At 41.7% G+C, this 137,883-nt stretch overlaps 18 protein-coding genes across 18 annotated transcripts in view; all 18 read left to right on the forward strand.

Moving 5' to 3' along the window:
- Positions 1-4,833: 4,833 nt before the first annotated feature.
- Positions 4,834-8,619, forward strand: LOC133003530 (extracellular calcium-sensing receptor-like). Its single transcript, XM_061073286.1, has 6 exons — positions 4,834-5,027; positions 5,382-5,679; positions 5,804-6,589; positions 6,692-6,919; positions 7,014-7,137; positions 7,712-8,619. The coding sequence occupies exons 1-6, from the start codon at positions 4,939-4,941 to the stop codon at positions 8,617-8,619; spliced, it is 2,433 nt and encodes an 810-aa protein (XP_060929269.1). The 5' UTR covers positions 4,834-4,938.
- Positions 8,620-12,822: 4,203 nt separating this feature from the next.
- LOC133002911 (extracellular calcium-sensing receptor-like) lies at positions 12,823-16,590 on the forward strand. The gene is made up of 6 exons (XM_061072501.1): positions 12,823-13,016; positions 13,373-13,667; positions 13,791-14,576; positions 14,679-14,906; positions 15,001-15,124; positions 15,683-16,590. Exons 1-6 carry the CDS (start codon positions 12,928-12,930, stop codon positions 16,588-16,590), a joined length of 2,430 nt encoding a protein of 809 aa, XP_060928484.1. The 5' UTR covers positions 12,823-12,927.
- Positions 16,591-20,818: 4,228 nt separating this feature from the next.
- On the forward strand, positions 20,819-24,605 carry LOC133003498 (extracellular calcium-sensing receptor-like). The gene is made up of 6 exons (XM_061073247.1): positions 20,819-21,012; positions 21,370-21,667; positions 21,792-22,577; positions 22,680-22,907; positions 23,002-23,125; positions 23,698-24,605. The coding sequence occupies exons 1-6, from the start codon at positions 20,924-20,926 to the stop codon at positions 24,603-24,605; spliced, it is 2,433 nt and encodes an 810-aa protein (XP_060929230.1). The 5' UTR covers positions 20,819-20,923.
- A 4,245-nt stretch (positions 24,606-28,850) lies between these two features.
- LOC133003499 (extracellular calcium-sensing receptor-like) lies at positions 28,851-32,636 on the forward strand. Its single transcript, XM_061073248.1, has 6 exons — positions 28,851-29,044; positions 29,402-29,699; positions 29,824-30,609; positions 30,712-30,939; positions 31,034-31,157; positions 31,729-32,636. Exons 1-6 carry the CDS (start codon positions 28,956-28,958, stop codon positions 32,634-32,636), a joined length of 2,433 nt encoding a protein of 810 aa, XP_060929231.1. The 5' UTR covers positions 28,851-28,955.
- Positions 32,637-35,961: 3,325 nt separating this feature from the next.
- Positions 35,962-39,731, forward strand: LOC133003454 (extracellular calcium-sensing receptor-like). The gene is made up of 6 exons (XM_061073196.1): positions 35,962-36,155; positions 36,508-36,805; positions 36,939-37,724; positions 37,827-38,054; positions 38,149-38,272; positions 38,824-39,731. The coding sequence occupies exons 1-6, from the start codon at positions 36,067-36,069 to the stop codon at positions 39,729-39,731; spliced, it is 2,433 nt and encodes an 810-aa protein (XP_060929179.1). The 5' UTR covers positions 35,962-36,066.
- Positions 39,732-43,347: 3,616 nt separating this feature from the next.
- LOC133003828 (extracellular calcium-sensing receptor-like) lies at positions 43,348-47,132 on the forward strand. The gene is made up of 6 exons (XM_061073646.1): positions 43,348-43,541; positions 43,894-44,191; positions 44,314-45,099; positions 45,203-45,430; positions 45,525-45,648; positions 46,225-47,132. Exons 1-6 carry the CDS (start codon positions 43,453-43,455, stop codon positions 47,130-47,132), a joined length of 2,433 nt encoding a protein of 810 aa, XP_060929629.1. The 5' UTR covers positions 43,348-43,452.
- Positions 47,133-51,779: 4,647 nt separating this feature from the next.
- On the forward strand, positions 51,780-55,571 carry LOC133003829 (extracellular calcium-sensing receptor-like). The gene is made up of 6 exons (XM_061073647.1): positions 51,780-51,973; positions 52,327-52,624; positions 52,758-53,543; positions 53,646-53,873; positions 53,966-54,089; positions 54,664-55,571. The coding sequence occupies exons 1-6, from the start codon at positions 51,885-51,887 to the stop codon at positions 55,569-55,571; spliced, it is 2,433 nt and encodes an 810-aa protein (XP_060929630.1). The 5' UTR covers positions 51,780-51,884.
- A 6,053-nt stretch (positions 55,572-61,624) lies between these two features.
- On the forward strand, positions 61,625-65,411 carry LOC133003876 (extracellular calcium-sensing receptor-like). The gene is made up of 6 exons (XM_061073700.1): positions 61,625-61,818; positions 62,177-62,474; positions 62,598-63,383; positions 63,486-63,713; positions 63,808-63,931; positions 64,504-65,411. Exons 1-6 carry the CDS (start codon positions 61,730-61,732, stop codon positions 65,409-65,411), a joined length of 2,433 nt encoding a protein of 810 aa, XP_060929683.1. The 5' UTR covers positions 61,625-61,729.
- A 4,144-nt stretch (positions 65,412-69,555) lies between these two features.
- On the forward strand, positions 69,556-74,335 carry LOC133002912 (extracellular calcium-sensing receptor-like). The gene is made up of 8 exons (XM_061072502.1): positions 69,556-69,749; positions 70,108-70,405; positions 70,529-71,314; positions 71,417-71,644; positions 71,739-71,862; positions 72,438-73,330; positions 73,543-73,554; positions 74,285-74,335. The coding sequence occupies exons 1-8, from the start codon at positions 69,661-69,663 to the stop codon at positions 74,333-74,335; spliced, it is 2,481 nt and encodes an 826-aa protein (XP_060928485.1). The 5' UTR covers positions 69,556-69,660.
- Positions 74,336-77,453: 3,118 nt separating this feature from the next.
- On the forward strand, positions 77,454-81,237 carry LOC133003390 (extracellular calcium-sensing receptor-like). Its single transcript, XM_061073108.1, has 6 exons — positions 77,454-77,647; positions 78,000-78,297; positions 78,431-79,216; positions 79,320-79,547; positions 79,642-79,765; positions 80,330-81,237. The coding sequence occupies exons 1-6, from the start codon at positions 77,559-77,561 to the stop codon at positions 81,235-81,237; spliced, it is 2,433 nt and encodes an 810-aa protein (XP_060929091.1). The 5' UTR covers positions 77,454-77,558.
- Positions 81,238-85,917: 4,680 nt separating this feature from the next.
- Positions 85,918-89,706, forward strand: LOC133003405 (extracellular calcium-sensing receptor-like). The gene is made up of 6 exons (XM_061073128.1): positions 85,918-86,111; positions 86,456-86,753; positions 86,888-87,673; positions 87,777-88,004; positions 88,099-88,222; positions 88,799-89,706. The coding sequence occupies exons 1-6, from the start codon at positions 86,023-86,025 to the stop codon at positions 89,704-89,706; spliced, it is 2,433 nt and encodes an 810-aa protein (XP_060929111.1). The 5' UTR covers positions 85,918-86,022.
- A 4,474-nt stretch (positions 89,707-94,180) lies between these two features.
- On the forward strand, positions 94,181-97,964 carry LOC133003403 (extracellular calcium-sensing receptor-like). Its single transcript, XM_061073127.1, has 6 exons — positions 94,181-94,374; positions 94,728-95,025; positions 95,160-95,945; positions 96,047-96,274; positions 96,361-96,484; positions 97,057-97,964. The coding sequence occupies exons 1-6, from the start codon at positions 94,286-94,288 to the stop codon at positions 97,962-97,964; spliced, it is 2,433 nt and encodes an 810-aa protein (XP_060929110.1). The 5' UTR covers positions 94,181-94,285.
- Positions 97,965-98,684: 720 nt separating this feature from the next.
- LOC133003720 (extracellular calcium-sensing receptor-like) lies at positions 98,685-101,828 on the forward strand. The gene is made up of 6 exons (XM_061073516.1): positions 98,685-98,824; positions 98,944-99,232; positions 99,408-100,220; positions 100,303-100,530; positions 100,658-100,784; positions 100,909-101,828. The coding sequence occupies exons 2-6, from the start codon at positions 98,978-98,980 to the stop codon at positions 101,826-101,828; spliced, it is 2,343 nt and encodes a 780-aa protein (XP_060929499.1). The 5' UTR covers positions 98,685-98,824; positions 98,944-98,977.
- Positions 101,829-105,014: 3,186 nt separating this feature from the next.
- LOC133003721 (extracellular calcium-sensing receptor-like) lies at positions 105,015-108,376 on the forward strand. Its single transcript, XM_061073517.1, has 6 exons — positions 105,015-105,154; positions 105,245-105,533; positions 105,692-106,504; positions 106,864-107,091; positions 107,250-107,373; positions 107,463-108,376. Exons 2-6 carry the CDS (start codon positions 105,279-105,281, stop codon positions 108,374-108,376), a joined length of 2,334 nt encoding a protein of 777 aa, XP_060929500.1. The 5' UTR covers positions 105,015-105,154; positions 105,245-105,278.
- Positions 108,377-109,762: 1,386 nt separating this feature from the next.
- Positions 109,763-116,714, forward strand: LOC133002913 (extracellular calcium-sensing receptor-like). Its single transcript, XM_061072503.1, has 6 exons — positions 109,763-109,914; positions 113,909-114,179; positions 114,284-115,084; positions 115,240-115,470; positions 115,580-115,703; positions 115,801-116,714. The coding sequence occupies exons 1-6, from the start codon at positions 109,763-109,765 to the stop codon at positions 116,712-116,714; spliced, it is 2,493 nt and encodes an 830-aa protein (XP_060928486.1).
- Positions 116,715-119,508: 2,794 nt separating this feature from the next.
- Positions 119,509-122,613, forward strand: LOC133002915 (extracellular calcium-sensing receptor-like). The gene is made up of 6 exons (XM_061072504.1): positions 119,509-119,708; positions 119,782-120,067; positions 120,157-120,990; positions 121,106-121,327; positions 121,430-121,553; positions 121,700-122,613. The coding sequence occupies exons 1-6, from the start codon at positions 119,509-119,511 to the stop codon at positions 122,611-122,613; spliced, it is 2,580 nt and encodes an 859-aa protein (XP_060928487.1).
- Positions 122,614-125,408: 2,795 nt separating this feature from the next.
- LOC133002916 (extracellular calcium-sensing receptor-like) lies at positions 125,409-128,519 on the forward strand. The gene is made up of 6 exons (XM_061072505.1): positions 125,409-125,608; positions 125,682-125,967; positions 126,057-126,890; positions 127,001-127,222; positions 127,336-127,459; positions 127,606-128,519. Exons 1-6 carry the CDS (start codon positions 125,409-125,411, stop codon positions 128,517-128,519), a joined length of 2,580 nt encoding a protein of 859 aa, XP_060928488.1.
- A 2,129-nt stretch (positions 128,520-130,648) lies between these two features.
- Positions 130,649-137,883, forward strand: part of LOC133002917 (extracellular calcium-sensing receptor-like) — a 9,001-nt gene continuing 1,766 nt past the window's right edge. The window contains exons 1-4 of the mRNA XM_061072506.1: positions 130,649-130,801; positions 131,001-131,473; positions 136,868-137,138; positions 137,243-137,883. The exon at positions 137,243-137,883 is cut by the window's right edge and continues 145 nt beyond it. Coding sequence (XP_060928489.1) covers positions 130,649-130,801; positions 131,001-131,473; positions 136,868-137,138; positions 137,243-137,883 — 1,538 coding nt within the window. The remainder of the gene's footprint in view (positions 130,802-131,000; positions 131,474-136,867; positions 137,139-137,242) is intronic.

Below are 137,883 nucleotides of genomic sequence, written 5' to 3' on the forward strand. Positions count from 1 at the left end.
TTACGGCCCAAGGGCCATACTTTATTTTTAATCCAGCCCGCTGAACTTGTCCAAATATTATTACTATTATTATTATTATTAATAATACTTTTTTGTTGTTGTTGTGTTTTTATGTTTTTATATTCATTCAACAGCTAGAGCAAATTCTAGGTAGGTGTAAACCTACTTGGCAATAAATACATACTGATTCTGATTCTGAAATCACTAAAATTTTACCTTTCTCCTGTAATGCCCCCATTTCCCGATTAGATGGCGCACTTTGACCGGGAGTGTGGTGTATAGGGCTCGAAAGGGCACATGATCTCCCGTTACTTTTTCGCTTTGCCCTGTGAGCCCTTCTGTCAAATGAGCGGAGGAAATGAAAAGTGGACAATGAGTGCCGAGTGTTTAACACGGAGTGGACAACAAAATACTTTTTCACTGAAGTTCCATTCAAGGCTGTATGCCTGATATGCCGAGAAACTGTTGCAGTATTCAAGGAGTACAACATTAGCTGTCACTTTGCTACGAAGCATGCTAACTATGTTAGCAAGCAGTCACGCAAGAATGGGCGACTAATTTACAGACTCAGCAACATTTCTTTCACCGACAAACTGCAATTCAAGAGTCAACTACCAAGGCAAGTTTTTTGGTGGCATTCGAAATTGCAAAGGCTAGCAAGCCTTTCTCCGAAGGCAAGTTAGTAAAATAATGCATGGTACAGACAGCAGACATCTTGTGTCCGGAGATCAAAAGCAAATTTGAAAAAGTCCGTTCATCACGCAGGACTGTGACTCACCGTGTGGAACTGATTAATGAAAATATAGCCAGCCAATTCAAAAAAAAGTCTGATTCCTTTGAGTTATATTCACTAGCACTGGATGAAAGTACGGACGTAAAAGACACTGCTCAGCTCCTCGTTTTTATCCGAGGTATTGACGACAGTTTTGCGATAGCAGAGGAGTGTTTGACCATGGAGTCCCTGAAAGGAACAACGCGGGGAGAGGACTTGTATAACCAGGAGTCTGCTGTCATCAAAAGAATGAAGCTACCTTGGAGTAAACCTGTCAATGTCACAACGGATGGATCACAAAATGTAACTGGAAAAAATGTTGGGCTGCTGAAAAGAATCCAGGATATAGTGAAAGAGGAAAACCCTGACCAGGATCTTATTTTCTATCATCCATCAGGAATCCCTGTGTAAGTCTGTATCGCAGCTTAATCATGTCGTGAATCCAGTCGAAAAACTTGTAAACTTTATAAGAGCAAACCGTCAGTTTATTACGTTCCTGGAGGAAACTGATGCAGATAATCAGGACTTGCTGTACCACTCTCGTGTCCGCTGGTTAAGTTTAGGGAAAGTGTTGCAACGAGTGTTGGAGCTGAAAGAGGACATCATCATATTTTTGGAGTTGATGGGGAAATCTGAAAAATTCCCTGAGCTAAGCGACAAGAACTGGCTTTGTGACTTTGCGTTTGCTGTGGACATATTTTCACACATGAATGAGCTGAATGTGAAACTGCAGGGGAAAGATCAGTTTGTTCACGACATGTACAAACATGTGAAAGCCTTCAAATCAAAGCTCACTTTGTCCGCCAGAAAAATTTCGAACAAATCTTTCGCTCATTTCCCCACACTTGCCATGCAGGGAGAGGTACCGCGAAATACCAAAAATACAGCAAATCACTTGAAGACCTGCACGCAGAATTCTGCCGTAGGTTCTGATTTCGAAAAACATTGAACAGTCACTTCAGCTGGTGTCCTGTCCCCTGTCACAGGACCCTGAAACAGCACCACAGGAGCTGCAGTTGGAACTGATAGATCTTCAGTCTGACTCCGTCCTAAAGGAGAAGTTCAACTCTGTTAAACTGAATGACTTTTGTGCTTCACTTAACAGAGCCACATTTCCAAACCTCCGGAGGACTGCACAGAAGATGCTGACCTCGTTTGGCTCAAATTATGTGTGTGAGCAGACATTCAGTGTCATGAACGCCAACAAAGCCCGTCACAGATCAAAGTTAAGGAATCAGCAACTCAGATCTATCCTGAGAATTGCCACAACCAAAGTAACTCCAGACCTGGATGCACTGGCAAAAATGGGAGATCAACATTACTGTTCCCACTGAAACTGAGAGTGATGATGTGTTGCTGCAGTGACCTTGGAGCCAAATCTCCGACAAACAGCCTGCATGGCTGCTCTAACCTGTTAATGTAGATAATAAAGATGTTCAAGTGAGTAATTGGTTTGGGCGCAGGCCTCAGATGTTTTCATAATGTTTGATCAGTCACGTTACGACATGTTTTTGTTTTGTTCATGTTCGTGAAATTTGTTAAATTGCCTTGCAGATAAATGCTTTGCTACCTGTTAAAGGCCAAATCCTTTCATGTAATGATTTTTACATGTCTTTTATATAAGTTCTCACAAACACTCCGTCCATCTGTTCCTGGCCCGGAACTCTCTGTCAAATTTTAGAACCCATTGTGGCCCACGAGCAGAGGTGTCAAGTAACTAAGTACAAATACTTTGTTACCTTACTTAAGTAGAAATTTTGGGTATCTATACGTTACTGGAGTATTTATTTTTCAGACGACTTTTTACTTCTACTCCTTACATTTTAAAAATAGCCTCGTTACCCGATTTAATTTTGGCACACAACCGCACCGGAGGGTTCCGAGAAAGGAGAGCAAAGCCAGAGCTGCGTGCGGCGTGCGCCAACCCCCCGCCTCCGCGCCTCGCTGTCGGGTCCGTCGGCCATCGGGGCAGGCCGGCAAAGGCGCACGGAGGTGGGGTTCAGAAGAGAAGGAGGCACCGCACGGTCGTGGACAGGGCTCAGAGGAGTGGAGGAGACAGAAAAAGAGAAGGGGGGGGGAGCACTCGCGTGCCATCCCACACACACCCCGGCCTCGGGAGACAAGCTGGCCCTGGGGCGCAGCGCGAGACCCTGAGCACCTGTGGGTAGGGTTGGGTACCGAGAACCGGTTCCAATATGGAACCGGTTCCAATACAACCGATACCTACCCGGACCGAAATGCAACGGAGATTTCGGTGCCTCATTTCGGTACCTGAGCCAATCAAAGCCTGAGGTCTCCGCTCGTCCCGCCTCCTCACACTTCCGCTCCTTCCTTCACGGATGACGGCCGCGGCCGCCGGTGGACAGACTCTTGTCTCCGCTGCCCGCGCCCCGCGTGCGTCAGGGCTTCCGTGCAGGTGGTGGGGGGGGTCTCCTCGCGGGACCTCTCCCCTCCGCCGGGCGTATTTCCTCCGTGGCGGTGCGCCGCGACCGGATCCGGGTCGGCTTGGGGCGGGAGGAACGAAGACCACGCCGAGAAATGTTTCAGAAAAGCGACCGCATTTTAGGTGGGCGAAGGCGGGCCGAAGCCTGCCTGCGACAGCCCCCACCGCGGAGACACGGGGGTCTCTGAGTGATGGAAAAGCGACCCTCAGTCTTCATTTGGCTCAGGCACCGGAGTCAGAGTCACGAGTCAGAGTGTGTGTGTTTTGTATTTATTTGTATTTATTTAAGTATAGTGTAAACTTTTGTTAACAGTTCGTATGTTATTCATAGTTTTAAGTTAAAAAGGGTTTTGTATTTATTTATATTTATAATCTACTTTAAACAGTTAACATATTTGGCAATAAAAAAAGCCTTTCTTGGTCAAGCATCGTTTTGTGCGCTTTTTTGAAAAAAGTATCGGTTCAGGCACCGTTTAGGCACCGGTATCGTTTTAAAAGTATCGGTTAGGAACCGGTATCGGATAAAAACCAAACGATACCCATCCCTACCTGTGGGGGGGTTTGGGTGCCTTGCTCGACCAGATTCGAATCAGGCTGTACCGGTAATGATCCTTCCGCAGGTTCACCTACGGAAACCTTGTTACGACCTGTACTTCCTCTCGATCAGGGGTTTCCAAACTACGGCCCGCTGGCCAACTGCGGCCCGCCATCCATTTTAAATTGATTTATTATCATTTATTAATTTTAAAAATAAATAAATTATAATAAATATGACCCGCGCTTACTGGGAATTCCTCGTTCAACAATTGCAATCCAAAATCCCTATCACGAGTGGGGTTCAGCGGGTTACCCGCGCCTCTCGGCGAAGGGTAGACACACGCTGATCCAGTCAGTGTGGCGCGCGTGCAGCCCCGGACATCTAAGGGCATCACAGACCTGTTATTGCTCAATCATCAGAGGAAGAGGAGTTCTTTTCCTCCTTGAAGAAGACAGGCCCTCTTGAAACGACCCAGCAGTTGGATGCGTACCTGGGGTTCCCAGGAGACACAGTAGTGCATCCCACATTTTTCAAGATAACATTTTAATATAACAATATAGTCATAATGGCCTTTAGAAAACTGTTTTTTTTTGGAGGAGGTGGGGTAGTGCACTATAGGCCCCTGAGACGCGGCTTAAGAGTTTGTCCTTAGTGGGAAAAAATTTCCCCTTACATTACTTTTACTTTTATACTTAAAGTAGTTTTGAAACCAGTACTTTTACACTTTTACTGAAGTAAAAAGCTTGAGTTGATACTTCAACTTCTACAAAAGTATTTTTAAACCCTAGTATCTATACTTCTACTTGAGTAATGAATGTGAATACTTTTGACACCTCTGCCCGCGAGTCAAAAAGTTTGCCCACCTCTGGGCTAAGCTCTTCTCGTCTTTTGGCACCTCCCTCCTCTTGCCCCACCTTGCAGGTCCAAAGCAATGAGTCATCACTGTTCGGGTATAAAAAATGTATAAATACCAGTGCAAAGCCTCTGATTTAAACTGTGGCACATGTGACGCCACCAAGTGGTTTATTTCTCTAAGGCAGAATGACGTCCATTCAGAGGTGGCCAGAACAAGGGTGGGCACTTTTACAGCTGCTGCTGGTGGCGTCTTTCTCTCAGGCTGAGGAGCCACAGTGCAGGCAGAGGGGGGATCCTGAGAACCCTCTACTGTCTCAGGATGGGGACATAATGTTGGGGGGAATCTTCTCTTTCCACAGCAGCTGGAAAGACAGAGAGGAAACCTACACTCACAAACCACTGCCACTGGAGTGCAACAGGTAAAATATTCAGTAAAAATCTGTGATGTGGAAAATATCTACTGGAAGCAATGAATAGAGATAGAAAACAGACTGAAACAAATATGATCAAACTAAGAAAATTCAAATTATGTTTTCTGTGCATTGATACCATCAGAGGCTTTCATTGAAACTGCTACGAAAAAATACAATTGTTGGACAAACTTGAAATAAATGAGCAGAAACAAAAATGGATTGAGTTAGTTCAACTTATAGTCAGCAAGTTATATTCACACAATTCCTTATTAGAGTTTGAGGAAAAAAACTCCAACTGTGAAGTTGTCCATGCATTTTATTCAGGAAAGTGTTACCATATCTATAACTGTTTGCATTAAGTTTGAATTTCAGAGGGTTCCAGTATGCCCAAGCTATGCTTTTTGCCATCGAGGAGATTAATAACATCACAAATTTACTGCCTGGCATCTCTCTGGGATATAAACTTTACGATACCTGTGGCTCCATCGCCAGAAGTGTGAGGGCTGCTCTGGCCTTGGCTAACGGTAACGATGTTGTATCTGCCCCCTCCGCAACGCCGTGTACCAAACCTGCACAGGTGCAGGCCGTCATGGGAGAACAATCCTCCTCTCTGTCCATTGCTATAGCTACCGTGATCGGGCCATTTCATATCCCACTGGTGGGTACGTTTCTTAAATGTATAATGCTTGTGATCTTTTTTTTATCATTTTTTAGCTGCTTAGAGTAAATTAGGATAGATTTTTTTTAATATATCTTTAGAGGTAATTTCTTTCTTCTTTTAGATCAGCCACTATGCCACCTGCGCTTGTCTAAGTGATAAAACCAAGTACCCGTCCTTCCTCAGAACAATACCCAGTGACTACTACCAGAGCAGAGCCCTGGCCCAGCTGGTCAAGCACTTTGGTTGGAGCTGGGTTGGAGCCATTAGAACCAATGACGATTACGGAAATAGCGGCATGGCTACGTTCACAGAAAGTGCCCGACAGCTGGGCATCTGTCTGGAGTACTCTGTGTCTTTCTTCAGAACAGACCCGCCTGACAAAATACTAAAGATAATCAACGTCATCAAGGCTTCCACCTCTAGGGTGATTATTGCTTTTCTCTCTGCCTTGGATATGGATGTGCTGATACATGAGCTGTCCCACCACAACTTGACTGGTTACCAGTGGGTGGGCAGCGAGGGCTGGATCTTTGATTCTCAAACTGCAGAACTGAATGGGCATCACATCCTGGACGGGGCCATAGGCCTGTCCATCCCCAAAGCACATGTCAGGGGCATGACAGAGTTCATAATGAATGTGAAGCCGCTCAATTCATCCGGTAATGAAATGTTTACAGAGTTCTGGGAGGCTTTATTCAGCTGTAAGTTCAAACAGTTGACAGCGAAACAGAGAGAATGTACTGGGGTCGAAGATCTGACCCAAGTGCACAACAGCTTCACTGACATGTCTCTCATGCCGATATTTAACAATGTCTACAAAGGAGTTTATGCCGTGGCTCATGCACTTCATAGCATTCTTGGCTGTAATGAAACATGTAACGACAAAGTGCAGCTCAATCCATTGACGGTGAGTTCTTACACAAGAGATAATGCTTCCACAGTTTCTTATAAGCAGTCTCTCTTTGATAGACATAGAGGATGTCCATTAACTATGATCTGTCTTCTTCAGATTTTACAGCGCATAAGAAGGATTCAGTTCAAAACAAAGGAAGGAGACAAGGTTTACTTTAATGAAGACGGTGACCCAGCAGCAGAGTATGAAATCATAAACTGGCAGCGAGCAGAAAGTGGTTTTGTGGAGTTTGTCACAGTCGGTCTTTATGATGCGTCTTTACCAGCAGACAAACAGCTGAATCTACACTATACGTCTTTAATCTGGGCACAGAACTCAAAACAAGTCAGTATATTCCTGCAGTATAATTGTGTACTTGCACCAAAATGAATACAACTGAATGCACGTGTATTTCCTCAAAGTCGTTTTCTTCATGCAGGTGCCTGTGTCAGTTTGCAGTGAGAATTGTCCCCCAGGAACCAGGAAGGTTCTCCAGAAAGGAAAACCTGTCTGCTGCTTTGACTGTATACGATGTGCAGAGGGAGAAATAAGCAACGTTGCAGGTTTAGTGATATATATATATATTTTTTTCACTTTGCTGTTCCACAAATCAAAGTTGTCAGAGTCCAGACCAATCCTAACAAAGGGCATTTATCTGTATTCTAATGTCGAAATCAGGTAAGGTTTCCTGGGGGAAAAAATGTGTAGTTTCTATAGTAAAAATAAATGAAAAATAAATTTGTGAATTAAACATATCAAACAAAGCAAAGTGTCATACATCACCTAAACATATTATATGCAGTTATAGCTTCAAGTCAAATTTGAAGACCCCATGTGAAAAGTGAATTAACAAAGTTATACCAATATGAATTGTGCAGTAATAAGCCTTAAACCTACGAATAATCTAGCATGTCTGCGCATCTCCTTTGGTTAGATGCCTGAAAAGAGGTCTGTGGCAATCCCAAGCTGAATGTCTTTTTATTCTAAAACATAAAATACAACAGTAAATATCATGATTTTTTTAAAAGACAGTTGCTATAAGTGGCCAATGTCAGGGACTTAGTGTAGATACAATAAAAGAACAATGAAAATAAACGTATCTACTCGGTAAGTCACACCTGCTTTATTACTTTTCAGATTCTGTGTCCTGTGTGCGGTGCCATCCTGAATTCTGGTCGAATGAGGGAAGAAACGCCTGTGTGAAGAAAGAGGCAGAGTTTCTTTCGTATGAAGAAATTATGGGAGCGCTGCTCACCACGGCGTCCCTGTTTGGAACATGTATGACCGCAGTCGTGGCACTCATCTTTTTCAGAAACAGGAAAACTCCCATCGTCAGGGCCAACAACTCCGAACTGAGCTTCCTGCTGCTCTTCTCCCTGACTCTGTGCTTCCTGTGCTCCCTGAGCTTCATCGGCCGGCCCTCCGAGTGGTCCTGCATGCTGCGGCACACTGCGTTCGGCATCACCTTTGTCCTCTGCATCTCTTGTGTCCTCGGGAAAACTATGGTGGTGTTAATGGCCTTCAGGGCGAGACTTCCAGGCAGAAATGTGATGAAATGGTTTGGTCCTGCACAGCAGAGGCTCAGTGTTCTAGGGTTCACTCTCATACAGGTTATTATATGCATCTTATGGTTGACAATTTCTCCTCCTTTCCCATTCAAGAACTTTGAAGAATTCAAGGACAAAATCCTCCTGGAGTGCGCGCTGGGCTCAGCTGTAGGATTCTGGGCCGTACTCGGGTATATCGGGGTTCTGGCCATTTTATGTTTCATTCTTGCTTTTCTGGCGCGGAAATTACCCGATAACTTTAACGAAGCCAAATTCATCACCTTCAGCATGTTGATATTCTGTACAGTCTGGATCACTTTTATTCCAGCCTATGTCAGCTCTCCTGGGAAGTTCAGTGTAGCAGTGGAAATCTTTGCTATTTTGGCCTCAAGTTTTGGACTCCTTATTTGTATTTTTATTCCAAAATGTTATATTATCTTATATAAACCGGAGAAGAATACAAAGAAGAATATTATGGGTAAGGTGGAACTAAAATAGATAGAATGGCACATAGTAAAGCACCTTACTCCAAGAAGACCCAATTGTCCCATTAAATCCATCAAGAAGAACTCATAGATATTAGTCTTCTTAATATGCATGATTTATTTTTTATCAAGATCCATAAATTGTTCCCTGGTAAAACTGTGAAAATGTTGAAAAATACCCCATCTGGCAATGTTAAGAAAGTAAAAAAGTCCTCCTGCTCTGTATCCACACCAACATTTAATGGGTTCTTTCTTGACCCATACCGCATGATTTCACCAAGTTTCGTATAAATCCATCGGGTAGTTTTAGAGTAATCTTATTCACAAACAAACAAAAGCATCAATCTAAAGTGTGGTCGCAATACGTTCTCATGCCATCATTGTTTCTACAAAATAACTGTCAAATAAACAACTCTATTCTGTATTCTATATTGTACTGTATATAATTTATACATTTACACGATACTTGTTAAAAGTATGTTACACTTCTCCAAATGCTTCTGTTGATGGAGACTGAATATTTGTTATAAAGAAGCTATTATACAGTTATAAGGAGCCTCTCAGCAGTAATTTTTGATTTAAACTTTATAAACAGTAACCTTTATCATTCTGTTTGATGCAAATGTAAATTGTATTACTTATCACAAAATATTGAACCAAAGTTCATTTAAAAATGGGGGGGGGAGTTGCACATATGTGAAAGTTCATATCTGAAACACATGCATAAATATATTTAAAAATAAAGTACGGCCTGCCGAACTTGTCCAAATATTATTATTATTTTTTTATTTTTTGTTTGGAATTTTTAGGTTCATTGTATGCAAATTCCAGGTAGGTGTAAACCTACTTGGCAATAAATACATGAATTTTAATTTGACCTTTCTCCTGTAATGCCCCCATTTTCCCATTAGATGGCGAACTTTGACCGGGAGTGTGGTGCATAGGGCTCGAAAGGGCACATGATCTCCTGTCACTTTTTCGCTTTGCCCTGTGAGCCCTTCTGTAAAATGAGCAGTCAAGGAAACGAAAAGTGGACAATGAGTGCCGAGTGTTTAACACAGAGTGGACAACAAAATACTTTTTCACTGAAGTCCAATCGAAGGCTGTATGCCTGATATGCCAAAAACTGTTGCAGTTTTCAAGGAGTACAACATCAGCCGTCACTTTGCTACGAAGCATGCTAACTACGCTAGCAAGCAGTCAATGCAAGAACCGGCGACTAATTTACAGACTCAGCAAAAAAAAAATTCACCTACAAACTGTGATTCAAGAGTCAACTACCAAGGCAAGTTTTTTGGTGGCATTCAGAATAGCAATGGCTAGCAAGCCTTTCTCCGAAGGCGAGTTTGTAAAATAATGCATGGTACAGACAGCAGACATCTTGTGTCCGGAGATCAAAAGCAAATTTGAAAAATTCCGTTTACCACGCAGGACTGTGACTCACCGTGTGGAACTGATTGATGAAAACATAGCCAGCCAATTAAATAAAAAAGTCTGATTCCTTTGAGTTATATTCACTAGCACTGGATGAAAATACGGACGTAAAAGACACTGCTCAGCTCCTCATTTTTATCCAAGGCATTGACGACAGTTTTGCGATAACAGAGGAGTGTTTGACCAAGGAGTCCCTGAAAGGAACAAAGCGGGGAGAGGACTTGTATGACCAGGTGTCTGCTGTCATTGATAGAATGAAGCTACCTTGGAGTAAACCTGTCAATGTCACAACGGATTGATCGCAAAATGTAACTGAAAAAATGTTGGGCTGCTGAAAAGAATCCAGGATAAAGTTAAAGAGGAAAACCCTGACCAGGATCTTATTTTCCTTCATTGCATCATCCATCAGGAATCACTATGTAAGACTATATTGCAGCTTATTCATGTTGTGAATCCAGTCGTAAAACTTGTGAACTGTATACGAGCAAGGGGACTTCAGCACTGTGAAGCAGGGGCGGCTCCTGGCATAGGCGAAGTAGGCGGTTGCCTAGGGCGCAAAATGCAGAGAGGGCGGCACAAGAGACTGATTTATCATGACGTGACACATGCAATATAAACCAATACATTCACATCACAACATCATCTTCTAAACCCGGGACGCACCGGAGATAGAAGCGCCACGAAAGCTGTCCGCCTCCTTTCCGCGCCCATGTTAAATAATTGGGCTGTTCGCACCGGCAGCGCCGCGGCCGCTCGCAATCTGCAGCGATGGATTCGGGGTCTGTTCTATTGTTTTTTTCGCTCGCGCGAGCAAATCAAGCCGGAAAACACACTGAAAATCGGTATATTTTAAACGATATAAGTGATATATTATATACATGATTAAATATACATCCCATACTTTCGATTTCTCCGCTGTTCTCCTGGAGTTTAATTTCCCTGATTATTGCCGCCACATGATGACATTTCCCCATCTTCAATTATGTACTTAATCCACACATTTGTCAGTTGTGTCTAAACAGACAGACACACACAGGCACATACTCTCTTGTGTGTGTGTGTGGGGGGGGGGGGGGGGCGTGTTAGACTGTGGTAAGAGTTGAAGATAAGTCAAAAAAGGATTAAATTATCAGGTGCACGATTCAGAAAGCGCAGCAAAGTAGGGGAGGAGAAGAAAGAACAATATAGAGGTAGAATCATCCGATTGTGGACATCATTTATGTTTATTTATGTCGACATGACATGATGTGCTGTCAGTACAGCTGATTTCAGACTTTTTATATTTTTTATATTTTACAATTTTGTCTGCCTGTGTGTGCATCTGTATACAGTCCAAAAGTTATTGGGGATGCATGACAATTTGCGTGTGTATGTTGGGGGGGCGTCATTATGAAATTCCGCCTAGGGCGCCAACATTGCCAGGGCCGGCCCTGCTGTGAGGTTATTACGTTCCTGGAGGAAACTGATGCGGATAATCATACTTGCTGTACCACTCTCGTGTCTGCTGGTTTAGTTTGGGGAAAGTGTTGCAATGAGTGAGGGAGCTGAAAGAGAACATCATCGTATTGTTGTAGTTGATGGGGAAATCTGACGAATTCCCTGAGCTAAGCAACAAGAACTGGATTTGTGACTTTGCGTTTGCTGTGGATGTAGATCAGGGGTCTTCAACGTCTTTCAGGCCAAGGACCCCCAAACTGGTGGAGAGATGGAGCAGGGACCCCCTACTATATTCATTGTATAAAATGTTGCTTTATATTAAACTGGTCATAGTGCTTTGTATAAACATAGCTACCCTGTTATTGTGCATTCAATATTAAGCTATTCAATTATTACACGGGTTCATATATTCATGTTTTTAATTTAAACATGTGCAAGGTACAGGGTGGCCATGCCACTGCCATTTATAAACATACATCTTGCATACAACACTGAGCTATTAAAGTAATTAACAGGTTCACGTTTTTATTTTAAACACACATGTAGAAGAGACAGTGAATCCTCAAGCTATCTGTGGATGGCACACATACTCCCACATTAGTGAGATGTCGGACCCTGAAGGGCAGCACACAACTTATCTAACCTTGGACGGATGGAGGTTGTCAGGCAGTGGGTCAAATCAGCCTCACAATATGTTGGATGCATGTTAATGTGTATTAAAAGACATTTAAATTTGTGGGAAAAAAATTTGTTTGAAAATTAAAAAAAAAAAAAAAAAATTACTAATCAACCAAAGATTTTGCGACCCCCTGCAGTACCTCCGCAAACCCCCTAAGGGTCGCGGCCCCCCTGTTGATGACCTCTGATGTAGATAATAAAGATGTTCAAGTGAGTAATTGGTTGGGGCGCAGGCCTCAGATGTTTTCATAATGTTTGATCAGTCACGTTATGACATGTTTTTGTATTGTTCATGTTCGTGCATTTTAAAGGCCAAATCCTTTCATGTAATGATTTTTACATGGCATTTATATATGTTCTCACAACCACTCCATCCATCTGTTCCTGGCCCGGACCCTCTGTCAAATTTTAGAACCAATTGTGGCCCGCGAGTGAAAAAGTTTGCCCTCCTCTGGGCTAAGCTCTTCTCATCTTTTGGCACCTCCCTCCTCTTGCCCCACCTCACAAGTCCAGAGCAATGAATCATCACTGTTCGGGTATAAAAAAATGTATAAATACCAGTGCAAAGCGTCTGATTTAAACTGTGGCACATGTGACGCCACCAAGTGGTTTATTTCTCTAAGGCAGAATAACGTCCATTCAGAGGTGGCCAGAACAAGGGTGGGCACTTTTACAGCTGCTGCTGGTGGCGTCTTTCTCTCAGGCTGAGGAGCCACAGTGCAGGCAGAGGGGGGATCCTGAGAACCCTCCACTGTCTCAGGACGGGGACATAATGTTGGGGGGAATCTTCTCTTTCCACAGCAGCTGGAAAGACAGAGAGGAAACCTACACTCACAAACCATTGCCACTGGAGTGCACCAGGTAAATTATTCAGTAGAAATCTGTAATATGGATATTATATACAGGAGGAAATGAATAGAGATAGAAAACAGGCTTAAAAAAATATGATTGAAGTAAGAAAATTCAAATTATTTTGTGTGCATTGATACCATCAGAGGCTTTCATTTAAACTGCTACAAGAAAATACAATTGCTGGACCAACTTGAAAAAAATGAACAGAAACAAAAATGAATTGCGTTTGTTCAACTTATAGTCAGCAAGTTATATTCACACAATTCCTAATTAAAGTTTGAGGAAAAAAACTGCAACTGTAAAGTTGTCCATGCATTTTATTCAGGAAAGTGTTACCATATCTTAACCTAACTGTTTGCATTAAGTTTGACTTTCAGAGCGTTCCAGTTTGCCCAGGCTATGCTTTTTGCCATCGAGGAGATAAATAACACCACAAATTTACTGCCTGGCATCTCTCTGGGATATAAAATGTACGATGCCTGTGGCTCCATCGCCAGAAGTGTGAGGGCTGCTCTGGCCTTGGCTAACGGTAACGATGTTGTATCTGCCCCCTCCGCAATACCGTGTACTAAACCTGCACAGGTGCAGGCCATCATTGGAGAATCCTCCTCGTCTTCCATGGCTATAGCTACCATCATCGGGCCATTTCATATCCCACTGGTGGGTACGTTTCTTAAATGTATAATGCTTGTGATCTTTTTTTATAATTTTTTAGCTGCTTAGAGTAAATTAGAATAGATTTTTTTTAATATATCTTTAGAGGTAATTTCTTTCTTTTTTTAGATCAGCCACTATGCTACCTGCGCTTGTCTAAGTGACAAAACCAAGTACCCGTCCTTCCTCAGAACAATACCCAGTGACTACTACCAGAGCAGAGCCCTGGCCCAGCTGGTCAAGCACTTTGGTTGGAGCTGGGTTGGAGCCATTAGAACCAATGACGATTACGGAAATAGCGGCATGGCTACGTTCACAGAAAGTGCCCAACAGCTGGGCATCTGTCTGGAGTACTCTGTGTCTTTCTTCAGAACAGACCCGCCCGACAAAATACTAAAGATAATCAACGTCATCAAGGCTTCCACCTCTAGGGTGATTATTGCTTTTCTCTCTGCCTTGGATATGGATGTGCTGATACATGAGCTGTCCCACCACAACCTGACTGGTTACCAGTGGGTGGGCAGCGAGAGCTGGATCTTTGATTCTCAAACTGCAGAAATTAATGGGCATCACATGCTGGACGGGGCCATAGGCCTGTTCATCCCCAAAGCACATGTCAGGGGCATGAGAGAGTTCATAATGAATGTGAAGCCGCTCAATTCATCCGGTAATGAAATATTTACAGAGTTCTGGGAGGCTTTATTCAGCTGTAAGTTCAAACAGTTGACAGCGAAACAGAGAGAATGTACTGGGGTCGAAGATCTGACCCAAGTGCACAACAGCTTCACTGACATGTCTCTCATGCCGATATTTAACAATGTCTACAAAGGAGTTTATGCCGTGGCTCATGCACTTCATAGCATTCTTGGCTGTAATGAAACATGTAACGACAAAGTGCAGCTCAATCCATTGACGGTGAGTTCTTACACAAGAGATAATGCTTCCACAGTTTCTTATAAGCAGTCTCTCTTTGATAGACATAGAGGATGTCCATTAACTATGATCTGTCTTCTTCAGATTTTACAGCGCATAAGAAGGATTCAGTTCAAAACAAAGGAAGGAGACAAGGTTTACTTTAACGAAGATGGCGACCCAGCAGCAGAGTATGAAATCATAAACTGGCAGCGAGCAGAAAGTGGCTTTGTGGAGTTTGTCACAGTCGGTCTTTATGATGCGTCTTTACCTGCAGACAAACAGCTGAATCTGCACAATACGTCTTTAATCTGGGCACAGAACTCAAAACAGGTCAGTATATTCCTGCAGTATAATTGTGTACTTGCACCAAAATGAATACAACTGAATGCACGTGTATTTCCTCAAAGTTGTTTTCTTCATGCAGGTGCCTGTGTCAGTTTGCAGTGAGAATTGTCCCCCAGGAACCCGGAAGGTTCTCCAGAAAGGAAAACCTGTCTGCTGCTTTGACTGTGTAAGATGTGCAGAGGGAGAAATCAGCAACGTTGCAGGTTTAGTGATATATATATATATATTTTTTACTTTGCTGTTCCACAAATCAAAGTTGTCAGAGTCCAGACCAATCCTAACAAAGGGCATTTATCTGTATTCTAATGTCGAAATCAGGTAAGGTTTCCTGGGGGAAAAAATGTGTAGTTTCTCTAATAAAAATAAATGAAAAATAAATTTGTGAATTAAACATATCAAACAAAGCAAAGTGTCATACATCACCTAAACATATTATATGCAGTTATAGCTTCAAGTCAAATTTGAAGACCCCATGTGAAAAGTGAATTAACAAAGTTATACCAATATGAATTGTGCAGTAATAAGCCTGAAACCTACGAATAATCTAGCATGTCTGCGCATCTCCTTTGGTTAGATGCCTGAAAAGACGTCTGTGGCAATCACAAGCTGAATGTCTTTTTACTCTAAAACATAATCATGATTTTTTGAAAAGACAGTTGCTATAAGTGGCCAATGTCAGGGACTTAGTATAGATACAATAAAAGAACAATGAAAATAAACTGATCTACTCGGTAAGTCACACCTGCTTTATTACTTTTCAGATTCTGTGTCCTGTGTGCGGTGCCATCCTGAATTCTGGTCGAATGAGGGAAGAGACGCCTGTGTGAAGAAAGAGGCAGAGTTTCTTTCGTATGAAGAAATTATGGGAGCGCTGCTCACCACGGCGTCCATGTTTGGAACATGTATGACCGCTGTCGTGGCACTCATCTTTTTCAGAAACAGGAAAACTCCCATCGTCAGGGCCAACAACTCCGAACTGAGCTTCCTGCTGCTCTTCTCCCTGACTCTGTGCTTCCTGTGCTCCCTGAGCTTCATCGGCCGGCCCTCCGAGTGGTCCTGCATGCTGCGGCACACTGCGTTCGGCATCACCTTCGTCCTCTGCATCTCTTGTGTCCTCGGAAAAACTATGGTGGTGTTAATGGCCTTCAGGGCGAGACTTCCAGGCAGAAATGTGATGAAATGGTTTGGTCCTGCACAGCAGAGGCTCAGTGTTCTAGGGTTCACTCTCATACAGGTTATTATATGCATCTTATGGTTGACAATTTCTCCTCCTTTCCCATTCAAGAACTTTGAAGAATTCAAGGACAAAATCCTCCTGGAGTGCGCGCTGGGCTCAGCTGTAGGATTCTGGGCCGTACTCGGGTATATCGGGGTTCTGGCCATTTTATGTGTCATTCTTGCTTTTCTGGAGCGGAAATTACCCGATAACTTTAACGAAGCCAAATTCATCACCTTCAGCATGTTGATATTCTGTACAGTCTGGATCACTTTTATTCCAGCCTATGTCAGCTCTCCTGGGAAGTTCAGTGTAGCAGTGGAAATCTTTGCTATTTTGGCCTCAAGTTTTGGACTCCTTATTTGTATTTTTATTCCAAAATGTTATATTATCTTATATAAACCGGAGAAGAATACAAAAAAGAATATTATGGGTAAGGTGGAACTAAAATAGATAGAATGGCACATAGTAAAGCACCTTACTCCAACAAGACCCAATTGTCCCATTAAATCCATCAAGCAGAACTCATAGATATTAGTCTTCTTAATATGCATGATTTATTTTTTATCAAGATCCATAAATTGTTCCCTGGTAAAACTGTGAAAATGTTGAAAAATACCCCATCTGGCAATGTTAAGAAAGTAAAAAAGTCCTCCTGCTCTGTATCCACACCAACATTTAATGGGTTCTTTCTTGACCCATACCGCATGATTTCACCAAGTTTCGTATAAATCCATCGGGTAGTTTTAGAGTAATCTTATTCAAAAACAAACAAAAGCAACAATCTAAAGTGTGGTCTCAATATGTTCTCATGCCATCATTGTTTCTACAAAATAACTTTCAAATAAACAACTCTATTCTGTATTCTATATTGTACTGTATATCATTTATACATTTACAACAAATGCTTCTGTTGATGGAGACTGAATATTTGTTATAAAGAAGCTATTATACAGTTATAAGGAGCCTCTCAGCAGTAATTTTTGTTTTAAACTTTATAAACAGTAACCTTTATCATTCTGTTTGATGCAAATGTAAATTGTATTACTTATCACAAAATATTGAAACAAAGTTTATTTAAAAATGGGGGGGGAGTTGCACATATGTGAAAGTTCATATCTGAAACACATGCATAAATATATTTAAAAATAAAGTACGGCCTGCCGAACTTGTCCAAATATTATTATTATTATTTTCTTTTTATTTTTTGTTTGGAATTTTTAGGTTCATTGTATGCACCAACAACCAGAGCAAATTCCAGGTAGGTGTAAACCTACTTGGCAATAAATACATGAATTTTAATTTGACCTTTCTCCTGTAATGCCCCCATTTTCCCATTAGATGGCGAACTTTGACCGGGAGTGTGGTGCATAGGGCTCGAAAGGGCACATGATCTCCTGTCACTTTTTCGCTTTGCCCTGTGAGCCCTTCTGTAAAATGAGCAGTCAAGGAAACGAAAAGTGGACAATGAGTGCCGAGTGTTTAACACAGAGTGGACAACAAAATACTTTTTCACTGAAGTCCAATCGAAGGCTGTATGCCTGATATGCCAAAAACTGTTGCAGTTTTCAAGGAGTACAACATCAGCCGTCACTTTGCTACGAAGCATGCTAACTACGCTAGCAAGCAGTCAATGCAAGAACCGGCGACTAATTTACAGACTCAGCAAAAAAAAAATTCACCTACAAACTGTGATTCAAGAGTCAACTACCAAGGCAAGTTTTTTGGTGGCATTCAGAATAGCAATGGCTAGCAAGCCTTTCTCCGAAGGCGAGTTTGTAAAATAATGCATGGTACAGACAGCAGACATCTTGTGTCCGGAGATCAAAAGCAAATTTGAAAAATTCTGTTTACCACGCAGGACTGTGACTCACCGTGTGGAACTGATTGATGAAAACATAGCCAGCCAATTAAATAAAAAAGTCTGATTCCTTTGAGTTATATTCACTAGCACTGGATGAAAATACGGACGTAAAAGACACTGCTCAGCTCCTCATTTTTATCCAAGGCATTGACGACAGTTTTGCGATAACAGAGGAGTGTTTGACCAAGGAGTCCCTGAAAGGAACAAAGCGGGGAGAGGACTTGTATGACCAGGTGTCTGCTGTCATTGATAGAATGAAGCTACCTTGGAGTAAACCTGTCAATGTCACAACGGATTGATCGCAAAATGTAACTGAAAAAATGTTGGGCTGCTGAAAAGAATCCAGGATAAAGTTAAAGAGGAAAACCCTGACCAGGATCTTATTTTCCTTCACTGCATCATCCATCAGGAATCACTATGTAAGACTATATTGCAGCTTATTCATGTTGTGAATCCAGTCGTAAAACTTGTGAACTGTATACGAGCAAGGGGACTTCAGCACTGTGAAGCAGGGGCGGCTCCTGGCATAGGCGAAGTAGGCGGTTGCCTAGGGCGCAAAATGCAGAGAGGGCGGCACAAGAGACTGATTTATCATGACGTGACACATGCAATATAAACCAATACATTCACATCACAACATCATCTTCTAAACCCGGGACGCACCGGAGATAGAAGCGCCACGAAAGCTGTCCGCCTCCTTTCCGCGCCCATGTTAAATAATTGGGCTGTTCGCACCGGCAGCGCCGCGGCCGCTCGCAATCTGCAGCGATGGATTCGGGGTCTGTTCTATTGTTTTTTTCGCTCGCGCGAGCAAATCAAGCCGGAAAACACACTGAAAATCGGTATATTTTAAACGATATAAGTGATATATTATATACATGATTAAATATACATCCCATACTTTCGATTTCTCCGCTGTTCTCCTGGAGTTTAATTTCCCTGATTATTGCCGCCACATGATGACATTTCCCCATCTTCAATTATGTACTTAATCCACACATTTGTCAGTTGTGTCTAAACAGACAGACACACACAGGCACATACTCTCTTGTGTGTGTGTGTGGGGGGGGGGGGCGTGTTAGACTGTGGTAAGAGTTGAAGATAAGTCAAAAAAGGATTAAATTATCAGGTGCACGATTCAGAAAGCGCAGCAAAGTAGGGGAGGAGAAGAAAGAACAATATAGAGGTAGAATCATCCGATTGTGGACATCATTTATGTTTATTTATGTCGACATGACATGATGTGCTGTCAGTACAGCTGATTTCAGGCTTTTTATATTTTTTATATTTTACAATTTTGTCTGCCTGTGTGTGCATCTGTATACAGTCCAAAAGTTATTGGGGATGCATGACAATTTGCGTGTGTATGTTGGGGGGGCGTCATTATGAAATTCCGCCTAGGGCGCCAACATTGCCAGGGCCGGCCCTGCTGTGAGGTTATTACGTTCCTGGAGGAAACTGATGCGGATAATCATACTTGCTGTACCACTCTCGTGTCTGCTGGTTTAGTTTGGGGAAAGTGTTGCAATGAGTGAGGGAGCTGAAAGAGAACATCATCGTATTGTTGTAGTTGATGGGGAAATCTGACGAATTCCCTGAGCTAAGCCACAAGTACTGGATTTGTGACTTTGCGTTTGCTGTGGATGTAGATCAGGGGTCTTCAACGTTTTTCAGGCCAAGGACCCCCAAACTGGTGGAGAGATGGAGCAGGGACCCCCTACTATATTTATTGTATAAAATGTTGCTTTATATTAAACTGGGCATAGTGCTTTGTATAAACATAGCTACCCTGTTATTGTGCATTCAATATTAAGCTATTCAATTATTACACGGGTTCATATATTCATGTTTTTAATTTAAACATGTGCAAGGTACAGGGTGGCCATGCCACTGCCATTTATAAACATACATCTTGCATACAACACTGAGCTATTAAAGTAATTCACAGGTTCACGTTTTTATTTTAAACACACATGTAGAAGAGACAGTGAATCCTCAAGCTATCTGTGGATGGCACACATACTCCCACATTAGTGATATGTCGGACCCTGATGGGCAGCACACAACTTATCTAACCTTGGATGGATGGAGGTTGTCAGGCAGTGGGTCAAATCAGCCTCACAATATGTTGGATGCATGTTAATGTGTATTAAAAGACATTTAAATTTGTGGGGAAAAAATTTGTTTGAAAATTAAAAAAAAAAAAAAAAAAATTGCTAATCAACCAAAGATTTTGCGACCCCCTGCAGTACCTCCGCAAACCCCCTAAGGGTCGCGGCCCCCCTGTTGATGACCTCTGATGTAGATAATAAAGATGTTCAAGTGAGTAATTGGTTGGGGCGCAGGCCTCAGATGTTTTCATAATGTTTGATCAGTCACGTTATGACATGTTTTTGTATTGTTCATGTTCGTGAAATTTGTTAAATTGCCTTGCAAATAAATACTTTGCTGCATGTTAAAGGCCAAATCCTTTCATGTAATGATTTTAACATGGCATTTATATAAGTTCTCACAACCACTCCATTCATCTGTTCCTGGCCCGGACCCTCTGTCAAATTTTAGAACCAATTGTGGCCCGCGAGTGAAAAAGTTTGCCCTCCTCTGGGCTAAGCTCTTCTCATCTTTTGGCACCTCCCTCCTCTTGCCCCACCTCACAAGTCCAGAGCAATGAATCATCACTGTTCGGGTATAAAAAAATGTATAAATACCAGTGCAAAGCGTCTGATTTAAACTGTGGCACATGTGACGCCACCAAGTGGTTTATTTCTCTAAGGCAGAATGACGTCTATTCAGAGGTGGCCAGAACAAGGGTGGGCACTTTTACAGCTGCTGCTGGTGGCGTCTTTCTCTCAGGCTGAGGAGCCACAGTGCAGGCAGAGGGGGGATCCTGAGAACCCTCCACTGTCTCAGGATGGGGACATAATGTTGGGGGGAATCTTCTCTTTCCACAGCAGCTGGAAAGACAGAGAGGAAACCTACACTCACAAACCATTGCCACTGGAGTGCACCAGGTAAATTATTCAGTAGAAATCTATAATATGGAAAATATATACAGGAGGAAATGAATAGAGATAGAAAACAGGCTTAAAAAAAATATGATCGAAGTAAGAAAATTCAAATTATTTTGTGTGCATTGATACCATCAGAGGCTTTCATTTAAACTGCTACAAGAAAATACAATTGCTGGACCAACTTGAAAAAAATGAACAGAAACAAAAATGAATTGCGTTTGTTCAACTTATAGTCAGCAAGTTATATTCACACAATTCCTAATTAAAGTTTGAGGAAAAAAACTGCAACTGTAAAGTTGTCCATGCATTTTATTCAGGAAAGTGTAACCATATCTTAACCTAACTGTTTGCATTAAGTTTGACTTTCAGAGCGTTCCAGTTTGCCCAGGCTATGCTTTTTGCCATCGAGGAGATAAATAACACCACAAATTTACTGCCTGGCATCTCTCTGGGATATAAAATGTACGATGCCTGTGGCTCCATCGCCAGAAGTGTGAGGGCTGCTCTGGCCTTGGCTAACGGTAACGATGTTGTATCTGCCCCCTCCGCAATACCGTGTACCAAACCTGCACAGGTGCAGGCCATCATGGGAGAATCCTCCTCCTCTCCTTCCATGGCTATAGCTACCATCATCGGGCCATTTCATATCCCACTGGTGGGTACGTTTCTTAAATGTATAATGCTTGTGATCTTTTTTTATCATTTTTTAGCTGCTTAGAGTAAATTAGGATAGATTTTTTTTTAATATATCTTTAGAGGTAATTTCTTTCTTTTTTTAGATCAGCCACTATGCTACCTGCGCTTGTCTAAGTGACAAAACCAAGTACCCGTCCTTCCTCAGAACAATACCCAGTGACTACTACCAGAGCAGAGCCCTGGCCCAGCTGGTCAAGCACTTTGGTTGGAGCTGGGTTGGAGCCATTAGAACCAATGACGATTACGGAAATAGCGGCATGGCTACGTTCACAGAAAGTGCCCAACAGCTGGGCATCTGTCTGGAGTACTCTGTGTCTTTCTTCAGAACAGACCCGCCCGACAAAATACTAAAGATAATCAACGTCATCAAGGCTTCCACCTCTAGGGTGATTATTGCTTTTCTCTCTGCCTTGGATATGGATGTGCTGATACATGAGCTGTCCCACCACAACCTGACTGGTTACCAGTGGGTGGGCAGCGAGGGCTGGATCTTTGATTCTCAAACTGCAGAAATGAATGGGCATCACATCCTGGACGGGGCCATAGGCCTGTCCATCCCCAAAGCACATGTCAGGGGCATGACAGAGTTCATAATGAATGTGAAGCCGCTCAATTCATCCGGTAATGAAATGTTTACAGAGTTCTGGGAGGCTTTATTCAGCTGTAAGTTCAAACAGTTGACAGCGAAACAGAGAGAATGTACTGGGGTCGAAGATCTGACCCAAGTGCACAACAGCTTCACTGACATGTCTCTCATGCCGATATTTAACAATGTCTACAAAGGAGTTTATGCCGTGGCTCATGCACTTCATAGCATTCTTGGCTGTAATGAAACATGTAACGACAAAGTGCAGCTCAATCCATTGACGGTGAGTTCTTACACAAGAGATAATGCTTCCACAGTTTCTTATAAGCAGTCTCTCTTTGATAGACATAGAGGATGTCCATTAACTATGATCTGTCTTCTTCAGATTTTACAGCGCATAAGAAGGATTCAGTTCAAAACAAAGGAAGGAGACAAGGTTTACTTTAATGAAGATGGCGACCCAGCAGCAGAGTATGAAATCATAAACTGGCAGCGAGCAGAAAGTGGCTTTGTGGAGTTTGTCACAGTCGGTCTTTATGATGCGTCTTTACCTGCAGACAAACAGCTGAATCTGCACTATACGTCTTTAATCTGGGCACAGAACTCAAAACAGGTCAGTATTTTCCTGCAGTATAATTGTGTACTTGCACCAAAATGAATACAACTGAATGAACGTGTATTTCCTCAAAGTCGTTTTCTTCATGCAGGTGCCTGTGTCAGTTTGCAGTGAGAATTGTCCCCCAGGAACCCGGAAGGTTCTCCAGAAAGGAAAACCTGTCTGCTGCTTTGACTGTATAAGATGTGCAGAGGGAGAAATAAGCAACGTTGCAGGTTTAGTGATATATATTTTTTTTTTTTTCACTTTGCTGTTCCACAAATCAAAGTTGTCAGAGTCCAGACCAATCCTAACAAATGGCATTTATCTGTATTCTAATGTCGAAATCAGGTAAGGTTTCCTGGGGGGAAAAATGTGTAGTTTCTCTAATAAAAATAAATGAAAAATAAATTTGTGAATTAAACATATCAAACAAAGCAAAGTGTCATACATCACCTAAATATATTATATGCAGTTATAGCTTCAAGTCAAATTTGAAGACCCCATGTGAAAAGTGAATTAACAAAGTTATACCAATATGAATTGTGCAGTAATAAGCCTGAAACCTTCGAATAATCTAGCATGTCTGCGCATCTCCTTTGGTTAGATGCCTGAAATGAGGTCTGTGGCAATCACAAGCTAAATGTCTTTTTATTCTAAAACATAAAATACAACAGTAAACATCATGATTTTTTTTTTAAGACATAGATACAATTAGTATTAGTATTTATTAGTATAGATACAATAAAAGAACAATGAAAATAAACTTATCTACTCGGTAAGTCACACCTGTTTTATTACTTTTCAGATTCTGTGTCCTGTGTGCGGTGCCATCCTGAATTCTGGTCGAATGAGGGAAGAGACGCCTGTGTGAAGAAAGAGGCAGAGTTTCTTTCGTATGAAGAAATTATGGGAGCGCTGCTCACCACGGCGTCCCTGTTTGGAACATGTATGACCGCAGTCGTGGCACTCATCTTTTTCAGAAACAGGAAAACTCCCATCGTCAGGGCCAACAACTCCGAACTGAGCTTCCTGCTGCTCTTCTCCCTGACTCTGTGCTTCCTGTGCTCCCTGAGCTTCATCGGCCGGCCCTCCGAGTGGTCCTGCAAGCTGCGGCACACTGCGTTCGGCATCACCTTCGTCCTCTGCATCTCTTGTGTCCTCGGGAAAACTATGGTGGTGTTAATGGCCTTCAGGGCGAGACTTCCAGGCAGAAATGTGATGAAATGGTTTGGTCCAGCACAGCAGAGGCTCAGTGTTCTAGGGTTCACTCTCATACAGGTTATTATATGCATCTTATGGTTGACAATTTCTCCCCCTTTCCCATTCAAGAACTTTGAAGAATTCAAGGACAAAATCATCCTGGAGTGCGCGCTGGGCTCAGCTGTAGGATTCTGGGCCGTACTCGGGTATATCGGGATTCTGGCCATTTTATGTTTCATTCTTGCTTTTCTGGCGCGGAAATTACCCGATAACTTTAACGAAGCCAAATTCATCACCTTCAGCATGTTGATATTCTGCGCAGTCTGGATCACTTTTATTCCAGCCTATGTTAGCTCCCCTGGGAAGTTCAGTGTAGCAGTGGAAATCTTTGCTATTTTGGCCTCAAGTTTTGGACTCCTTATTTGTATTTTTATTCCAAAATGTTATATTATCTTATATAAACCGGAGAAGAATACAAAGAAGAATATTATGGGTAAGGTGGAACTAAAATAGATAGAATGGCACATAGTAAAGCACCTTACTCCAACAAGACCCAATTGTCCCATTAAATCCATCAAGCAGAACTCATAGATATTAGTCTTCTTAATATGCATGATTTATTTTTTATCAAGATCCATAAATTGTTCCCTGGTAAAACTGTGAAAATGTTGAAAAATACCCCATCTGGCAATGTTAAGAAAGTAAAAAAGTACTCCTGCTCTGTATCCACACCAACATTTAATGGGTTCTTTCTTGACCCATACCGCATGATTTCACCAAGTTTCGAATAAATCCATCGGGTAGTTTTTGAGTAATCTTATTCACAAACAAACAAAAGCAACAATCTAAAGTGTGGTCGCAATATGTTCTCATGCCATCATTGTTTCTACAAAATAACTGTCAAATAAACAACTCTATTCTGTATTCTATATTGTACTGTATATAATTTATACATTTACACGATACTTGTTAAAAGTATGTTACACTTCTCCAAATGCTTCTGTTGATGGAGACTGAATATTTGTTATAAAGAAGCTATTATACAGTTATAAGGAGCCTCTCAGCAGTAATTTTTGTTTTAAACTTTATAAACAGTAACCTTTATCATTCTGTTTGATGCAAATGTAAATTGTATTACTTATCACAAAATATTGAACCAAAGTTCATTTAAAAATGGGGGGGGGGAGTTGCACATATGTGAAAGTTCATATCTGAAACACATGCATAAATATATTTAAAAATAAAGTACGGCCTGCCGAACTTGTCCAAATATTATTATTATTATTATTTTTTTATTTTTTGTTTGGAATTTTTAGGTTCATTGTATGCAAATTCCAGGTAGGTGTAAACCTACTTGGCAATAAATACATGAATTTTAATTTGACCTTTCTCCTGTAATGCCCCCATTTTCCCATTAGATGGCGCACTTTGACCGGGAGTGTGGTGCATAGGGCTCGAAAGGGCACATGATCTCCTGTCACTTTTTCGCTTTGCCCTGTGAGCCCTTCTGTAAAATGAGCAGTCAAGGAAACGAAAAGTGGACAATGAGTGCCGAGTGTTTAACACAGAGTGGACAACAAAATACTTTTTCACTGAAGTCCAATCGAAGGCTGTATGCCTGATATGCCAAAAACTGTTGCAGTTTTCAAGGAGTACAACATCAGCCGTCACTTTGCTACGAAGCATGCTAACTACGCTAGCAAGCAGTCAATGCAAGAACCGGCGACTAATTTACAGACTCAGCAAAAAAAAAATTCACCTACAAACTGTGATTCAAGAGTCAACTACCAAGGCAAGTTTTTTGGTGGCATTCAGAATAGCAATGGCTAGCAAGCCTTTCTCCGAAGGCGAGTTTGTAAAATAATGCATGGTACAGACAGCAGACATCTTGTGTCCGGAGATCAAAAGCAAATTTGAAAAATTCCGTTTACCACGCAGGACTGTGACTCACCGTGTGGAACTGATTGATGAAAACATAGCCAGCCAATTAAATAAAAAAGTCTGATTCCTTTGAGTTATATTCACTAGCACTGGATGAAAATACGGACGTAAAAGACACTGCTCAGCTCCTCATTTTTATCCAAGGCATTGACGACAGTTTTGCGATAACAGAGGAGTGTTTGACCAAGGAGTCCCTGAAAGGAACAAAGCGGGGAGAGGACTTGTATGACCAGGTGTCTGCTGTCATTGATAGAATGAAGCTACCTTGGAGTAAACCTGTCAATGTCACAACGGATTGATCGCAAAATGTAACTGAAAAAATGTTGGGCTGCTGAAAAGAATCCAGGATAAAGTTAAAGAGGAAAACCCTGACCAGGATCTTATTTTCCTTCATTGCATCATCCATCAGGAATCACTATGTAAGACTATATTGCAGCTTATTCATGTTGTGAATCCAATCGTAAAACTTGTGAACTGTATACGAGCAAGGGGACTTCAGCACTGTGAAGCAGGGGCGGCTCCTGGCATAGGCGAAGTAGGCGGTTGCCTAGGGCGCAAAATACAGAGAGGGCGGCACAAGAGACTGATTTATCATGACGTGACACATGCAATATAAACCAATACATTCACATCACAACATCATCTTCTAAACCCGGGACGCACCGGAGATAGAAGCGCCACGAAAGCTGTCCGCCTCCTTTCCGCGCCCATGTTAAATAATTGGGCTGTTCGCACCGGCAGCGCCGCGGCCGCTCGCAATCTGCAGCGATGGATTCGGGGTCTGTTCTATTGTTTTTTTCGCTCGCGCGAGCAAATCAAGCCGGAAAACACACTGAAAATCGGTATATTTTAAACGATATAAGTGATATATTATATACATGATTAAATATACATCCCATACTTTCGATTTCTCCGCTGTTCTCCTGGAGTTTAATTTCCCTGATTATTGCCGCCACATGATGACATTTCCCCATCTTCAATTATGTACTTAATCCACACATTTGTCAGTTGTGTCTAAACAGACAGACACACACAGGCACATACTCTCTTGTGTGTGTGTGTGGGGGGGGGGGGGCGTGTTAGACTGTGGTAAGAGTTGAAGATAAGTCAAAAAAGGATTAAATTATCAGGTGCACGATTCAGAAAGCGCAGCAAAGTAGGGGAGGAGAAGAAAGAACAATATAGAGGTAGAATCATCCGATTGTGGACATCATTTATGTTTATTTATGTCGACATGACATGATGTGCTGTCAGTACAGCTGATTTCAGACTTTTTATATTTTTTATATTTTACAATTTTGTCTGCCTGTGTGTGCATCTGTATACAGTCCAAAAGTTATTGGGGATGCATGACAATTTGCGTGTGTATGTTGGGGGGGCGTCATTATGAAATTCCGCCTAGGGCGCCAACATTGCCAGGGCCGGCCCTGCTGTGAGGTTATTACGTTCCTGGAGGAAACTGATGCGGATAATCATACTTGCTGTACCACTCTCGTGTCTGCTGGTTTAGTTTGGGGAAAGTGTTGCAATGAGTGAGGGAGCTGAAAGAGAACATCATCGTATTGTTGTAGTTGATGGGGAAATCTGACGAATTCCCTGAGCTAAGCAACAAGAACTGGATTTGTGACTTTGCGTTTGCTGTGGATGTAGATCAGGGGTCTTCAACGTTTTTCAGGCCAAGGACCCCCAAACTGGTGGAGAGATGGAGCAGGGACCCCCTACTATATTTATTGTATAAAATGTTGCTTTATATTAAACTGGGCATAGTGCTTTGTATAAACATAGCTACCCTGTTATTGTGCATTCAATATTAAGCTATTCAATTATTACACGGGTTCATATATTCATGTTTTTAATTTTAACATGTGCAAGGTACAGGGTGGCCATGCCACTGCCATTTATAAACATACATCTTGCATACAACACTGAGCTATTAAAGTAATTCACAGGTTCACGTTTTTATTTTAAACACACATGTAGAAGAGACAGTGAATCCTCAAGCTATCTGTGGATGGCACACATACTCCCACATTAGTGATATGTCGGACCCTGATGGGCAGCACACAACTTATCTAACCTTGGATGGATGGAGGTTGTCAGGCAGTGGGTCAAATCAGCCTCACAATATGTTGGATGCATGTTAATGTGTATTAAAAGACATTTAAATTTGTGGGGAAAAAATTTGTTTGAAAATTAAAAAAAAAAAAAAAAAATTGCTAATCAACCAAAGATTTTGCGACCCCCTGCAGTACCTCCGCAAACCCCCTAAGGGTCGCGGCCCCCCTGTTGATGACCTCTGATGTAGATAATAAAGATGTTCAAGTGAGTAATTGGTTGGGGCGCAGGCCTCAGATGTTTTCATAATGTTTGATCAGTCACGTTATGACATGTTTTTGTATTGTTCATGTTCGTGAAATTTGTTAAATTGCCTTGCAAATAAATACTTTGCTGCATGTTAAAGGCCAAATCCTTTCATGTAATGATTTTAACATGGCATTTATATAAGTTCTCACAACCACTCCATCCATCTGTTCCTGGCCCGGACCCTCTGTCAAATTTTAGAACCAATTGTGGCCAGCGAGTGAAAAAGTTTGCCCTCCTCTGGGCTAAGCTCTTCTCATCTTTTGGCACCTCCCTCCTCTTGCCCCACCTCACAAGTCCAGAGCAATGAATCATCACTGTTCGGGTATAAAAAAATGTATAAATACCAGTGCAAAGCGTCTGATTTAAACTGTGGCACATGTGACGCCACCAAGTGGTTTATTTCTCTAAGGCAGAATGACGTCTATTCAGAGGTGGCCAGAACAAGGGTGGGCACTTTTACAGCTGCTGCTGGTGGCGTCTTTCTCTCAGGCTGAGGAGCCACAGTGCAGGCAGAGGGGGGATCCTGAGAACCCTCCACTGTCTCAGGATGGGGACATAATGTTGGGGGGAATCTTCTCTTTCCACAGCAGCTGGAAAGACAGAGAGGAAACCTACACTCACAAACCATTGCCACTGGAGTGCACCAGGTAAATTATTCAGTAGAAATCTATAATATGGAAAATATAAACAGGAGGAAATGAATAGAGATAGAAAACAGGCTTAAAAAAAATATGATCGAAGTAAGAAAATTCAAATTATTTTGTGTGCATTGATACCATCAGAGGCTTTCATTTAAACTGCTACAAGAAAATACAATTGCTGGACCAACTTGAAAAAAATGAACAGAAACAAAAATGAATTGCGTTTGTTCAACTTATAGTCAGCAAGTTATATTCACACAATTCCTAATTAAAGTTTGAGGAAAAAAACTGCAACTGTAAAGTTGTCCATGCATTTTATTCAGGAAAGTGTAACCATATCTTAACCTAACTGTTTGCATTAAGTTTGACTTTCAGAGCGTTCCAGTTTGCCCAGGCTATGCTTTTTGCCATTGAGGAGATAAATAACACCACAAATTTACTGCCTGGCATCTCTCTGGGATATAAAATGTACGATGCCTGTGGCTCCATCGCCAGAAGTGTGAGGGCTGCTCTGGCCTTGGCTAACGGTAACGATGTTGTATCTGCCCCCTCCGCAATACCGTGTACCAAACCTGCACAGGTGCAGGCCATCATGGGAGAATCCTCCTCCTCTCCTTCCATGGCTATAGCTACCATCATCGGGCCATTTCATATCCCACTGGTGGGTACGTTTCTTAAATGTATAATGCTTGTGATCTTTTTTTATCATTTTTTAGCTGCTTAGAGTAAATTAGGATAGATTTTTTTTTAATATATCTTTAGAGGTAATTTCTTTCTTTTTTTAGATCAGCCACTATGCTACCTGCGCTTGTCTAAGTGACAAAACCAAGTACCCGTCCTTCCTCAGAACAATACCCAGTGACTACTACCAGAGCAGAGCCCTGGCCCAGCTGGTCAAGCACTTTGGTTGGAGCTGGGTTGGAGCCATTAGAACCAATGACGATTACGGAAATAGCGGCATGGCTACGTTCACAGAAAGTGCCCAACAGCTGGGCATCTGTCTGGAGTACTCTGTGTCTTTCTTCAGAACAGACCCGCCCGACAAAATACTAAAGATAATCAACGTCATCAAGGCTTCCACCTCTAGGGTGATTATTGCTTTTCTCTCTGCCTTGGATATGGATGTGCTGATACATGAGCTGTCCCACCACAACCTGACTGGTTACCAGTGGGTGGGCAGCGAGGGCTGGATCTTTGATTCTCAAACTGCAGAAATGAATGGGCATCACATCCTGGACGGGGCCATAGGCCTGTCCATCCCCAAAGCACATGTCAGGGGCATGACAGAGTTCATAATGAATGTGAAGCCGCTCAATTCATCCGGTAATGAAATGTTTACAGAGTTCTGGGAGGCTTTATTCAGCTGTAAGTTCAAACAGTTGACAGCGAAACAGAGAGAATGTACTGGGGTCGAAGATCTGACCCAAGTGCACAACAGCTTCACTGACATGTCTCTCATGCCGATATTTAACAATGTCTACAAAGGAGTTTATGCTGTGGCTCATGCACTTCATAGCATTCTTGGCTGTAATGAAACATGTAACGACAAAGTGCAGCTCAATCCATTGACGGTGAGTTCTTACACAAGAGATAATGCTTCCACAGTTTCTTATAAGCAGTCTCTCTTTGATAGACATAGAGGATGTCCATTAACTATGATCTGTCTTCTTCAGATTTTACAGCGCATAAGAAGGATTCAGTTCAAAACAAAGGAAGGAGACAAGGTTTACTTTAATGAAGATGGCGACCCAGCAGCAGAGTATGAAATCATAAACTGGCAGCGAGCAGAAAGTGGCTTTGTGGAGTTTGTCACAGTCGGTCTTTATGATGCGTCTTTACCTGCAGACAAACAGCTGAATCTGCACTATACGTCTTTAATCTGGGCACAGAACTCAAAACAGGTCAGTATTTTCCTGCAGTATAATTGTGTACTTGCACCAAAATGAATACAACTGAATGAACGTGTATTTCCTCAAAGTCGTTTTCTTCATGCAGGTGCCTGTTTCAGTTTGCAGTGAGAATTGTCCCCCAGGAACCCGGAAGGTTCTCCAGAAAGGAAAACCTGTCTGCTGCTTTGACTGTATAAGATGTGCAGAGGGAGAAATAAGCAACGTTGCAGGTTTAGTGATATATATTTTTTTTTTTTTCACTTTGCTGTTCCACAAATCAAAGTTGTCAGAGTCCAGACCAATCCTAACAAATGGCATTTATCTGTATTCTAATGTCGAAATCAGGTAAGGTTTCCTGGGGGAAAAAATGTGTAGTTTCTCTAATAAAAATAAATGAAAAATAAATTTGTGAATTAAACATATCAAACAAAGCAAAGTGTCATACATCACCTAAATATATTATATGCAGTTATAGCTTCAAGTCAAATTTGAAGACCCCATGTGAAAAGTGAATTAACAAAGTTATACCAATATGAATTGTGCAGTAATAAGCCTGAAACCTTCGAATAATCTAGCATGTCTGCGCATCTCCTTTGGTTAGATGCCTGAAATGAGGTCTGTGGCAATCACAAGCTAAATGTCTTTTTATTCTAAAACATAAAATACAACAGTAAACATCATGATTTTTTTTAAAGATATAGATACAATTAGTATTAGTATTTATTAGTATAGATACAATAAAAGAACAATGAAAATAAACTTATCTACTCGGTAAGTCACACCTGTTTTATTACTTTTCAGATTCTGTGTCCTGTGTGCAGTGCCATCCTGAATTCTGGTCGAATGAGGGAAGAGACGCCTGTGTGAAGAAAGAGGCAGAGTTTCTTTCGTATGAAGAAATTATGGGAGCGCTGCTCACCACGGCGTCCCTGTTTGGAACATGTATGACCGCAGTCGTGGCACTCATCTTTTTCAGAAACAGGAAAACTCCCATCGTCAGGGCCAACAACTCCGAACTGAGCTTCCTGCTGCTCTTCTCCCTGACTCTGTGCTTCCTGTGCTCCCTGAGCTTCATCGGCCGGCCCTCCGAGTGGTCCTGCAAGCTGCGGCACACTGCGTTCGGCATCACCTTCGTCCTCTGCATCTCTTGTGTCCTCGGGAAAACTATGGTGGTGTTAATGGCCTTCAGGGCGAGACTTCCAGGCAGAAATGTGATGAAATGGTTTGGTCCAGCACAGCAGAGGCTCAGTGTTCTAGGGTTCACTCTCATACAGGTTATTATATGCATCTTATGGTTGACAATTTCTCCCCCTTTCCCATTCAAGAACTTTGAAGAATTCAAGGACAAAATCATCCTGGAGTGCGCGCTGGGCTCAGCTGTAGGATTCTGGGCCGTACTCGGGTATATCGGGATTCTGGCCATTTTATGTTTCATTCTTGCTTTTCTGGCGCGGAAATTACCCGATAACTTTAACGAAGCCAAATTCATCACCTTCAGCATGTTGATATTCTGCGCAGTCTGGATCACTTTTATTCCAGCCTATGTCAGCTCCCCTGGGAAGTTCAGTGTAGCAGTGGAAATCTTTGCTATTTTGGCCTCAAGTTTTGGACTCCTTATTTGTATTTTTATTCCAAAATGTTATATTATCTTATATAAACCGGAGAAGAATACAAAGAAGAATATTATGGGTAAGGTGGAACTAAAATAGATAGAATGGCACATAGTAAAGCACCTTACTCCAACAAGACCCAATTGTCCCATTAAATCCATCAAGCAGAACTCATAGATATTAGTCTTCTTAATATGCATGATTTATTTTTTATCAAGATCCATAAATTGTTCCCTGGTAAAACTGTGAAAATGTTGAAAAATACCCCATCTGGCAATGTTAAGAAAGTAAAAAAGTCCTCCTGCTCTGTATCCACACCAACATTTAATGGGTTCTTTCTTGACCCATACCGCATGATTTCACCAAGTTTCGAATAAATCCATCGGGTAGTTTTTGAGTAATCTTATTCACAAACAAACAAAAGCAACAATCTAAAGTGTGGTCGCAATATGTTCTCATGCCATCATTGTTTCTACAAAATAACTGTCAAATAAACAACTCTATTCTGTATTCTATATTGTACTGTATATCATTTATACATTTACACGATTTTGTTAAAAGTATGTTACACTTCTCCAAATGCTTCTGTTGATGGAGACTGAATATTTGTTATAAAGAAGCTATTATACAGTTATAAGAAGGAGCCTCTCAGCAGTAATTTTTGTTTTAAACTTTATATACAGTAACCTTTATCATTCTGTTTGATGCAAATGTAAATTGTATTACATATCACAAAATATTGAACCAAAGTTTATTTAAAAATGGGGGGGGGAGTTGCACATATGTGAAAGTTCATATCTGAAACACATGCATAAATATATTTAAAAAATAAAGTACGGCCTGCCGAACTTGTCCAAATATTATTATTATTATTTTTTTTTGTTTGGAATTTTTATGTTCATTGTATGCACCAACAACCAGAACAAATTCCAGGTAGGTGTAAACCTACCTGGCAATAAATACATGAATTTTAATTTGACCTTTCTCCTGTAATGCCCCCATTTTCCCATTAGATGGCGAACTTTGACCGGGAGTGTGGTGCATAGGGCTCGAAAGGGCACATGATCTCCTGTCACTTTTTTGCTTTGCCCTGTGAGCCCTTCTGTAAAATGAGCGGTCAAGGAAACGAAAAGTGGACAATGAGTGCCGAGTGTTTAACACGGAGTGGACAACAAAATACTTTTTCACTGAAGTCCAATCGAAGGCTGTATGCCTGATATGCCAAAAACTGTTGCAGTTTTCAAGGAGTACAACAACAGCCGTCACTTTGCTACGAAGCATGCTAACTACGCTAGCAAGCAGTCAATGCAAGAACCGGCGACTAATTTACAGACTCAGCAAAAAAAAAAATTCACCTACAAACTGTGATTCAAGAGTCAACTACCAAGGCAAGTTTTTTGGTGGCATTCAGAATAGCAATGGCTAGCAAGCCTTTCTCCGAAGGCGAGTTTGTAAAATAATGCATGGTACAGACAGCAGACATCTTGTGTCCGGAGATCAAAAGCAAATTTGAAAAATTCCGTTTACCACGCAGGACTGTGACTCACCGTGTGGAACTGATTGATGAAAACATAGCCAGCCAATTAAATAAAAAAGTCTGATTCCTTTGAGTTATATTCACTAGCACTGGATGAAAATACGGACGTAAAAGACACTGCTCAGCTCCTCATTTTTATCCAAGGCATTGACGACAGTTTTGCGATAACAGAGGAGTGTTTGACCAAGGATTCCCTGAAAGGAACAAAGCGGGGAGAGGACTTGTATGACCAGGTGTCTGCTGTCATTGATAGAATGAAGCTACCATGGAGTAAACCTGTCAATGTCACAACGGATTGATCGCAAAATGTAACTGAAAAAATGTTGGGCTGCTGAAAAGAATCCAGGATAAAGTTAAAGAGAAAAACCCTGACCAGGATCTTATTTTCCTTCACTGCATCATCCATCAGGAATCCCTGTGTAAGACTATATTGCAGCTTAATCATGTTGTGAATCCAGTCGTAAAACTTGTGAACTTTATACGAGCAAGGGGACTTCAGCACTGTGAGGTGATTACGTTCCTGGAGGAAACTGATGCAGATAATCATACTTGCTGTACCACTCTCGTGTCTGCTGGTTTAGTTTGGGGAAAGTGTTGCAATGAGTGAGGGAGCTGAAAGAGAACATCATCGTATTGTTGTAGTTGATGGGGAAATCTGACGAATTCCCTGAGCTAAGCAACAAGAACTGGATTTGTGACTTTGCGTTTGCTGTGGATGTAGATCAGGGGTCTTCAACGTTTTTCAGGCCAAGGACCCCCATCTGGTGGAGTGATGGAGCAGGGACCCCCTACTATATTTATTGTATAAAATGTTGCTTTATATTAAACTGGGCATAGTGCTTTGTATAAACATAGCTACCCTGTTATTGTGCATTCAATATTAAGCTATTCAATTATTACACGGGTTCATATATTCATGTTTTTAATTTAAACATGTGCAAGGTACAGGGTGGCCATGCCACTGCCATTTATAAACATACATCTTGCATACAACACTGAGCTATTAAAGTAATTCACAGATTCACGTTTTTATTTTAAACACACATGTAGAAGAGACAGTGAATCCTCAAGCTATCTGTGGATGGCACACATACTCCCATATTAGTGAGATGTCGGACCCTGATGGGCAGCACACAACTTATCTAACCTTGGACGGATGGAGGTTGTCAGGCAGTGGGTCAAATCAGCCTCACAATATGTTGGATGCATGTTAATGTGTATTAAAAGACATTTAAATTTGTGGGAAAAAAATTGGTTTGAAAATTAAAAAAAAAAAAAAAGAATAGTCTAATCAACCAAAGATTTTGCGACCCCCTGCAGTACCTCCGCAAACCCCCTAAGGGTCGCGGCCCCCCTGTTGATGACCTCTGATGTAGATAATAAAGATGTTCAAGTGAGTAATTGGTTGGGGCGCTGGCCTCAGATGTTTTCATAATGTTTGAGCAGTCACGTTATGACATGTTTTTGTATTGTTCATGTTCGTGAAATTTGTTAAATTGCCTTGCAAATGAATGCTTTGCTACCTAATAAAGGCCAAATCCTTTCATGTAATTATTTTTACATGGCAGTTATATAAGTTCTCACAACCACTCCATCCATCTGTTCCTGGCCTGGACCCTCTGTCAAATTTTAGAACCAATTGTGGCCCGCGAGTGAAAAAGTTTGCCCTCCTCTGGGCTAAGCTCTTCTCGTCTTTTGGCACCTCCCTCCTCTTGCCCCACCTCACAAGTCCAGAGCAATGAATCATCACTGTTCAGGTATAAAAAATGTATAAATACCAGTGCAAAGCGTCTGATTTAAACTGTGGCACATGTGACGCCACCAAGTGGTTTATTTCTCTAAGGCAGAATGACGTCCATTCAGAGGTGGCCAGAACAAGGGTGGGCACTTTTACAGCTGCTGCTGGTGGCGTCTTTCTCTCAGGCTGAGGAGCCACAGTGCAGGCAGAGGGGGGATCCTGAGAACCCTCCACTGTCTCAGGACGGGGACATCATGTTGGGGGGAATCTTCTATTTCCACAGCAGCTGGAAAGAAAGAGAGGAAACCTACACTCACAAACCACTGCCACTGGAGTGCATCAGGTAAAATATTCAGAAGAAATCTGTAATATGGAAAATATCTACTGGAAGCAATGAATAGAGATAGAAAACAGGCTAAAACAAATATGATCAAACTAAGAAAATTCTAATTATGTTGTGTGCATTGATACCATCAGAGGCTTTCATTTAAACTGCTACGAAAAAATACGATTGTTGGACCAACTTGAAATAAATGAGCAGAAACAGAAATTAATTGAGTTAGTTCAACTTATAGTCAGCAAGTTATATTCACACAATTCCTAATTAGAGTTTGAGGAAAAAAACTCCAACTGTGAAGTTGTCCATGCATTTAATTCAGGAAAGTGTTACCATATCTATAACTGTTTGCATTAAGTTTGAATTTCAGAGGGTTCCAGTTTGCCCAGGCTATGCTTTTTGCCATCGAGGAGATTAATAACACCACAAATTTACTGCCTGGCATCTCTCTGGGATATAAACTTTACGATACCTGTGGCTCCATCGCCGGAAGTGTGAGGGCTGCTCTGGCCTTGGCTAACGGTAACGATGTTGTATCTGCCCCCTCCGCAACGCCGTGTACCAAACCTGCACAGGTGCAGGCCGTCATGGGAGAAACCTCCTCCTCTCCGTCCATGGCTATAGCTACCGTGATCGGGCCATTTCATATCCCACTGGTGGGTATGTTTCATAAATGTATGATACTTGTGACATTTATTAACATTTTTCAGCTGCTTAGAATAAAATATGAGATAATTTGTTTTGTATTTTACGTCTTTATCTTTAGAGGTTATTTCTTTCTTCTTTTAGATCAGCCACTTCGCCACCTGCGCTTGTCTCAGTGACAAAACCAAGTACCCGTCCTTCCTCAGAACAATACCCAGTGACTACTACCAGAGCAGAGCCCTGGCCCAGCTGGTCAAGCACTTTGGTTGGAGCTGGGTTGGAGCCATTAGCACCAATGATGATTACGGAAATAACGGCATGGCTACGTTCACAGAAAGTGCCCAACAGCTGGGCATCTGTCTGGAGTACTCTGTGTCTTTCTTCAGAACAGACCCGCCCGACAAAATACTAAAGATAATCAACACCATCAAGGCTTCCACCTCTAGGGTGATTATTGCTTTTGTCTCTCACTTGGATTTGGATGTGCTGATACATGAGCTGTCCCACCACAACCTGACTGGTTACCAGTGGGTGGGCAGCGAGAGCTGGATCTCTGATTCTCAAACTGCAGAAATGAATGGGCATCACATCCTGGACGGGGCCATAGGCCTGTCCATCCCCAAAGCACATGTCAGGGGCATGAGAGAGTTCATACTAAATGTGAAGCCGCTCAATTCATCCGGTAATGAAATGTTTACAGAGTTTTGGGAGGCTTTATTCAGCTGTAAGTTCAAACAGTCCACAGCGAAGCAGAGAGAATGTACTGGGGGTGAAGATCTGACCCAAGTGCACAACAGCTTCACTGACATGTCTCTCATGCCGATATTTAACAATGTCTACAAAGGAGTTTATGCTGTGGCTCATGCACTTCATAGCATTCTTGGCTGTAATGAAACATGTAATGACAAAGTGCAGCTCAATCCATTGACGGTGAGTTCTTACACAAGAGATAACGCTTCGACAGTTTCTTATAAGCAGTCTCTCTGTGATAGACATAGAGGATGTCCATTAACTATGATCTGTCTTCTTCAGATTTTACATCACATAGGAAGGATTCAGTTCAAAACAAAGGAAGGAGACAAGGTTTACTTTAATGAAGATGGCGACCCAGCAGCAGAGTATGAAATCATAAACTGGCAGCGAGCAGAAAGCGGCTTTGTGGAGTTTGTCACAGTTGGTCTTTATGATGCGTCTTTACCTGCAGACAAACAGCTGAATCTGCACAATACGTCTTTAATCTGGGCACAGAACTCAAAACAAGTCAGTATATACCTGCAGTATAGTTGTGGAGTTGCACCAAAATGAATACAACTGAATGCACGTGTATTTCCTCAAAGTCGTTTTCTTCATGCAGGTGCCTGTGTCAGTTTGCAGTGAGAATTGTCCCCCAGGAACCAGGAAGGTTCTCCAGAAAGGAAAACCTGTCTGCTGCTTTGACTGTATAAGATGTGCAGAGGGAGAAATAAGCAACGTTGCAGGTTTAGTGATATATATATTTTTATTTTTTCACTTTGTTGTTCCACAAACCAAAGTTTTCAGAGTCCAGACCAATCCTCACAAATGGCATGTATCTGTTTTCTAATGCTCAAATCAGGTAAGGTTTCCTGGGGGAAAAAATGTGTAGTTTCTCTATTACAAATAAATGAAAAAATGATTTGTGAATTAAACATATCAAACAAAGCAAAGTCTCATAAATCACCTAAATATAGTATATGCATTAATAACTCTAATTTTAAAGTCAAATTTGAAGACCCCAGGTGAAAAGTGAATTAACAAAGTTATAACAATATGAATTATGCAGTAATAAGCCTGAAGCCAGCGAATTGTGATGCCTGAAATGAGGTCTGTGGCAATCACAGGATGAATGTCTTTTTATTCTAAAACAAAAATTACAACAGTAAATATCATGATTTTGTGAAAAGACAGTTGCTATAAGACCTATGTCAGGGACTTAGTGTAGATGCAATAAAACAACAATGAAATAAAACTAATCTACTCAGCAAGTCACACCTGCTTTAATACCTTTCAGATTCTGTCTCCTGTGTGCGATGCCATCCTGAATTCTGGTCAAATGAGGGAAGAGACGCCTGTGTGAAGAAAGAGGCAGAGTTTCTTTCGTATGAAGAAATTATGGGAGCTCTGCTCACCGCAGCGTCCCTGTTTGGAACATGTATGACAGCAGTCGTGGCACTCATCTTTTTCAGAAACAGGAAAACTCCCATCGTCAGGGCCAACAACTCCGAACTGAGCTTCCTGCTGCTCTTCTCCCTGACTCTGTGCTTCCTGTGCTCCCTGAGCTTCATCGGCCGGCCCTCCGAGTGGTCCTGCAAGCTGCGGCACACTGCGTTCGGCATCACCTTTGTCCTCTGCATCTCTTGTGTCCTCGGGAAAACTATGGTGGTGTTAATGGCCTTCAGGGCGAGACTTCCAGGCAGAAATGTGATGAAATGGTTTGGTCCAGCACAGCAGAGGCTCAGTGTTCTAGGGTTCACTCTCATACAGGTTATTATATGCATCTTATGGTTGACAATTTCTCCCCCTTTCCCATTCAAGAACTTTGAAGAATTCAAGGACAAAATCATCCTGGAGTGCGCGCTGGGCTCAGCTGTAGGATTCTGGGCCGTACTCGGGTATATCGGGATTCTGGCCATTTTATGTTTCATTCTTGCTTTTCTGGCGCGGAAATTACCCGATAACTTTAACGAAGCCAAATTCATCACCTTCAGCATGTTGATATTCTGCGCAGTCTGGATCACTTTTATTCCAGCCTATGTCAGCTCCCCTGGGAAGTTCAGTGTAGCAGTGGAAATCTTTGCTATTTTGGCCTCAAGTTTTGGACTCCTCATTTGTATTTTTATTCCAAAATGTTATATTATCTTATATAAACCGGAGAAGAATACAAAAAAGAATATTATGGGGAAGATGGCACTAAAATAGATGGAATGGCACATAGTAAAGCACCTTACTCCAACAAGACCCAATTGTCCCATTAAATCCATCAAGCAGAACTCATAGATATCAGTCTTCTTAATATGCATTATTTATTTTTTATCAAGATCCATAAATCGTTCCCTGGTAAAACTGTGAAAATGTTGAAAAATACCCCATCTGGCAATGTTAAGAAAGTAAAAAAGTCCTCCTGCTCTGTATCCTCACCAACATTGAATGGGTTCTTTCTTGACCCATACCAAATAATTTCACCAAGTTTCGTAAAAATCAATCGGGTAGTTTTAGGGTAATCTTGTTCACAAACAAACAAAAGCAACAATCTAAAGTGTGGTCGCAATATGTTCTCATGTTATCATTGTTTCTACAAAATAACTGTCAAATAAACAACTCTATTCTGTATTCTATATTGTACTGTATATCATTTATACATTAACACGATGTTTAAAGTATGTTACACTTCTCCAAATTCTTCTGTTGATGGAGACTGAATATTTGTTATAAAGAAGCTATTATACAGTTATAAGAAGGAGCCTCTCATTAGTAATTTTTGTTACAAACTTTATAAAAAGTAACCTTTATCATTCTGTTTAATGCAAATGTAAATTATATTACTCATCAGAAAATATTGAAACAAAGTTTATTTAAAAATGGGGGGGGGGGGAGTGGCACATATGTGAATGTTCATATGTGAAACACACGCATAAATACATTTAAAAAATACATTACAGCCCACGGGCCATATACGGCCTGCCGAACTTGTCCAAATATTATTAATATTAATATAATTTTTTTGTTTTGGATTTTGTATGTTCATTGTATGCACCAAAAACCAGAGCAAATTTAAGGTAGGTGTAAACCTACTTGGCAATAAATACATGAAATTTAATTTTACCTTTTTCCTGTAATTCCCCCATTTCCCCATTAAATGGCGCACTTTGACCGCGAGTGTGGTGTATAGGGCTCGAAAGGGCACATGATCTCCTGTCACTTTTTCGCTTTGCCCTGTGAGCCCTTCTGTAAAATGAGCGGTCAAGGAAACGAAAAGTGGACAATGAGTGCCGAGTGTTTAACACGGAGTGGACAACAAAATAGTTTTTTTCACTGAAGTCCAATCGAAGGCTGTTTGCCTGATATGCCGTGAAACTGTTGCAGTTTTTAAGGAGTAAAACATCAGCCGTCACTTTGCTACGAAGCATGCTAACTACGCTAGCAAGCAGTAAACACAAGAACGGGCGACTAATTTACAGATTCAGCAAAAAAAAATTCACCGACAAACTGAGTCAACTACCAAGGCAAGATTTTTGGTGGCATTCAGATTAGCAAAGGCTAGCAAGCCTTTCTCCGAAGGCCAGTTTGTAAAAGAATGCATGGTACAGACAGCAAACATGTTGTGTCCGGAGATCAAAAGCAAATTTGAAAAAGTCCGTTCATCACGCAGGACTGTGACTCACCGTGTGGAACTGATTGATGAAAACATAGCCAGCCAATTAAACAAAAGGTCTGATTTCTTTGAGTTATGTTCACTAGCACTGGATGAAAGTAAGGACGTAAAGGACTGGAGGAAACTGATGCGGATAATCAGGACTTGCTGTACCACTCTCGTGTCTGCTGGTTTAGTTTGGGGAAAGTCTTGCAACGAATGTGGAAGCTGAAAGAGGACATCATCGCATTTTTGGAGTTGATGGGGAAATCTGACGAATTCCCTGAGCTAAGCGACAGGAACTGGCTTTGTGACTTTGCGTTTACTGTGGATGTAGATCAGGGGTCTTCAACGTTTTTCAGGCCAAGGATCCTCAAACTGGTGGAGAGATGGAGCAGGGACCCCCTACTATATTCATTGTATAAAATTTTGTTTCATATTAAACTGGGCATAGTGCCATGACTAAACATAGCTACTGTTGAGATATCTATGTTTTGTTCTCTATCTTATGAATATATTTTACTATATTTTACCTACATTTATACCCTGTGAATCAATATTAGCTGTGTAGTCTATAGAATTAACAATATTACAACTGTTTCTTTCATCTGGAGTAATGTATAACTTCTGGACTCAGGCACAGGGTCAAACACAGAGCGCAACCATTTGAGTGTTAATCTGACTGCAAAGTGCAATTTGGGGAAAGCGTGAGAAGGAAAATTCATCTTGAGATTTGAGATAATGAAAGCACGGATTCTCAGGAAGGAGAGAGGATGTGCTCGGACTAACACAAAGAACCATTTCATAAATTATTATTGGAAAAAGATATTAAATCCTCCTCTAAAGTTTAATCTGCTGTGTCTCTCCACTGTGAAAGACTCCCTGCTTTGATATGGGCACAATGGTGGGACACCTGGTGTAGTGGACCTTCTCTCACAGAGATATGCTTGCAAAAAACTGCACTTTGAGAGACAGTATACATCTGGCCAATGGCTGAGTGCCCTCAAGAAAAGAACCGCCTCTGTGTTGCATTCTGTGTCTTTTACAAATACTGTGGACTTGGGAAAGTGGGGGTTTCTTCTCGACATGATCCAGTGACCTGGGGACGTGTCCAGGAGAACTCCAGAAGGGACCGGGCTCGATACTACCCTGTTATTGTGCATTCAATATTAAGCTATTCAAATATTACACGGGTTCATATATTCATGTTTTTAATATAAACATGTGCAAGGTACAGGGTGGCCATGCCACTTGCATTTATAAACATACATCTTGCATACAACACTGAGCTATTAAAGTAATTCGCAGATTCACGTTTTTATTTTAAACAAACATGTAGACGAGACAGTAAACCCTCAAGCCATCTGTGGATTGCACACATACTCCCACATTAGTGAGATGTCGGCCCCTGATGGGCAGCACACATCTTATCTAACCTTGGACGGATGGAGGTTGTCAAGCAGAGGGTCATATCAGCCTCACAATATGTTGGATGCATGTTATTGTGTATTAAAAGACATTTAAATTCGAGGGGAAAAAACTTGTTCGAAAATTTAAAAAAATAAAAAAAAAATAAAAAAATTGTCTAATCAACCAAAGATTTTGCGACCCCCCCTGCAGTACCTCCGCAAACCCCCTAGGGTTCGCGGACTCCCTGTTGATGACCTCTGATGTAGATAATAAAGATGTTCAAGTCAGTAATTGGTTTGGGCGCAGGCCTCAGATGTTTTCATAATGTTTGATCAGTCACGTTATGACATGTTTTTGTATTGTTCATGTTTGTGAAATTTGTTAAATTGCCTTGCAAATAAATGCTTTGCTACCTGTTAAAGGCCAAATCCTTTCATGTAATGATTTTTACATGTCATTTATATAAGTTCTCACAACCACTCCGTTCATCTGTTCCTGGCCCGGACCCTCTGTCAAATTTTAGAACCAATTGTGGCCCGCGAGTCAAAAAGTTTGCCCACCTCTGGGCTAAGCTCTTCTCTTTTGGCACCTCCCTCCTCTTGCCCCACCTCACAAGTCCAGAGCAATGAATCATCACTGTTCGGGTATAAAAAATGTATAAATACCAGTGCAAAGCGTCTGATTTAAACTGTGGCACATGTGTCGCCACCAAGTGGTTTATTTCTCTAAGGCAGAATGACGTCCATTCAGAGGTGGCCAGAACAAGGGTGGGCACTTTTACAGCTGCTGCTGGTGGCGTCTTTCTCTCAGGCTGAGGAGCCACAGTGCAGGCAGAGGGGGGATCCTGAGAACCCTCCACTGTCTCAGGATGGGGACATAATGTTGGGGGGAATCTTATCTTTCCACAGCAGCTGGAAAGACAGAGAGGAAACCTACACTCACAAACCATTGCCACTGGAGTGCACCAGGTAAATTATTCAGTAGAAATCTATAATATGGAAAATATATACTAGTGGAAATGAATAGAGATAGAAAACAGGCTAAAAAAAATATGATCAAAGTAAGAAAATTCAAATATGTTGTGTGCATTGATACCCTCACAGGCTTTCATTTGAACTGCTACAAGAAAATACAATTGTTGGACCAACTTAAAAAATCTAACAGAAACAAAAATGAATTGAGTTTGTTCAACTTTTAGTCAGCAAGATATATATTCACACATTTCCTAATTAAAGTTTGAGGAAAAAAACTGCAACTATAAAGTTGTCCATGCATTTTATTCAGGGAAGTGTTACCATATCTATAACTGTTTGCATTAAGTTTGAATTTCAGAGGGTTCCAGTATGCCCAGGCTATGCTTTTTGCCATCGAGGAGATAAATAACACCACAAATTTACTGCCTGGCATCTCTCTGGGATATAAAATGTACGATGCCTGTGGCTCCATCGCCAGAAGTGTGAGGGCTGCTCTGGCCTTGGCTAACGGTAATGATGTTGTATCTGCCCCCTCCGCAACACCGTGTACCAAACCTGCACAGGTGCAGGCGATCATGGGAGAAACCTCTTCCTCTCCGTCCATGGCTATAGCTACCGTCATCGGGCCATTTCATATCCCACTGGTGGGTACGTTTCAAAAATGTATAATGCTTGTGCCTTTTTTATCATTTTTAGCTGCTTAGAGTAAATTAGGAGAGATGTTTTTTTAATATATATTTAGGAGGTAATTTCTTTCTTCTTTTAGATCAGCCACTATGCCACCTGTGCTTGTCTCAGTGACAAAACCAAGTACCCGTCCTTCCTCAGAACAATACCCAGTGACTACTACCAGAGCAGAGCCCTGGCCCAGCTGGTCAAGCACTTTGGTTGGAGCTGGGTTGGAGCCATTAGAACCAATGATGATTACGGAAATAACGGCATGGCTACGTTCACAGAAAGTGCCCGACAGCTGGGCATCTGTCTGGAGTACTCTGTGTCTTTTTTCAGAACAAACCCGCCTGACAAAATACTAAAGATAATCAACGTCATCAAGGCTTCCACCTCTAGGGTGATTATTGCTTTTCTCTCTCCCTTGGATATGGATGTGCTGATACATGAGCTGTCCCACCACAACCTGACTGGTTACCAGTGGGTGGGCAGCGAGGGCTGGATCTTTGATTCTCAAACTGCAGAAATGAATGGGCATCACATCCTGGACGGGGCCATAGGCCTGTCCATCCCCAAAGCACATGTCAGGGGCATGAGAGAGTTTATACTGAATGTGAAGCCACTCAATTCATCCGGCAATGAAATGTTTACAGAGTTCTGGGAGGCTTTATTCAGCTGTAAGTTCAAACAGTCCACAGCGAAGCAGAGAGAATGTACTGGGGGTGAAGATCTGACCCAAGTGCACAACAGCTTCACTGACATGTCTCTCATGCCGATATTTAACAATGTCTACAAAGGAGTTTATGCTGTGGCTCATGCACTTCATAGCATTCTTGGCTGTAATGAAACATGTAACGACAAAGTGCAGCTCAATCCATGGACGGTGAGTTCTTACACAAGAGATAAAGCTTCCACAGTTTCTCTATAAGCAGTCTCTCTGTGATAGACATAGAGGATGTCCATTAACTATGATCTGTTTTCTTTAGATTTTACAGCGCATAAAAAGGATTGAGTTCAAAACAAAGGAAGGAGACAAGGTTTACTTTAATGAAGATGGCGACCCAGCAGCAGAGTATGAAATCATAAACTGGCAGCGAGCAGAAAGCGGCTTGGTGGAGTTTGTCACAGTCGGTCTTTATGATGCGTCTTTACCTGCAGACAAACAGCTGAATCTGCACAATACGTCTTTAATCTGGGCAAAGAACTCAAAACAAGTCAGTATATACCTGCAGTATAGTTGTGTAGTTGCACCAAAATGAAGACAACTGAATGCACGTGTATTTCCTCAAAGTCGTTTTCTTCATGCAGGTGCCTGTGTCAGTTTGCAGTGAGAATTGTCCCCCAGGAACCAGGAAGGTTCTTCAGAAAGGAAAACCTGTCTGCTGCTTTGACTGTATAAGATGTACAGAGGGAGAAATAAGCAACGTTGCAGGTTTAGTGATATATATATATTTTTTATTCACTTTGCTGTTCCACAAATCAAATCTTGTCAGAGTCCAGACCAATCCTAACAAATGGCATTTATCTGTTTTCTAATGTCCAAATCAGGTAAGGTTTCCTGGGGGGAAAAATGTGTAGTTTCTCTATTACAAATAAATGAAAATTTGATTTGTGAATTAAACATATCAAACAAAGCAAAGTGTCATAAATCACCTAAATATATTATATGCAGTTATAGCTTCAAGTCAAATTTGAAGACCCCATGTGAAAAGTGAATTAACAAAGTTATACCAATATGAATTATGCAGTAATAAACCTGAAGCCTGCAAATAATCTAGCACATCTGCGCATCTCCTTTTGGTTAGATGCCTGAAATGAGGTCTATAGCAATCACAGGATGAATGTCTTTTTATTCTAAAACAAAAAATACAACAGTAAATATCATGATTTATTGAAAAGACAGTTGCTATAAGTGGCCAATGTCAGGGACTTAGTGTAGATGCAATAAAACAACAATGAAATTAAACTAATCTACTCGGCAAGTCACACCTGCTTTAATACTTTTCAGATTCTGTCTCCTGTGTGCGGTGCCATCCTGAATTCTGGTCAAATGAGGGAAGAGACGCCTGTTTGAAGAAAGAGGCAGAGTTTCTTTCGTATGAAGAAATTATGGGAGCGCTGCTCACCGCGGCGTCCCTGTTTGGAATATGTATGACCGCAGTCGTGGCACTCATCTTTTTCAGAAACAGGAAAACTCCCATCGTCAGGGCCAACAACTCCGAACTGAGCTTCCTGCTGCTCTTCTCCCTGACTCTGTGCTTCCTTTGCTCCCTGAGCTTCATCGGCCGGCCCTCCGAGTGGTCCTGCATGCTGCGGCACACTGCGTTCGGCATCACCTTCGTCCTCTGCATCTCTTGTGTCCTCGGGAAAACTATGGTGGTGTTAATGGCCTTCAGGGCGAGACTTCCAGGCAGAAATGTGATGAAATGGTTTGGTCCTGCACAGCAGAGGCTCAGTGTTCTAGGGTTCACTCTCATACAGGTTATTATATGCATCTTATGGTTGACAATTTCTCCTCCTTTCCCATTCAAGAACTTTAAAGAATTCAAGGACAAAATCCTCCTGGAGTGCGCGCTGGGCTCAGCTGTAGGATTCTGGGCCGTACTCGGGTATATCGGGATTCTGGCCATTTTATGTTTCATTCTTGCTTTTCTGGCGCGGAAATTACCCGATAACTTTAACGAAGCCAAATTCATAACCTTCAGCATGTTGATATTCTGCGCAGTCTGGATCACTTTTATTCCAGCCTATGTCAGCTCTCCTGGGAAGTTCAGTGTAGCAGTGGAAATCTTTGCTATTTTGGCCTCAAGTTTTGGACTCCTTATTTGTATTTTTATTCCAAAATGTTATATTATCTTATATAAACCGGAGAAGAATACAAAAAAGAATATTATGGGGAAGGTGGAACTAAAATAAATAGAATGGCAAACAGTAAAGCACCTTACTCCAACAAGGCCCAATTGTCCAATCAAATCCATCAAGCAGAACTCATAGATATAAGTCTCCTTAATATGCATGATTTATTTTTTATCAAGATCCATAAATCGTTCCCTGGTAAAACTGTGAAAATGTTGAAAAATACCCCATCTGGCAATGTTAAGAAAGTAAAAAAGTCCTCCTGCTCTGTATCCACACCAACATTTAATGGGTTCTTTCTTGACCCATACCGTATGATTTCACTAAGTTTCGTATAAATCCATCAGGTAGTTTTAGGGTAATCTTGCTCACAAACAAACAAAAGCAACAATCTAAAGTGTGGTCTCAATATGTTCTCATGCCATCATTGTTTCTACATAATAACTGTCAAATAAACAGCTCTTTTCTATATTCAATATCGTACTGTATATCATTTATATAATTTTGTTTAAAGTATGTTACACGTCGCCAAATGCTTCTGTTGATGGAGACTGAATATTTGTTATAAAGAAGCTATTATACAGTTATAAGAAGGAGCCTCTCAGAAGTAATTTTTAATCAACTTTATATACAGTAACCTTTATCATTCTGTTTGATGCAAATGTAAATTGTATTATCACAAAATATTAAAACAAAGTTTATTTAAAAATGGGGGGGAAGTTGCACATGTGAATGTTCTTCTCTGAAACACACAAATAAACTTTAAAAATAAAGTACGGCCCACGGGCCATACTTTATTTTTAATCCGGCCCGCCGAACTTGTCCAAATATTATTATAATAATTATTATTATTATTATTAATAATACTTTGTTGTTGTTGTTGTATATTTATGTTTTTATATTCATTCAACAGCCAGAGCAAATTCTAGGTAGGTGTAAACCTACTTGGCAATAAATACATACTGATTCTGAAATCACTAAAATTTTACCTTTCTCCTGTAATGCCCCCATTTCCCCATTAGATGGCGCACTTTGACCGGGAGTGTGGCGTATAGGGCTCGAAAGGGCATATGATCTCCCGTCACTTTTTCGCTTTGCCCTGTGAGCCCTTCTATCAAATGAGCAGAGCAAGGAAATGAAAAGTGGAAAATGAGTGCCGAGTGTTTAACACGGAGTGGACAACAAAATACTTTTTCACTGAAGTTCCGTCCAAGGCTGTATGCCTGATATGCTGAGAAACTGTCGCAGTGTTCAAGGAGTACAACATTAGCTGTCACTTTGCTACGAAGCATGCTAACTATGTTAGCAAGCAGTCAACGCAAGAATGGGCGACTAATTTACAGACTCATCAACATTTCTTTCACCGACAAACTGCGATTCAAGAGTCAACTACCAAGGCAAGTTTTTTGGTGGCATTCGAAATTGCAAAGGCTAGCAAGCCTTTCTCAGAAGGCAAGTTAGTAAAATAATGCATGGTACAGACAGCAGACATCTTGTGTCCGGAGATCAAAAGCAAATTTAAAAAAGTCCGTTCATCACGCAGGACTGTGACTCACCGTGTGGAACTGATTGATGAAAATATAGCCAGCCAATTAAAAAAAAAGTCTGATTCCTTTGAGTTATATTCACTAGCACTGGATAAAAGTACGGACGTAAAAGACACTGCTCAGCTCCTCATTTTTATCCGAGGCATTGACGACAGTTTTGCGATAGCAGAGGAGTGTTTGTCCATGGAGTCCCTGAAAGGAACAACGTGGGGAGAGGACTTGTATAACCAGGTGTCTGCTGTCATCAAAAGAATGAAGCTACCTTGGAATAAAACTGTCAATGTCACAACGGACGGATCACAAAATGTAACTGGAAAAAATGTTGGTCTGCTGAAAAGAATTCAGGATATAGTGAAAGAGGAAAACCCTGACCAGGATTTTATTTTCTATCATCCATCAGGAATCCCTGTGTAAGTCTGTATCGCAGCTTAATCATGTTGTGAATCCAGTCGAAAAACTTGTAAACTTTATAAGAGCAAGGGGACTTCAGAACCGTCAGTTTATTACGTTCCTGGAGGAAACTGATGCAGATAATCAGGACTTGCTGTACCACTCTTGTGTCCGCTGGTTAAGTTCAGGGAAAGTGTTGCAACGAGTGTTGGAGCTGAAAGAGGACATCATCATATTTTTGGAGTTGATGGGGAAATCTGAAAAATTCCCTGAGCTAAGCGACAAGAACTGGCTTTGTGACTTTGCGTTTGCTGTGGACATATTTTCACACATGAATGAGCTGAATGTGAAACTGCAGGGGAAAGATCAGTTTGTTCACGACATGTAAAAACATGTGAAAGCCTTCAAATCAAAGCTCACTTTGTTCTCCAGACAAATTGCAAACAAATCTTTCGCTCATTCCCCACACTTGCCATGCAGGGACAGGTACCGCGAAACACCAAAAAATACAGCAAATCACTTGAAGACCTGCATGCAGAATTCTGCCATAGGTTCTGATTTCGAAAAACATTGAACAGTCACTTCAGCTGGTGTCCTGTCCCCTGTCACAGGACCCTGAAACAGCACCACAGGAGCTGCAGTTGGAACTGATAGATCTTCAGTCTTACTCCGTCCTAAAGGAGAAGTTCAACTCTGTTAAACTGAATGACTTTTATGCTTCACTTAACAGAGCCACGTTTCCAAACCTCCGGAGGACTGCACAGAAGATGCTGACTTCGTTTGGCTCAAATTATGTGTGTGAGCAGACATTCAGCGTCATGAACGCCAACAAAGCCCGTCACAGATCAAAGTTAAGGAATCAGCAACTCAGATCTATCCTGAGAATTGCCACAACCAAAATAACTCCAGACCTGGATGCACTGGCAAAAATGGGAGATCAACATTACTGTTCCCACTGAAACTGAGAGTGATGATGTGTTGCTGCAGTGACCTTGGAGCGACATGTTTTTGTATTGTTCATGTTCGTGAAATTTGTTAAATTGTCTTGCAGATAAATGCTTTGCTACCTGTTAAAGGCCAAATCCTTTCATGTAATGATTTTTACATGTCTTTTATATAAGTTCTCACAAACACTCCATCCATCTGTTCCTGGCCCGGAACTCTGTCAAATTTTAGAACCCATTGTGGCCCGCAAGCAGAGGTGTCAAGTAACGAAGTACAAATACTTTGTTACCTCACTTAAGTAGAAATTTTGGGTATCTATACGTTACTGGAGTATTTATTTTTCAGATGACTTTTTACTTCTACTCCTTACATTTTCACGCAAGTATCTGTACTTTCTACTCCTTACATTTTAAAAATAGCCTTGTTACCCGATTTAATTTTGGCACACAACCGCACCAGAGGGTTCCGAAAAAGGAGAGCAAAGCCAGAGCTGCGTGCGACGTGCGCCACCCCCCACGCCTCCGCTGACGCGCCTCGCTGTCGGGTCCGTCGGCCATCGGGGCAGGCCGGCAAAGGCGCACGGAGGTGTGGTTCAGAAGAGAAGGAGGCACCGCACGGTCGTGGACAGAGCTCAGAGGAGTGGAGGAGACAGAAAAAGAGAAGGGGGGGGGAGCACTCGCGTGCCATCCCACACACACCCCGGCCTCGGGAGACACGCTGGCCCTGGGGCGCAGCGCAAGACCCTGAGCACCTGTGGGGGGGTTTGGGTGCCTTGCTCGACCAGATTCGAATCAGGCTGTACCGGTAATGATCCTTCCGCAGGTTCACCTACGGAAACCTTGTTACGACCTGTACTTCCTCTCGATCAGGGGTGTCCAAACTACGGCCCGCTGGCCAACTGCGGCCCGCCATCCATTTTTAATTAATTTATTATCATTTATCAATTTTAAAAATAAATAAATGATAATAAATATGACCCGCGCTTACTGGGAATTCCTCGTTCATGGGAAACAATTGCAATCCCACATCCCTATCACGAGTGGGGTTCAGCGGGTTACCCGCGCCTCTTGGCGAAGGGTAGACACACGCTGATCCAGTCAGTGTGGCGCGCGTGCAGCCCCGGACATCTAAGGGCATCACAGACCTGTTATTGCTCAATCATCAGAGGAAGAGGAGTTCTTTTCCTCCTTGAAGAAGACAGGCCCTCTTGAAACGACCCAGCAGTTGGATGCGTACCTGGGGTTCCCAGGAGACACAGTAGTGCATCCCACATTTTTCAAGATAACATTTTACTATAACAATATAGTCATAATGGCCTTTAGAAAACTGTTTTTTTTGGAGGAGGTGGGGTAGTGCACTATAGGCCCCTGAGATGCGGCTTAAGAGTTTGTCCTTAGTGGAAAAAAATGTCCCCTTACATTACTTTTACTTTTATACTTTAAGTAGTTTTGAAACCAGTACTTTTACACTTTTACTTAAGTAAAAAGCTTGAGTTGATACTTCAACTTCTACAAAAGTATTTTTAAACCCTAGTATCTATACTTCTACTTGAGTAATGAATGTGAATACTTTTGACACCTGTGCCCGCGAGTCAAAAAGTTTGCCCACCTCTGGGCTAAGCTCTTCTTGTCTTTTGGCACCTCCCTCCTCTTGCCCCACCTTGCAGGTCCAAAGCAATGAGTCATCACTATTCGGGTATAAAAAATGTATAAATACCAGTGCAAAGCCTCTGATTTAAACTGTGGCACATGTGACGCCACCAAGTGGTTTTTTTCTCTAAGACAGAATGACGTCCATTCAGAGGTGGCCAGAACAAGGGTGGGCACTTTTACAGCTGCTGCTGGTGGCGTCTTTCTCTCAGGCTGAGGAGGCACAGTGCAGGCCGAGGGGGGATCCTGAGAACCCTCTACTGTCTCAGGATGGGGACATCATGTTGGGGGGAATCTTCTCTTTCCACAGCAGCTGGAAAGACAGAGAGGAAACCTACACTCACAAACCACTGCCACTGGAGTGCACCAGGTAAAATATTCAGTAGAAATCTGTGATATGGAAAATATCTACTGGAAGCAATGAATAGAGATAGAAAACAGACTGAAACAAATATGATCAAACTAAGAAAATTCAAATTATGTTTTCTGTGCATTGATACCATCAGAGGCTTTCATTGAAACTGCTACGAAAAAATACAATTGTTGGACCAACTTGAAATAAATGAGCAGAAACCAAAATGAATTGAGTTAGTTCAACCTATAGTCAGCAAGTGATATTCACACAATTCCTAATTAGAGTTTGAGGAAAAAACTCCAACTGTGAAGTTGTCCATGCATTTTATTCTGGAAAGTGTTACCATATCTATAACTGTTTGCATTAAGTTTGAATTTCAGAGGGTTCCAGTTTGCCCAGGCTATGCTTTTTGCCATCGAGGAGATTAATAACATCACAAATTTACTGCCTGGCATCTCTCTGGGATATAAACTTTACGATACCTGTGGCTCCATCGCCAGAAGTGTGAGGGCTGCTCTGGCCTTGGCTAACGGTAACGATGTTGTATCTGCCCCCTCCGCAACGCCGTGTACCAAACCTGCACAGGTACAGGCCATCATGGGAGAAACCTCCTCCTCTCTGTCCATTGCTATAGCTACCGTGATCGGGCCATTTCATATCCCACTGGTGGGTACGTTTCATAAATGTATAATACTTGTGACATTTGTAAACATGTTTCAACTGCTTAGAATAAAATAAGAGATGATTTGTTTTGTATTTTACATCTTTATCTTTAGATTTCATTTATTTCTTCTTTTAGATCAGCCATTTCGCAACCTGCGCTTGTCTCAGTGACAAAACCAAGTACCCGTCCTTCCTCAGAACAATACCCAGTGACTACTATCAGAGCAGAGCCCTGGCCCAGCTGGTCAAGAACTTTGGTTGGAGCTGGGTTGGAGCCATTAGAACCAATGATGATTACGGAAATAGCGGCATGGCTACGTTCACAGAAAGTGCCCAACAGCTGGGCATCTGTCTGGAGTACTCTGTGTCTTTTTTCAGAACAGACCCCCCCGACAAAATACTAAAGATAATCAACATCATCAAGGCTTCCACCTCTAAGGTGATTATTGCTTTTCTCCCTCACTTGGATATGGATGTGCTGATACATGAGCTGTCCCACCACAACCTGACTGGTTACCAGTGGGTGGGCAGCGAGGGCTGGATCTCTGATTCTCAAATTGCAGAAATGGCTGGGCATCACATCCTGGACGGGGCCATAGGCCTGTCCATCCCCAAAGCACATGTCAGGGGCATGAGAGAGTTCATACTGAATGTGAAGCCGCTCAATTCATCCGGTAATGAAATGTTTACAGAGTTTTGGGAGGCTTTATTCAGCTGTAAGTTCAAACAGTCCACAGTGAACCAGAGAGAATGTACTGGGGGTGAAGATCTGACCCAAGTCCACAACAGCTTCACTGACATGTCTCTCATGCCGATATTTAACAATGTCTACAAAGGAGTTTATGCTGTGGCTCATGCACTTCATAGCATTCTTGGCTGTAATGAAACATGTAATGACAAAGTTGAGCTCAATCTATTGACGGTGAGTTCTTACACAAGAGATAACGCTTCCACAGTTTCTTATAAGCAGTCTCTCTGTGATAGACATAGAGGATGTCCATTAACTATGATCTGTCTTCTTCAGATTTTACATCGCATAGGAAGGATTCAGTTCAAAACAAAGGAAGGAGACAAGGTTTACTTTAATGAAGATGGTGACCCAGCAGCAGAGTATGAAATCATAAACTGGCAGCGAGCAGAAAGCGGCTTTGTGGAGTTTGTCACAGTCGGTCTTTATGATGCGTCTTTACCTGCAGACAAACAGCTGAATCTGCACAATACGTCTTTAATCTGGGCACAGAACTCAAAACAAGTCAGTATATACCTGCAGTATAATTGTGTAGTTGCACCAAAATGAATAGACAGAAGACACGTGTATTTCCTCAAAGTTTTTTCTTCATGCAGGTGCCTGTGTCAGTTTGCAGTGAGAATTGTCTCCCAGGAACCAGGAAGGTTCTCCAGAAAGGAAAACCTGTCTGCTGCTTTGACTGTATAAGATGTGCAGAGGGAGAAATAAGCAACGTTGCAGGTCTAGTGATATATATATTTTTTTTTTCACTTTGCTGTTCCACAAATCAAAGTTTTGAGAGTCCAGTCCAATCCTAACAAATGGCATATATCTGTTTTCTAATGTCCAAATCAGGTAAGGTTTCCTGGGGGGAAAAATTTGTAGTTTCTCTATTACAAATAAATGACAAAATGATTTGTGAATTAAACATATCAAACAAAGCAAAGTGTCATAAATCACCTAAATATATTATATGCAGTTATAGCTTCAAGTCAAATTTGAAGACCCCATGTGAAAAGTGAATTAACAAAGTTATACCAATATGAATTATGCAGTGATGAGCCTTAAGCCTGCGAATAATCTATTATATCTGCGCATCTCCTTTTGGTTAGATGCCTGAAATGAGGTCTATGGCAATCACAGGATGAATGTCTTTTTATTCTAAAACATAAAATAGAACAGTAAATATCATGATTTATTGAAAAGATAGTTGCTATAAGTGGCCAATGTCAGGGACTTAGTGTAGATGCAATAAAACAACAATGAAATTAAACTAATCTACTCGGCAAGTCACACCTGCTTTAATATTTTTCAGATTCTGTCTCCTGTGTGCGGTGCCATCCCGAATTCTGGTCAAATGAGGGAAGAGACGCCTGTGTGAAGAAAGAGGCAGAGTTTCTTTCGTATAAAGAAATTATGGGAGCGCTGCTCACCGCGGCGTCCCTGTTTGGAATATGTATGACCGCAGTCGTGGCACTCATCTTTTTCAGAAACAGGAAAACTCCCATCGTCAGGGCCAACAACTCCGAACTGAGCTTCCTGCTGCTCTTCTCCCTGACTCTGTGCTTCCTGTGCTCCCTGAGCTTCATCGGCCGGCCCTCCGAGTGGTCCTGCATGCTGCGGCACACTGCGTTCGGCATCACCTTCGTCCTCTGCATCTCTTGTGTCCTCGGGAAAACTATGGTGGTGTTAATGGCCTTCAGGGCGAGACTTCCAGGCAGAAATGTGATGAAATGGTTTGGTCCTGCACAGCAGAGGCTCAGTGTTCTAGGGTTCACTCTCATACAGGTTATTATATGCATCTTATGGTTGACAATTTCTCCTCCTTTCCCATTCAAGAACTTTAAAGAATTCAAGGACAAAATTCTCTTGGAGTGCGCGCTGGGCTCAGCTGTAGGATTCTGGGCCGTACTCGGGTATATCGGGATTCTGGCCATTTTATGTTTCATTCTTGCTTTTCTAGCGCGGAAATTACCCGATAACTTTAACGAAGCCAAATTCATCACCTTCAGCATGTTGATATTCTGCGCAGTATGGATCACTTTTATTCCAGCCTATGTCAGCTCTCCTGGGAAGTTCAGTGTAGCAGTGGAAATCTTTGCTATTTTGGCCTCAAGTTTTGGACTCCTTATTTGTATTTTTATTCCAAAATGTTATATTATCTTATATAAACCGGAGAAGAATACAAAGAAGAATATTATGGGGAAGGTGGAACTAAAATAAATAGAATGGCACACAGTAAAGCACCTTACTCCAACAAGACCCAATTGTCCTATTAAATCCATTATGCAGAACTCATAGATATCAGTCTTCTTAATATGCATGATTTATTTTTTATCAAGATCCATAAATCGTTCCCTGGTGAAACTGTGAAAATGTTGAAAAATACCCCATCCGGCAATGTTAAGAAAGTAAAAAAGTCCTCCTGCTCTGTATCCACACTAACATGTAATGGGTTCTTTCTTGACCCATACCGCATGATTTCACCAAGTTTCGTATAAATCCATCGGGTAGTTTTAGGGTAATCTTGCTCACAAACAAACAAAAGCAACAATCTAAAGTGTGTCGCAATATGTTCTCATGCCATCATTGTTTCTACATAATAACTGCCAAATAAACAACTCTATTCTGTATTCAATATCGTACTGTATATCATTCATACGGTTTTGTTTAAAGTATGTTACACTTCGCCAAATGCTTCTGTTGATGGAGACTGAATATTTGTTATAAAGAAGCTAGTATACAGTTATAAGAAGGAGCATCTCAGAAGTAATTTTTAATTAACTCTATATACAGTAACCTTTATCATTCTGTTTGATGCAAATGTAAATTGTATTACTTATCACAAAATATTAAAACAAACTTTTTTAAAAATGGGGGGGAAGTTGCACATATGTGAATTTTCTTATCTGAAACACACATGAATAAACTTTAAAAATAAAGTACGGCCAACAATTTATTTTTAATCCGGCACGCCGAACTTGTCAAAATATTATTATTATTATTATTAATAATAATTATTTTTTTATTGTTGTTTTGTTTTTATGTTTTTATATTAATTCAACAATCAGAGCAAATTCTAGGGAGGTGTAAACCTACTTGGCAATAAAAACATACTGATTCTGAAATTAAATTTTACCTTTCTCCTGTAATGCCCCAATTTCCCCATTAGATGACGCACTTTGACCGGGAGTATGGTGTATCGGCTCGAAGGGCATATGATCTCCCGTCACTTTTTCGCTTTGCCCTGCGAGCCCTTCTATCAAATGAGCGGATCAAGGAAATGAAAATTGGACAATGAGTGCCGAGTGTTTAACACGGAGTGGACAACAAAATATTTTTTCACTGAAGTCCAATCGAAGGCTGTATGCCTGATATGCAGAGAAACTGTCGCAGTTTTCAAGGAGTACAACATCAGCCGTCACTTTGCTACGAAGCATGCTAACTACGCTAGCAAGCAGTCAACGCAAGAACGGGCGACTAATTTACAGACTCAGCAACATTTCTTTCACCGACAAACTGCAATTCAAGAGTCAACTACCAAGGCAAGTTTTTTGGTGGCATTCAAAATAGCAAAGGCTAGCAAGCCTTCCTCCGAAGGCAAGTTAGTAAAATAATGCATGGTACAGACAGCAGACATCTTGTGTCCGGAGATCAAAAGCAAATTTGAAAAAGTCCGTTCATCACGCAGGACTGTGACTCACGGTGTGGAACTGATTGATGAAAATATAGCCAGCCAATTAAAAGTCTGATTCCTTTGAGTTATATTCACTAGCACTCGATGAAAGTACGGACGTAAAAGACACTGCTCAGCTCCTGATTTTTATCCGAGGCATTGATGAAAGTTTTGCGATTGCAGAGGAGTGTTTGACTATGGAGTCCCTGAAAGGAACAACGCGGGGAGAGGACTTTTATAACCAGGTGTCTGCTGTCATCGAAAGAATGAAGCTACCTTGGAGTAAACCTGTCAATGTCACAACGGATGGATCACAAAATGTAATTGGAAAAAATGTTGGGCTGCTGAAAATAATCCAGGATAAAGTGAAAGAGGAAAACCCTGACCAGGATCTTATTTTCCATCATCCATCAGGAATCCCTGTCTAAGTCTGTAATGCAGCTTAATCATGTCGTGAATCCAGTCGAAAAACTTGTAAACTTTATACGAGCAAGGGGACTTCAGAACCGTCAGTTTATTACGTTCCTGGAGGAAACTGATGCAGATCATCAGGACTTGCTTTACCACTCTAGTGTCCGCTGGTTAAGGTTGGGGAAAGTGTTGCAACAAGTCTGGGAGCTGAAAGAGGACATCATCATGTTTTTGGAGTTGATGGGGAAATCTGAAAAATTCCCTGAGCTAAGCGACAAGAACTGGCTTTGTGACTTGCTGTGGACATATTTTCACACATGAATGAGCTGAATGTGAAACTGCAGGGGAAAGATCAGTTTGTTCACGACATGTACAAACATGTGAAAGCCTTCAACTCCAAGATCACTTTGTTCTCCAGACAAATTGCGAACAAATCTTTCGCTCATTTCCCCACACTTGCCATGCAGGAAGAGGCACCGGGAAACGCAGAAAAATACAGAAAATCACTTGAAGACCTGCATGCAGAGTTCTGCCGTAGGTTCTGATTTCGAAAACATTGAACAGTCACTTCAGCTGGTGTCCTGTCCCCTGTCACAGGACCCTGAAACAGCACCACAGGAGCTGCAGTTGGAACTGATAGATCTTCAGTCTGACTCCGTCCTAAAGGAGAAGTTCAACTCTGTTATACTGAATGACTTTTATGCTTCACTTAACAGAGCCACGTTTCCAAACCTCCGGAGGACTGCACAGAAGATACTGACTTTGTTTGGCTCAAATTATGTGTGTGAGCAGACATTCAGCGTGTTGGGCAAGGCCCAGTGATCTGACATAGAACAAAGAGTCGTAAAACCTTAGGCCAGGCTCGGGTAACCCCTTACATTTAAAAATCCAGCATGGGGCCCCTTATCACCATGTGGCAGCAGGTCACTTCCTGGGTCCCCACTGTAAGCCCGCCCCTGGGGGCTAAATCCTGACAACTCAATTGGCTGGAGGGCCACACTGACCCCTGACCCCTCCTCCCAGGGGGGAGTCACCTAGAACATGACTTAAATAGGCTGAGCTCACAGAAACCTTTCTCTCTTTTCCTCCGATGCTGACGTTCCCATCAGGCCCTTTCGGGTCTGTCCAGAGGTTCCAGCAAACGTAAGGAGGGAACTGCTTTTCTCTTAACTGCTCTTTCTCTTTCCTCCGATGCTGACGTCGCCACTAGACCCCCCCCCGGGGGTCTTCATAGTCGACCCAGTAAGCTAATGGAGGCGATAAGACGTTTGCTTTATTCATTTCAATTAATTTCATTCATTTCTTCTTTTACCTTAGTTGACGTTTTATTTTGGAAAGGACTTTTCCTGTTTTACCTTGGAAAGATCAAACAGGAAATTGCTCGCTGGACGATCTCAGACTGTTTCCTTTTCCACACGGACTTTACTTTATTCTTTCTCCACACGATCTACAACGGCTACAAACAACCGCACGTTCCTGTGAGTGACCACGATCTCCGCTGCTGCAGAAGAAGACGAAACCTCATCTCGCCACGGAGCACGACGGATCGGCTCCGGCCCAGCTGCGGTGCTCACGAAAGCCCGCCTGAGAGACTTCAAGCGATTCACTGAACCTCCGGGGATTCGCGCCAATGCGCATGCAACCCACGAAATCACGGTCACAGTAAGAGGCTTATGTTGTCTGGGCAGATGTTAGTTTTAATATGTAGCGTGTTGATTTAATACTTGAGTGTATTTTGTTGATGGAACTTCCGTGTTCCATTGTTTTAGCCGGCCACTACTCCGAGCCGCTACTTCCGGTTTCCGGTTTGATCGCAATGTTTTGTGTTGCAGTAAATAGGGCCGCGAGAAGTGCCTCCGCCCGCACTGTTAACGTCTGTGTGAGTCTGCAGTGATTTCACCGATCAGAACCTCGGCCCACAACGTCCGCTTGGGGCTGAGGGGTGAATCACTGTTAATCTATCTCTGGCGTGTTTTTAAGAGCTTCTTTGAACTCTCCTTACATGTTTTCTCTCTCTCTCTCTCTCTCTCCTTCTAAACCGACCTATACACACTTCTGACCTGTATTTATAATACAGGTCATGTCACATAGTTAAATCTATGCTTAGAGAGGCTGAACACATCTGGAAACCATTCGGCCCCCAAAGCCAAGCAGAGATAAGAATTCTCTTTGTCTAAAATTTCCTTTGTGTAATTCATGTGACGACCACCAGTGTGCGCTCCGGCCACATGGTGTCATTAACATAGACTCCATCTTGAATAACGCAAGTTAACCCACCATTTTGAGTCTATTATTGCCACGCCTCCGCTCTCTCTCTCCTCCCATCCTGGCTCTAAATTCATAACGGCTCCGCCATCTTGTTTTGTAGTCAATCCGCCATTTTGAGAGTTTTTAGGCCTTGATTCCACGAATCATGATCGGCCTCCATCTTAGATGTGATGTCACTACACGTCATCGCCACGCCCCTTCTTTTTCTCTCTCTCTCGCACACACACACACACACTCACACACACACACACACACACACACACACACACACACACACACACACACACACACACACACACACACACACACAGACACAGACAGATACACACACACAGAGACACATAGATGGACCAGAGGTTACATGCGTGTTCTAAATTGTGATAAGCTGCTGTTGTTATCTTTGAAATATGGGAGTTTGTTAAAATGATAAATCATTAAATAACACTAATTTTATTTCACATACACACACATAGACACACATACACAGAGAGACACTTTGACACAGACACACAGAGACAGACATACATAGGTAGACTGCAGGTTTTACATGTATTTTCTGAATTGTGATAAGTGCTGCTGCTGTGTTTATCTTTGAAATATTGGAGCTTGTTAAAATGATAAATCATTGAATAACATTATAACTTTATTTCCCCTTTTTAATAAATACTTTTGTAATTAAAGTATCTGTAGTCTGTGATTATTTGTGCATAAGTGTGTGATTGCAGCTGGATTATGATTGCCTGTGCTCGAACTTAGAAGCCTTCACTGTTTATTAAGTAATCGTTAATATTAAAATATTGACATTATTAATTTGACATTTATCATTATGAGACTGATAATTATAGCTTGACATCGTTGGTCCCTGGGAAACCAGGGTGGTGCCCCCCTTTCTCAATTATTAATATAGATAGTATTATTCTTAAATTGATAATTTTATTGTTTTTGACTAATTATTTTCATTATTCTTGGTTGATAACCTTATCATTGTTAATTGATAGCTTGTATTTTCTAATTGATAATTCCTATTTTCTCATTAGTGGTTTTATTGTTATTTGATTACTGATCATCTTCAATTAATAATTTAATTATTTTTGATAGATAATTTTTATTTTAATAATCATATTTCATGATTATTAATAATTAGCCAACGTCAAGTCTACTCCTATTGCACAACAAGCGTCATGAACGCCAACAAAGCCCGTCACAGATAAAAGTTAAGGGATCAGCACCTCAGATCTATCCTGAGAATTGCCACAACCAAAATAACTCCAGACCTGGATGCACTGGCAAAAATGGGAGATCAACAACACTGTTCCCACTGAAACTGAAAGTGATGATGTGTAGATGCAGCGACCTTGGAGCCAAATCTCCTACAAACAGCCTGCGTGGCTGCTCTAACCTGTTAATGTAGATAATAAAGAAGTTCAAGGGAGGTAATTGGTTGGGGCGCAGACCTCAGATGTTTTCATAATATCGAACAGTCACGTTACCACATGTTTTTGTATTGTTCATGTTCGTGAAATTTGTTGAATTGCTTGCAAATAAATGCTTTGCTACCTGTTAAAGGCCAAATCCTTACATGTAGTGATTTTTACATGTCATTTATATTAGTTCTCACAACCACTCCATCCATCTGTTCCTGGCCCGGCCTTTCTTTCAAATTTTAGAACCCATTGTGGCCCGCGAGTCAAAAAGTTTGCCAATCCCTGGGCTAAGCTCTTCTCGTCTTTTGGCACCTCCCTCCTCTTGCCCCACCTCACAAGTCCAGAGCAATGAATCATCACTGTTCGGGTATAAAAAATGTATAAATACCAGTGCAAAGAGTCTGATTTAAACTGTGGCACATGTGATGTCACCAAGTGGTTTATTTCTCTAAGGCAGAATGACATCCATTCAGAGGTGGCCAGAACAAGGGTGGGCACTTTTACAGCTGCTGCTGGTGGCGTCTTTCTCTCAGGCTGAGGAGCCGCAGTGCAGGCCGAGGGGGGATCCTGAGAACCCTCTACTGTCAAAGGATGGGAACATAATGTTGGGGGGAATCTTCTCTTTCCACAGCAGCTGGAAAGACAGAGAGGAAACCTACACTCACAAACCATTGCCACTGGAGTGCACCAGGTAAATTATTCAGTAGAAATCTATAATATGGAAAATATATACTGGAGGAAATGAATAGAGATAGAAAACAGGCTAAAAAAAGAATATGATCTTAGTAAGAAAATTCAAATTATGGTGTGTGCATTGATACCATCAGAGGCTTTCATTTAAACTGCTACAAGAAAATACAATTGTTGGACCAACTTGAAAAAAATGAACAGAAACAAAAATGGATTGCGTTTGTTCAACTTATAGTCAGCAAGTTATATTCACACAATTCTTAATCAAAGTTTGAGGAAAAAAACTGCAACTGTAAAGTTGTCCATGCAATTTATTCAGGAAAGTGTAACCATATCTTAACATAACTGTTTGCATTAAGTTTGACTTTCAGAGCGTTCCAGTATGCCCAGGCTATGCTTTTTGCCATCGAGGAGATAAATAACACCACAAATTTACTGCCTGGCATCTCTCTGGGATATAAAATGTACGATGCCTGTGGCTCCATCGCCAGAAGTGTGAGGGCTGCTCTGGCCTTGGCTAACGGTAACGATGTTGTATCTGCCCCCTCCGCAACTCCGTGTACCAAACCTGCACAGGTGCAGGCCATCATGGGAGAAACCTCCTCCTCTCCTTCCATGGCTATATCTACCGTGATCGGGCCATTTCATATCCCACTGGTGGGTACGTTTCTTAAATGTATAATGCTTGTGATCTTTTTTTATCATTTTTTAGCTGCTTAGAGTAAATTAGGATAGATTTTTTTTAATATATCTTTAGAGGTAATTTCTTTCTTCTTTTAGATCAGCCACTATGCTACCTGCGCTTGTCTAAGTGACAAAACCAAGTACCCGTCCTTCCTCAGAACAATACCCAGTGACTACTACCAGAGCAGAGCCCTGGCCCAGCTGGTCAAGCACTTTGGTTGGAGCTGGGTTGGAGCAATTAGAACCAATGACGATTACGGAAATAGCGGCATGGCTACGTTCATAGAAAGTGCCCGACAGCTGGGCATCTGTCTGGAGTACTCTGTGTCTTTCTTCAGAACAGACCCGCCCGACAAAATACTAAAGATAATCAACGTCATCAAGGCTTCCACCTCTAGGGTGATTATTGCTTTTCTCTCTGCCTTGGATATGGATGTGCTGATACATGAGCTGTCCCACCACAACCTGACTGGTTACCAGTGGGTGGGCAGCGAGGGCTGGATCCTTGATTCTCAAACTGCAGAAATGAATGGGCAACACATCCTGGACGGGGCCATAGGCCTGTCCATCCCCAAAGCACATGTCAGGGGCATGAGAGAGTTTATACTGAATGTGAAGCCACTCAATTCATCCGGTAATGAAATGTTTACAGAGTTCTGGGAGGCTTTATTCAGCTGTAAGTTCAAACATTCCACAGCGAAACAGAGAGAATGTACTGGGGGTGAAGATCTGACCCAAGTGCACAACAGCTTCACTGACATGTCTCTCATGCCGATATTTAACAATGTCTACAAAGGAGTTTATGCCGTGGCTCATGCACTTCATAGCATTCTTGGCTGTAATGAAACATGTAACGACAAAGTGCAGCTCAATCCATTGACGGTGAGTTCTTACACAAGAGATAATGCTTCAACAGTTTCTTAGAAGCAGTCTCTCTTTGATAGACATAGAGGATGTCCATTAACTATGATCTGTCTTCTTCAGATTTTACAGCGCATAAGAAGGATTCAGTTCAAAACAAAGGAAGGCGACAAGGTTTACTTTAATGAAGATGGTGACCCAGCAGCAGAGTATGAAATCATAAACTGGCAGCGAGCAGAAAGCGGCTTTGTGGAGTTTGTCACAGTCGGTCTTTATGATGCGTCTTTACCTGCAGACAAACAGCTGAATCTGCACTATACGTCTTTAATCTGGGCACAGAACTCAAAACAGGTCAGTATATTCCTGCAGTATAATTGTGTAGTTGCACCAAAATGAATACAACTGAATGCACGTGTATTTCCTCAAAGTTGTTTTCTTCACGCAGGTGCCTGTGTCAGTTTGCAGTGACAATTGTCCCCCAGGAACCAGGAAGGTTCTCCAGAAGGGAAAACCTGTCTGCTGCTTTGACTGTATAAGATGTGCAGAGGGAGAAATAAGCAACGTTGCAGGTCTAGTGATATATATATATTTTTTTTCACTTTGCTGTTCCACAAATCAAAATTGTCAGAGTCCAGTCCAATCCTAACAAATGGCATTTATCTGTATTCTAATGTCGAAATCAGGTAAGGTTTCCTGGGGGAAAAAATGTGTAGTTTCTCTAGTAAAAATAAATGAAAAATAAATTTGTGAATTAAACATATCAAACAAAGCAAAGTGTCATACATCACCTAAATATATTATATGCAGTTATAGCTTCAAGTCAAATTTGAAGACCCCATGTGAAAAGTGAATTAACAAAGTTATACCAATATGATTTGTGCAGTAATAAGCCTGAAACCTACGAATAATCTAGCATATCTGCGCATCTCCTTTTGGTTAGATGCTTGAAAAGAGGTCTGTGGCAATCACAAGCTGAATGTCTTTTTATTCTAAAACATTATACAACAGTAAATATCATGATTTTGTGAAAAGACAGTTGCTATAAGTGTCCAATGTCAGGGACTTAGTGTAGATACAATAAAAGAACAATGAAAATAAACGTATCTACTCGGTAAGTCACACCTGCTTTATTACTTTTCAGATTCTGTCTCCTGTGTGCAATGCCATCCTGAATTCTGGTCGAATGAGGGAAGAGACGCCTGTGTGAAGAAAGAGGCAGAGTTTCTTTCGTATGAAGAAATTATGGGAGCGCTGCTCACCACGGCGTCCCTGTTTGGAACATGTATGACCGCAGTCGTGGCACTCATCTTTTTCAGAAACAGGAAAACTCCCATCGTCAGGGCCAACAACTCCGAACTGAGCTTCCTGCTGCTCTTCTCCCTGACTCTGTGCTTCCTGTGCTCCCTGAGCTTCATCGGCCGGCCCTCCGAGTGGTCCTGCATGCTGCGGCACACTACGTTCGGCGTCACCTTCGTCCTCTGCATCTCTTGTGTCCTCGGGAAAACTATGGTGGTGTTAATGGCCTTCAGGGCGAGACTTCCAGGCAGAAATGTGATGAAATGGTTTGGTCCTGCACAGCAGAGGCTCAGTGTCCTAGGGTTCACTCTCATACAGGTTATTATATGCATCTTATGGTTGACAATTTCTCCTCCTTTCCCATTCAAGAACTTTGAAGAATTCAAGGACAAAATCATCCTGGAGTGCGCGCTGGGCTCAGCTGTAGGATTCTGGGCCGTACTCGGGTATATCGGGGTTCTGGCCATTTTATGTTTCATTCTTGCTTTCCTGGCGCGGAAATTACCCGATAACTTTAACGAAGCCAAATTCATAACCTTCAGCATGTTGATATTCTGCACAGTCTGGATCACTTTTATTCCAGCCTATGTCAGCTCTCCTGGGAAGTTCAGTGTAGCAGTGGAAATCTTTGCTATTTTGGCCTCAAGTTTTGGACTCCTTATTTGTATTTTTATTCCAAAATGTTATATTATCTTATATAAACCGGAGAAGAATACAAAGAAGAATATTATGGGGAAGGTGGAACTAAAATAAATAGAATGGCACACAGTAAAGCACCTTACTCCAACAAGACCCAATTGTCCTATTAAATCCATTATGCAGAACTCATAGATATCAGTCTTCTTAATATGCATGATTTATTTTTTATCAAGATCCATAAATCGTTCCCTGGTGAAACTGTGAAAATGTTGAAAAATACCCCATCCGGCAATGTTAAGAAAGTAAAAAAGTCCTCCTGCTCTGTATCCACACTAACATGTAATGGGTTCTTTCTTGACCCATACCGCATGATTTCACCAAGTTTCGTATAAATCCATCGGGTAGTTTTAGGGTAATCTTGCTCACAAACAAACAAAAGCAACAATCTAAAGTGTGGTCGCAATATGTTCTCATGCCATCATTGTTTCTACATAATAACTGTCAAATAAACAACTCTATTCTGTATTCAATATCGTACTGTATATCATTTATACAATTTTGTTTAAAGTATGTTACACTTCGCCAAATGCTTCTGTTGATGGAGACTGAATATTTGTTATAAAGAAGCTATTATACAGTTATAAGAAGGAGCCTCTCAGAAGTAATTTTTAAACAACTTTATATACAGTAACCTTTATCATTCTGTTCGATGCAAATGTAAATTGTATTACTTATCACAAAATATTAAAACGAAGTTTATTTAAAAATGGGGGGGGGGGGAGTTGCACATATGTGAATGCTCATATCTGGAACACACATAAATATACTTCAAAAATAAAGAATGGCCCACGGGCCGTTCTTTATTTTGACTCCTGCCTGCCGAACTTGTCCAAATAGTATTATCATTATTATTATTAATACTTTTTTGTTGTTGTTGTGTTTTTTTGTTTTTATATTAATTCAACAACCAAAGCAAATTCCAGTTAGGTGTAAACCTACTTGGCAATAAATACATACTGATTCTGAAATAAAATGTTACCTTTCTCCTGTAATGCCCCCTTTTCCCCATTAGATGGCGCATTTTGACCGGGAGTGTGGTGTATAGGGCTCGAAAGGGCATATGATCTCCCGTCACTTTTTCGCTTTGCCCTGCGAGCCCTTCTATCAAATGAGCAGATCAAGGAAATGAAAAGTGGACAATGAGTGCCAAGTGTTTAACACGGAGTGGACAACAAAATACGTTTTCACTGAAGTCCAATCGAAGGCTGTATGCCTGATGTGCCGAGAAACTGTCGCAGTTTTCAAGGAGTACAACATCAGCCGTCACTTTGCTACGAAGCATGCTAACTACGCCACCAAGCAGTCAACGCAAGAAGGGGCGGCTAATTTACAGATTCAGCAACATTTCTTTCACCGACAAACTGCGATTCAAGAGTCAACTACCAAGGCAAGTTTTTTGGTGGCATTCGAAATAGCAAAGGCTAGCAAGCCTTCCTGCGAAGGCGAGTTTGTAAAAGAATGCCTGGTACAGACAGCAGAGATCTTGTGTCCAGAGATCAAAGGCAAATTTGAAAAAGTCAGTTTATCACGCAGGACTGTGACTCACCGTGTGGAGCTGATTGATGAAAATATAGCCAGCCAATTAAAAAAAAAAGTCTGATTCCTTTCAGTTATATTCAAAAGCACTGGATGAAAGTAAGGACGTAAAAGACATTGCTCAGCTCCTCATTTTTTCCGAGGCATTGACGACAGTTTTGCGATAAAAGAGTAGTTTTTGACCATGGAGTCAATGAAAGGAGCAACGTGGGGAGAGGACTGGTATAACCAGGTGTCTGCTGTCATCGAAAGAATGAAGCTACCTTGGAGTAAACCTGTCAATGTCACAACAGATGGATCGCCAAATGTAACTGGAAAAAATGTTGGGCTGCTGAAAATAATCCAGGATAAAGTGAAAGAGGAAAACCCTGACAAGGATCTTATTTTCCATCATCCATCAGGAATCCCTGTGTAAGTCTGTATTGCAGCTTAATCATGTCGCGAATCCAGTCGAAAAACTTGTAAACTTTATACGAGCAAGGGGACTTCAGCACCATCAGTTTATTATGTTCCTGGAGGAAACTGATGCAGATCATCAGGACTTGCTGTACCGCTCTCGTGTCCACTGGTTAAGTTTGGGGAAAGTGTTGCAACGAGTGTGGTAGCTGAAAGAGGACATCATCATATTTTTGGAGTTGATGGGGAAATCTGACGAGTTCCCTGAGCTAAGTGACAAGAACTGGACTTGTGACTTTGCGTTTGCTGTGGACATATTTTCACACATGAATGAGCTGAATGTGAAACTGCAGGGGAAAGATCAGTTTGTTCACGACATGTACAAACATGTGAAAGCCTTCAAATCAAAGCTCACTTTGTTTTTCCAGACAAATTGTGAACAAATCTTTCTCTCATTTCCCCACACTTGCCATGCAGGAAGAGGCACCGCGAAACACCAAAAAATACAGCAAATCACTTGAAGACCTGCACGCAGAATTCTGCCGTAGGTTCTGATTTTGAAAAAGCATTGAACAGTCACTTCAGCTGGTGTCCTGTCCCCTGTCACAGGACCCTGAAACAGCACCACAGGAGCTGCAGTTGGAACTGATAGATCTTCAGTCTGACTCCGTCCTAAAGGAGAAGTTCAACTCTGTTAAACTGAATGACTTTTCTGCTTCACTTAACAGAGCCACGTTTCCAAACCTCCGGAGGACTACACAGAAGATGCTGACTTCGTTTGGCTCAAATTATGTGTGTGAGCAGACATTCAGCGTCATGAACGCCAACAAAGCCCGTCACAGATCAAAGTTAAGGGATCAGCACCTCAGATCTTTCCTGAGAATTGCCACAACCAAAATAACTCCAGACCTGGATGCACTGGCAAAAATGGGAGATCAACATTACTGTTCCCACTGAAACTGAGAGTGATGATGTGTTGCTGCAGTGACCTTGGAGCCAAATCTCCGACAAACAGCCTGCATGGCTGCTGTAACCTGTTAATGTAGATAATAAAGATGTTCAAGTGAGTAATTGGTTTGGGCGCAGGCCTCACATGTTTTCATAATGTTTGATCAGTCACGTCACGACATGTTTTTGTATTGTTCATGTTCGTGAAATTTGTAAAATTGCCTTGCAGATAAATGCTTTGCTACCTGTTAAAGGCCAAATCCTTTCATGTAATGATTTTTACATGTCTTTTATATAAGTTCTCACAAACACTCCATCCATCTGTTCCTGGCCCGGAACTCTCTGTCAAATTTTAGAACCCATTGTGGCCCGCGAGCAGAGGTGTCCTTACTTAAGTAGAAATTTTGGGTATCTATACTTTACTGGAGTATTTATTTTTCAGACGACTTTTTACTTCTACTCCTTACATTTTCATGCAAGTATCTGTACTTTCTACTGCTTACATTTTAAAAATAGCCTCGTTACCCGATTTAATTTTGGCACACAACCGCACCGGAAGGTTCCGAAAAAGGAGAGCAAAACCAGAGCTGCGTGCGGCATGCGCCACGCCCCGCCTCCGCTGACCCGCCTCGCTGTCGGGTCCGTCGGCCATCAGGGCAGGCCGGCAAAGGCGCACGGAGGTGGGGTTCAGAAGAGAAGGAGGCACCGCACGGTCGTGGACAGGGCTCAGAGGAGTGGAGGAGACAGAAAAAGAGAAGGGGGGCGAGCACTCGCGTGCCAACCCACACACACCCCGGCCTCATAATGGCCTTTAGAAAACTGTTTTTTTTGGAGGAGGTGGGGTAGTGCACTATAGGCCCCTGAGACGTGGCTTAAGAGTTTGTCCTTAGTGGAAAAAAATGTCCCCTTACATTACTATTACTTTTATACTTTAAGTAGTTTTGAAACCAGTACTTTTACACTTTTACTTAAGTAAAAAGCTTGAGTTGATACTTCAACTTCTACAAAAGTATTTTTAAACCCTAGTATCTATACTTCTACTTGAGTAATGAATGTGAATACTTTTGACACCTCTGCCCGCGAGTCAAAAAGTTTGCCCACCTCTGGGCTAAGCTCTTCTCGTCTTTTGGCACCTCCCTCCTCTTGCCCCACCTTGCAGGTCCAAAGCAATGAGTCATCACTGTTCGGGTATAAAAAATGTATAAATACCAGTGCAAAGCCTCTGATTTAAACTGTGGCACATGTGACGCCACCAAGTGGTTTATTTCTCTAAGGCAGAATGACGTCCATTCAGAGGTGGTCAGAACAAGGGTGGGCACTTTTACAGCTGCTGCTGGTGGCGTCTTTCTCTCAGGCTGAGGAGCCACAGTGCAGGCAGAGGGGGGATCCTGAGAACCCTCTACTGTCAAAGGATGGGGACATAATGTTGGGGGGAATCTTCTCTTTCCACAGCAGCTGGAAAGACAGAGAGGAAACCTACACTCACAAACCATTGCCACTGGAGTGCACCAGGTAAATTATTCAGTAGAAATCTATAATATGGAAAATATATACAGGAGGAAATGAATAGAGATAGAAAACAGGCTTAAAAAAAATATGATCGAAGTAAGAAAATTCAAATTATGTTGTGTGCATTGATACCATCAGAGGCTTTCATTTAAACTGCTACAAGAAAATACAATTGCTGGACCAACTTGAAAAAAATGAACAGAAACAAAAATTAATTGCGTTTGTTCAACTTATAGTCAGCAAGTTATATTCACACAATTCCTTATTAAAGTTTGAGAAAAAAAAACTGCAACTGTAAAGTTGTCCATGCATTCCATTCAGGAAAGTGTTACCATATCTTAACCTAACTGTTTGCATTAAGTTTGACTTTCAGAGCATTCCAGTTTGCCCAGGCTATGCTTTTTGCCATCGAGGAGATTAATAACACTACAAATTTACTGCCTGGCATCTCTCTGGGATATAAAATGTACGATGCCTGTGGCTCCATCGCCAGAAGTGTGAGGGCTGCTCTGGCCATGGCTAACGGTAACGATGTTGTATCTGCCCCCTCCGCAACACCGTGTACCAAACCTGCACAGGTGCAGGCCATCATGGGAGAAACCTCCTCCTCTCCTTCCATTGCTATAGCTACCGTCATCGGGCCATTTCATATCCCACTGGTGGGTACGTTTCTTAAATGTATAATGCTTGTGATCTTTTTTTATCATTTTTTAGCTGCTTAGAGTAAATTAAGATAGATTTTTTTTAATATATCTTTAGAGGTTATTTCTTTCTTCTTTTAGATCAGCCACTATGCTACCTGCGCTTGTCTAAGTGACAAAACCAAGTACCCGTCCTTCCTCAGAACAATACCCAGTGACTACTACCAGAGCAGAGCCCTGGCCCAGCTGGTCAAGCACTTTGGTTGGAGCTGGGTTGGAGCCATTAGAACCAATGACGATTACGGAAATAGCGGCATGGCTACGTTCACAGAAAGTGCCCGACAGCTGGGCATCTGTCTTGAGTACTCTGTGTCTTTCTTCAGAACAGACCCGCCCGACAAAATACTAAAGATAATCAACGTCATCAAGGCTTCCACCTCTAGGGTGATTATAGCTTTTCTCTCTGCCTTGGATATGGATGTGCTGATACATGAGCTGTCCCACCACAACCTGACTGGTTACCAGTGGGTGGGCAGCGAGGGCTGGATCCTTGATTCTCAAACTGCAGAAATGAATGGGCATCACATCCTGTACGGGGCCATAGGCCTGTCCATCCCCAAAGCACATGTCAGGGGCATGACAGAGTTCATAATGAATGTGAAGCCGCTCAATTCATCCGGTAATGAAATGTTTACAGAGTTCTGGGAGGCTTTATTCAGCTGTAAGTTCAAACATTCCACAGCGAAGCAGAGAGAATGTACTGGGGGTGAAGATCTGACCCAAGTGCACAACAGCTTCACTGACATGTCTCTTATGCCGATATTTAACAATGTCTACAAAGGAGTTTATGCCGTGGCTCATGCACTTCATAGCATTCTTGGCTGTAATGAAACATGTAACGACAAAGTGCAGCTCAATCCATTGACGGTGAGTTCTTACACAAGAGATAATGCTTCCACAGTTTCTTATAAGCAGTCTCTCTTTGATAGACATAGAGGATGTCCATTAACTATGATCTGTCTTCTTCAGATTTTACAGCGCATAAGAAGGATTCAGTTCAAAACAAAGGAAGGAGACAAGGTTTACTTTAATGAAGATGGTGACCGAGCAGCAGAGTATGAAATCATAAACTGGCAGCGAGCAGAAAGCGGCTTTGTGGAGTTTGTCACAGTCGGTCTTTATGATGCGTCTTTACCTGCAGACAAACAGCTGAATCTGCACTATACGTCTTTAATCTGGGCACAGAACTCAAAACAGGTCAGTATATTCCTGCAGTATAATTGTGTAGTTGCACCAAAATGAATACAACTGAATGCACGTGTATTTCCTCAAAGTTGTTTTCTTCATGCAGGTGCCTGTGTCAGTTTGCAGTGAGAATTGTCCCCCAGGAACCAGGAAGGTTCTCCAGAAGGGAAAACCTGTCTGCTGCTTTGACTGTATAAGATGTGCAGAGGGAGAAATAAGCAACGTTGCAGGTTTAGTGATATATATATATTTTTTTTTCACTTTGCTGTTCCACAAATCAAAGTTGTCAGAGTCCAGACCAATCCTCACAAATGGCATTTATCTGTATTCTAATGTCCAAATCAGATAAGGTTTCCTGGGGCAGAAAATGTGTAGTTTCTCTAATAAAAATAAATGAAAAATAAATTTGTGAATTAAACATATCAAACAAAGCAAAGTGTCATACATCACCTAAATATATTATATGCAGTTATAGCGTCAAGTCAAATTTGAAGACCCCATGTGAAAAGTGAATTAACAAAGTTATACCAATATGAATTGTGCAGTGCTAAGCTTGAAACCTACGAATAATCTAGCATATCTGCGCATCTCCTTTTGGTTAGATGCCTGAAAAGAGGTCTGTGGCAATCACAAGCTGAATGTCTTTTTATTCTAAAACATAAAATACAACAGTAAATATCATGATTTTTTGAAAAGACAGTTGCTATAAGTGGCCAATGTCAGGGACTTAGTGTAGATGCAATAAAAGAACAATGAAAATAAACGTATCTACTTGGTAAGTCACACCTGCTTTATTACTTTTCAGATTCTGTCTCCTGTGTGCGATGCGATCCTGAATTCTGGTCGAATGAGGGAAGAGACGCCTGTGTGAAGAAAGAGGCAGAGTTTCTTTCGTATAAAGAAATTATGGGAGCGCTGCTCACCACGGCGTCCCTGTTTGGAACATGTATGACTGCAGTCGTGGCACTCATCTTTTTCAGAAACAGGAAAACTCCCATCGTCAGGGCCAACAACTCCGAACTGAGCTTCCTGCTGCTCTTCTCCCTGACTCTGTGCTTCCTGTGCTCCCTGAGCTTCATCGGCCGGCCCTCCGAGTGGTCCTGCATGCTGCGGCACACTGCATTCGGCATCACCTTCGTCCTCTGCATCTCTTGTGTCCTCGGGAAAACTATGGTGGTGTTAATGGCCTTCAGGGCGAGACTTCCAGGCAGAAATGTGATGAAATGGTTTGGTCCTGCACAGCAGAGGCTCAGTGTTCTAGGGTTCACTCTCATACAGGTTATTATATGCATCTTATGGTTGACAATTTCTCCCCCTTTCCCATTCAAGAACTTTGAAGAATTCAAGGACAAAATCATCCTGGAGTGCGCGCTGGGCTCAGCTGTAGGATTCTGGGCCGTACTCGGGTATATCGGGATTCTGGCCATTTTATGTTTCATTCTTGCTTTCCTGGCGCGGAAATTACCCGATAACTTTAACGAAGCCAAATTCATAACCTTCAGCATGTTGATATTCTGCACAGTCTGGATCACTTTTATTCCAGCCTATGTCAGCTCTCCTGGGAAGTTCAGTGTAGCAGTGGAAATCTTTGCTATTTTGGCCTCAAGTTTTGGACTCCTTATTTGTATTTTTATTCCAAAATGTTATATTATCTTATATAAACCGGAGAGGAATACAAAGAAGAATATTATGGGGAAGGTGGAACTAAAATAAAAAGAAAGGCACACAGTAAAGAACCTTACTCCAACAAGACCCAATTGTCCTATTAAATCCATTATGCAGAACTCATAGATATCAGTCTTCTTAATATGCATGATTTATTTTTTATCAAGAACCATAAATCGTTCCCTGGTGAAACTGTGAAAATGTTGAAAAATACCCCATCCGGCAATGTTAAGAAAGTAAAAAAGTCCTCCTGCTCTGTATCCACACTAACATGTAATGGGTTCTTTCTTGACCCATACCGCATGATTTCACCAAGTTTCGTATAAATCCATCGGGTAGTTTTAGGGTAATCTTGCTCACAAACAAACAAAAGCAACAATCTAAAGTGTGGTCTCAATATGTTCTCATGCCATCATTGTTTCTACATAATAACTGTCAAATAAACAACTCTATTCTGTATTCAATATTGTACTGTATATCATTGATACAATTTTGTTTAAAGTATGTTACACTTCGCCAAATGCTTCTGTTGATGGAGCTGAATATTTGTTATAAAGAAGCTATTATACAGTTATAAGAAGGAGCCTCTCAGAAGTAATTTTTAATTAACTTTATATACAGTAACCTTTATCATTCTGTTTGATGCAAATGTAAATTGTATTACTTATCACAAAATATTAAAACAAATTTTTTTTTAAATGGGGGGAAGTTGCACATATGTGAATTTTCTTATCTGAAACACACATGAATAAACTTTAAAAATAAAGTACGGCCCAAACTTTATTTTTAATCCGGCATGCCGAACTTGTCCAAATATTATTATTATTATTAATTATTATTTTGTTGTTGTTGTGTTTTTATGTTTTTATATTCATTCAACAACCAGAGCAAATTCTAGGGAGATGTAAACCTACTTGGCAATAAAAACATACTGATTCTGAAATTAAATTTTCCTTTTCTCCTGTAATGCCCCCATTTCCCCATTAGATGGCGCACTTTGACTGGGAGTATGGTGTATCGGGTTCGAAGGGCATATGATCTCTCGTCACTTTTTCGCTTTGCCCTGCGAGCCCTTCTATCAAATGAGCGGATCAAGGAAATGAAAAGTGGACAATGAGTGCCGAGTGTTTAACACGGAGTGGACAACAAAATACTTTTTCACTGAAGTCCAATCGAAGGCTGTATGCCTGATATGCCGAGAAACTGTCGCAGTTTTCAAGGAGTACAACATCAGCCGTCACTTTGCTACGAAGCATGCTAACTACGCTAGCAAGCAGTCAACGCAAGAACAGGCGTCTAATTTACAGACTCAGCAACATTTCATTCACCGACAAACTGCAATTCAAGAGTCAACTACCAAGGCAAGTTTTTTGGTGGCATTCAAAATAGCAAAGGCTAGCAAGCCTTCCTCCGAAGGCAAGTTAGTAAAATAATGCCTGGTACAGACAGCAGACATCTTGTGTCCGGAGATCAAAAGCAAATTTGAAAAAGTCTGTTCATCACGCAGGACTGTGACTCACCGTGTGGAACTGATTGATGAAAATATAGCCAGCCAATTAAAAGTCTGATTCCTTTGAGTTATATTCACTAGCACTGGATGAAAGTACGGACGTAAAAGACACTGCTCAGCTCCTGATTTTTATCCGAGGCATTGACGAAAGTTTTGCGATTGCAGAGGAGTGTTTGACTATGGAGTCCCTGAAAGGAACAACCCGGGGAGAGGAGTTGTATAACCAGGTGTCTGCTGTCATCGAAAGAATGAAGCTACCTTGGAGTAAACCTGTCAATGTCACAACGGATGGATCACAAAATGTAACTGGAAAAAATGTTGGGCTGCTGAAAATAATCCAGGATCGGGTGAAAGAGGAAAACCCTGACCAGGATCTTATTTTCCATTATCCATCAGGAATCCCTGTGTAAGTCTGTAATGCAGCTTAATCATGTCGTGAATCCAGTCGAAAAACTTGTCAACTTTATACAAGCAAGGGGACTTCAGCACCATCAGTTTATTACGTTCCTGGAGGAAACTGATGCAGATCATCAGGACTTGCTGTACCGCTCTCGTGTCCACTGGTTAAGTTTGGGGAAAGTGTTGCAACGAGTCTGGGAGCTGAAAGAGAACATCATCATATTTTTGGAGTTGATGGGGAAATCTGAGGAGTTCCCTGAGCTAAGCGACAAGAACTGGAATTGTGACTTTGCGTTTGCTGTGGACATATTTTCACACATGAATGAGCTGAATGTGAAACTGCAGGGGAAAGATCAGTTTGTTCACGACATGTACAAACATGTGAAAGCCTTCAAATCAAAGCTCACTTTGTTTTCCAGACAAATTGCGAACAAATCTTTCACTCATTTCCCCACACTTGCCATGCAGGAAGAGGCACCGCGAAACACCAAAAAATACAGCAAATAACTTGAAGACCTGCACGCAGAATTCTGCCATAGGTTCTGATTTTGAAAAAGCATTGAACAGTCACTTCAGCTGGTGTCCTGTCCCCTGTCACAGGACCCTGAAACAGCACCACAGGAGCTGCAGTTGGAACTGATAGATCTTCAGTCTGACTCCGTCCTAAAGGAGAAGTTCAACTCTGTTAAACTGAATGACTTTTCTGCTTCACTTAACAGAGCCACGTTTCCAAACCTCCGGAGGACTGCACAGAAGATGCTGACTTCGTTTGGATCAAATTATGTGTGTGAGCAGACATTCAGCGTCATGAACGCCAACAAAGCCCGTCACAGATCAAAGTTAAGGGATCAGCACCTCAGATCTATCCTGAGAATTGCCACAACCAAAATAACTCCAGACCTGGATGCACTGGCAAAAATGGGAGATCAACATTACTGTTCCCACTGAAACTGAGAGTGATGATGTGTTGCTGCAGTGACCTTGGAGCCAAATCTCCGACAAACAGCCTGCATGGCTGCTCTAACCTGTTAATGTAGATAATAAAGATGTTCAAGTGAGTAATTGGTTTGGGCGCAGGCCTCACATGTTTTCATAATGTTTGATCAGTCACGTTACGACATGTTTTTGTATTGTTCATGTTCGTGAAATTTATAAAATTGCCTTGCAGATAAATGCTTTGCTACCTGTTAAAGGCCAAATCCTAACATGTAATGATTTTTACGTGTCTTTTATATAAGTTCTCACAAACACTCCATCCATCTGTTCCTGGCCCGGAACTCTCTGTCAAATTTTAGAACCCATTGTGGCCCGCGAGCAGAGGTGTCCTTACTTAAGTAGAAATTTTGGGTATCTATACTTTACTGGAGTATTTATTTTTCAGACGACTTTTTACTTCTACTCCTTACATTTTCATGCAAGTATCTGTACTTTCTACTCCTTACATTTTAAAAATAGCCTAGTTACCCGATTTAATTTTGGCACACAACCGCACCGGAGGGTTCCGAAAAAGGAGAGCAAAGCCAGAGCTGCGTGCGGCATGCGCCACGCCCCCGCCTCGCTGTCGGGTCCGTCGGCCATCAGGGCAGGCCGGCAAAGGCGCACGGAGGTGGGGTTCAGAAGAAAAGGAGGCACCGCACGGTCATGGACAGGGCTCAGAGGAGTGGAGGAGACAGAAAAAGAGAAAGGGGGGGGAGCACTCGCGTGCCAACCCACACACACCCCGGCCTCATAATGGCCTTTAGAAAACTGTTTTTTTTTTGGAGGAGGTGGGGTAGTGCACTATAGGCCCCTGAGACGTGGCTTAAGAGTTTGTCCTTAGTGGAAAAAAATTTCCCCTTACATTACTATTACTTTTATAATTTAAGTAGTTTTGAAACCAGTACTTTTACACTTTTACTTAAGTAAAAAGCTTGAGTTGATACTTCAACTTCTACAAAAGTATTTTTAAACCCTAGTATCTATACTTCTACTTGAGTAATGAATGTGAATACTTTTGACACCTCTGCCCGCGAGTCAAAAAGTTTGCCCACCTCTGGGCTAAGCTCTTCTCGTCTTTTGGCACCTCCCTCCTCTTGCCCCACCTTGCAGGTCCAAAGCAATGAGTCATCACTGTGGGGGTATAAAAAATGTATAAATACCAGTGCAAAGCCTCTGATTTAAACTGTGGCACATGTGACGCCACCAAGTGGTTTATTTCTCTAAGGCAGAATGACGTCCATTCAGAGGTGGTCAGAACAAGGGTGGGCACTTTTACAGCTGCTGCTGGTGGCGTCTTTCTCTCAGGCTGAGGAGCCACAGTGCAGGCAGAGGGGGGATCCTGAGAACCCTCCACTGTCTCAGGATGGGGACATAATGTTGGGGGGAATCTTCTCTTTCCACAGCAGCTGGAAAGACAGAGAGGAAACCTACACTCACAAACCACTGCCACTGGAGTGCACCAGGTAAAATATTCAGTAGAAATCTGTAATATTGAAAATATCTACTGGAAGCAATGAATAGGGATAGAGATCAGGCTAAAACAAATATGATCAAATTAAGAAAATTCAAATTATGTTGTGTGCATTTATAGCATCAGAATCTTTCATTGAAACTGCTACAAAAAAATACAATTTTTGGACCAACTTGAAATAAATGAGCAGAAACAAAAATGAATTGAGTTTGTTCGACTTATAGTCAGCAAGTTATATTCACACAATTCCTGATTAGAGTTTGAGGGAAAAAAACCCAACTGTGAAGTTGTCCATGCATTTTATTCAGGAAAGTGTTACCATATCTATAACTGTTTGCATTAAGTTTGAATTTCAGAGGGTTCCAGTTTGCCCAGGCTATGCTTTTTGCCATCGAGGAGATTAATAACACCACAAATTTACTGCCTGGCATCTCTCTGGGATATAAACTTTACGATACCTGTGGCTCCATCGCCAGAAGTGTGAGGGCTGCTCTGGCCTTGGCTAACGGTAACGATGTTGTATCTGCCCCCTCCGCAACGCCGTGTACCAAACCTGCACAGGTGCAGGCCATCATGGGAGAAACCTCCTCCTCTCCGTCCATGGCTATAGCTACCGTGATCGGGCCATTTCATATCCCACTGGTGGGTACGTTTCATAAATGTATAATACTTGCGACATTTGTTAACATTTTTCAGCTGCTTAGAATAAAATAAGAGATCATTTGTTTTGTATTTAACATCTTTATCTTTAGAGGTAATTTATTTCTTCTTTTAGATCAGCCACTTCGCCACCTGCGCTTGTCTCAGTGACAAAACCAAGTACCCGTCCTTCCTCAGAACAATACCCAGTGACTACTATCAGAGCAGAGCCCTGGCCCAGCTGGTCAAGAACTTTGGTTGGAGCTGGGTTGGAGCCATTAGAACCAATGATGATTACGGAAATAACGGCATGGCTACATTCACAGAAAGTGCCCGACAGCTGGGCATCTGTCTGGAGTACTCTGTGTCTTTCTTCAGAACAGACCCGCCCGACAAAATACTAAAGATAATCAATGTCATCAAGGCTTCCACCTCTAAGGTGATTATTGCTTTTCTCTCTCACTTGGATATGGATGTGCTGATACATGAGCTATCCCACCACAACCTGACTGGTTACCAGTGGGTGGGCAGCGAGAGCTGGATCTCTGATTCTCAAACTGCAGAAATGAATGGGCATCACATCCTGGACGGGGCCATAGGCCTGTCGATCCCCAAAGCACATGTCAGGGGCATGAGAGAGTTCATACTAAATGTGAAGCCGCTCAATTCATCCGGTAATGAAATGTTTACAGAGTTCTGGGAGGCTTTATTCAGCTGTAAGTTCAAACAGTCCACAGCGAACAAGAGAGAATGTACTGGGGGTGAAGATCTGACCCAAGTGCACAACAGCTTCACTGACATGTCTCTCATGCCAATATTTAACAATGTCTACAAAGGAGTTTATGCTGTGGCTCATGCACTTCATAGCATTCTTGGCTGTAATGAAACATGTAACGACAAAGTGCAGCTCAATCCATTGACGGTGAGTTTTTACACAAGAGATAACGCTTCCACAGTTTCTCTATAAGCAGTCTCTCTGTGACAGACATAGAGGATGTCCATTAACTATGATCTGTCTTTTTCAGATTTTACATCGCATAGGAAGGATTCAGTTCAAAACAAAGGAAGGAGACAAGGTTTACTTTAATGAAGATGGTGACCCAGCAGCAGAGTATGAAATCATAAACTGGCAGCGAGCAGAAAGCGGCTTTGTGGAGTTTGTCACAGTTGGTCTTTATGATGCGTCTTTACCTGCAGACAAACAGCTGAATCTGCACAATACATCTTTAATCTGGGCCCAGAACTCAAAAGAAGTCAGTATATACCTGCAGTATAATTGTGTAGTTGCACCAAAATGAATACAACTGAATGCATGTGTATTTCCTCAAAGTATTTTTCTTCATGCAGGTGCCTGTGTCAGTTTGCAGTGAGAATTGTCCCCCAGGAACCAGGAAGGTTCTCCAGAAAGGAAAACCTGTCTGCTGCTTTGACTGTATAAGATGTGCAGAGGGAGAAATAAGCAACGTTGCAGGTCTATTGATATATATATATATATATTTTTCACTTTGCTGTTCCACAAATCAAAGTTTTCAGAGTCCAGACCAATCCAAACAAATGGCATTTATCTGTTTTCTAATGTCGAAATCAGGTAAGGTATCCTGGGGGGAAAAATGTGTAGTTTCTCTATTACAAATAAAATGAAAAAATGATTTGTGAATTATACATATCAATCGAAGCAAAGTCTCATAAATCACCTAAATATAGTATATGCATTAATAACTTTAATTTTAAAGTCAAATTTGACGACCCCAGGTGAAAAGTTAATTAACAAAGTTATACCAATATGATTTATGCAGTAATAAGCCTGAAGCCAGCGAATTGTGATGCCTGAAATGAGGTCTGTGGCAATCACAAGATGAATGTCTTTTATTCTAAAACATAAAATACGACAGTAAATATTATGATTTTTTGAAAAGACAGTTGCTGTAATTGGCCAATGTCAGGGACTTAGTGTCGACTTCGTGTAGATGCTATAAAAAACAATGAAATTAAACTAATCTACTCTGCAAGTCACACCTGCTTTAATACTTTTCAGATTCTGTCTCCTGTGTGCGATGCCATCCTGAATTCTGGTCGAATGAGGGAAGAGACGCCTGTGTGAAGAAAGAGGCAGAGTTTCTTTCGTATGAAGAAATTATGGGAGCTCTGCTCACCGCAGCGTCCCTGTTTGGAACATGTATGACAGCAGTCGTGGCACTCATCTTTTTCAGAAACAGGAAAACTCCCATCGTCAAGGCCAACAACTCTGAACTGAGCTTCCTGCTGCTCTTCTCCCTGACTCTGTGCTTCCTGTGCTCCCTGAGCTTCATCGGCCGGCCCTCCGAGTGGTCCTGCATGCTGCGGCACACTGCGTTCGGCATCACCTTCGTCCTCTGCATCTCTTGTGTCCTCGGGAAAACTATGGTGGTGTTAATGGCCTTCAGGGCGAGACTTCCAGGCAGAAATGTGATGAAATGGTTTGGTCCTGCACAGCAGAGGCTCAGTGTTCTAGGGTTCACTCTCATACAGGTTATTATATGCATCTTATGGTTGACAATTTCTCCTCCTTTCCCATTCAAGAACTTTGAAGAATTCAAAGACAAAATCATCCTGGAGTGCGCACTGGGCTCAGCTGTAGGATTCTGGGCCGTACTCGGGTATATCGGGATTCTGGCCATTTTATGTTTCATTCTTGCTTTTCTGGCGCGGAAATTACCCGATAACTTTAACGAAGCCAAATTCATCACCTTCAGCATGTTGATATTCTGCGCAGTCTGGATCACTTTTATTCCAGCCTATGTCAGCTCTCCTGGGAAGTTCAGTGTAGCAGTGGAAATCTTTGCTATTTTGGCCTCAAGTTTTGGACTCCTTATTTGTATTTTTATTCCAAAATGTTATATTATCTTATATAAACCGGAGAAGAATACAAAGAAGAATATTATGGGGAAGGTGGAACTAAAATAGATAGAATGGCACATAGTAAAGCACCTTACTCCAACAAGACCCAATTGTCCCATAAATCCATCAAGCAGAACTCATAGATATTAGTCTTCTTAATATGCATGATTTATTTTTTATCAAGATCCATAAATCATTCCCTGGTAAAACTGTGAAAATGTTGAAAAATACCCCATCTGGCAATGTTAAGAAAGTGAAAAAGTCCTCCTGCTCTGTATCCTCACCAACATTTAATGGGTTCTTTCTTGACCCATACCAAATGATTTCACCAAGTTCCGTAAAAATCCATCGGGTAGTTTTAGGGTAATCTTGCTCACAAACAAACAAAAGCAACTATCTAAAGTGTGGTCGCAATATGTTCCCATGCCATCATTGTTTCTACATAATAACTGTCAAATAAACAACTCTATTCTGTATTCAATATCGTACTGTATATCATTTATATGATTTTGTTTAAAGCATGTTACATTTCGCCAAATGCTTCTGTTGATGGAGACTGAATATTTGTTATAAAGAAGCTATTATACAGTTATAAGAAGGAGCCTCTCAGAAGTAATTTTTAATCAACTTTATATACGGTAACCTTTATCATTCTGTTTGATGCAAATGTAAATTGTATTACTTATCACAAAATATTAAAACAAAGTTTATTTAAAAATGGGGGGGGGGGGGAGTTGCACATATGTGAATGTTCTTATCTGAAACACACATAAATAAACTTCAGAAATAAAGTATGGCCCATGGGCCGTACTTTTTTTTTAATCTGGCCCGCCGAACTTGTCCAAATATTATTAGGGCCCGAGCATCTCCGGTGGGAGGCCCTATTGAAATTGTAAGGATTATTCTGAGCCTAGTGAATGGGCTTTTTGAGGGTTTTCCCATGCTCAAAAAGTTTCTAAAGTTTGAGGGCTTTCCCATGCTCATAAAGTTTCTAAAGTTTGCAGTAAATTAGAAAGTGGTTAAAATTGACATATTCTGGAGTAATTTGAAATGGGCGTGGCAAAATACCTCAACAGAGCCACCTACGGAAAAGCCCCTCATTTAGCATTCACTGATCCACACGAAAATGAGGACGGTTGTGTATCATGACCAGATGCACAAAAAAGTCTGTCACTGCATTATGAAAAACGCAACAGGAAGCCCGTCATTTTGGATTTAGTGGCCATTTTGGCCATATTCCATATTTTTACTTTGATGTTCTAGTCAGAGAGATTTCATCAAATCAACTTAAAATTTAGACGAGTGTCATCACAACAAGATGGAGTACTAACGTTATCAAAAGATCAACTTTTCGTCAGAGCGTGTGACCGTGGCCTGGCGTCAAAGTTTGATTAAAAGCCATCAAAACACGAGCTTCTGTATGTCGGACATATTTTGTTCAATCGAGTTCAAACAAACACATAAGACAAAAGTCCCGGCTTGATGACATCTACACAGGAATCGTGACTTAAAATCACAGCGCCCCCTGGTGGCAGCAGGAAATGTCTTGTTTTTGGTACGTCTTACACTTGGAAGTATTCCTCCTCATCCACTTTGCGCAACCATGTCAAACTGTGTCCAATGGGTCTCAAGACATTGATAATATTGGCATAAGATTACTGTGACTTCGTCAAACGCCATATTAATGTCGTGGCATCAAAGTTGATCAACTCGCCATGACACACAAAATCGCTGTAACTTCGGTGTTCGAGGTTTATTTTAACTTTTTGTCATACCATGTGACCTTGGCCCGGCGTCAAAGTTTGATAACACGCCATCAAAACACAAGCTTCTGTATCTAAGGCATATTTGGTTTAATCTAGTCCAAACTAGACATGTAAGACAAGGGTCGTGACCTGATGACATCTACAAAGACACCATGACTTAAAATCACAGCGCCACCTACTGGCTACAGGAAGTGAAGCATTTATCCTTGCCCCAGTGCGCAAACGCATGCAACACGGAGACGAGAGCTTGGTCATCGAACACTCTCTCTTCCCCGAACGCAACAGACTTGAAACTGCCGGTGTGCCTGGGCCCGTTAGTGCTACAACGTAGCCCTAGTTATTATTATTATTAATAATACTTTTTTGTTGTTGTTGTTGTTTTTGTGTTTTTGTGTTTTTATGTTTTTATATTCATTCAACAACCAGAGCAAATTCTAGGTAGGTGTAAACCTACTTGGCAATAAGTATATACTGATTCTGAAATTAAATTTTACCTTTCTCCTGTAATGCCCCCTTTTCCCCATTAGATGGCGCACTTTGACCGGGAGTGTGGTGTATAGGGCTCGAAAGGGCACATGATCTCCCATCACTTTTTCGCTTTGCCCTGTGAGCCCTTCTGTAAAATGAGCGGATCTAGGAAATGAAAAGTGGACAATGAGTGCCGAGTGTTTAACACGGAGTGGACAACAAAATACTTTTTCACTGAAGTCCAATCGAAGGCTCTATGCCGAGAAACTGTCGCAGTTTACAGTGCAACATCAGCCGTCACTTTGCTATGAAGCATGCTAATTACGCTAGCAAGCAGTCAACGCAATAACGGGCGACTAATTTACAGACTCAGCAACATTTCTTTCACCGACAAACTGCAATTCAAGAGTCAACTACCAAGGCAAGTTTTTTGGTGGCATTCGAAATAGCAAAGGCTAGCAAGCCTTTCTCCGAAGGCAAGTTAGTAAAGTTATGCATGGTACAGACAGCAGACATCTTGTGTCCGGAGATCGAAAGCAAATTTGAAAAAGTCAGTTTATCACGCAGGACTGTGACTCACCGTGTGGAACTCATTGATGAAAATATAGCCAGCCAATTAACAAAAAAGTCTGATTCCTTTGAGTTATATTCACTAGCACTGGATGAAAGTACGGACGTAAAAGACACTGCTCAGCTCCCCATTTTTATCCGAGGCATTGACGACAGTTTTGTGATAGCAGAGGAGTGTTTGACCATGGAGTCCCTGAAAGGAACAACGCGGGGAGAGGACTTGTATAACCAGGTGTCTGCTGTCATCGAAAGAATGAAGCTACCTTGGAGTAAACCTGTCAATGTCACAACAGATGGATCGCCAAATGTAACTGGAAAAAATGTTGGGCTGCTGAAAAGAATCCAGGATAAAGTGAAAGAGGAAAACCCTGACCAGGATCTTATTTTCCATCATCCATCAGGAATCCCTGTGTAAGTCTGTATTGCAGCTTAATCATGTCGTGAATCCAGTCGAAAAACTTGTAAACTTTATACGAGCAAGGGGACTTCAGCACCGTCAGTTTATTACGTTCCTGGAGGAAACTGATGCAGATCATCAGGACTTGCTGTATCACTCTAGTGTCCGCTGGTTAAGTTTGGGGAAAGTGTTGCAACGAGTCTGGGAGCTGAAAGAGGACATCATCATATTTTTGGAGTTGATGGGAAAATCTGAAAAATTCCCTGAGCTAAGCGACAAGAACTGGCTTTGTGACTTGCTGTGGACATATTTTCACACATGAATAAGCTGAATGTGAAACTGCAGGGAAAGGATCAGTTTGTTCACGACATGTACAAACATGTGAAAGCCTTCAAATCAAAGCTCACTTTGTTCTCCAGACAAATTGCGAACAAATCTTTCGCTCATTTCCCCACACTTGCCATGCAGGAAGAGGCACTGCGGAACGCAAAAAAATACAGCAAATCACTTGAAGACCTGCATGCAGAGTTCTGCCGTAGGTTCTGATTTCGAAAACATTAAACAGTCACTTCAGCTGGTGTCCTGTCCCCTGTCACAGGACCCTGAAACAGCACCACAGGAGCTGCCGTTGGAACTGATAGATCTTCAGTCTGACTCAGTCCTAAAGGAGAAGTTCAACTCTGTTAAACTGAATGACTTTATGCTTCACTTAACAGTGCCACATTTCCAAACCTCCGGAGGACTGCACAGAAGATGCTGACTTTGTTTTGCTCGACTTATGTGTGTGAGCAGACATTCAGCGTCATGAACGCCAACAAAGCCCGTTACAGATCAAAGTTAACGGATCAGCACCTCAGATCTATCCTGAGAATTGCCACAACCAAAATAACTCCAGACCTGGATGCACTGGCAAAAATGGGAGATCAACAACACTGTTCCCACTGAAACTGAGAGTGATGATGTGTTGCTGCAGTGACCTTGGAGCCCAATCTCCGACAAACAGCCTGCGTGGCTGCTCTAACCTGTTAATGTAGATAATAAAGATGTTCAAGTGAGTAATTGGTTGGGGCGCAGGCCTCAGATGTTTTCATAATGTTTGATCAGTCACGTCACGACATGTTTTTGTATTGTTCATGTTCGTGAAATTTGTTAGATTGCCTTGCAAAGAAATGCTTTGCTGCATGTTAAAGGCCAAATCCTTTCATGTAATGATTTTTACATGTCTTTTATATAAGTTCTCACAAACACTCCATCCATCTGTTCCTGGCCCGGACCATCTGTCAAATTTTAGAACCCATTGTGGCCTGCGAGTCAAAACGTTTGCCCACCTCTGGGCTAAGCTCTTCTCGTCTTTTGGCACCTCCCTCCCCTTGCCCCACCTCGCAGGTCCAGAGCAATGAATCATCACTGTTCGGGTATAAAAAATGTATAAATACCAGTGCAAAGCCTCTGATTTAAACTGTGGCACATGTGACGCCACCAAGTGGTTTATTTCTCTAAGGCAGAATGACGTCCATTCAGAGGTGGCCAGAACAAGGGTGGGCACTTTTACAGCTGCTGCTGGTGGCGTCTTTCTCTCAGGCTGAGGAGCCACAGTGCAGGCAGAGGGGGGATCCTGAGAACCCTCCACTATCTCAGGATGGGGACATCATGTTGGGGGGAATCTTCTCTTTCCACAGCAGCTGGAAAGACAGAGAGGAAACCTACACTCACAAACCACTGCCACTGGAGTGCACCAGGTAAAATATTCAGTAGAAATCTGTAATACGCAAAATATCTACTGGAAGCAATGAATAGAGATAGAAAACAGGCTAAAACAAATATGATGAAACTAAGAAAATTCTAATTATGTTGTGTGAATTGATAGCATCAGAATCTTTCATTTAAACTGCTACGAAAATGTTGGACCAACTTGAAATAAATGAGCAGAAACAAAAATGAATTGAGTTTGTTCAACTTATATTCAGCAAGTTATATTCACACAATTGCTAATTAGAGTTTGAGGAAAAAATCTCCAACTGTGATGTTGTCCATGCATTTTATTCAGGGAAGTGTTACCATATCTATAACTGTTTGCATTAAGTTTGAATTTCAGAGGGTTCCAGTTTGCCCAGGCTATGCTTTTTGCCATCGAGGAGATTAATAACACCACAAATTTACTGCCTGGCATCTCTCTGGGATATAAACTTTACGATGCCTGTGGCTCCATCGCCCGAAGTGTGCGGGCTGCTCTGGCCTTGGCTAACGGTAACGATGTTGTATCTGCCCCCTCCGCAATGCCGTGTACCAAACCTGCACAGGTGCAGGCTATCATGGGAGAAACCTCCTCCTCTCCGTGCATGGCTATAGCTACCGTGATCGGGCCATTTCATATCCCACTGGTGGGTACGTTTCATAAATGTATAATACTTGTAACCTTTTTTATCATTTTTTAGCTGCTTAGAGTAAAGTAGGAGAGACATTTTTTTAATATTTGACATCTTAATCTTTAGACGAAATTTCTTTCTTCTTTTAGATCAGCCACTATGCCACCTGTGCTTGTCTCAGTGACAAAACCAAGTACCCGTCCTTCCTCAGAACAATACCCAGTGACTACTACCAAAGCAGAGCCCTGGCCCAGCTGGTCAAGCACTTTGGTTGGAGCTGGGTTGGAGCCATTAGAACCAATGATGATTACGGAAATAACGGCATGGCTACGTTCACAGAAAGTGCCCGACAGCTGGGCATCTGTCTGGAGTACTCTATGTCTTTCTTCAGAACAGACCCGCCCGACAAAATACTAAAGATAATCAACGTCATCAAGGCTTCCACCTCTAAGGTGATTATTGCTTTTCTCTCTCACTTGGATATGGATGTGCTGATACATGAGCTGTCCCACCACAACCTGACTGGTTACCAGTGGGTGGGCAGTGAGGGCTGGATCTTTGATTCTCAAACTGCAGAAATGAATGGGCATCACATCCTGGACGGGGCCATAGGCCTGTCCATCCCAAAAGCACATGTCAGGGGCATGAGAGAGTTCATAATGAATGTGAAGCCGCTCAATTCATCCGGTAATGAAATGTTTACAGAGTTCTGGGAGGCTTTATTCAGCTGTAAGTTCAAACAGTCCACAGCGAAGCAGAGAGAATGTACTGGGGGTGAAGATCTGACCCAAGTGCACAACAGCTTCACTGACATGTCTCTCATGCCAATATTTAACAATGTCTACAAAGGAGTTTATGCTGTGGCTCATGCACTTCATAGCATTTTTGGCTGTAATGAAACATGTAATGACAAAGTGCAGCTCAATCCATTGACGGTGAGTTCTTACACAAGAGATAACGCTTCCACAGTTTCTCTATAAGCAGTCTCTCTGTGATAGACATAGAGGATGTCCATTAACTATGATCTGTTTTCTTTAGATTTTACAGCGTATAGGAAGGATTCAGTTCAGAACAAAGGAAGGAGACAAGGTTTACTTTAATGAAGATGGCGACCCAGCAGCAGAGTATGAAATCATAAACTGGCAGCGAGCAGAAAGCGGCTTGGTGGAGTTTGTCACAGTCGGTCTTTATGATGCGTCTTTACCTGCAGACAAACAGCTGAATCTGCACAATACGTCTTTAATCTGGGCACAGAACTCAAAACAAGTCAGTATATACCTGCAATATAATTGTGTAGTTGCACCAAAATGAATACAACTGAATGCACGTGTATTTCCTCAAAGATGTTTTCTTCATGCAGGTGCCTGTGTCAGTTTGCAGTGAGAATTGTCCCCCAGGAACCAGGAAGGTTCTCCAGAAGGGAAAACCTGTCTGCTGCTTTGACTGTATAAGATGTGCAGAGGGAGAAATAAGCAACGTTGCAGGTTTAGTGATATGTATATATTTTTTTTTTCACTTTGCTGTTCCACAAATCAAAGTTTTCAGAGTCCAGACCAATCCTAACAAATGGCATATATCTGTTTTCTAATGTCCAAATCAGGTAAGGTTTCCTGGGGAAAAAAATGTGTAGTTTCTCTATTACAAATAAATGAAAAAATGAGTTGTGAATTAAACATATCAAAAAAAGCAAAGTGTCATAAATCACCTAAATATATTATATGCAGTTATAGCTTCAAGTCAAATTTGAAGACCCCATGTGAAAAGTGAATTAACAAAGTTATACCAATATGAATTATGCAGTAATAATCCTGAAGCCTGCGAATAATCTAGCATATCTGCACATCTCCTTTTGGTTAGATGCCTGAAATGAGGTCTGTGGCAATCACAGGATGAATGTCTTTTTATTCTAAAACATAAAATACAACAGCAAATATCATGATTTATTGAAAAGACAGTTGCTATAAGTGGCCAATGTCAGGGACTTTGTGTAGATGCAATAAAAGAACAACTAAATTAAACTAATCTACTCGGCAAGTCACACCTGCTTTAATACTTTTCAGATTCTGTCTCCTGTGTGCGATGCCATCCTGAATTCTGGTCAAATGAGGGAAGAGACGCCTGTGTGAAGAAAGAGGCAGAGTTTCTTTCGTATGAAGAAATAATGGGAGCGCTGCTCACCGCAGCGTCCCTGTTTGGAACATGTATGACCGCAGTCGTGGCACTCATCTTTTTCAAAAACAGGAAAACTCCCATCGTCAAGGCCAACAACTCCGAACTGAGCTTCCTGCTGCTCTTCTCCCTGACTCTGTGCTTCCTTTGCTCCCTGAGCTTCATCGGCCGGCCCTCCGAGTGGTCCTGCATGCTGCGGCACACTGCGTTCGGCATCACCTTCGTCCTCTGCATCTCTTGTGTCCTCGGGAAAACTATGGTGGTGTTAATGGCCTTCAGGGCGAGACTTCCAGGCAGAAATGTGATGAAATGGTTTGGTCCTGCACAGCAGAGGCTCAGTGTTCTAGGGTTCACTCTCATACAGGTTATTATATGCATCTTATGGTTGACAATTTCTCCTCCTTTCCCATTCAAGAACTTTAAAGAATTCAAAGACAAAATCATCCTGGAGTGCGCGCTGGGCTCAGCTGTAGGATTCTGGGCCGTACTCGGGTATATCGGGATTCTGGCCATTTTATGTTTCATTCTTGCTTTTCTGGCGCGGAAATTACCCGATAACTTTAACGAAGCCAAATTCATCACCTTCAGCATGTTGATATTCTGCGCAGTCTGGATCACTTTTATTCCAGCCTATGTCAGCTCTCCTGGGAAGTTCAGTGTAGCAGTGGAAATCTTTGCTATTTTGGCCTCAAGTTTTGGACTCCTTATTTGTATTTTTATTCCCAAATGTTATATTATCTTATATAAACCGGAGAAGAATACAAAAAAGAATATTATGGGGAAGGTGGGACTAAAATAGATAGAATGGCACATAGTAAAGCACCTTACTCAAACAAACCCAAGTGTCCCATTAAATCCATCAAGCAGAACTCATAGATATCAGTCTTCTTAATATGCATGATTTATTTTTTATCAAGATCCATAAATCGTTCCTTGGTGAAACTGTGAAAATTTTGTACCCCATCTTGCAATGTTAAGAAAGTAAAAAAGTCCTCCTGCTCTGTATCCACACCAACATTGATTGGGTTCTTTCTTGACCCATACCAAATAATTTCACCAAGTTTCGTAAAAATCCATTAGGTAGTTTTAGGGTAATCTTGCTCACAAACAAACAAAAGCAACAATCTAAAGTGTGGTCGCAATATGTTCTCATGCCATCATTGTTGCTACAAAATAAATCAAATAAACAACTCTATTCTGTATTCTATATTGTACTGTATATCATTTATACATTTACGATCTTGTTTAAAGTATGTTACACTTCTCCGAATGCTTCTGTTGATGGAGACTGAATATTTGTTATAAAGAAGCTATTATACAGTTATAGGAAGGAGCCTCTCAGCAGTAATTTTTGATATAAACTTTATATACAGTAACCTTTATCATTCTGTTTGATGCAAATGTAATTGTATTACTGATCACAAAATATTGAAACAAAGTTCATTTAAAAATGGGGGGGGAGTTGCCCATATGTGAATGTTCATTTCTGAAAGACACACATAAATATATTTTAAAAATAAAGTACAGCCAACATTTACGTCCCGCCGAACACCAAATATTGTTATTATTATTAATATTCTTTTTTTTGTTTTGTGTTCTTATGTTCATTGTATGCACCAACAACCAGAGCAAATTCCAGTTCGGTGTAAACCTACTTGGCAATAAATACATTCTGATTAATAAATTAAATTTGACCTTTCTCCTGTAATGCCCCCATTTCCCCATTAGATGGCTCATTTTGACCGGGAGTGTGGTGCATAGGGCTCGAAAGGGCACATGATCTCCTGTCACTTTTTCGCTTTGCCCTGTGAGCCCTTCTGTAAAATGAGCGGTCAAGGAAACGAAAAGTGGACAATGAGTGCCGAGTGTTTAACACGGAGTGGACAACAAAATACTTTTTCACTGAAGTCCAATTGAAGGCTGTATGCCTGATATGCCGAGAAACTGTCGCAGTTTTCAAGGAGTGCAACATCAGCCGTCACTTTACTATGAAGCATGCTAACTACGCTAGCAAGCATTCAACGCAAGAACGGGCAGCTAATTTACAGACTCAGCAAAAAAAAATTCACCGACAAACTGCGATTCAAGAGTCAACTACCAAGGCAAGTTTTTTGGTGGCATTCAAAAAAGCAAAAGCGAGCAAGCCTTTCTCCGAAGGAGAGTTTGTAAAAAAAATGCATGGTACAGACGGGAGCGTGTCTATGATCCCACAGCCCTATGTTGCCACAGCCCTATATTCCCCCAGCCCTATGTTCCCACATTTCTAATATTCATTACAAAATTAGGCCCTATGTTCCTACAGTTCCCACATTTCTACCCCTGCCTGGTAGTTAAGGGTTCACCAGTCCCTAGCTGGCGATTTGAAGGAGATAGCTAGCTTCCAAACTCTCTTGAGCTCAACACCGCTAACCCTAACCCTTCCAAACTCTCTTGAGCTCAACACCGCTAACCCTAACCCTAGCCCTTCCAAACTCTCTTGAGCTCAATACCGCTAACCAGTGGCGGTTCGTCATACAGGGCGCTGGGGCGCCGCCCACCCTACAATTTTGAGATGAAAAAAAAAAAAAAAAAAAAAATGACATGTCAAAAAACATTATATATCAAATAATTTAATAAGAAATGTACTGTTTTAAAGCGTTAAATGTGTGCCGGAGACCGTAAGCCCCTGTCAAAAACCACTTAATATATTATATTTGGTAATATATTTGCCATTCATTATCACTGAGAGAGAAGCCACTCCTCCCTGTGGGCGCCGGGCAAGTGGAAGTCTATGGAAGCCAACAAAAGGGGCAGGAACATTTGAGCAAGGACAGCTTCTCAATGGCGGATGACAGTTCGAGCCATGGGCGCACTTCACTTGCGCCTACAGCCAATGAAAGGGTTTCTTATACATCATGCTGACAGGACTGTCCAATCAGAGACCTTATCACTGATCTACAGGAGCTGCATAGTTAGCAGATACTTTTAATCTGCACGGAGGTGCAGCTCCGATCCCGGAGCACTGAGTGAGACAGGTAGAGGACAGACAGTGGACAGATAGAATCATTGTTGTTTACTGTGTCGTGTGTGTAGTTTTATCGATCAGCAATAATCAGCTGAAATTTTTAACCTCATGTTAACGTGCATGGGGACGTGCTCCTCCGGGACCGGAGCACCTCCCGGAGCACCGGAGCACCTCCCCGGGGACCGTGACCGTCCCCGGGGACGTCCCGGCGACCGGAGCACCTCCCGGAGCACCGGAGCACCTCCCCAGGTGCACCTCCCTCCGGTGCTCCGGAGACCGGGACGTCCCCGGGGACGACCCGGTCTCCGACCCGGTCTCGGTCCGGGGACCGGGAACCGGGACCGGAGCACCTCCCGGAGCACCGGAGCACCTCCCCGGGGACCGGGACGTCCCCGGGGACGGTCCCGGAGGAGCACGTCCCCGGGGACGTCCGGACCGGAGCACAGGACCGGAGCACCCCGGAGTTTTTTTTCTCTCATTGCGGTGGGCTATTTAAACCGCGCCGCCCAAGTGCGCCCCCCCCCAAAAAAAATTCACCAGCCGCCACTGCCGCTAACCCTAACCCTAATTTTCAGAAAAATCTAGAAATGTGGGAACATAGGGCTGTGGGAACATCGGGACTAATTTTCAAAATTGTCAGTGAAAAAAAAATCCTTAGAAATGTTGGAACATAGGGCTGTGGGGCTGACCCCGTACAGACAGAAGACATCTTGTGTCCGGAGATCAAAAACAAATTTGAAAAAGCCAAGTTTATCAAGCAGGACTGTGACTCACCGTGTGGAACTGATTAATGAAAATATAGCCAGCCAATTAGACAAAAAGTCTGATTCCTTTGAGTTATAATCAATAGCATTGGATGAAGGTACGGACTTAAAAGACACTGCTCAGCTCTTCATTTTTATCTGAGGCATTAACGACAGTTTTGCTATAACAGAGGAGTGTTTGACCATGGAGTCCCTGAAAGGAACAATGCAGGGAGAGGACATGTATAACCAAGTGTCTGCTGTCATCGAAAGAATGAAGCTACCTTGGAGTAAACCTGTCAATGTCCCAACGGATGGATCGCAAAATGTAACCGGAAAAAATAATGGGCTGCTGAAAAAAATCCAGGAAGGAAAACCCTGACCAGGATCTTATTTTCTTTCACTGCATCATCCATCAGTTTGCTGTGGACATATTTTCAAACATGAATGAGCTGAATGTGAAACTGCAGGGGAAAGATCAGTTTGTTCACGACATGTACAAACATGTGAAAGCCTTCAACTCCAAGCTCACTTTGTTCTGCAGACAAATTGCGAACAAATCTTTCGTTCATTTCCCCACACTTGCCATGCAGGAAGAGGCACCGAGAAATGCAAAAAAATACAACAAATCACTTGAGGACCTGCATGAAAAATTTTGCAGTAGGTTCTCTGAATTTGAAAACATTGAAGAGTCACTTCAGCTGGTGTCCTGTCCCCTGTCACAGGACCCTGAAACACAGGAGCTGCAGTTGGAACTGATAGATCTTCAGTCTGACTCCGTCCTAAAGGAGAAGTTCAACTAAGTTAAACTGAATGATTTTTATGCTTCACTTAACAGAGCCACGTTTCCAAACCTCCGGAGGACTGCACAGAAGATGCTGACTTTATTTGGCTCGACTTATGTGTGTGAGCAGACATTCAGCGTCATGAACGCCAACAAAGCTTGTCACAGATCAAAGTTAACAGATCAGCACCTCAGATTTATCCTGAGAATTGCCACAACCAAAATAACTCCAGACCTTGATGCACTGGCAAAAATGGGAGATCAACAACACTGTTCCCACTGAAACTGAAAGTGATGATGTGTTGCTGCAGTGACCTTGGAGCCAAATCTCTGAAAAACAGCCTGCGTGGCTGCTCTAACCTGTTAATGTAGATAATAAAGATGTTCAAGTGAGGTAATTGGTTGGGGTGCAGGCCTCAGATGTTTTTATAATATTCGATCAGTCATGTTACAACTGTTCCTGGCTCAGCCTCTCTGTCAAATTTTAGAACCCATTGTGGCCTGCGAGTCAAAAAGTTTGCCCACCTCTGGGCTAAGCTCTTCTCGTCTTTTGGCACCTCCCTCCTGTTGCCCCACCTCGCAGGTCCAGAGCAATGAATCATCACTGTTCGGGTATAAAAAATGTATAAATACCAGTGCAAAGCCTCTGATTTAAACTGTGGCACATGTTATGTCACCAAGTGGTTTATTTCTCTAAGGCAGAATGACATCCATTCAGAGGTGGCCAGAACAAGGGTGGGCACTTTTACAGCTGCTGCTGGTGGCGTCTTTCTCTCAGGCTGAGAAGCCGCAGTGCAGGCCGAGGGGGGATCCTGAGAACCCTCTACTGTCTCAGGATGGGGACATAATGTTGGGGGGAATCTTATCATTCCACAGCAGCTGGAAAAACAGAGAGGAAACCTACACTCACAGACCACTGCCACTGGAGTGCACCAGGTAAATTACTCAGTAGAAATCTTTTATATGGAAAATATCTACTGGAGGAAATGAATAGAGATAGAAAAAGTTTGAAACAAATATGATAAAACTAAGAAAATTCAAATTATGTTCTGTGCATTAATACCATCAGAGGCTTTCATTTAAACTGCTATGAGAAAATACAATTGCTGGACCAACTTGAAATAAATGAACAGAAACAAAAAATTGAATTGAGTTTGTTCAACCTATAGTCAGCAAGTTATATTCACACAATTCCTAATTAAAGTTTGTGGAAAAAAACTGCAACTGTGAAGTTCTCCATGCATTTTATTCAGGGAAGTGTTACCATATCTATAACTGTTTACATTAAGTTTGAATTTCAGAGGGTTCCAGTTTGCCCAGGCTATGCTTTTTGCCATCGAGGAGATTAATAACAACACAAATTTACTGCCTGGCATCTCTCTGGGATATAAAATTTACGATGCCTGTGGCTCCATCGCCAGAAGTGTGAGGGCTGCTCTGGCCTTGGCTAACGGTAACGATGTTGTATCTGCCCCCTCCGCAACGCCGTGTACCAAACCTGCACAGGTGCAGGCCATCATGGGAGAAACCTCCTCCTCTCCGTGCATGGCTATAGCTACTGTCATCGGGCCATTTCATATCCCACTGGTGGGTACGTTTCTTAAATATATAATGCTTGTGACCTTTTTTACCATTTGTTAGCTGCTTAGAGTAAATTAGGAGAGACATTTTTTAAATATTTGACATCTTAATCTTTAGAGGTAATTTCTTTCTTCTTTTAGATCAGCCACTATGCCACCTGCGCTTGTCTCAGTGACAAAACCAAGTACCCGTCCTTCCTCAGAACAATACCCAGTGACTACTACCAGAGCAGAGCCCTTGCCCAGCTGGTCAAGCACTTTGGTTGGAGCTGGGTTGGAGCCATTAGAACCAATGATGATTACGGAAATAGCGGCATGGCTACGTTCACAGAAAGTGCCCGACAGCTGGGCATCTGTCTGGAGTACTCTGTGTCTTTCTTCAGAACAGATCCGCCCGACAAAATACTAAAGATAATCAACGTCATCAAGGCTTCCACCTCTAAGGTGATTATTGCTTTTCTCTCTCCCTCGGATATGGGTGTGCTGATACATGAGATGTCCAACCACAACCTGACTGGTTACCAGTGGGTGGGCAGCGAGGGCTGGATCTCTGATTCTCAAACTGCAGAAATGAATGGGCATCACATCCTGGACGGGGCCATAGGCCTGTCCATCCCCAAAGCACATGTCAGGGGCATGAGAGAGTTTATACTGAATGTGAAGCCGCTCAATTCATCCGGTAATGAAATGTTTACAGAGTTCTGGGAGGCTTTATTCAGCTGTAAGTTCAAACGGTCCACAGCGAACCAGAGAGAATGTACTGGGGGTGAAGATCTGACCCAAGTGCACAACAGCTTCACTGACATGTCTCTCATGCCGATATTTAACAATGTCTATAAAGGAGTTTATGCTGTGGCTCATGCACTTCATAGCATTCTTGGCTGTAATGAAACATGTAATGACAAAGTGCAGCTCAATCCATTGACGGTGAGTTCTTACACTTGATAACGCTTCCACAGTTTCTCTATGAGCAGTCTCTCTGTGATAGACAGAGAGGATGTCCATTAACTATGATCTGTCTTCTTTAGATTTTACAGCGCATAGGAAGCATTCAGTTCAAAACAAAGGAAGGAGACAAGGTTTACTTTAATGAAGATGGCGACCCAGCAGCAGAGTATGAAATCATAAACTGGCAGCGAGCAGAAAGCGGCTTGGTGGAGTTTGTCACAGTCGGTCTTTATGATGCGTCTTTACCTACAGACAAACAGCTGAATCTGCACAATACGTCTTTAATCTGGGCACAGAACTCAAAACAGGTCAGTATATTCCTGCAGTATAGTTGTGTAGTTGCACCAAAATGAATACAACTGAATGCACGTGTATCGTTGTTTTCTTCATGCAGGTGCCTGTGTCAGTTTGCAGTGAGAATTGTCCCCCAGGAGCCAGGAAGGTTCTCCAGAAAGGAAAACCTGTCTGCTGCTTTGACTGTATAAGATGTGCAGAGGGAGAAATAAGCAACGTTGCAGGTCTAGTGATTTATTTATATATTGTTTTTACTTTGCTGTTCCACAAATCTTGTCAGAGTCCAGACCAATCCTAACAAATGGCATATATCTGTTTTCTAATGTCCAAATCAGGTAAGGTTTCCTGGGGGAAAAAATGTGTAGTTTCTCTATTACAAATAAATGAAAAAATGATTTGTGAATTAAACATATAAAACAAAGCAAAGTGTCATAAATCACGTAAATATATTATATGCAGTTATAGCTTCCAAGTCAAATTTGAAGACCCCATCTGAAAAGTTAATTAACAAAGTTATACCAATATGAATTATGCAGTGATAAGCCTGAAGTCTGCGAATAATCTAGCATATCTGTGCATCTCCTTTTGGTTAGATGCTTGAAATGAGGTCTATGGCAATCACAGGATGAATGTCTTTTTATTCTAAAACATAAAATACAACAGTAAATATCATGATTTATTGAAAAGACAGTTGCTATAAGTGGCCAATGTCAGGGACTTACTGTAGATGTAATAAAAGAACAATGAAATTAAACTAATCTACTTGGCAAGTCACACCTGCTTTAATACTTTTCAGATTCTGTCTCCTGTGTGCGATGCCATCCTGAATTCTGGTCGAATGAGGGAAGAGACGCCTGTGTGAAGAAAGAGGCAGAGTTTCTTTCGTATGAAGAAATTATGGGAGCGCTGCTCACCACGGCGTGCCTGTTTGGAACATGTATGACCGCAGTCGTGGCACTCATCTTTTTCAGAAACAGGAAAACTCCCATCGTCAGGGCCAACAACTCCGAACTCAGCTTCCTGCTGCTCTTCTCCCTGACTCTGTGCTTCCTGTGCTCCCTGAGCTTCATCGGCCGGCCCTCCGAGTGGTCCTGCATGCTGCGGCACACTGCGTTCGGCATCACCTTCGTCCTCTGCATCTCTTGTGTCCTCGGCAAAACTATGGTGGTGTTAATGGCCTTTAGGGCGAGACTTCCAGGCAGAAATGGGATGAAATGGTTTGGTCCAGCACAGCAGAGGCTCAGTGTTCTAGGGTTCACTCTCATACAGGTTATTATATGCATCTTATGGTTGACAATTTCTCCTCCTTTCCCATTCAAGAACTTTAAAGAATTCAAGAACAAAATTATCCTGGAGTGCGCGCTGGGCTCAGTTGTAGGATTCTGGGCCGCACTCGGGTATATCGGGATTCTGGCCATTTTATGTTTCATTCTTGCTTTTCTGGCGCGGAAATTACCCGATAACTTTAACGAAGCCAAATTCATCACCTTCAGCATGTTGATATTCTGCGCAGTCTGGATCACTTTTATTCCAGCCTATGTCAGCTCTCCTGGGAAGTTCAGTGTAGCAGTGGAAATCTTTGCTATTCTGGCCTCAAGTTTTGGACTTCTCATTTGTATTTTTATTCCAAAATGTTATATTATCTTATATAAACCGGAGAAGAATACAAAGAAGAATATTATGGGGAAGGTGGCACTAAAATAGATAGAATGGCCATAGTAAAGCACCTTACTCCAACAAGACCCAATTGCCCCATTAAATCCATCAAGCAGAACTCATAGATATCAGTCTTCTTAATATGCATGATTTATTTTTTATCTAGATCCATAAATCCTTCCCTGGTAAAACAGTGAAAATGTTGAAAAACACCCCATCTGGCAATGTTAAGAAAGTAGTTGTTTTTTGACCCATACCGCATGATTTCACCAAGTTTCGTTTAAATCAATCGGGTTGTTTTAGGGTAATCCTGCTCACTAACAAACAAAAGCAACAAACTAAAGTGTGCTCGCAGTATGTTCTCATGCCATCATTGTTTCTACATAATAACTGTCAAATAAACAAGTCTATTCTGTATTATATATTGTACTGTATTTCATTTAATTTTTAGCATTTGATTCAGTGTAACAGTAAGTATAACTAAATGCAGAAGCCTGATACATAATTCCTTGCTGATTTCCCAAAGTTGAATTAAGTGCAAAGTGAAATCAAAACAATAAAATCCACAGTTCCACTGACAAAAGCATCCTTGGCTTTACTTGTTTGGTTTTGTCTCCTGAGGCTTGAGTCCAACCCCCCCCCCCCCTTGTTGTTGAAGGTGTATAAAGCCACGCTACAAGACGCAGGGCCCGGTGACCAATAATAACTATGCCTTTATTGAGGCTGCTCCTCTCGGTTCTGCTGATTGGGAATGGAACCGCCGTGTGCCGCCTGCAAGGCTCCGCACAACCTCCTGAACTGGCCCAGGATGGCGACCTTGTTCTGGGAGGCATCTTTTCTTTTCGCACAGGGCAGGATTATGTGGCTAACACATTTCAGACAGTTCCAGATATACGAAAGTGCAAAAAGTATGTATTGTGTGTCCTGTATAGTATATTTCCAATCTGTCTGTGTATGTTTGCCTCTGTATTTGAGACTGTAACACACTGATCAATTATTTCACACCATTTCTTTCTCACTACCTCAGCTTCAATGTCAGAGAATTCAAATTTGCTCAAGCGATGATCTTTGCTATAAATGAGATCAACAGAAATCCTGATATGTTGCCGAACGTCACGCTCGGCTACAGGATCTATGGTGACTGTGGGACCATGGACATACTGAGAGCTGCACTGGCACTGGTGAGCGGAGTGAAGGAGGAAGTCAGGGATGACAACTGCACTAAAGTGGAGACGGTTCAAGCTATACTGGGACATTCAGGATCCAGACCAACTATTGCATTTCAAAAAGTGGTTGGAAGGTTTCATATTCCTGTGGTAAGTAAAATAATACAGATGCATTATGTCATATGTTAGATTCTGTTAATTGGGCTGCTGTAAACTGTCGGGTCTGCAAATTTATATCTATAAGACTAATTTAAACAGTGATTCTGCCAAATCATTAAATGTTAATGGTTATCTTCCAGTGACATATTTCTGTTTTTCACTACAGATCAGCCATTTTGCCACCTGTGCCTGTCTGAGCAACAGAAAACAGTATCCCACCTTCTTCCGAACGATTCCCAGTGACTACTACCAGAGCAGAGCCCTGGCAAAGCTGGTCAGGCTCTTCAGCTGGAACTGGATCGGGGCTATAGCTGTGAATAACAATTATGGCCACAATGGCATTAATGCATTTATCCAAAGTGCACAAGAATACGGCGTCTGCATTGAGTATTCTGAATCGTTTTCATCGTCAGGTCCTCCTGAAAACCTGCAGAGAATAATAACGACCATTAAGCACGCCACCTCCAGAGTTATTCTAGCGTTCATGTCTCACAGAGAAATTAAGCTGTTGGCAGCAGAGTTGTACAAGCAGAACATCACGGGGCTGCAGTTTGTCGGCAGCGACGCCTGGATCACAGATCACTCTCTGACAGACAGCGAGGGGCACAGCATCCTGGAGGGTTCACTGGGCTTTGTCGCCAGCCGAGCTGAGATCCCGGGGCTGGAAGAGCACCTGAGGCGGCTCCACCCCTCACAGTTCCCCCACAGTCAGTTTGTCAGGGATTTCTGGGAAGAGACGTTTGACTGCTGTCTGAATGAAAGTGCAGACACACAGAGAAAGCCATGCAGCGGCTCTGAGAGCCTGCAAAACGTAGAATCACAATTCACTGATGTGTCCGAGCTGAGATTCACTAACAATGTGTACATGTCAGTTTATGCAGCTGCTCACGCTCTCGACAACCTGATTAAATGTGAGGATGGTAAAGGACCGTTTGCCTCTGGGAGCTGTGCTGATCCCAAACACATTCAGCCTTGGCAGGTGAGAAACCTCCAGCTCTGTGTGTCGGTGTGATAACAGCAGGAATCTGTCTTTTAATCTCTGTTTAATTTCTTAATTATAGGTTGTGCAGTATCTCAGCACTGTGAATTTCACCACCGGTGAGGGGGAGAGAGTTTATTTTGACAAAAATGGAGACTCACCGGCAAGATATGAACTCATTAATTTACAAAAGGCAAACAAAGGAACTATGAAAGGAGTCACAGTTGGCCTGTATGACGCTTCTCTTCCAGAGAGTCATCAGTTCATAATGAATAACATCCCAGTTGTCTGGGGAAACGGGCTCACAGAGGTAAAGTGGAAACCGATGGTTGGACTCTCTAACTGTGTCTTGATTTACTGAAAACTGCTCCATAAACGTAAAATTGGATTTATAAGTTGATTTTCTGATATTTCTGATGTGAACTCTGGCTGTGTAGGAGGCGCCTGTGTCAGTGTGCAGTGAGAGCTGTCTCCAGGGAACTCGTAAGGTCCTCCAAAAAGGACGACCAGTGTGCTGCTATGATTGCATACCCTGTCCTGCAGGAGAGATCAGTAATTCAACAGGTAAATGCAGTGGGCCACTGCAGACAAAACATCTGTATTTGCCGAGAAAGAGACACAGAAAAATACAATTTCATGACAGTTGACTGTTAAAACACATTTCTCTGCATTGTTCTTCGTTTTGCAGATTCAATACACTGTATGAAATGCCAACCAGAATATTGGTCCAACAGCCAAAGAGATGCCTGCATCCCCAAAACAATAGAATTCTTGGCATATGATGAAATCCTTGGAAAACTGTTGGCTGCATTTTCATTACTGGGACTTTTTTTAACAATGATCACGACACTTGTCTTCTACTGCCACATAGAAACCCCACTAGTACGAGCTAACAACTCTGAGCTGAGCTTCTTGCTGCTCTTCTCCCTGACTCTGTGCTTCCTGTGCTCCCTCACCTTTATCGGCCGGCCCTCCGAGTGGTCCTGCATGCTGCGGCACACTGCGTTCGGCATCACCTTCGTCCTCTGCATCTCTTGTGTCCTCGGGAAAACCATAGTGGTGTTAATGGCCTTCAGGGCGACACTTCCAGGCAGAAATATGATGAAATGGTTTGGTCCTGCACAGCAGAGGCTCAGTGTTCTAGGGTTCACTCTCATACAGGTTATTATATGCATCTTATGGCTGACCATCAATCCTCCTTTTCCGTTCAAAAACTTGAACCACTATCAGGAGAAGATTATACTTGAGTGTGCGCTGGGATCAGCTGTCGGCTTCTGGGCTGTGTTAGGATACATCGGACTCTTAGCCATGTTGTGTTTTGTTCTCGCTTTTTTGGCTCGAAAGCTTCCCAATAATTTCAATGAGGCTAAATTGATCACCTTCAGCATGTTGATATTCTGCGCAGTCTGGATCACATTCATCCCAGCATACGTCAGCTCTCCTGGGAAGTTCACTGTGGCTGTGGAGATATTTGCCATCCTTGCCTCCAGCTTCGGACTACTCTTCTGCATTTTCCTGCCAAAATGCTTTATAATCATGTTTAGACCTGAGAGGAACACCAAGAAACACATCATGGGAAAGACATCAAATAGTGATATACATTATTGATCTATAATTTATTCAAGTATTTATGTATAGATTTTTAAAGTGTTTTATTTTCCTGCAGTTTTCTTCTTAATACCAAAGTGTAATAAATATTTAACCTTAAAAATGATTTTGGAGTTTTTCCACATATCCTTACTCCAACGAAAGTAAAAAAGGGGAGACACCTCCAACAATAAGACAGTGTACATTAATAATAATAACAATACAGTTCTACTCTCAGTGTGAGAAATATACGGCAAGTATATATATATATATATATTTATTTATTACAGTCTGCAATTTTAGAGAGACATTTTATCAACCTGATAAAATCCTTATTGTAGACAAAAAAAATGCTCTAGAGCTCCACTATGAAAACAAGTCAAACTGTAATAAAATATAAACCTTCAAATGTCAATTTGACTTTCATTCCCACACATGCACCAAACTAAATGAACAAACTCAGAAAGGCACTCAAGATTTCCCCTGAATAAATGGAGGAAATTCATACAACAGCTAAACTGAATGAGACTAAAATAAACATCAATTTTACAATCTGACATCCAAAGAGGTTTGAGAACCTAAAGTTCAACAATAGTTAATTTACAGGGGAGGTGAAGGGGAAATAAACGATTACAACTTTTTATTATGGATTCCAGGATGTATGTAGTTCCCAGTATAGAAGAAAACGAGTGACTGCAGTTCACCATTGTGGCTAGAATTAGGGTTAATATGAGGGCAAGTGATAGGATGCTGAGAATATGATCAGTCTGGGTTTGATAATGACTTTAATGTTTGGGAATGTAATTCACCATGATGCAATGACACTCTAACATGAAGCCACAACTGCTACAAACATATCATAACACGAAATGACCCCAATGATCCCTAGTTTGATACAAATATTCACAAGGAAATGTGGAACTGATAAACTTTACTATGGCACTAATAAATTTAGTTTCTGGTTATTTGCAATCGACATGAGGCCTCCAGAGGCAGAATTCCCCTGACATGGGAAAAACAATTTTTGACAGACACTGTTACAAGTTCACACAAACAATGATGCAATACGACAAAAACAAGTCTTACACATGTACACAAAAAACAAAGTTAAAAAAACACATCAGATTGAGACGAATCCTCATCTGTTGTGCACCTGTCTTTAATACCCGGGAGCTGGACTCCTGTGAGAAAACATAGGAGCCGCTGGGCTCTGTAATGCAAACACAACAGATTGCTTCATCAGGAACAACAGGTGTCTTGTTTCCTCAAGCAGAAAAAACAGGCGCTTCATTAACAAACGCCTTTGTCACAACACGTACATGTTCAATTTAAATTGATTAAGGGTTTGTTGTGATCTCTCTGATGGCCTCTTTGTTTGTTTTCTCAGCTCTGACCTCAGGATGATCTCTGCAATTATTTTCTTCGTTAGTTTTCTTAATCAGAGTTTCTAATTTAAAACAAGTTAACATATTAATGCAAGGACTTTTATACGGTAGCTATTGTTTCTGATTATTCTTCAGTAAGACAACCTGAGGAGAGTTTGGAGGCCAGAAATCTCCATTGTGTTTCACAGTGTGTTCATATTGAAAGTTGCAAATCTTATATTTTGGAAGGACATTTCCTAGCCCCAGAAAATGAATTATATACTAGTAAAATGTGTATGAGCTTGTCCAAGAGCAGTAGCCAGGCCTGCATCAAACCATATGTTTTACACTAGACCACTAAATTGCTATTGTTGTTTTACAAAAGTCAATCTTTCTTTCATCACAAGTAGCTTGAAACAATCACAGAATGGGCCAATTCGGCTTCACCAACCATTTCCTGATTACATGACTGAGTTAGTGTTCTGCTTATATTTCCAGCTGCAAACATTCAGAGTGAAAGTTACCCAGTACCACCCCATACTGAGCTGCTGGGTGCTGAGCAGCTCCAATAGTTGTTTTGCTTAAGGTCACCTCTGTGATATTGATGACGGAGGAGTAAATCTGTCACTTTCCTCCACCTCAATAAAATCCTGCCAGTCGTTTGAATGAGTCCAGACCGGTTCTCTCACTTTTATTCCACCCGTGACATCATGATCACAGTTTTTAATATATGTATTTAAATATGACAAATAAACTAAATAAATCACTAGTTGATTTTAGATAGTTTCTGCTTCAGAGAGATGAACATGTGGAGTCAGATTGTTTTAGTTTATTATGGCAGTAAATACGGGATACTATCAAATCTATATATTATATACAGTTAACAAAGCATCTATATTGTTTAATGTTTAAATTATTTTAAAATAGTCTCTTTGACCATGAGAAACCTGATTTTTGTTGTTGTTTTTAAACATTGTACTGTGAAAAGAGAAGGCTACACTAATTCGGATCAAACTATAATGGTTCTGAGCAGAGAAAACCTCCTGCAAGGCCCAACAGTTCCCTACAATTCAATCAAGCTGTGCCAAATGACACAAACTCAAACTGTCAGCTTCCTGCATTTGTCTGATATTTTTTATTAAGATCTGGAATTATCCCCTAAATAGTGATAATGTAAAAAAAAAAAAAGCTCTCGGAAATATTAAAGAAATTGTAAAAAAAAAAACATTCATGGATCTGCCCCTTGATTTACAACCACAGAATATTTGTTATCATACCTTCCCTGTGTCATAACACATTTCTCCACCAAGCTTGGAGGAATTCTGTTGGGTAGTTTTTTGCTAAACTTATTCACAATCACACAAATCAACCAATGAAAAAATGGACAGGTGGGAAAACACAACCTAATTGGCAGAGGTAATAAGTCTATTGTATTAAAACAATTATATACAACTAAATGTGGATTATTTATACAACATAACCAACATTGATGTTAATTGATTGATTACTGTTGTTTATGAGGTTCATTGAATAATTGTGTTAAGACCTGAAGATTTGCTCAGATTTGAGATGTTGGCTGCGCCTGCTTCTATATTAAAGGCAAAATATAAGTGAACAATATATATTTGTGCATATAACTATAACATAAGAGTCTATTATTGTACATACCACATCTGTCTTGTCCCTGGGGTTCTTTACACTCAGGTCTTTGATCATGCATATGCAGGGTATAAAGGGTGTAGTGGGGGACAGTGCTGAAGAAGCCAGCCTGCAGAGGGAAACCATGCCTCTGCTGAAGCTCATCCTTATGGTTCTTCTGATCGAGGGGGTGACTCCTGTGTGCCGGCTGCAGGGGACGGTGCAACCACCTGAGCTGACCAAGGCTGGAGAGTTCACCTTAGGTGGCATCTTCACCTTTCGCACTGGCTACAGAGGCAGTGTGCCCACATTTCAAACCTTACCCCATCCTCCAAAGTGCCTGAAGTAAGTATGTGTTTTTGTGTTTGGTGTTTGATTTCATTCTCTGATCTGCTTACTTGTTTAAATTAATCTAAATACGGTTTATTTTTCTAGCATCAATGTAAGAGAATTCAAATTTGCCCAGACCATGATCTTTGCAATCGAGGAAATAAATAAAAATCCTGCAATTCTCCCAAACCACACACTGGGCTACAAGATATATAATTCCTGTGGAATGACAAACATCATCAAGGCTGCTATAGATTTAGCCAGCGGGAACAGAGAGGTCATAGACGAGAGGAACTGCACAAAGGCTGACACTGCCCTGGTTGTACTGGGCCACTCGGGCTCTGCACCCACCATGGGATTTGCCCGGGTTATAGGACGATTTCAGATACCAGTGGTAAGTATTGACCTTTGCTCCTTCAGTCTTTGTAAAATCGTTCATCTTTTAATCAGTCAAATGGTTGGGGATACGTCTAATTCTCGATTTTTTATGTTAGAGATGCTCTCTTTATATGTGGTAAATGACATGTATTGTTTTTTTTTACTTTGGCACAGATAAGCCACTTTGCAACCTGTGAATGTCTGAGCAACAGACAGGAGTTTCCATCCTTCTTCCGAACCATTCCCAGTGACGTCCACCAGAGCCGAGCCTTAGCGAAGCTGGTCAGGCTCTTCGGCTGGACCTGGGTGGGGGCGATAAGTAATAAAAATGACTACGGCATCAACGGAATCTCTTCTTTCATTCAAGCTGCGCAAGAAGAGGGTGTGTGCGTAGAGTATTACCAGGCCTTTGAGCAGACGGGTCCTCTCCGCGAGTTGAGGAAAGTGGTTGAAACTGTGAAGGACTCCACCTCCAAAGTCATCGTGGCCTTCATGTCGCACAGAGAGGTTAAAGTGTTGGCAGCAGAGTTGTACAGACAGAACATCACAGGGCTGCAGTTTGTAGGCAGCGACGCCTGGATCACAGATCACTCTCTGACCGACAGCAAGGGGCACAGCATCCTGGTGGGCTCACTGGGCTTTGTCGTCAGCCGAGCCCGGATCCCAGGGCTGGAGGAGCACCTGCGGCGGCTCCGCCCCTCACAGTTCCCCGACAGTGGGTTTGTCAGGGACTTCTGGGAAGAGACGTTTGACTGCTCTCTGGGCGACGACACAAACACACAAAGAAAGACGTGCAGCGGATCGGAGAGCCTGCATAGTGTTGAAACATATTTTACAGATGTCTCAGAGCTGAGATTCACAAACAATGTGTACAAGTCGGTTTATGCAGCTGCTCATGCTCTGCATAACTTGGTCACATGTGAAGGGAAGATGGGCCCTTTCTATGATGGGAGCTGTGCTGATAACAGACACATTGAACCATGGCAGGTGAGGAGGAAAACAAAAGAGTTGTGGATCTCTAATATCACTTTTTCTAATGTCCCATAAGTACAGAGGCAGAGAGAGCTCAACGCACAGCAAACTAAGAAAACACACAAAACAACTTCATCAACTCATACACTGCAAAAACTCGCTTGCACATACAGAAATTACCCAAAATAGTGATGAACCTGGCTATAGTTCAGTGCTTTGTGAAGTAACTGAAGTCTACGTCTCATCATGATGGAACTTCGGCGTTCATTGAAGCATGTTTCTGTAACTGCATGTGTTATTACTTTTTGCATGTGTTTATTCTATTTGCATGTGTTTTCTTAATCTGCATTTGATTCATCCTCTCGTCTTTACAGGTGCTGCATCATTTACAGAATATCAACTTCACAACAAGACAAGGGGAGAGAGTGACCTTCGACCAGAATGGAGATTCACCAGCGAGATATGAACTCATAAATTTGCAGCGTGTCACTTCAGGCACCGCGCACGTTTCCACTGTCGGTGTTTTCGACGCCACTCTGCCCGACGAGCGTCAGTTTGTCATGAACGGCGTGAAGATAGTTTGGGGTGGAGGAAGTTACACGGTACAAATTTATGTTGCTTTGTTCTCACATTTCTGGGTTGTCAGTCACAATGTGCTGCTCCACAACATTTTATAATCCATAGAATTAAATGAGATAAAAAAAAACAAAAGAATTTGCAGTGTATGGGTCACATACAAACTCCTCAACATGTGCAGCAGGTGCCTGTGTCCGTGTGCAGTGAGAGCTGTCCCCCTGGAAAACGCAAAGCCCTGCAGAAAGGAAAACCTGTTTGCTGTTATGACTGTGTACTGTGCGCTGAAGGAGAAATCAGCCAAGTCAAAGGTTTAGGAAAAAAACACAGAAATTTCACAAATTAAATAAATACTCTTAGTTAGCTTTTGATCTAACCAACTTTGTCTCTTTCAAAACAGACTCTGTGGACTGCTTCAAATGTCCCATTGATTACTGGCCGAACACCAGAGGAGACACTTGCATCTTGAAGGAAATTGAATTTCTGTCCTATGCAGAGTTCATGGGGATTATTTTAACATTCCTTTGCCTGCTGGGAGCAGTTCTGACCGCTGTGATAGCACTGGTTTTCTATCACTTCCGGGAAACTCCCCTTGTTAAAGCCAACAACTCCGAGCTGAGCTTCCTGCTGCTCTTCTCCCTGACTCTGTGCTTCCTGTGCTCCCTCACCTTCATCGGCCGGCCCTCTGAGTGGTCCTGCATGCTGCGACACACTGCGTTCGGCATCACCTTCGTCCTCTGCATCTCTTGTGTCCTCGGGAAAACTATAGTCGTGTTAATGGCCTTCAGGGCGACACTACCAGGCAGAAATATGATGAAATGGTTTGGGCCTGCACAGCAGAGAATCAGCGTTCTGGCGTTCACTCTCATTCAGGTTGTGATTTGCATTCTTTGGCTGACCATCAATCCTCCTTTTCCGTTCAAAAACTTGAACCACTATCAGGAGAAGATTATACTTGAGTGTGCGCTGGGATCAGCTGTCGGCTTCTGGGCTGTGTTAGGATACATTGGACTCTTAGCCATGTTGTGTTTTGTTCTTGCTTTTTTTGCTCGAAAGCTTCCTGATAATTTCAACGAGGCTAAATTGATCACGTTCAGCATGTTGATATTCTGTGCAGTCTGGATCACATTTATCCCGGCTTATGTCAGCTCTCCTGGGAAGTTCACTGTGGCTGTGGAGATATTTGCTATTCTGGCTTCCAGTTATGGACTTCTTTTCTGTATATTTATACCAAAATGTTATGTTATTTTACTGAGACCAGAACAAAATACCAAAAAGCACATGATGGGAAAAATAGAAGATATCCAATATTGATTTTATAACTTATTTTCTGACAGTTTCTTTTATTTACAATACAACTTAGTATATTTGTGTCAAATAAAGTTATAAAATTACAACAACCTTTCAATAAAATTAGCACTGGTGTATAACTACTGGTATCCTAATTTTCTGAATGTAACACTGTATGCAGTGAATAATCTACGATGGTAGAGTACAAATAATCATTTTGAAATGTATATTATTTTGTGTTTTATATTAAAGAAATTGTTAGCAATCTGCCTCTTTATCATTGTTTTTTTTTTTCAGAAGTGCGAATATTATTTTACTGTTTTTTCTCAGAATGGTGGGGGAAACAAAAAACATTCAGATCTGCGGGTGCAAACACCGTGTTAATAAGAGAGGCCAGAGGTCGATATGGGAAATGTGGTTATTGCTGATGGCATCAAAGCTTCCATGGGTCAGAAAACCATTCTTTCAAACTGCCGTGAGTCGAAAAGCTCAACAGCGGAAGACTACATCTGGTTCCACTCCTGAAGGTCATGGAAAGAAGTCTGAGGCTGCAGTGGACACACATGTTCCGAACCAGTCAGATACAACTGGGAAACCCTTCACTTGTCTATGGACCAATTTGTCATCAACTGGATGAATCTATAGACTCTAAACCTGCACACATCTTTGGGCCCTATGACCAATAAATAATGATTTGAATGCCACAGTGGATCTGAGTATCACTGACTACCGTACTACTATTACTACTGCCTTCATGGCCATAACTTACTATCTACGAGTACTTCCACGATAATTAGAAACCAGTGGCCTCCATCATCCAGATCACAATCCAATATGACACCTTTGGGATGTGGTACAACAGGAGATAAGCAGCATGAATGTGCCGATGACAAATCTGCAGAAATGATGTGATGTAATCGTGTCAACATGGAGCAGAATCATGTGGAATCCCCGTAGAGCAAAGGAAGGCCTTACCCAGTCTAAAGTATATAATATATTAGAAATACATAGTGGATTAATATAATGTGCTAGATGACTAACACAACAGTTGATACACATGATTTCTTTAAGATGTAATACTTATACTGTATCCACATGTTTGTAAACATATGCACGTGAATGAGTGCTAACTGTACGGCCTTCATTAAATTCCTGTTGGTAAACAGCAAAACGGACCATTATTTGGAAACCGGCCTCATGTGTATTCTCAACAGATTCATTCGTCACTCAGATCCTACCCAAAAACATAATTTGCATATATCTCTGAGAGTGGCCCAATAAGTTGCCTCCTACAACTGGTTAGAAGAGAGGAAGCTATAAAACCCGTCCTTCCAGCAAACGTGACGGTGCCAAAGGCGAGGCTCTGAGATGACAACAGTCACGTTTGTCTTCTTTACACTGTTCACTGGGATGGTGTCGTCTGGCTCATTGCTCAGCCTGGACCAGTGTACTGAGCTCACTGGGTACGGGCATGATGACGAGACAAAGGGCTGCAATTCCAACGCGTCGTCTCAAAATGCTGTCACTCATTACACAACACAACTGACAGTGAAATGTGAGGGGTGAGTATATTGTTGGTAAATGACTGCCGATGTTTTTTCCATTTCCTCCATCTCGTGTCTTGCTCATTGACTTGCTTTGTGTTCTTTTCTCTCCTTTCAAGGACATTACAATCCCCGGTGTGGTTTCCCACAGATTAATCAGCAATTAGCCTGTAATTTAATGATTCCTCTGTGAAGAACCAGCCTGAATTATTGGGTCCTAAACACGCCTCAAAAGACAGTTAGACCATTGCTAGAGGAGCTTTTATGAGTCAATTGCAATTTAAAGTAATTTTATCTAACTAGAGACAATCGGGTTATTATGCTTTTTATGTTGCATTGTTGGATTTAGTGTTGATTTAGCTCATGTGTGGCTAATGATGGTGAGCACTTGAGAAAATAACGCAATGTATTACGGTAATAACGCATTACGACTGTGTGACGTTTTTGCTGCTCGATGTAATCATGAACTGGTATTTGTCTTTTTTTCAATCCCTCCGTTTAGTTCTCCTGATGTGAGATCAGCCTCTGAGAGGATTCTCACACAATCCAGGGTCACAGAGGAGTGCTGTTTATTTCCTGTTCTAACTGTGAACCTGATGTTCTCTAATGGTTATGTGAAACCTTTGAGAAGAGTGAAGGAAACTGTGAATGGAGAGACAAGTAACAGCCATGTCTGCAAACAGTACCAGCTGTTGGTGTGTTTCCAGTCAGAAACCAGCTGTGTTTTAAATGCAGTCGAGGTGAGCGCCAGAGTTTTACAGTCATCATACTCATCATGTGAAATGAGATAAAAATGTCTCCTCCTTCCAATTTCATTATAAATGTATAAATGATCATATGTGTTGTGTCTGTAAATTCCTTCATAGGTAAAGATTGATAGTCAGTGCACAGATCGGAGTTGTAGATGTATCTTCCCTTCATCTGTCCTGAAATGTGCAGCACCCCACTTCCACATCACTGCCCTCATTCTGGAGAGCCGCTGGAAAACGATGGGTTGCATCTGTGTCTGTACATCATGTAGCCTCAAGTTCAGAAATCTGCAAGTCTTTTTGTGCAGAGAACTTGAACCTGGATTTATCTTCAATCTGGACCAGGTGAGCCTGAAGAGCCAAACAGGCCTGATGTGAGGGTCAGCTGTCTACTGGTTTTTAACATTTTTTTTGTCATTATTATTTTTCATTTTACCTAATTTTTATAAACTCAATATGTTTTGGGGAATTTAAAGTGTTCACTATATGGTAGTATGAATACAAAAAAAATATAGTCATCTGTAGAACAAGATATATTCAAACCATAAAGTCATAAAAGCTGGTTATTTCATATTTTCAGGGATGGGTGTTGTCAAGATATGTTGCTGATATTATAGCTATGTTAAAATGTGCAGGAGTTGCACAGAAGCATTTTATTAAGTTAAACACCTTCAACGCTAAAATACATATATGGAAATGTCTATTTTGACATCTGCAAATATTCTATAAATTAAATGTGGTTATGACACAGTTACCACATGAACGGTGCATCCTGCAGTATCATCATGTTGCCTATATGTGTCTGAAATAATCCGTGATTGGAGTGTGCTGTAACAATTTCTGTATCAACAGATGCTAAGTTAGAGAAAAGCATCCATACACTAAAACCTTTAGTTCTGACTAATCCAGTGCTGTTTGTAGGCCTCATCTGCCACTGCAGGCATTTCAAACCTATTCAGGCCTTCAAAAAGAAAGCGAGAAGAAAGCAAATGAATCCAAACAAGATATTTGCACAGATTTTAGTGTGCAGATGCTTTTTCTCTCGTTCAGTTTCGATTTTTGTAAAGCTCCAGGCATCTCAGCCAAGCCTAATACTCTTTGACTGGAGTTTTTTTCCCTTATATCAACAGATGCTGCCAAAGTTCTGTGCAAAACAATGTGAGAATGGCAGAGTGGAGAGTGTGCAGCCTTTCCCCAGCAGATGGGTTGGACGTTTTTTCCTGGCGGCCGTGTTACTTCTCGGGACGTACATAAGAAGAATGAAACTATTACCCAGTGCTGTGAATGAGAGTAACTCCACAATGGCAATGCTCTTAAGCCTTACACTGCACTCCTTCCCCATCCAGCAGCCCTCTGAGTGGCCCAGCGTCACTGTGGGGGTCTCTGTCGCCGTTTACCTCTCTTGTGCTTTGGGTAGAACTGTGCATGTGTTACTCGCCTACAGGGCTGTGATGAAACTGCTATGTCCGACACAGCGGCAGTTTGGAGCTCTGCCTCTCACTGTGCTGTTCCTCTGGTTGACCTGTGGCCTTCGTTTGCTGAATAAGAATGTGAGACACTGGATGGAAGACGCACTTGTTGAGGGAAACGGAGGATCAACTCTGAGTTCCTGGGCTTTGTTAGTGCTGCTGGCTGCTTTGTACTGCATCTCTGTCTCACTTCTCAGCCTGCTGCAATTCATCCTGATGAAAGTGAATTTGTTGAGTTTACTCTTACATGTGCAACTGGTTACCTGTCTTCAAAATTCAAGGATTCCAACAAAGTATGTACTGGTTGTTAAGATCCGCAGGTTCATTTAAAGTTCATTCAATGTACAAATGTTCAAGCATGTCTCTTTAACATTAAAAACCTTGCAATTTGATTGAAAAATGTGGATTGAAAAAAATTCTAATAAGTAATTTATGAGTGTAATTTCCCCTAATTTATGTTTTCTTGTAATATCAAACATTAACACAATCTTAGCTCCCAGCTGTAATAAACCAGTTTTTTTTGGATCAAAGTATAGTATACATATGTAATATATATTTAAAACACATGGCTGTTTGTGATATAATTAAATCTTTTTAACGTAAATGTGTCTTCATGTGTGCCCCTCACTTTCCACTTTAAAAAATAACAACATTTGACCTGGTTTAATCTCTGATCATGAGTTGCACGACTGGTACGTCAACATCAAAAAATATTAAAATGTAATATAATTAAAACCCTATACTATATAAGCAGTATGTGTGTGTTTGTGTGTTTGACATAGTATGTTCAAGATGCCAACAGGCACCTTGACCTTTGACACCACCCAAATCTGATCAATTAATCCTTGAGTCCAGGTGAACGTTTGTGCCAAATTTGCAGAAATTCTCTCAATGTCTTCGTTGAGATATCAATTTTACAAGAATGGGAAGCTGCATTTAAGATCCCCTGAAAAACTTTACACATTAACAATGAACCATCACTAATCTTAAAGTTATTAAGAATCTGAGCAGTTCAGGAGTTTACTTTGTGTTTGAACGTGTTTGAACACATTGAAGAAAAGTCCAACGCGCACACTCTTAGTTCAACTGCCTCACACAATACGAGACAATTATTCTTATTCTTATTTTTATTAGCCTTATATGTTTTTAGAGATCCACAGCTGGCAGACTTCTGTAATTTACCGGAACCATTTAAACAGATAGAGCACAAAGAAAAAACTTCTCTCCACAATGTATTTATTATTTTTCAATCCTGTGCAGATCCTCAGAGGTAACAGTTAATGAGTTCTGTCTCCTACACGTCAGTCATTGGGCTGGATTTCTTAGAAGTGCTGTAGTGCGTTGAGAATAATCTCATGGGATTTGGGAGTACGTTCACATTGGCTGTTGATTCTTCTCTCATGGTAGAAAGAAACACTATAAAGGTCAGTTCCCAGGTCAGAGTTGCCTCGGTGAAGTATAGGGAGACTCGTGATGGGTTGGATCACTTGTATCCTCTTCACTCTGCTGGCAGGGATAAAGTCAGAAAAACAAACATGCAAAGTGATCGGGCAGACAGGGTTCAAGGAGTTTTCTAAAGATGGTGATCTCATTATCGGAGGAGTTTTCTCTATGTCTAGTAGACGCAAATTGATTGACAATGGCTACCACGCATTGCCGTATACATACTGCACAAAGTAAGTGAATTTGCGGTAAAACCTTTGTATGTTATGTTATCGGGTCGTAACATGTTTTATGTGTGAAGGTGATCAGCTCTAATGTAATTTATTAATAACTAGTGAACACTGTGTGTAGGCTGAATGACAGGGAACTGAAATTTGCCAGGATAGTGATGTTTACAGTGGAGGAGATCAACAGAGATACTAAGCTCCTTCCTGGATTGAGTCTGGGTTACAGGCTGTACAATGGCTGTGGGAGTGAGAACCTGATCCGTGCTGCAGCGGAAGCCGTAACCAGAGAGGACTCAAAGGGCTGCGCTGATCAGATACAGGCTCTCCTGGGCCATTCCTCCTCCGGAGTGAGTGGAGACATAAACATTATACTCAGCCCGCTATCCATTCCACAGGTGAGGAGACGTGATTGGGAAATAACTGGGATTTATTCATTTTTCCATCTTTGAAGAACGTTTATTCTGCCTTTTTGTGGTTAACATGTTTTCTTTCTTTGAAGGTGAGCCATCTCTCTACTTGTGCTTGCTTGAGTGACAAAAGGCATTTTCCCACATTCTTCAGAACTGTGCCCAGTGACCGCTTCCAAGTCATTGGTCTGGTGCAGCTCATGAAATACTTTGACTGGCGCTGGGTGGGGATTATTTATACTACTGGCTTGTACTCAGATGAAGGTACAACAGCATTTGCAAAGGAGGCAGAAAAAGAGGGCATATGTGTTGAATACCGGTTACGTCACTCATTTGAAAATGTACAATTTCCTGCTATCGTGGAGGCTCTGAGGAAATCCTCATCCAAGGTGGTCATCTTGTTTATGTCCTTATACTACACCAAAGCGTTCATGTCAGAAATAGAGAAGTATAACATTACTGGAAAGCAATGGGTTGGCAGTGAGGCTTGGATCACTCAAACAGACCTGGCTTCTGATAGGAGAAAGAACCTTTTGCAGGGGGCGATGGGCTTTGCTCTCCCTGAGGCCTCCATCCCAGGTCTTGGTGAATTCTTACTCAGCTTTAAGCCCTCTGACGAACCACAGAGTGCTATAGTTAAAGATTTCTGGGAGTCGTTCTTTGACTGCAGCTTCTCTCCTTCAAATACTTCTGCTACGTGTACTGGCACAGAAGATCTCAGCACAGTCTCCAGTGACTACACAGACGTGACACATTTTAGGCCAGAGAATAATGTGTACAAAGCTGTCTACTTGGTGGCATATGCTATTCATGCACTACTGCAATGTCACAACGGCTCAAATCCAACCACTGGAAAGTCCTGCGTGACTAAAGACCAAATTCAGCCTAAATTAGTAAGTTCTGGTATATTTACTCAGGCTCAAGTTACTTAATTTTAATGTTTTCCTTACCTTGATGTTAATGCAAAAACTTGAACATTTGAATATTAGCTACGAATCTTATTGGTTTCTCGCAACTATGCTGAAATGTCCTGATTGTCCTCTTACAGGTGTTGGAGCACATTAAGTATGTGAACTTCACAACACAGAGTGGGGCCAAGGTTTTGTTTGATGAAAATGGAGACTCAGTTGCCCAGTATGACTTAGTTAACTGGCAAATAAAAGATGACGGCTCTGTGGAGATCGTAAACATCGGTCAATTTGACAGTTCTCTTCCAGAGGGGGAGAAATTCAAACTAAAAGACAACAGCAGGATTGTTTGGGGAGGAAACAGTATGCAGGTGAAGTGACCATCTGTCTAATTAATTCTCCCGGCTGAATTACAGTGTTTTCCTACAGTGCATTTAGGTGCATTTATGAATATTCACACATTGTGTTTTCTCTAATCAGGTGCCGAGGTCTGTTTGCAGAGAGCCGTGTCTCCCAGGGACTCGAAAGGCGATAAACAAGCATAAACCTGTGTGCTGCTTCGACTGCTTTGAGTGCCCCGAGGGAACAATTAGTAATGAGAGAAGTGAGACAGAAAATGAGTTCATTCATGTTTGCAGTAGAAACAATAAAAAGGAAAGAAATGCATGATTTAAAATCTCTCTCTATATCTCCACTCTCAGATTCTCCCGACTGTTTGATCTGTCCACCTGAACTTTGGCCAAATGAAAAAAAAGACCAGTGTCTCCTGAAGCCGACTGAGTACCTCTCCTACAAAGAGATAATGGGGGCACTTTTAACTGGATTTGGTTGTGTGGGCATATTTTTATCTCTACTGACATCAATCATTTTTCTGACTCATAAAGAGACTCCCATTGTTAAAGCCAACAACTCCGAGCTGAGCTTCCTGCTGCTCTTCTCTCTAAAACTCTGCTTCCTGTGCTCCCTTACATTCATCGGCCGGCCCTCTGAGTGGTCCTGCATGCTGCGACACACTGCGTTTGGCATCACCTTTGTCCTCTGCATCTCTTGTGTCCTCGGGAAAACTATAGTTGTGTTAATGGCCTTCAGGGCGACACTTCCAGGCAGAAATATGATGAAATGGTTCGGTCCTGCACAGCAGAGGCTCAGTGTTCTGAGTTTAACCCTGGTTCAGGTTGTAATTTGTGTACTTTGGCTCACAACCAACCCTCCATTCCCAAGGATGAACATGAAATACTATAAAGATAAGATAATCTTAGAGTGTGCTCTGGGGTCAGCTGTCGGGTTCTGGGCTGTGCTGGGTTACATCGGACTTCTTGCTCTCTTGTGTTTCATTCTTGCTTTTTTTGCCAGGAAGCTGCCAGACAGCTTTAATGAGGCCAAACTGATCACCTTCAGCATGTTGATATTCTGTGCAGTCTGGATCACATTCATCCCGGCATATGTCAGCTCTCCTGGGAAGTTCACTGTGGCTGTGGAGATATTTGCTATTCTGGCCTCCAGCTTTGGCTTGCTGACATGCATTTTTGCTCCAAAATGCTACATAATCATATTCAGGCCAGAACAAAACTCAAAGAGACATTTGATGGGAAAAATACCACCAAGGACACTTTGATCTGTAGTTTTAAAGGTGTCAAGTTAACTGCAAATAAACTAGCTTCACAGCCTGACAGATATTGTAGTAAATTATAAGCTGTGATGTGCTGAATAAAGTAAATGAACCGAATCAAGTCTTCCTGATTTTTATTCATCAACTCCACTGAGTGTAAGCAATGTCTGAGATGTCATTAGATTGATTTTGAATATAGAATTTAAACACATTCAACAGAAATATTTACACTTTTACTAGTTAATTCAATTTACTGCAGTGGAACAGACAAATAAAAAGTGACAAGAAACAGGCTCCACTATAAGCCACTGCAACTGCACTCAGTAGAGCACATACCTCCTCCAAGGCCCAACAGTCAAAGGTAACACTCTCATAAATATCAGTCCCTTAGACTTGCTACATTTATCTGATCAAGGTTCATTAATTACTCTCTGATAAATTTAAGAAATGTTGAAAATTCTCTGTCTCGCACTGATAAAGAAAGTAAAAGAAAATTCTTGGACCCGCCCCCTGATCTGGATCCGTACTCAAAATATTTGGTTTCTCCATGCCTGGAGACAATAAAAAACACAGAATTACAAACAAAATACTCTTCCTATATATATGTGATTAGTCATTACAGAAGCACCCCTTGATTATTCCATGGACTTGCTAACATTGTAAAAAAATCTTTCAGAATTTAATTTTAATTGTTATATCCAAGGCAACAGGGTGAGGTGATTGATAAGTGGAATCACAGAGTTATGGCCATTTACAGCTGTTTTTTTAAAAACACATTGATTAATAGGGATGCACCTATATGGAAATGCCGATACCGTTGTTTAAAACAACAGTCTAGCCGATAGCCGATATTTGTTTATTTTGTATTTGTTGTTATTTATTCACCCTTTTGTGCCAGTAAAATAATTAAATCATTATTTAAAAAGCACTTTTTTAAATTATTTCAGCCCTTTATCACTCTTATCTTTTAATTAACACAAATTCAATCAGATTTATGAAACAATCTTTAGATTCACTATGCTTTATTTAAAGGTGACATATTGTGCCCATATTATTATCACATGTTGATATGGTTCCTTGGTGTCTTAATGAAATGTATGTAACATATTTAGGTCAAAATACCACAAGGATAATTTTAAAACAGCACCCTTTTTACCCTGTCTAAAACAGACCTCCTCAGATTGACCTGTTTTGAGGACTGGGTTTATGCTTATGTTTTGTTATGACTTATGTTCAGTTAAGACACCGTGTTATAGGAGTATTGAGATGTCCTGAGGGTCAGTGAACAGGTCGGGGTGGGGCATGTGACAGTTCTAGACCAATGGGGTGGGGTTGTGTGGGATGACAGGTTCTCATTGGCTGGTTTGTTGGGGGTCTGGGGTGAATGAGGAACGAGCCTATGTCAGCGGCGTGGGACTTTGCGTGCATCGTGGGGCCCGGACAGACCCCGCTTAGAGCCGCAGCAGAGAGGCTCCCCTCTCGGCCGTACGCCGTCGATGCCCATATTATTTCCCAGTTTCTTGACTTGAAGGTCTCTCTTTCCACAGGAGTGGAGGTGCAGCCGTTGTCTTGTCCCTCTTCTTCTTCGTCCAAGGATGATAAATCTGCAGAAGCATCACCCACTGGGTCGTCCTCAAAGTCGTCTTTGTCTTCCTCCCGGTCTGCTACTCCATCTGGTTGTCCGTCAGCTTTTATAGGTCTGGCTCTTTTGCGTCCACTTCGGGTTCAGAGGAGGGATCCTCGGAGAATGGCTGTTTCAATCGTGCAAACGCGCTGATGTGATATCACGGCATGGTCAGGGAGGGTGGCACACAGTGAATGGAACACCGTCTTCTCTATATACCCCTCTTGATTACAATTGGAATCAGGTGTGGGTCTGACTGACCCCACATTGCAGCACCCCAGCGCCCTCCCTGGGTGTCTAATTGGCCCCCCCAGAAGAATCAAGAATGACAATTAATTTGTCTCAACTACACCCAGGAGAATTGGATAATAACAATCCTTGGGTTACCCTAACCCTCTACCTGAACAGCCAGGGCTTGTGGATGATCACACGCATGCACACAGACACACACTCTGGGTCAAATCGACCCAAGAACAACGCGAGGGTTAAAAGGCAGCATCTTCGCTGCCTCAGGGGGCCTCAGAGAGTCAGAGACTGGAGGAACTGAGACACTGGAGAGAAGCCGGACTAAGCTGTAAAGCTAGTCACTTTATGCTAAGTTTATGTTTGTTCCCATGTTTGTGTGCTGATAATAAAGTATGTTAAAAAGCAACACTTCCGTCTCTGGCTATGTATGGAAGAGCCCCGTGGCAAGCACCACTGCCACATTAGGATTTAATATTAATATTTTGATAACCAAATTTATTGAATGCCGAAAAAGATCATTTTATGGTATCACGTTTAATGCATTATTGCAAACATTATTACTATATGAATAATGATCTCTGTAGTATAATATCTATATATCACTTTGGAAAAAAGCATCTGTAACTTGGTTAAAATTTGTCTTCTATATACTTTATCATAAGAATCATTGACAAGTATTTATATACTAAACTCAAGCTGGTACCAACACTGAACTGGGTTGGCCAAATTACACATCTTTTGGAGGATCTTGTGTGTATGTGCATATTATAACACACACACGTGCTCTTTCCCTGCTGTATCAAATTTACCAATCTAAGATAGCTGAGCCCTGTGGGAAATAAATCAACCTTTTATGAAGAGAGCACATCTACCTGCATTCAACAGAGCTGTTATAAGAGCTGCACCCTCGTAAAATAAAGTAGAGCAAACATGTGGAGAGTTTTTCTCTTGTCTTGGGTCGCTCTCTACCTGAACCCAGTGTCTGGTTGTGAACTGTTTGCCAGGTTTGATATGCCGAGTTTGTTCAAGCAGGGAGATATAATGATCGGGGGGATTTTCCCGGTTTTCAACAAAGAGGTCGCCAGCACGTATACGTTTGAAAAGGAGCCACCTGCAGTGAAGTGTGCTGGGTAAGTTGCGTCTGATGTTTTAAATCTGCAAAGCTGCAGCTCTCACATACAAAATCTATTTCAATTCTTTTAGATTTGACCTGCGAGCTTTCAGATGGACCCAAGTGATGATATTTGCAATTGAAGAAATTAACAAAGAACCTGCTCTCCTGCCAAACATCACTCTTGGCTACAGAATCCTTAACTCTTGTGCATCTCCCACGAACACTTTACGTGCCGCACTAACACTGGCCAGCGGAGTGGAGGAGATGGACTCAACCTCTGCTTGTCCTCCGGCTGTATCTGCTCTCATAGCAGAGTCGGGATCGTCTCAGTCCTTAGCTGTGGCTGGAACTCTTGGACCATTTCAAGTGCCAATAGTAAGAAATTATATGTATTTGATTGATGCTTTCAGAGTATGTTTGTAGTATTTTGTTGTTTCAGAATTATTGTGGTGATATTTTCATAGGTGAGTTACTTCTCGACATGTGCCTGCCTGAGTGACAGAGCGAAATACCCTACTTTTTTCCGGACGATCCCCAGCGACTACTTCCAGGCCAAAGCCTTGGCAGCTCTGGTCAAACGTTTTGGCTGGCAGTGGATTGGCACCATACAGTCAGACAATGACTATGGCCGGAATGGGATCCTGGCTTTCACTGAGGAGGTTAGGAAGCTCGGGGTTTGTGTTGCATTTGTCGGGACAATTCTACGCACGTACACTATGGATAAGATTCTAGATGTTGTGGAAATGATCAAGCAGTCAACAGTCAAAGTCATTCTGGCTTTTGTTCCTGAAGGGGACTTTTATCCCTTGATGAAAGAGGTAGTTAAAAAGAATATCACTGGAATTCAGTGGATCTCTAGTGAGGCCTGGATAACGGCAGCGAGACCGTCCACACCTGAAATCTACAAAGCTTTTGGTGGAGCCCTGGGATTTGTGGTGCCTAAGATGGCCATCACTGATCTCAAATCGTTTCTCACAGGCATCAGCCCTCACACAGACCCAAGTGCCGCCTTCTTAAGGAATTTCTGGGAGGTTATGGTGGGCTGCCGACCCATTTCCCCCAGTGAACACACAGGATCCGAGGAAACAGATGAAAAATGCACAGGCAACAAGACATTATTATATTCCCAGCATGTGTTCTTTAATGTCACACAGCTCAGAGTGTCCTATAATGTGTATAAAGCAGTCTATGCCATTGCACATGCCCTGCATGAGCTGGTGTTCTGCGAACCAGCTGGTAAGCCAGGAGGAAAACCAGTGATGCCGTGTTTAAATGTGTCAGAAATTCAGCCCAAAAAGGTGAGAAATAGTATAAAACCCTCAATGTTTGCAAATAAACTTGTATCTATTCTATGTTAAAGCTACTTTATCATTGGCCTTGAAATGTCTTAACAATTCATCATGTTTTTCTCAGGTCACTGATCACCTGCAGAGAGTCCATTTCAGAAATCAGTTCGGGGACGACGTGTTCTTTGATGACAACGGAGACCCTCCAGCTTCTTATGACTTAATCAATTGGCAGCTGAGAGACGGGCACGTGCAACATGTGACAGTGGGTCATTTTGCATCTGCTGCCAAGGGTGATTATAAGCTCAGCGTCCAGGAGGAAGAGATAGTGTGGAGGATAGGGGGAAAGGTAATCATCAACATTTTTTATTTTCATGCTTCAGGCTAATAAATTCTAAAAAATATGTCTCATTGAATTATCATGTGAGTGTGTCTGCACTTTTCCCCTCAGGTTCCCACATCAGTGTGCTCTAATATCTGTCCAGTGGGAACGAGGAGAGCTCAAATTAAAGGAAAACCATCTTGCTGCTTTGATTGTCTCCCCTGTGCCGATGGAACTATAGCCAACTCAACAGGTACTGACAAGCAGACAAACAAACACCATCCAATTATAGCATTTAGTTGAAAATGGCATGTTTAATGTATCACTAAGCGACAACGTCATTCTCTGCAAAAATTAAATCCAGATGCATAACTCTCACTTTCCTCTTCCCCTCAACAGGTGCAGCAGACTGCACACAGTGTCCACAGGACTTCTGGTCCGGCAAGGGGAAAGACATATGCATTCCCAAAACAGTTGAATTCCTGACGTATCACGAGCCGTTGGGAATAGCTATCACAGTCGTATCGTTGCTGGGAGCCTCCCTGTCGCTGGCCACCATGGTGGTTTTCATCCAGTACAGAGAAACCCCGGTGATAAAGGCCAGCAACGCTGAGCTAAGCTGCTTGCTGCTGTTTTCTCTTTTCTTGTGTTTCCTTTGTCCCCTCACTTTCATCGGCCGGCCCACAGTCTGGACATGCATGCTCCGCCACACAGCTTTCGGCGTGACATTCGCACTCTGCATTTCCTGCGTCTTAGGAAAAACAATTGTCGTGGTCACGGCTTTCAAAGCAACGTTTCCTGGCAACAAAGTAGCGGGAAAGTTCGGTCCTGCGCAGCAAAGAATCATAGTCTGCTCATGCACTTTGATTCAAATTTTGATTTGTATACTGTGGCTTAAATTAAATCCCCCTTTCCCAGACATGGTTTTCAGATACAGCAATAAAAAGATTGTTTTGGAGTGTAACACAGGCTCTGAAGCTGCTTTCTACGCAGTGCTGGGATATATTGGGTTCCTCGCTATAATTTGCCTGGTACTGGCATTTCTGGCCAGAAAGTTACCCGACAACTTCAATGAAGCCAAATTCATCACCTTCAGCATGTTGATATTCTGTGCGGTCTGGATCACCTTCATCCCAGCATACGTCAGTTCCCCTGGGAAGATCACTGTAGCTGTGGAAACTTTTGCAATTTTGTCTTCAGCATTTGGATTATTAATTTGTATCTTTGCACCGAAATGCTACATAATATTGATTAAACCAGAGAAAAACACCAAGAAACATGTCATGACAAAGAACCTGAACAAGAAAATATGATTTCTTGAATTTAGACAGTTATTCTGCTGTTGCTCTCAGATAATATACTGAAGAATAAAACATCGCTTTTCATCGTTTAGTCTGAACTTGCATATATAAATGTAATATATATTACGTTCATAATATGACATTGTAATATACACAATACAGTGTGTAAGTTTCGTCTTGCAGGACAAACCCATGGCTGGGAATGTTTACTATTATCTTAATTAATTATTAATGAATTTATACTTACATTTGTTATTGATTTAACTGATTCATTATTTTATGATTATTATTGAATCATTGTTATTTGAGCTGTTTGTGGTTTAAGATGATGATTTGTTTGAAAATGTATATTTTGTTGTGTTTGTATATTTTTCAATCACTTTAATTGACTCATTTCACCCATACATTTTCATAATCAAACCAAAAATATTTTATTCCTCTAGATTATTTAGGCGCTTGTAAACAATTAAATAAAAACTTAAATCGGAAAAGAAGTCTTTGAGTCTTTTTTTTATCATTTTCTTTTTCTGTAGTTAACGCATTTTAAACTTCAAATGAAAGATACAATAAAGCTGCAACTTTTTTTAAATCAATGTCTAAATGATGATGTGACTAAACACTAAAGCTCATCTTCCTTTTTTCACTTCCTGTATATAAAAAAGTCTCCAGTGATGCAATTCAATTCCACTTAATTTGCATAGTGCTTGACCATGACATACAGTATCTCAAGAAGGTCAAGACCTTACAGAATCATAGAGAAACCTAGCAGTTCCCACGATGAACAAGCCCTTCTGGGACTGTAGAGAGAAAACAGCTTCAGAACCCTGGAACCATCTACATTGGCCTGGAACGCCAAGATGGTGTTAACGAGGAGACAGGACAGACAGAGGACGAAGCGGAGTCCTAACGCTGCCTGGTGGAGCCGGCATTGGTTAAACAACAATGGGTGTCGAAGAGAATAATGATAACATATACATGGCTGAACAAGGTCATGTTTATTATATTATGTGACTGCAAAACGTCTGTAAACAGGAGGAGAGCAGTTTTGGGGAAATTTGTCCCACACATCTGCTTTTGCTTTTGGTTCTGACTGAGTTGTTTGAAGTCTGCTACATATGTGTCTTTTCTGAGTTGACGTTCATCTTGGAACCAAATCAACGAATGGTGAGATTCACAACAAATACATCAAGAAACGAAAAGACTATTGTTTTTCATATTCTCAGAGAGTTTAGGTGTAATATAACATGAGAGACGACATTACTTTTTATAGTGTAAATTACAAGTGTATTGGATTTGTGTGTCTTACAGTTAAATGCCATTTGTTAGAAGTTAATGGAGATTAATGGTGTTGAACTCAACATGTATCATGAAAAGTGTGACAGGTTTATGCAAACTAACTTATTGTAAGTTTCTATTTTCCCCCCGACTTGTCATCAGAGAATGGTTTTATTTTCTATTATTAAATGTTCAAAGTATACGCTCCCACCCGCCTGTCCCTTCTTCAACCAGCAAAACAAGAACATTATATAGTACCACATGGGGAGGGGCTGTGTAGTTTCCTCTGGTCACTTTCTCTGCTGTCGGCTGATGAGTGATGACGCTTGTTGGGACATGGTATTTGTGAACCGCAGTTCGGGCCTACATGTGTAGTCAAAAGCCTAAATGGGGGGAGGCCATTTTTTAAGGTGGCCAGCCACCATTTAGGAAGCATGCTGACACACACTCACATACACATCTTTGTTTAGTAAGTAATTTGTGTTTTATACTTAATTATATTCCTTATAAATGTTTTTCTTTCACAAATGCTTCTTTCATAATGTAGCATTAGTGAATTTTGCCAACCTCTGCACTGTCAAGAACTCTATATCCGTCAACTTAGCTAACTATCTATAAGGTTATTTTGGTTATAGTAATTAATTCAATTTTATCAGAGTTCCAAATTTGTAGTTAGTACTTTTATGATAATTAATCAATAAATTGGCTATCTTTCCTTCCTTTGAGGGTTGGTGCCCCGAGGTAACTTGAATCAATTCAAAGTTATGATTTAATATTAATATTCAATATTTTATTTTGATAACCAAATTTATTGAATACCGAAAGGAACACCATTTTATGGTATCACATTTAATGCATTATTGCACAACATTATTACTATATTAATAATGATCTCTGTTGTTTAATATCTATATATCACTTTGGAAAAAAAAAATCTGTAACTTGGTTGAAATTTGTCTTCTATATACTTTATCATAAGAATCATTGACAAAGTAAGTCAATGATAGGGGCGGCTGTGGCTGAGGGGTAGAGCGGTCGTCGTCCAACCTGAAGGTTGGTAGATCCATCCCCAGTCTCTCCCATCTGCATGCCGAAGTGTCCTTGGGCAAGATGCTGAACCCTGACTTGGCCCTCATAGAACAACAAAAGTGCTGCTAAAAGATGCACTGTATGAATGTGTGTGTGTATGGGTGAATGTAAAACTGTACTGTAAAGCGCTTTGAGTGGTCATCAAGACTAGAAAAGCGCTATATAAATACAAAACCAAACAACCAAAGTATTTATATACTGAACTCAAGCTGGTACCAACACTGAACTGGGTTGGCCAAATAACACATCTTTTGGAGGTTCTTGTGTGTATGTGCATATTATAACACACGCACGTGCTCTTTCCCTGCTGTATCAAACTTACCAATCTAAGATCGCTGAGCCCTGTGGGAAATAAATCAACCTTTTATGAAGAGAGCACATCTACCTGCATTCAACACAGCTGTTATAAGAGCTGCACCGACGTAAAATAAAGTAGAGCAAACATGTGGAGAGTTTTTCTCTTGTCTTGGGTCGCTCTCTACCTGAGCCCAGTGTCTGGTTGTGAACTGTTTGCCAGGTTTGATATGCCGAGTTTGTTCAAGCAGGGAGATATAATGATCGGGGGGATTTTCCCGGTTTTCAACAAAGACATCAGCAGCACGTATACGTTTGAAAAGGAGCCACCACCAGTGAAGTGTGCTGGGTAAGTTGCATCTGATGTTTTAAAGCTGCAAAGCTGCAGCTCTCACATATAAAATCTATTTCAATTCTTTTAGATTTGACTTGCGAGCTTTCAGATGGACCCAAGTGATGATATTTGCAATTGAAGAAATTAACAAAGAACCTGCTCTCCTGCCAAACATCACTCTTGGCTACAGAATCCTTAACTCTTGTGCATCTCCCACGAACACTTTACGTGCCGCATTAACACTAGCCAGCGGAGCCGAGGAGATGGACTCAACCTCTGCTTGTCCTCCGGCTGTATCTGCTCTCATAGCAGAGGAGGGATCGTCTCAGTCCTTAGCTGTGGCTGGAACTCTCGGACCATTTCAAGTGCCAATAGTAAGAAATTATATGTATTTGATTGATGCTTTCAGAGTTTGCTTGTAGTATTTTGTTGTTTCAGAATTATTGTGGTGATATTTTCATAGGTGAGTTACTTCTCGACATGTGCCTGCCTGAGTGATAAAGCTAAATACCCTACGTTTTTTCGGACGATCCCCAGCGACTACTTCCAGGCCAAAGCCTTGGCAGCTCTGGTCAAATGTTTTGGCTGGCAGTGGATTGGCACCATACAGTCAGACAATGACTATGGCAGGAATGGGATCCTGGCTTTCACTGAGGAGGTTAGGAAGCTCGGGGTTTGTGTTGCATTTGTCGGGACAATTCTACGCACGTACACTATGGATAAGATTCTAGATGTTGTGGAAATGATCAAGCAGTCAACAGTCAAAGTAATTCTGGCTTTTGCTGCTGACGGGGACTTTTATCCCTTAATGAAAGAGGTAGTGAAACAGAATATCACTGGAATTCAGTGGATCGCTAGTGAGGCCTGGATAACGGCAGCGCGACCGTCCACGCCTGAAATCTACAAAGCTTTTGGTGGAGCCCTGGGATTTGTGGTGCCTAAGATGGCCATCCCTGATCTCAAACCGTTTCTCACAGGCATCAGCCCTCATGCAGACCCAAGTGCCGCCTTTGTGAGGAATTTCTGGGAGGTTATGGTGGGCTGCCGACCCGTTTCACCCGGTAAACACACAGGAACCGAGGAAACAAATGAAAAATGCACAGGCGACGAGACATTATTATATTCCCAGCATGTGTTCTTTAATGTCACACAGCTCAGAGTGTCCTATAATGTGTATAAAGCAGTCTATGCCATTGCACATGCCCTGCATGAGCTGGTGTTCTGCCAACCTGCTGGTAAACCAGGAGGAAAACCGGTGATGCCGTGTTTGAATGTGTCAGAAATACAGCCCAAACAGGTGAGAAATAGTATAAAACCCACAATGTTTGCAAAAAAACTTGTATCTATGTGAAAGCTACCTTATCATTGGCCTTGAAATGTCTTTACAATTCATCATGTTTTTCTCAGGTCACTGATCACCTGCAGAGAGTCCATTTCAGAAATCAGTTCGGGGACGACGTGTTCTTCGATGACAACGGAGACCCTCCGGCTTCTTATGACTTAATCAACTGGCAGCTGAGAGACGGGCGCGTGCAACATGTGACAGTGGGTCATTTTGCATCTGCTGCCAAGGGTGATTATAAGCTCAGCGTCCAGGAGGAAAAGATAGTGTGGAGGATTGGGAAAAAGGTAATCATCAAGATTTTTTATTTTCATGCTTTCAGGCTAATAAATTCTAAAAAATATGTGTCTCATTGAATTATTGGATTATCATGTGAGTGTGCCTGCACTTTTTCCCTCAGGTTCCCACATCAGTGTGCTCTAATATCTGTCCAGTGGGAACAAGGAGAGCTCAAATTAAAGGAAAACCATCCTGCTGCTTTGATTGTCTCCCCTGTGCCGATGGAACTATAGCCAACTCAACAGGTACTGACAAGCAGACAAACAAACACCATCCAATTATAGCATTTAGTTGAAAATGGCATGTTTAATGTATCACTAAGCGACCATGTCATTCTCTGCAAAAATTAAATCCAGATGCATGACTCTCACTTTCCTCTTCCCCTCATCAGGTGCAGCAGACTGCACACAGTGTCCACAGGACTTCTGGTCCGGCAAGGGGAAAGACATATGCATTCCCAAAACAGTTGAATTCCTGACGTATCACGAGCCGTTGGGAATAGCTATCACAGTCGTATCGCTGCTGGGAGCCTCCCTGTCTCTGGCCACCATGGTGGTTTTCATCCAGTACAGAGAAACCCCGGTGATAAAGGCCAGCAACGCTGAGCTAAGCTGCTTGCTGCTGTTTTCTCTTTTCTTGTGTTTCCTTTGTCCCCTCACTTTCATCGGCCGGCCTACAGTCTGGACATGCATGCTCCGCCACACAGCTTTCGGCGTAACATTCGCACTCTGCATTTCCTGCGTCTTAGGAAAAACAATTGTCGTGGTCACGGCTTTCAAAGCAACGTTTCCTGGCAACAAAGTAGCGGGAAAGTTTGGTCCTGCGCAGCAAAGAATCATAGTCTGCTCATGCACTTTGATTCAAATTTTGATTTGTATACTGTGGCTTAAATTAAATCCCCCTTTCCCAGACATGGTTTTCAGATACAGCAATAAAAAGATTGTTTTGGAGTGTAACACAGGCTCTGAAGCTGCTTTCTACGCAGTGCTGGGATATATTGGGTTCCTTGCTATAATTTGCCTGGTACTGGCATTTCTAACCAGAAAGTTACCCGACAACTTCAATGAAGCCAAATTCATCACCTTTAGCATGTTGATTTTCTGTGCGGTCTGGATCACCTTCATCCCAGCATACGTCAGCTCCCCTGGGAAGTTCACTGTAGCTGTGGAAACTTTTGCAATTTTGTCTTCAGCATTTGGATTATTAATTTGTATCTTTGCACTGAAATGCTACATAATATTGATCAAACCAGAGAAAAACACCAAAAAACATGTCATGGCAAAAAATCTGAACAAGAAAATATGATTTCTTGAATTGAGACAGTTATGCTGCTGTTGCTCTCAGATAATATACTGAAGAATAAAACATGGCTTTTCATCGTTTAGTCTGAACTTGCATCTATAAAAGTAATAAATATTACGTTCAAAATATGACATTGTGATATACACAATACAGTGTGTAAGCCTTGTAGGGGAAACCAATGGATGGGAATGTTTACTATGATCATAATTAATTATTAATGAATTTATACTTACATTTGTTATTGATTTAACTGATTCATTATTTTATGATTATTATTGAATCATTGTTATTTGAGCTGTTTGTGGTTAAAGATGATAATTTGTTTAAAAATGTTTGTATATTTTCCAATCACTTTAATTGACTCATTTCACGCATACATTTTCATAATCAATCCAAAAATATTTTATTTCTTTATATTATTTAGGCGCTTGTAAACAATAAAATAAAAACTTAAATCGGAAAAGCAGTCTTTGAGTCTTTTTTTAATCATTATCTTTTTCTGTAGTTAACGCATTTTAAACTTCAAATGAAAGATACAATAAAGCTACAACTTTTTTAAAATCAAAGTCTAAATGATTATGTGACTAAACACTCAAGCTCATCTTTCTTTTTTTCAATTCCTGTATATAAAAAGTCTCTAGTCCTAAATCATGACATACAGCATCTCAAGAAGGTCAAGACTAGAGATGAGCCGGATACTCGGCTGAAAGCAGTCACTCAGGTTCACTGCGCATCGGGACTGTTCCATAGGCTCAGTCAAGGAAGCAGAAATGATTCGTTCATTTCCTGACTGGGTCTTCGGGTACGAGTCTTTGGAAAATTTTTCACGAGACCTGCATTGGCTCAGTAGAGGAGCGCTGGAGATGCGAGGGACGTTCACTGTCTCCCGGAGAAATGAACACTCCGTGTTTCCAGCACAGAAAGACGCGAACCACATCCGTCCACAAGTCTTAATGACTGGCCCCGTTATTTTCACTTTACATTCACACCTACTTTACAGTAAAGTAAACCTCTATTAAATACAGTACAACATGACAGTTTGTATGGTTTGAAATTGTCATTTATTATCACACTGGCATTTAACTATCACGGCAAACAATTACACTGCACTAAACTTTAAGTGTTAATGTAAAGTGAAAATAACAAAACCAGTCTGTATGACTTGCGAACGAATACAATTCACGTCTTTCCACACCAAAAACACAGAGTGCTCATCTCTCCGGGAGACAGCGAACGTCCCTCGCATCTCACACACACACACACACACACACACACACACACACACACACACACACAAATAAATAAAAAAAATAAATAAATAAAAAAATCATAAAAAAATGTCAGTTAAAAAGAAAGTTATGTTGAACCAGCCCACTTCCGGGTTAAATCACACCCACTTCCGGGTTAGGCCCCGCCCACTCCGAGTACGGATACGCATCATTCATATGGTTAACAGATACAGAAACAGATACAGATAATGCTGTCCTCGCTCATCCCTAGTCAAGACCTTACAGAATGATAGAGAAACCTAGCAGTTCCCACGATGAACAAGCCCTTTGGGGACTGTAAAGAGAAAACAGCTTCAAAACACTGGAACCATCTACATTGGCCTGGAGCGCCAAGATGGTGTTAACGAGGTGGCAGGACAGACAGAGGACGAAGGGGAGTCCTAACGCTGCCTGGTGGAGCGGGCATTGATGATACGACCAGGAAGAAAGACAGGAATTCTTCAATCACAGCAACCACAATGTAGGTTGAAATGGGTTTGATTCACGTCTCCCTCATTGCATACATGCCAAGGTGTCATTGGGCAAGACGCTGAACCCGAAAGACGGCTGACAGCAGTGTATGAAGGATGTGTGATAGAGAAAGTGCTGCATGTGAAAGCCTTGTATGAATGTGTGTGTGGGAGTGGGTGGATGACAAAACTGTCCAGTGAAGCACTTGAGTGGTTAACAAGACAAGAAAAGTGCTATAGCGGTGTAGCGACTAATGGAGTAGGACGTGTTTCTCTGAGCCCTTGCAACAACTTTAAAAAAATCTATTTTAGGTACATCTTTTGCATCGATCTTCGGTGTGTGTTTTCCCCACCTTCACAATCTGAATTTAACGCCGTCTTTTTGCTGACCAAAATGCCTACAAAAGCCAAGCCACCTGTACAACTGCCGCGGCCTGCTTCGCACACCGCATCCCCGCCTCGTAGTGATCCACCCTCCTGCCTGGTCGAAGCTGCCGGTTGCGCTCCTCCACACGACTTTAAGGCCGAACTGCTCTCGTCACTCCGGGTTGAGATGGCGGCTATTTTCAGAGCTGAGCTTCAGGCTGCCTTGACCGAGAACTAGTCAAGCATCAAGACTGAGCTACAGGCAGTGAAGTCGGAGTTATCTAGCAGCATTACAAACATCCAGTCTGATGTGCGTACTCTGAAGAAAACCGTAGATGAAATCGCTTTCCTCTTGTACCGATGACATTGCTACCTTACAGGCTAAAGTGGAGCATCTGTCAACTGAACTGATAAGACTGGACAATAAATGCGAGGATTTGGAGGCGAGATCGCGGCGCAATAACATACGGTTAGTGGGAATTCCCGAAGATTTTTCCACCTCTGCTGCTACGGATATTTCCTCTCTGCTCAAGAAGGCTTTTAAGCTGGAGAAGGAGCCTCTCATGGACCGCGCACATCGTACTCTCCAGCCGAAGCCCGGAGAGCGCCCTCGCCAAAAAATCGCTCGTCTACACTATCATACAGACTGTGTGGACATATTGCGCCGAGCCAGGGCCAAGCAACGGATCAAGATTGGAGAGTTGAGTTTCTCCGTCTTTCCCGACCATACCCCGACTCGTGCCCGAGCCGCCTTTAATGATGTCCGACGCCAGCTCCGCAAAATACCGGGGATCCGCTATGGTCTGCTCTACCCGGCGCGCCTCCGGATCACTCACAACGGTGCGGAGAGGAGGTTTGATTCAGCAGGAGGCCAGCGCATTCATCAGGTCGCTCAACATGTAAGAGAACCGAGAAGTGTTACACACCGTTGAGGAAGCAGTGACAGTTAATATTGACATTTATTACTTTTTTCAGTTAATTTGTTTCCTCTTATTTTCATAAACACACAGTATGTGGTTTTCAATTTAACTTGGTCTTGATTGGTTGTACCTTTCTGTCAAATGTTGCTAGGCTTGCAGGAGCTCAACCCACAGCTTGTTAGTTATGCAAAAAGCCGTAAGTGTTCGTTTTAGGAATCTGACTTTGTGGAGATAGCACTGGGATCTCCATCGTTTGGGGATGGGGGGGTGGTTCAGTGTGTTGTTGTTTTTTTTCTTTTCTTCTTCCTTTCTTGGGGATCCGCATTCCGTCTATTTAATCTATTTCTATCTCTATCTCTCTGACATACGGCCACCAATACTAATACTTCTGTTGTCCCACTTACTGGGTCCTCTGTGAGATTCTTGAGCTGGAATATTAAAGGAATGGGAAGTCCAATAAAGAGATTAAGGATATTTGCTCATTTGAAACGTCTTAAAGCGGACTTAGTGTTTCTGCAGGAAACCCACATGAACTAAAGATCAGGTCAGACTTAAATGTCCCTGGGTTTCTGAGGTGTTTCACTCTAATTTCAACTCTAAGGCCAGGGGGGTTGCTATTTTAATTAGAAAGTCAATTCAGTTTTCAGCTTCTAAGGTGATATCAGACAAAAACGGCAGATACTTATTTGTTACAGGTACGCTATTCCATATTCCCATTTTATTAGTTAACATATATGCCCCCAATTTCGATGATCCACACTTTATGAAAAAGCTATTTGAACGTCTTCCCTCATTGAACAACAGCCTCCTTATAATTGGCGGGGACATGAACTGTGTAATTGATCCCAAACTAGACCGCTCCAACCCACGAACTCTGACCCCTTCTTCAATGTCGAGGTCACTTTCAGATTTTGTGTCCGAGAACGGTTGCACTGATCCTTGGAGATTTTATAACAGTCGTACCAAGGAATATTCCTTCTTTTCTCAGATGCATCAATCTTTCTCTCGGATTGATTATTATTTTATTGATGCTAAACTAATTCCCAAAGTACTGTCTGTTAATTATCATCCTATTGTCATTTCTGACCACGCCCCCTTTCTTTAGATATTCAGTTCTCTTCACAACCCCGGTACTCAACACCTTGGAGGTTCAATACATTACTTCTCTCAGATGATGAGTTCACCAAATTTATTACAACTAAAATTGATGATTATATCTCTCTAAATCAAAATGATATGGAACCAGTTTCATGTTCGCTGCTGTGGGAATCATTAAAAGCATACTTGCGGGGACAAATTATTTCCTACTCTGTCCACTTGAATAAATCCCGTAAAGCTAAATTGCAAGAACTCTCTATCAATATCACCAAATTGGACCAACAACTCGCTACTTGCCCCTCTCCCAGTTTAATTAAACAGCGTGTTGATTTACAGACTGAATTTGATCTCATCACCACTCGTGATGCAGAGCGACATCTTTTACGATCACGCTCCACATATTATGAACATGGTGACAAGGCAAGTCGGCTCCTGGCTCATCAACTACGTCGCCAGGCAGCCTCACATATGATCCCACAAATAAAAGATTCATCTGGCTCATTGCATAAGGATCCCGCCACCATTAATTCTGTCTTTCACTCATTCTTATCCTCTTATATAAGTCTGAATCTCCACCTGACACCACTAAATTAAATTAATTCCTACATAGCCTCAACTTTACTGTGATAAGCTCAGATGCTGCTAAAAAACTTGACTCACCATTAACAGTAGGGGAAATCACTCTCGCTGTGAGAAATATGCAGAATAACAAAGCTCCTGGCCCTGATGGATTTCCAGTGGAATTTTTTAAGAGATTTCAGGATAAATTGTCCCCTTTACTACATGCTGTTTATAAGGAATCACTGGAACATGGCACTCTACCTCCCACTATAAGGCAAGCCTCCATAAGTCTTCTCTTAAAAAAAAAATAAGGATCCGAAACTCTGCGGCTCATACATACCTCTTTCATTAATAAATGTAGATGTAAAGATCCTTGCTAAAGCTTTGGCCTATCGCCTGGAGAACATTGTACCAACTATTGTCTCACATGAGCAAACTGGATTTGTTAATGGGCGGCAGTTATTCTTTAACGTCCGCACACTCCTAAATATTATTTACTCTAAAACTGCCACAACAACACCTGAGGTAGTGATCTCGGTCGATGCTGAAAAAGCATTCAGTAGGGTTGAATGGGACTATTTATTTACTGTACTAAAGAAGTTTGGACTGGGTAATGGGTTAATTTCATGGATACGTCTCCTTTACACATCTCCACAAGCAAACATTTCCACTAATGGCATTCAGTCCAATTTTTTTACTCTAACCCGTGGCACCAGACAGGGGTGTCCCCTATCTCCTCTATTGTTCGCGCTAGCTATAGAGCCCCTGTCAGTCTTTCTGAGGTCCTCCTCCACTTTTACTGGGATCTCACGATTGGGCACAGAATTTAAGTTGTCACTTTATGCAGATGACTTATTGTTGTATGTCTCAGATCCTGTCCTTTCCATTCCCACAATTTTATCTGCTTTCCAGAGATTTGGATCATTCTTAGGCTATAAAGTGAATACTTCTAAAAGTGAATGCTATCCTGTCAATGCTTCAGCATCACAGCTCACACATTCAGATGTCCCTTTTAAAATGAGCCTTTCTGGCTTTAAGTACCTCGGGATCAGCGTAACCAGAATGTTAAACTCTCTTTTTCCTGCTAATTTCTCACCTTTAATGTCTAAAATGAAATCTGACCTCCAAAGATGGAAGAGCTTACCTCTCTCGTTAATTGGAAGAATTGACGCGGTTAAAATGAACATTTTGCCCAAATTTCTATTTTTGTTCCATTGTCTCCCACTTTTCCTGCCAAAGCAGTTTTTTAAAACAATTGATCAAACTATTTCTGACTTCTTATAGTGTGGAAAGGCTCCTAGGATACGCAAATCCACACTTCAGAGATGTAAATTCAATGGCGGATTGGCACTTCCAAATTTCCAACCGTATTATTGGGTGACACATATTCAAAAAATTGCATTTTGGTTCAAGTCAGTGAATCTGCCATGGTGTCACTTGAAGGCACAGTCATGTGTTTCATCCTCCTTACCTGCTCTAGTTACCTCTTCTATTCCATCCAACCTCTCTGGCTTTACAAATAATCAAGTGGTTCACTCCAAACTTAAAATTTGGTATCAGTTTAGGAAACACTTCAAATTTAAGTCAACATCTACTTTAGCTCCTTTACTGAACAATCATTTATTTTGACCTCCGCTTACAGATTCAACCTTTCTTGCATGGCATAATAAAGGCCTGAAATGTTTTGAAGATCTTTACAAGGATGGTATTTTTTGCAGCTTTACAGCTCTCTCAGGAGAATTTCATCTCCCACCTTCTCATCTCTTTCAATACTTTCAAATTAGACACTGCGCTAAAGCTTTGTTTCCAGTTTTTCCCTCCTCGCCGCCGACCTTACAGTGGGAGGTGCTTTTAAACCACGATCCACTTCAAAAATCACTCATCTCTAAAGTTTATAATGAACTTCTGTCTTTTGATTGCTCTCCAGTTACTAAAGTTAGGGCTGCCTGGGAAGATGAACTGGATCTAAACTTGGAGGATGACTGGTGGGACACTGCTTTTAAGAAAATTTACACTAGTTCATCCTGCGCTCGTCTCACACTTATACAGTTTAAAGTACTGTTTAGAGTCCACTTTTCTAAAGCTCGACTGTCGCAAATCTATCCCAGTATCACTGACAAATGCGACAAATGTCATGCATCATCCTGCAATTTAACCCATATGTTCTACTCTTGTCCACTACTCTCTCGCTTTTGGTTGAATTATTTTGACACCATGTCAAAAATACTTTCAGTGACTATAAAAGTCTCCCCCTCTGTTGCCATATTCGGGCTCCCAGAGGACCATAACCGGTTTACCTCTACTCAATTAGACATTTTAGCTTTTACTTCCTTACTGGCAAGACGCCACCTTCTTCTCCACTGGAAGTCGACTAAAGCTCCCTCTAGTACTCAGTGACTCGGTAGCTCTAACAAATGTTACAATAAGTGGCTTCCCTTTCTTACATTCTTCCACTCTCTCCAGTCCCTGCCCCCTGATTGACAGACCCCCCCCCCTCTCTCTTTTCTCTCTTTCGTCTTCCTTTTTATTTATTCATTTACTTATTCTTTTTTTTAATTTAAGATAATTTTCATTTATTTATACTGTGCAGCTTTAATACTTAATTATTACTTAATAGAATTTTCAGTTATTTATTTATCATTATTATTCTTATTTTCATTGAATTGTGTAATGTATTGTTTGCAGGACCACGTTCATGTGGTCCTTTAATTAAGAAAAACATCCAAGGAGGTAGACTGTATCTCTTAACCCATCGAAATGCAAATTGTTTTTTTTTGGTGTCAATATCTCTATATATTGTTAATTGTCGTAGAGAGATTATATGATACTCAATGTAAATTTGACATTGATTCTTGTTCTACTGTGCCTTACCTCCTAATAAAAATATTTTTAAAAAAAAGAAGAAAAGTGCTATATATGAATTGACTATTTACCAAATACAGATCATAGATATAAATGTATTCAGTGCTACAACGTAGCCCTAGTTATTGTTATTATTATTGTTTTATTACCTTTATATGTTTTTAGAGATCCACCACTGGTAAACATCTGTAATTGACTGCGTTTAAACAGATACAGCACAACGAAACAACTTCTCTCCACAATGTATTTATTATTTAACAATCCTGTGCAGATCCTCAGAGGTATCAGGTAAATGAGTTCTGTCTCCTACACATCAGTCATTGGGCTGGGTTTCTAAGAAGTGCAGTAATGCGATGAGAATAACCTCATGGGATTTTAGAGTACGTTCACATTGGCTATTGATTCTTCTCTCATGGTAGAAAGAAACACTATAAAGGTCAGTTCCCAGGTCAGAGTTGCCTCGGTGAAGAATAGGGAGACTCGTGATGGGTTGGATCACTTGTATCCTCTTCACTCTGCTGGCAGGGATAAAGTCAGAAAAACAAACATGCGAAGTGATCGGGCAAACAGGGTTCAAGGAGTTTTCTAAAGATGGTGATCTCATTATCGGAGGAGTTTTCGCTTTGTCTATTACACGCAAATTGATTGACAATGGCTACCACGCATTGCCGTATACATACTGCAAAAAGTAAGTGAATTTGCGGTAAAACCTGTGTATGTTATGTTATCGGGTCGTAACATGTTTTATGTGTGAAGGTGATCAGCTCTAATGTAATTTATCAATAACAAGCGAACACTGTGTGTAGGCTGGATGACAGGGAACTGAAGTTTGCCAGGATAGTAATGTTTACAGTGGAGGAGATCAACAGAGATACTAAGCTCCTTCCTGGATTGAGTCTGGGCTACAGGCTGTACAGTGGCTGTGGGGATGAGAACCTGCTTCGAGCAGCAGTGGAAGCCGTAAACGGAGAGGACTCAAAGGGCTGCGCTGATCAGATACAGGCTCTCCTGGGCCATTCCGACTCCGGAGTGAGTAAAGATATAAACATCATACTCAGCCCGCTATCCATTCCACAGGTGAGGAGACATGATTGGGAAATAACTGAGATTTATTCATGTTTCCATCTTTGAAGAATGGTTATTCTGCCCAGTTGTGGTTAACATGTTTTCTTTCTTTGAAGGTGAGCCATTTCTCCACTTGTGCTTGCTTGAGTGACAAAAGGAAGTTCCCCACATTCTTCAGAACTGTGCCCAGTGACCGCTTCCAAGTCATCGGTCTGGTGCAGCTCATGAAATACTTTGACTGGCGCTGGGTGGGGATTATTTATTCTCAGGGCTTGTACTCAGACGCAGGTACAACGGCATTTGCAAAGGAAGCAGAAAAAGAGGGCATATGTGTTGAATACCGGTTACCTCACTCAGCTACAAATGTAAAATTTCCTGCTCTTGTGGAGGCTCTGAGGAAATCCTCGTCCAAGGTGGTCCTCTTGTTTATGCCCTTACCCCCCACCAAATCGTTCTTTTCAGAAATAGAGAAGTATAACATTACTGGAAAGCAATGGGTAGGCAGTGAGGCTTGGATCACTGAAACAGACCTGGCTTCTGATGGGAGAAAGAGCCTTTTGCAGGGGACGATGGGTTTTGCTCTCCCTCAGGCCCCCATCCCAGGTCTTGGTGAATTCTTACTCAGCTTTAAGCCCTCTGACGAACCACAGAGTGCTATAGTTAAAGATTTCTGGGAGTCATTCTTTGACTGCAGCTTCTCTCTTTCAAATACTTCTGCTACTTGTACTGGCACAGAAGATCTCAGCACAGTCTCCAG

Source organism: Limanda limanda, chromosome 6 (assembly GCF_963576545.1).
Source record: "Limanda limanda chromosome 6, fLimLim1.1, whole genome shotgun sequence".
NCBI classification, from domain to species: Eukaryota; Metazoa; Chordata; class Actinopteri; order Pleuronectiformes; family Pleuronectidae; genus Limanda; species Limanda limanda.

Excerpts from the sequence above, each read along its gene's own strand:
- LOC133003530 (XM_061073286.1), top strand. The coding sequence starts at position 4,939 with ATGTTGGGGGGAATCTTCTCTTTCCACAGCAGCTGGAAAGACAGAGAG. Across the intron at positions 5,028-5,381 it reads CTGCCACTGGAGTGCAACAG|TTTGAATTTCAGAGGGTTCC; the intron begins GTAAAATATTCA and ends GTTTGCATTAAG. Across the intron at positions 5,680-5,803 it reads GGCCATTTCATATCCCACTG|ATCAGCCACTATGCCACCTG; the intron begins GTGGGTACGTTT and ends TTCTTCTTTTAG.
- LOC133002911 (XM_061072501.1), top strand. The coding sequence starts at position 12,928 with ATGTTGGGGGGAATCTTCTCTTTCCACAGCAGCTGGAAAGACAGAGAG. Across the intron at positions 13,017-13,372 it reads TTGCCACTGGAGTGCACCAG|TTTGACTTTCAGAGCGTTCC; the intron begins GTAAATTATTCA and ends GTTTGCATTAAG. Across the intron at positions 14,907-15,000 it reads GGGCACAGAACTCAAAACAG|GTGCCTGTGTCAGTTTGCAG; the intron begins GTCAGTATATTC and ends TTCTTCATGCAG.
- LOC133003498 (XM_061073247.1), top strand. The coding sequence starts at position 20,924 with ATGTTGGGGGGAATCTTCTCTTTCCACAGCAGCTGGAAAGACAGAGAG. Across the intron at positions 21,013-21,369 it reads TTGCCACTGGAGTGCACCAG|TTTGACTTTCAGAGCGTTCC; the intron begins GTAAATTATTCA and ends GTTTGCATTAAG. Across the intron at positions 22,578-22,679 it reads TGCAGCTCAATCCATTGACG|ATTTTACAGCGCATAAGAAG; the intron begins GTGAGTTCTTAC and ends TGTCTTCTTCAG.
- LOC133003499 (XM_061073248.1), top strand. The coding sequence starts at position 28,956 with ATGTTGGGGGGAATCTTCTCTTTCCACAGCAGCTGGAAAGACAGAGAG. Across the intron at positions 30,610-30,711 it reads TGCAGCTCAATCCATTGACG|ATTTTACAGCGCATAAGAAG; the intron begins GTGAGTTCTTAC and ends TGTCTTCTTCAG. Across the intron at positions 30,940-31,033 it reads GGGCACAGAACTCAAAACAG|GTGCCTGTTTCAGTTTGCAG; the intron begins GTCAGTATTTTC and ends TTCTTCATGCAG.
- LOC133003454 (XM_061073196.1), top strand. The coding sequence starts at position 36,067 with ATGTTGGGGGGAATCTTCTATTTCCACAGCAGCTGGAAAGAAAGAGAG. Across the intron at positions 36,156-36,507 it reads CTGCCACTGGAGTGCATCAG|TTTGAATTTCAGAGGGTTCC; the intron begins GTAAAATATTCA and ends GTTTGCATTAAG. Across the intron at positions 37,725-37,826 it reads TGCAGCTCAATCCATTGACG|ATTTTACATCACATAGGAAG; the intron begins GTGAGTTCTTAC and ends TGTCTTCTTCAG.
- LOC133003828 (XM_061073646.1), top strand. The coding sequence starts at position 43,453 with ATGTTGGGGGGAATCTTATCTTTCCACAGCAGCTGGAAAGACAGAGAG. Across the intron at positions 45,100-45,202 it reads TGCAGCTCAATCCATGGACG|ATTTTACAGCGCATAAAAAG; the intron begins GTGAGTTCTTAC and ends TGTTTTCTTTAG. Across the intron at positions 45,649-46,224 it reads AGAAATAAGCAACGTTGCAG|ATTCTGTCTCCTGTGTGCGG; the intron begins GTTTAGTGATAT and ends AATACTTTTCAG.
- LOC133003829 (XM_061073647.1), top strand. The coding sequence starts at position 51,885 with ATGTTGGGGGGAATCTTCTCTTTCCACAGCAGCTGGAAAGACAGAGAG. Across the intron at positions 51,974-52,326 it reads CTGCCACTGGAGTGCACCAG|TTTGAATTTCAGAGGGTTCC; the intron begins GTAAAATATTCA and ends GTTTGCATTAAG. Across the intron at positions 53,544-53,645 it reads TTGAGCTCAATCTATTGACG|ATTTTACATCGCATAGGAAG; the intron begins GTGAGTTCTTAC and ends TGTCTTCTTCAG.
- LOC133003876 (XM_061073700.1), top strand. The coding sequence starts at position 61,730 with ATGTTGGGGGGAATCTTCTCTTTCCACAGCAGCTGGAAAGACAGAGAG. Across the intron at positions 61,819-62,176 it reads TTGCCACTGGAGTGCACCAG|TTTGACTTTCAGAGCGTTCC; the intron begins GTAAATTATTCA and ends GTTTGCATTAAG. Across the intron at positions 63,714-63,807 it reads GGGCACAGAACTCAAAACAG|GTGCCTGTGTCAGTTTGCAG; the intron begins GTCAGTATATTC and ends TTCTTCACGCAG.
- LOC133002912 (XM_061072502.1), top strand. The coding sequence starts at position 69,661 with ATGTTGGGGGGAATCTTCTCTTTCCACAGCAGCTGGAAAGACAGAGAG. Across the intron at positions 69,750-70,107 it reads TTGCCACTGGAGTGCACCAG|TTTGACTTTCAGAGCATTCC; the intron begins GTAAATTATTCA and ends GTTTGCATTAAG. Across the intron at positions 71,645-71,738 it reads GGGCACAGAACTCAAAACAG|GTGCCTGTGTCAGTTTGCAG; the intron begins GTCAGTATATTC and ends TTCTTCATGCAG.
- LOC133003390 (XM_061073108.1), top strand. The coding sequence starts at position 77,559 with ATGTTGGGGGGAATCTTCTCTTTCCACAGCAGCTGGAAAGACAGAGAG. Across the intron at positions 77,648-77,999 it reads CTGCCACTGGAGTGCACCAG|TTTGAATTTCAGAGGGTTCC; the intron begins GTAAAATATTCA and ends GTTTGCATTAAG. Across the intron at positions 79,766-80,329 it reads AGAAATAAGCAACGTTGCAG|ATTCTGTCTCCTGTGTGCGA; the intron begins GTCTATTGATAT and ends AATACTTTTCAG.
- LOC133003405 (XM_061073128.1), top strand. The coding sequence starts at position 86,023 with ATGTTGGGGGGAATCTTCTCTTTCCACAGCAGCTGGAAAGACAGAGAG. Across the intron at positions 86,112-86,455 it reads CTGCCACTGGAGTGCACCAG|TTTGAATTTCAGAGGGTTCC; the intron begins GTAAAATATTCA and ends GTTTGCATTAAG. Across the intron at positions 86,754-86,887 it reads GGCCATTTCATATCCCACTG|ATCAGCCACTATGCCACCTG; the intron begins GTGGGTACGTTT and ends TTCTTCTTTTAG.
- LOC133003403 (XM_061073127.1), top strand. The coding sequence starts at position 94,286 with ATGTTGGGGGGAATCTTATCATTCCACAGCAGCTGGAAAAACAGAGAG. Across the intron at positions 94,375-94,727 it reads CTGCCACTGGAGTGCACCAG|TTTGAATTTCAGAGGGTTCC; the intron begins GTAAATTACTCA and ends GTTTACATTAAG. Across the intron at positions 96,275-96,360 it reads GGGCACAGAACTCAAAACAG|GTGCCTGTGTCAGTTTGCAG; the intron begins GTCAGTATATTC and ends TTCTTCATGCAG.
- LOC133003720 (XM_061073516.1), top strand. The coding sequence starts at position 98,978 with ATGATCTTTGCTATAAATGAGATCAACAGAAATCCTGATATGTTGCCG. Across the intron at positions 99,233-99,407 it reads GAAGGTTTCATATTCCTGTG|ATCAGCCATTTTGCCACCTG; the intron begins GTAAGTAAAATA and ends TTTTCACTACAG. Across the intron at positions 100,531-100,657 it reads GGGGAAACGGGCTCACAGAG|GAGGCGCCTGTGTCAGTGTG; the intron begins GTAAAGTGGAAA and ends CTGGCTGTGTAG.
- LOC133003721 (XM_061073517.1), top strand. The coding sequence starts at position 105,279 with ATGATCTTTGCAATCGAGGAAATAAATAAAAATCCTGCAATTCTCCCA. Across the intron at positions 105,534-105,691 it reads GACGATTTCAGATACCAGTG|ATAAGCCACTTTGCAACCTG; the intron begins GTAAGTATTGAC and ends ACTTTGGCACAG. Across the intron at positions 106,505-106,863 it reads GACACATTGAACCATGGCAG|GTGCTGCATCATTTACAGAA; the intron begins GTGAGGAGGAAA and ends TCGTCTTTACAG.
- LOC133002913 (XM_061072503.1), top strand. The coding sequence starts at position 109,763 with ATGGTGTCGTCTGGCTCATTGCTCAGCCTGGACCAGTGTACTGAGCTC. Across the intron at positions 109,915-113,908 it reads CTGACAGTGAAATGTGAGGG|GCTGAATGACAGGGAACTGA; the intron begins GTGAGTATATTG and ends CACTGTGTGTAG. Across the intron at positions 115,085-115,239 it reads ACCAAATTCAGCCTAAATTA|GTGTTGGAGCACATTAAGTA; the intron begins GTAAGTTCTGGT and ends GTCCTCTTACAG.
- LOC133002915 (XM_061072504.1), top strand. The coding sequence starts at position 119,509 with ATGTGGAGAGTTTTTCTCTTGTCTTGGGTCGCTCTCTACCTGAACCCA. Across the intron at positions 119,709-119,781 it reads CCTGCAGTGAAGTGTGCTGG|ATTTGACCTGCGAGCTTTCA; the intron begins GTAAGTTGCGTC and ends CAATTCTTTTAG. Across the intron at positions 121,328-121,429 it reads TGTGGAGGATAGGGGGAAAG|GTTCCCACATCAGTGTGCTC; the intron begins GTAATCATCAAC and ends TTTTCCCCTCAG.
- LOC133002916 (XM_061072505.1), top strand. The coding sequence starts at position 125,409 with ATGTGGAGAGTTTTTCTCTTGTCTTGGGTCGCTCTCTACCTGAGCCCA. Across the intron at positions 125,609-125,681 it reads CCACCAGTGAAGTGTGCTGG|ATTTGACTTGCGAGCTTTCA; the intron begins GTAAGTTGCATC and ends CAATTCTTTTAG. Across the intron at positions 125,968-126,056 it reads GACCATTTCAAGTGCCAATA|GTGAGTTACTTCTCGACATG; the intron begins GTAAGAAATTAT and ends ATATTTTCATAG.